The sequence below is a fragment of the Prionailurus viverrinus genome, chromosome E3 (assembly GCF_022837055.1).
Source record: "Prionailurus viverrinus isolate Anna chromosome E3, UM_Priviv_1.0, whole genome shotgun sequence".
Taxonomy (NCBI): Eukaryota; Metazoa; Chordata; class Mammalia; order Carnivora; family Felidae; genus Prionailurus; species Prionailurus viverrinus.
The window spans coordinates 23,184,093-23,301,256 of record NC_062576.1 but is presented as its reverse complement, the minus strand read 5'-3'; the positions used below and the strand labels follow the sequence as shown (position 1 = coordinate 23,301,256).

The 117,164-nt window shown below is 45.7% G+C and overlaps 5 protein-coding genes across 10 annotated transcripts; 2 read left to right on the top strand and 3 right to left on the bottom strand.

Moving 5' to 3' along the window:
• Positions 1-7,033: 7,033 nt before the first annotated feature.
• Positions 7,034-16,507, bottom strand: NDUFAB1 (NADH:ubiquinone oxidoreductase subunit AB1). 2 transcript variants are annotated; one of them, XM_047839306.1, is made up of 5 exons: positions 16,311-16,507; positions 10,263-10,379; positions 9,027-9,114; positions 7,983-8,082; positions 7,034-7,194 (listed from the first exon to the last, which is right to left on the bottom strand). In XM_047839306.1, exons 1-4 carry the CDS (start codon positions 16,476-16,478, stop codon positions 7,991-7,993), a joined length of 465 nt encoding a protein of 154 aa, XP_047695262.1. In that variant the 5' UTR covers positions 16,479-16,507; the 3' UTR covers positions 7,034-7,194; positions 7,983-7,990. The 2 variants fall into 2 exon arrangements, with proteins under 2 accessions (XP_047695262.1, XP_047695263.1); XM_047839307.1 differs by lacking the exon at positions 7,034-7,194 and adding an exon at positions 7,201-7,849.
• Positions 16,508-22,007: 5,500 nt separating this feature from the next.
• PALB2 (partner and localizer of BRCA2) lies at positions 22,008-49,790 on the bottom strand. 4 transcript variants are annotated; one of them, XM_047839189.1, is made up of 13 exons: positions 49,578-49,790; positions 47,124-47,183; positions 46,885-46,987; positions 43,418-44,878; positions 39,872-40,686; positions 39,443-39,514; positions 36,114-36,275; positions 34,446-34,531; positions 32,623-32,784; positions 31,245-31,361; positions 27,185-27,272; positions 24,475-24,623; positions 22,008-22,486 (listed from the first exon to the last, which is right to left on the bottom strand). In XM_047839189.1, exons 1-13 carry the CDS (start codon positions 49,623-49,625, stop codon positions 22,279-22,281), a joined length of 3,531 nt encoding a protein of 1,176 aa, XP_047695145.1. In that variant the 5' UTR covers positions 49,626-49,790; the 3' UTR covers positions 22,008-22,278. The 4 variants fall into 4 exon arrangements, with proteins under 4 accessions (XP_047695145.1, XP_047695147.1, XP_047695146.1 ...); XM_047839191.1 differs by having other exon boundaries at positions 39,872-40,539; XM_047839190.1 differs by lacking the exon at positions 47,124-47,183.
• A 130-nt stretch (positions 49,791-49,920) lies between these two features.
• DCTN5 (dynactin subunit 5) lies at positions 49,921-69,002 on the top strand. Its single transcript, XM_047838010.1, has 6 exons — positions 49,921-50,057; positions 50,820-50,888; positions 56,272-56,390; positions 59,456-59,567; positions 64,338-64,440; positions 67,630-69,002. Exons 1-6 carry the CDS (start codon positions 50,010-50,012, stop codon positions 67,725-67,727), a joined length of 549 nt encoding a protein of 182 aa, XP_047693966.1. The 5' UTR covers positions 49,921-50,009; the 3' UTR covers positions 67,728-69,002.
• A 7,307-nt stretch (positions 69,003-76,309) lies between these two features.
• Positions 76,310-91,627, top strand: PLK1 (polo like kinase 1). Its single transcript, XM_047838009.1, has 10 exons — positions 76,310-81,816; positions 82,482-82,650; positions 83,407-83,551; positions 84,534-84,627; positions 86,015-86,234; positions 89,026-89,181; positions 90,167-90,244; positions 90,437-90,591; positions 90,693-90,875; positions 91,121-91,627. Exons 1-10 carry the CDS (start codon positions 81,409-81,411, stop codon positions 91,325-91,327), a joined length of 1,815 nt encoding a protein of 604 aa, XP_047693965.1. The 5' UTR covers positions 76,310-81,408; the 3' UTR covers positions 91,328-91,627.
• A 10-nt stretch (positions 91,628-91,637) lies between these two features.
• ERN2 (endoplasmic reticulum to nucleus signaling 2) lies at positions 91,638-110,169 on the bottom strand. 2 transcript variants are annotated; one of them, XM_047838006.1, is made up of 24 exons: positions 109,850-110,169; positions 109,573-109,754; positions 109,272-109,443; positions 107,510-107,615; positions 107,105-107,138; positions 106,799-106,871; positions 103,263-103,335; positions 103,029-103,136; positions 102,629-102,730; positions 101,410-101,674; positions 99,538-99,616; positions 99,303-99,450; positions 99,070-99,191; positions 98,189-98,344; positions 97,761-97,923; positions 95,361-95,445; positions 95,023-95,212; positions 94,842-94,941; positions 94,459-94,661; positions 93,128-93,275; positions 92,911-93,038; positions 92,222-92,345; positions 92,066-92,133; positions 91,638-91,974 (listed from the first exon to the last, which is right to left on the bottom strand). In XM_047838006.1, the coding sequence occupies exons 3-24, from the start codon at positions 109,365-109,367 to the stop codon at positions 91,762-91,764; spliced, it is 2,784 nt and encodes a 927-aa protein (XP_047693962.1). In that variant the 5' UTR covers positions 109,368-109,443; positions 109,573-109,754; positions 109,850-110,169; the 3' UTR covers positions 91,638-91,761. The 2 variants fall into 2 exon arrangements, with proteins under 2 accessions (XP_047693962.1, XP_047693963.1); XM_047838007.1 differs by having other exon boundaries at positions 97,761-97,920.
• Between the last annotated feature and the right edge of the window lie 6,995 nt (positions 110,170-117,164).

Below are 117,164 nucleotides of genomic sequence, written 5' to 3'. Positions count from 1 at the left end.
CTCCCCAGATAGAACCTTTCCTACTGTTCACCCCATTTTATGTAACTCCTAATTCTCGAGTTTCTTGCTTCTGTTTTATTCCTCTCCCCTTTATCTAACATTAATCCCTTGCCGTTTTCCCCTTTTTTGTTTTGGAAAATTTCAAACCTACAGAAAGCTGCAATCTGCTACAGTGACCACCTCATACTTTCACCAAGGTTCACCAGTTGTTAAAATATCAACAACATGTGTTTGCTTTCTTCTCCAGACACACATGCACTTTATTTTGCTGGAACATTGGACAGACATACAGAAATAGTGACACTGAGCACTCACCTCCTAAGAATGACACTGCTGTACCTTAGCACAACACCATTGTCTCATCCAAGAAAATTCATATCAATTCAACAATATCTGTTTTACAGACTGAAATATCTTCTAGAGCTTATTTTTCCAACTCCTCATCCTTACGTTTTTGAATCTTTACCCCGGTCTTGTGTTTTTTCAGTACCCACTTAGCCTTTCTGCTGTTGTTAATCTTGGTTTGTCTCTCCCACCTTAATTTCCCCCATATATTTCTTTCATCTTAATTTTCACTGTGACCCCAGATCTCTTCCTTTCTTGTCCTGACCCTTGCACTACTTTATGTCGTGGGTTTGTCGCAGTTGGCCACAGCTGGGGTTCTGGAGGAGGTGTGCTCAGGGAACCTGCACGTCACAGAACAGAGTCCTCTCAGCCACCATTCCAGCTCCCTTCTCCATCTGAGTCTAAGTCTTAAATACTCCAGGGGTCCAGGCATCAGAACTCTTGGTTTTTGGTGACAAACCTGATTCGCATGACGTAGGCACTGATTCAGCTCCTGTAAGTGGAAAACCAAGGGTCTCACACCTATAGCCCGATAACAGGCACTCAAGTCAGGCTGTCGGGCATCTGACCCACTAACCCCCAACTCTGCCTTGCCAGATAGTGCTCTTACTGGGGGCTCGTTGCCCTTGCCCTCCACAAACACATGAACATGGTAACCTCAGCATGGTAATCTGGGCACGTACTAGTAGTTGACTTCCATTCATTGTGAGTCTGGGGCTTTCAAATACTCCAACCTGTAGAAAACAGCAGCTTTGGCAGACCATCAAGCAATGTTTTGACCTCTTGCTATATGCCAGGCCAGTGCTACTTGGAAAGGGACTTGCTCCAAACACTGCCTTCCGGTCCTGTGACTTCGGCTTCTTCGAGTCTTACCATATGCCAGGCACTGGGTCAGATTATGTATGTGCGTTGTTATATTGTCAACACTTCACCACATCCCTCGTCTCCCCCACTTAACCCAATAAACAGGTGCAGACAAGCGAAGTGGCTGAGCCAAGGGTGTGTGGAGGCTACCATCCAGAACCCAGTTTTGCCTGATGCCAAAGTCTGAGTTCTAGATACACACCTTATTGTTGAGAACCTAGACAAGTCCTTGGCTACTTTGTTTTCTTTCACAGATTTTCTTCTTTCCCTGGTTTAGCTAGATGTCTTAAGGGCACTAACTTGAGTTTGTAAATTGTATTTTTAAACTTTGAACCCTGACATTTGTTTTTTAATTGGCTACCATGTTAAAAATCAAAACAGTAAGTAATCCGGTACTTGATAAAATTTCAACTGGTAGGTAATTTCTCACTCAGTTCTCAGCTCTGATCCATCCTTCACTTTAGGCTTACACATGGAAGGATCTATCCTGGGAACTGAAAGTCAGGAGTTAAGGCTGGGGGCTTAACTCCATGGGGGACTTCACAGCTGGAGGGAACCAGCACGGTGTGGGGGTGGGGGGCAGGGGGGAAGCACTCCACAAACTCACCCTCCAGCCCCGTGACTCCAGTCCGGAGTTTTTCTTGAGCTCTTGCTGGTTATCAGTCATTTGCTTGGGCTAACCCACAAACAAATCCATCACGGTCCTCAACCTCAACCGAAATTCTATCCTCCAATCTAATCCTCCTCCATTCCCTATTTGAGGCAGCAGCTCAAGCAGCACTCAAGCCAGACACTTGAGACAGACCGTAGGCTCGCTGCCTTCTTCGTCTGACCAAGTGTGGCCATTTTTATTCCCACGGTGTCTTTCCAGTCTGTCCCTCTTTATCCCAACCCCCAAATCTGCATTTTTCTCATGGGCTCTTCCAGTAACTACCACGTCCATCCCCTCAGCGTACCCTCTGCATAGCTGCCAGCGTCTGAGGCCAAGTGTATCTGACTGAGTCTCCCCTGCAGAAGATCCTGTCAGCACCCTCTGCCAACGAGTTCCTTAACCAGGCTAAGGCCCTCCTTTGGGACACAATCCCAGCCAGAGTCAAGAGCCACAGGCGGCCCCACCCAGGAGCCCATGCTGTAGCCATGTCCCAGACTGAGCAAACTGACTTCCCACCTCCTGCCTTGGTACGCGATGCTCGCCGGCCTGCCTGCCCACCTGGCCGGCTCCTGCAGAACCTTAGAAACTCTGCTCGGGCTTCATTGCCCACCAGTGGTTTTCCCAAGTATCGGTGCCCCTGCTTCTGTTCTACTCCTCCCAGTTTCCACATACTTTTAAGTGTCACTTTTATTTTTCATTTATTACACAATACATGGTATTTATAAAGAAATACTGATCGGCAGAATTAAGCCAATGTATTCCTACTACATCATGGTGATCATTATTAACATTTTGGTAGGTGTTTTATAGAAACGGATCATGCTAAACATCGATCTTTCCACGTCATTGTGTAAAATTATTTCTATTTAACCAATCTCGTATGGTTGGACATCTATCCGTATGCTGTCAGTGTACCCTTCGTTACATGTACGCGAATTTTTTCCTTTTTTAGTTTGGCAAATTTCAAAGTGAACAGCGGGAAGAACAGTACAGTGAACACACGTGTGCACGCACACGCCTGTCAACTGGCCACCAGTTGTAAACGTGCTGTGTCATTATTCTTTTTTCTTCTCTTGTGCTGACCATCTAAAAGTTAGCTGGGACATCTTGATGCTTTACTCCCAAGTGTAAGTCTCTGTCCCCTAAGAATAAGTTCAGTCTATGTAAGGCTGTTATTAGACCCAACAAATTGAACATTGTTTTGTCACCTATACCCAGTCCAGTTGTCCACTGAACATCTTGATCTTTTTCCCCAATCCTTTCAAGCTTCACAGTCCATGAGGTTGACATATCTCTGGTCTCCTTTAATTTAGGATAGTTGCCCTTTTTCCCCAGGGCACTGATTTTTTTTAAAGTCCCGCCTTCTCGATTGATTTCCTGGTGATTAGGTTCAGGTTAATGATTCCAGCAAAACCCGAAGGTGACGTCTCTCTCGGTTCATCAGATTGGGAGCAGTGGTGCTTGTTGGGACACTGCTGATTCCGAATAGAACGTATCACACGGATTCTGACCATCTCTTCTATGAGATGGGGAGCTGAGGACAGAGATGCGTGCTCAGGCCCCACCTGGCAAAGCGTGCCCCATCCATGGCAGGGGTGTCATTGCTTCACTGGGTGAGTGAGTGCACTTGGCTGTTTGGAGGACACGGAAGAGTGAAGAGCAACGTGGCAGAACTGGAGATGGGACAGGAAGCATGTCAAGACCGGCTCTACACCACCCTCTCATCAAGGGAACTGCCCGCAGCAGATGCACAGATCCTCAAAGACATTTGTAGGAGGCCATTAAAACCAAATGCACGCAATCGCATTGATTCTGTTTTAATTCACACACTTTGGAATACTACATTTGGTCTGCCTGTAGTGGCACACGAGTCTGTCAAAGAATTTTCCAACAAGTTCTTAGAGCAGAAATATCTTTGCTGTTAACACCCAGATCCTAAAATAGCATTACCAAGGAATTATCTGTGTGTGACTCAGTGAGTTTTTTCCCTTATTCTGGCTCTTTGGAAACTTCCCAAGGACGTGAATGGGCATTGCACTGGCAGTGTGTGGTTAAGACGGTAGCAAAGCATTCGCTGCCAGCACTGACGTGCACAGACTTTGTGACCTCAGGCAGAAACAACCACTGATGGGTTTTTTGGCGGAATGTGCAGCTGCCAAGGGGTTGAAATAACCAGGAGAACAGTTTACCCCGGATGTTAAACTGTGGTTCATCCCAGTCAAAGCAGCTGCCTGCAGCCTATTTTCTTCCCTGTTGGCTCTCCAGTGCCCAGTAAGCATGCAGGCCATTCCCTGATTAAATGCTGCTGTTAAGAGAGGATGCTCTTTGTGCTCCAATCCAGCATTTTCCCAAGAACTCGTAGTATTAAAACATACGTATATGGTGCAACGTAACGATGAACACCGGCCTCCTGTTACTGGAAAAGCAGGTAGGTCTGCTGTCTGCCAAATGTATGAGAGCGGCAGCACAGAAGGCACTGGTGGCACCGGGTGCCCCCAGGAAGGAACCCAGGCCCAGAAGGGACTCAAGCCACCTCCTCTCTCGGCCATAAGATCCTCTCCCAGCTGAGGGTCACTCAGCCCCTGCGCTTCTGGGACAACCTCCTATTTGCCACAAGCCCTCGCTTCCCCTGCCTACGAACAAGACGTTTTGGTAGAAGTGGAGTAATTATTTTGGCAGGCCTCACACGGAACCTCATCAAGAGCGAGGCGGCTGCCTGCCTCAACCCCGAGGACCTCACACAGTGCCCGTAAGAATAAAGAGAAGTGCTGGTACTTTCTGATGTGTGACTTACAGACTGACTTACATGTCAATCTGACCTTCCAGTAGCAAAGAGAACTTTCTGTCCTCCCAAAGTATTAAATTCTATCCATTTGGAAAGAGATCCACAGGACAGGGAGAAAAAAATTCGTCGCACATGCTGGTGTCAGCTGATACATCTGATAATCAAACTAATGGAGCCCCCCCAAATTTTTTTCTAAGGCAAAAAATCCTTTTATCACTAACACTCATTCCTTACATTAGAAGTAATGGGAGAGACATTTATTTCAAGTACACTGCTAGAAAAGTTTTTTTTTTTTTAACGCATGAATCCCAAGGACTAGCCAAACCTTTAAAAATATTAAGCAAACATGATACTATACATGGAAAATCCGATAGACTCCACCAAAAGTCTGCTAGAACTGATACAGGAATTCAGCAAAGTTGCAGGATACAAAATCAATGTACAGAAATCAGTTGCATTCTTATACACTAACAATGAAGCAACAGAAAGACAAATAAAGAAACTGATCCCATTCACAATTGCACCAAGAAGCATGAAATACCTAGGAATAAATCTAACCAAAGATGTAAAGGATCTGTATGCTGAAAACTATAGAAAGCTTATGAAGGAAATTGAAGAAGATTTAAAGAAATGGAAAGACATTCCCTGCTCATGAATTGGAAAAATAAATATTGTCAAAATGTCAATACTACCCAAAGCTATCTACACATTCAATGCAATCCCAATCAAAATTGCACCAGCATTCTTCTCGAAACTAGAACAAGCCATCCTAAAATTCATATGGAACCACAAAAGGCCCCGAATAGCCAAAGGAATTTTGAAGAAGACCAAAGCAGGAGGCATCACAATCCCAGACTTTAGCCTCTACTACAAAGCTGTCATCATCAAGACAGCATGGTATTGGCACAAAAACAGACACATAGACCAATGGAATAGAATAGAAACCCCAGAACTAGACCCACAAACGTATGGCCAACTCATCTTTGACAAAGCAGGAAAGAACATCCAATGGAAAAAAGACAGCCTCTTTAACAAATGGTGCTGGGAGAACTGGACAGCAACATGCAGAAGGTTGAAACTAGACCACTTTCTCACACCATTCACAAAAATAAACTCAAAATGGATAAAGGACCTAAATGTGAGACAGGAAACCATCAAAACCTTAGAGGAGAAAGCAGGAAAAGACCTCTCTGACCTCAGCCGTAGCAATCTCTTACTCGACACATCCCCAAAGGCAAGGGAATTAAAAGCAAAAGTGAATTACTGGGACCTTATGAAGATAAAAAGCTTCTGCACAGCAAAGGAAACAACCAACAAAACTAAAAGGCAACCAACGGAATGGGAAAAGATATTCGCAAATGACATATCGGACAAAGGGCTAGTATCCAAAATCTATAAAGAGCTCACCAAACTCCACACCCGAAAAACAAATAACCCAGTGAAGAAATGGGCAGAAAACATGAGTAGACACTTCTCTAAAGAAGACATCCGGATGGCCAACAGGCACATGAAAAGATGTTCAGCGTCGCTCCTTATCAGGGAAATACAAATCAAAACCACACTCAGGTATCACCTCACGCCAGTCAGAGTGGCCAAAATGAACAAATCAGGAGACTATAGATGCTGGAGAGGATGTGGAGCAACGGGAACCCTCTTGCACTGTTGGTGGGAATGCAAAGTGGTGCAGCCGCTCTGGAAAGCAGTGTGGAGGTTCCTCAGAAAATTAAAAATAGACCTACCCTATGACCCAGCAATAGCACTGCTAGGAATTTATCCAAGGGATACAGGAGTACTGATGCATAGGGCCACTTGTACCCCAATGTTCATAGCAGCACTCTCAACAATAGCCAAATTATGGAAAGAGCCTAAATGTCCATCAACTGATGAATGGATAAAGAAATTGTGGTTTATATACACAATGGAGTACTACGTGGCAATGAGAAAAAATGAAATATGGCCTTTTGTAGCAACGTGGATGGAACTGGAGAGTGTGATGCTACGTGAAATAAGCCATACAGAGAAAGACAGATACCATATGGTTTCACTCTTATGTGGATCCTGAGAAACTTAACAGGAACCCATGGGGGAGGGGAAGGAAAAAAAAAAAAAAAAGAGGTTAGAGTGGGAGAGAGCCAAAGCATAAGAGACTGTTAAAAACTGAGAACAAACTGAGGGTTGATGGGGGGTGGGAGGGAGGAGAGGGTGGGTGATGGGTATTGAGGAGGGCACCTTTTGGGATGAGCACTGGGTGTTGTATGGAAACCAATTTGTCAATAAATTTCATATATTAAAAAAAATTAAAAAAAAAATAAATAAATAAAAATATTAAGCAAATTCAATATACACAAGTACTTCACAGACACTGAAAAACTGAAGACTGAGAAAAATGTTGGTTTTATAGATTTATTTTCAAAGGGCAAAACAGACAATTTAAATACAAGTCTAAACAGAATTACTCTGTCAAAGGCAGCAATAATGCCAAAACGCGTTCTCACTTCCAGACACTTGCCAGCATCTTCTGAGTCTTCTCTCAGTGAAAAAAAGGGGTCTGGCAAAAACAAAGTAAATTCAGTGTTTCTCTTTGGCGCACTGACTTTTAGGGACTTGGAGGTGCTCAATCCAGGGTAACTAAAGTTATAGATACTTGATACAATGTTTTATTTAAAAAGTCAATCACTTGATTAGAGTCTAAATAACAATAGCTAATGTCTACTGACAGGCTTCTTTACCATCAAGCATGGTTGTAAGTGATCTGCATACACTACCAACTTTCTCCACCACAAAATTCCCAGGTAGGTCCTGTCATTATCCCCATTTTACATATGAGGAAGCAGGTTTAGAGGCTAGACAGCCTGCCCAAGGTCACCAGACTTACAGACCCGGACAGAGCTGAGAATCAAGTCCAGTGTCTGACTCCAGAGTCCATCCTCTTACCCAGGAGGCCTCTCCTGCCTGATTAAGCTTCAGGCCATCTCACAACTTCTGGGACATCAGGCTGGGCTGGCTTCGGGTGGGTAACTGAGGGCAGTAGAGGGCTCCGCTTCTGGGTTACCTTGCTCAGTGTTTTGTACAAGACTGCTTTTATGAGGAGGGCTGACAATCAAGGAAGTCCTGTCCAAGAATGAATTGTTCACGGCCCGTCTCAAGGATAAAGATGATCACTAAGGCCGGCCCCCTTTGAGTGGCAGATAACCAGAAGGGACCTGCATTTCATAACCAGTGAAAATCTGTCAAGCGTTTCCAATTTTTCCATTTTTCCCAAGTCTTACTTTACTGAAGAACTACAGAGAGATTAATTCTATGGGAGAACAACATTCTGTAAGTCAAATTATTTACCTGATATTTTATTCATAAACATCCTTCTTATCTGCAATGTAATCTACAATTTCTTGTGGACACATCAACTTTTCAGCATCTGTATCAGGGATTTCAAACCCTGCAAAGAAAATGTATAATGCATGAGTGTAGAAAAAATCATTTAAAATTAAAAGCATCTAATGCTTCCTTACCACCCACAAGTACATCAAAATTCTCCAGCAACCCCGAATCCCATTTAAGTTATGGGCCAGTTATGTTCTAGACAATAGTTACATAATGTGTGTAACAGCTGGTTCTTTTTTTAAAAGATAAAATTCATATGATAGAAAATCCACCACCTAAAGTGTAAAATTCAGTGGTTTTTTTAGTATATTCGCAAGGTTGTACAACCATCACCATTATCTAATTCTAGAACATTTCCATTACCATGTTCCCATCCTACCCCTAACTGATGCAATCGCACTAGTGAGCATAATCTCTGAGGAATTGTAACTAAGTTCTGTTCTGTAGGATGGCACAGAAGCCCCTTGGCTTTCATTCAGGCAACTTACCCAAAAACTGCTGTGGAGCCTTAAAGAGGTCTCCTGTGCACAACTGTCTGAGAAAGCCATGTAACCTGGGGGTGTGCATGGGAGGCTCCGCAGGAAACCAGGCCTGTACGTGTGCGTGTTCTGGGCACACCCAGTTACTTCTCTGGGCACGGTCACTTTGGCCTAGCTACGAGAGGTGCTGAGGTGTGTTCAGCGTCTCCACAGGTGAGGTTCTGCTTGAGGTGGAGCCCCCACCTCAAGCATCTAAGTCCATCCTCCCCCAGGCCTTTCCTGGTCACTCAGCCCTTGGCACCACACCGGGCACCCTACTGGCCCTGTACCAAGTGGGTTCTAATTGAAGGCACCATCCCTAGCGTTGACTTCACCAGATGCTCACCTGATGCTAAGTAAGCAGGCGTGTATGTGGCGGGGGTGCTGTTTCTATTTCTATATTTGATTTAAATCCCAATTCTGACTCCCAGCATTTCATACACCTAATTACACTGTGCAGACCCCAGACTTAGCCTTTTACCAAATTCGTCCTCCATGGCCATGATAATCTCCACTTGGTCCAAACTGTCTAAGCCCAGGTCTTTCATAAAGTGGGAATTTACCGAGAGCTGCAAGAAAGGAATGCCAAATGCAAAATTCAGTCCGTGATGACATTTGTTTCTCAAAGTAACAGGGAGGTACAATGTCAATTAATCATTAGGTAGAAGAGGTTTCTTAAAGAGGCCATATTTTAAATAGTGATAATCAGCAGTTTATGTTTAACCTGTGACAGCATTATATCTTAACTTATTCAACCTTGTTTTGAAATGGTTAACAATATATAGAAGGCTTAGCAATGGATTTCACCTTATGTATTTCACTAAGATCTTTGATTTTTGCTCTGAAAAACTATCCTGGAGATGTAATGTACAACACGGTGATTATAATAACACTGCATTGCATATCTGGAAGTTGCTAGGAGAGCAGATCTTAAAAACTATCATTATAAGAGGGGCGCCTGAGTGGCTCAGTCAGTTAAACTACCTGACTTCAGCTCAGGTCATGATCTCACGGTTTGTGAGTTTGAGCCCTGTGTCGGGCTCTGTGCTGACAGCTCAGAGCCTGGAGTCTGCTTCAGATTCTGTGTCTCCCTCTCTCTCTGCCCCTCCCCCACTTGTGCTCTGTCTCTCTCTCTATCAAAAATAAATAAATGTATAAAAATTTTTAAAAAATGTCATTATAAGAAAAAAGTTTCTGTAACTATGTGTGGTTATAGATATTAACCAGACTTAACTGTGATCAATTCAAAATGTTATATAAATATCATGATGTTGTATACCTGAAACTAACATAATGTTATTGCCAATCAGATCTCAATAATAAAAACCCCTCTATCCTACCTATACAGTACATTCAGTTATTAAAGAGGGAATTTATGTACCACTGTGAGAAAAATACTAGCGGATAAATTAAAAAGCAACATGCAGAACAGTGTTTACAGTATTCTACCACTTGCGTTTTAAAAAGGGTAGGCGATAAGGATCACACAGTACATAAAGTATACATACATGTACAAACGTGTATACTTCCTTGTGTATGTACTGAGTATCTCTGGAAAGATACACAAGAACCTGGTTCCACTGGCTGCCTCCCAGAAAGGGAACCATGTGGCTAGGAGTCAGGGAGACTTTTTACTGAATATCCCTTTGAACCCTCTGAATTCTGTACCATTGATTAAATGCTAATTTAAAGAAAAACATTAAGCCACGTCAGTTACCTTTTCAGGGTCGATCTTGTCATAGAGTTTCAAGACATAAAGAACACGGTCCTTGATTCCCTCTAACGTCAAAGGGGGCGCATCACTATACTGGCGGCACAACTGCGTTACTGGAACCTAAAGCAAGGAAGGGCAGGAACAAATTGGTGTTGAACCGAACATGCCTCTAGGTCAATGCACTAGCCCACAGATGCCTTCCACAGGGCTTCTGGCACTTCAGAGAACCCACATCCTCTGATTCTACTCCGGCCATTAGGCCACCCGGGGTCACAACGCTGGGTTGTTTCAGAAGCCCTAGCGGTTCAGCAGCATAAAAATGGGCCTCCTTTCCCCTCAGAGCCAGGACTGCCCCGTCTGGCCCAGGCAGACTTTCTGCCACTAAAACCAGATAGGGTCTGCAGATAAATGGAAGTCTTCCCGTGGCCCCTTCTGCAGCACTCCTGCCACTCTGAGGCACTGCCACCGTTAACAGGCATGCCCGAGTCAAAGTAACCCACCTGGAAAGAGCTGTCACGGTAAATGGAGAGGCAGCTCACCCTGAGGGCCACACCGCAGGTCTAAAATGGCCCCAGCAGTGATTACACTGACCTTGGCCAGGGCAAATGAGCCAACTACCAGCCCGAAGGAGATGAGGGAGCCCGACAGTCCCTATGGTCCAATTTGTTTCCCTTCAGGGTAGGCTTGCCTTACCGCCACCAGCAAAACCATGAGGCTTTCTGGGTTTTACCGTGATGGGACTCGTATCTCAAATGTCTCTGGTACTAGCCTACTTGATATTTAGCTAGGTATTAGAGTCTTGGATGGATTCTTTCACCAAATCTGAAAAGAAGTCCAACTCACAGCTCAGCGGGCTTAACGCTGTGGAAGGGACAATGCAGAACAAGAGAAACAAAACAGCTGTCTGATACTTCTGCTCACAATGAAGTCCCTAATCTGAACTGGTGTGTTTACCTTTTAAAGTTGATTTTAAACCTGCAGTTTTGAGTTCTTAGGGCAATTTCCCATAGAAAGTGGGTTTGTGTGTTGGGGCTCAGGTCCCTGAGACTGACAGAGGTCTATGAAAATCATAATTAAAAATGCTGCTGAATGAACCAAACCTGTATATACCTCTATATAAGAAATATTTATCTTGCAAAAAAAAAAAAATCACATACTGAAATCAGGTTTATGGCTATTCTAAGGTATTTCTGAGTACTTTCAGAGTTTAAGACCACTTATTATTTTTGGCTAAATGTGTAGTGTCCTTTCCTTTCCGACTGCAGTGTGAGTTAAGGAGACTGCTGCTCTGGGACCATCTCTGGGCCTACTTAACCACAATCACTAGAAGTCTCCACAAGCCACAAGTAAAATGAAGCAGCAGAAGGGACCAAAGAGAGGAGAAAGGAGTTAATAGTGGTGATGACAGGAAAGAACTCTGAGGGGGAAGGATCTGGCAGAGGCCTTGTCTGTGCACATCAAGAAGAGGTATGAGGGGGAATTCCTGCTGAGGAGGAAGGGAAAAACGGGAGGCTGTGCTGCAGAGCCCACGAGGGAGGAAGCCGGTGAAGGCACATCTGCACACAACTACCCAAGTGGCCCACTAGGTGTCAACACCGTCCCCAGCAGCACTGGCAGGTGCACGCACTTGGATCAGGTGGGCACCACATGATAGTGATGAAAATAAAAGGGTCTCCACCTGGAGAGCACATGCCAGTCCAAAATGCGGGGCTACCGTGGGCTCGGCATAGGGCAGGCAGGTGCAGTGGGGGACGGCTCAGACTCTGGAATAAGACGCCTATGTTTGTACCCTGGCACTAGCTCTTTCTTACTAGCTGTGTGGCCCTGGGCAAGTTACTTAATCCTTCTATGTCTCAGTTTCCCTATCTGTAGAATGAGGACAAGTAGCAGTACAAAGCTCACAGCACTGCTTGAGGCATCACCGAGAGAGCGTGCAGGGCTCAGAACCGCCCGGCTCATCCACAGTGAGTGCTCTGGAGGCCTGCCTAGGAGGATCAGGGTAATGACCTGCCAATCTGAGGCTCTGGTGGTAATGTGGCCCCTAAGTACTTGATCCCACTCGTTCCCTCTCATGCCCCCCCACCTTCTGGTCTCTTTATGGACTTCTTACCCTAGGCTGGACTATGGCACTGCGCTAGGCACTTTACAACCATCATCTCCTTCATTCTGACAATAGTCCCATTTTACGACAGGAAACTGAGACAAAGAAAAGTTAGGAATCCAGCCCCAGGTCTCCCAGCTTGGCCTCTCGGGAGGGTCTTATTGCCTCCTTCCTGCTGGACTCAGCTATTTAAAAAGAGAGAGAGAGAGAGAGAGAGAGAGAGAGAGGCACACAGAATGGGAACGGACACCCCTGCAGTGTCCCCAACAATCAACAATGTTTTTGGTGTTGTTTTCCCCAAGATCTACACTAAACAATTCTATGTGACATAAGTCACCTCCTACAGCCATCAGAGAAGGCATTGTATGCAGGCAAAGAGTAACTACCCTCTAGACCAGTAGAGACAAATTACCTGGTTCATTTCCCTCAACATCCATCCATCTCTACTCGGGCGCATCTCTGACTAAGGGAAACTGAGGAACCTCAGTTTAAAGCTAAGGAGACAGCTTCAAAGGCCATCTCTATCAACTGCTCCCCCTCCCCAAACAGCTCCACCTGGGTCGCAGACATTTTGACGTCAGTTTGGAAATCCTTACGTGTCCCCAGAACACCTGCTCGCAGACCTCTATTCCTTATTTGCCCCCCTGGTGCTCTGGCCAGAGACCAACGCCCACCCTTCCCAGTGTCTCACCATCATGTTTACTGGGTCACCCAGCCTGGCTGACTGGGAGGAAAGATCTCCCTTATTCAACAAACCTTGTTTCACATTTACTCGCTGCAACCTACACAGAGCACCCAAATTCCTTAGCGCCCTTCACAACATGCCTACATCTATCTCAACTCGGGTCTCCCCTCCATTCCACTGGCACCCGAGGGTCAACCATAAGAGTGCCAGGCTCCTCCTGGTCTTTGCATGTGCTGTCACACCCTGGCCTGAATGCGTGAGAAACTGCCGCCTTTGAGACCCTGCTCACCGGAGGCACTAGGTAGGTCCCTCTTCTGTGCTGTACACGCACCCTGTTCTCACACATGGCTATGTCTCAGCAGCCCGTGAGCTGTACCTCCTGTGCCTAGCAGTGTGCTGTAGGCTAGAACTACAAAGATAAATAAAATATGACCGCTACCCTCAGAGGAGCTTTTTTTTTTTTTTTTTTAATTTTTTTTTTTTCAACGTTTATTTTATTTTTGGGACAGAGAGAGACAGAGCATGAACGGGGGAGGGGCAGAGAGAGAGGGAGACACAGAATTGGAAACAGGCTCCAGGCTCTGAGCCATCAGCCCAGAGCCTGACGTGGGGCTCGAACTCACGGACCGCGAGATCGTGACCTGGCTGAAGTCGGACGTTTAACCGACTGCGCCACCCAGGCGCCCCCCCTCAGAGGAGCTTTTATGGCGTAATGGGAAAGACCAATCCAAAGAGATTATTTCAGTTGTAATAAAAATGTAGCAAGAGCCATGACAGATGTACTTGTAGGCTGCTTCAGGAACAACGTCGTCATTCAGTCCTTGACAGGCAAGGAAGAAACAGATACCAAACCTGGAGTCAGCCCTGAAAGGACAGGGTTATTCAAGGAGGGAAGGTCAGGCCAAGAAAAAGAACTGAGGCCTGAAAGTATAGCCGGTGTGTTTGGTAAGGAGACTGAAGGGTAAAGTGGTTCACAGACAGGCTCTGAGGCTGAAGAGGCAGGGCCCAGGGCTGCAGAGACCTGAGTAAGACAAAACAGCTGGGCTTTCCCTGCACAAGCATTCTGCCTTCATCTGGGTACCGTGCCCCATAGAACACTTTAGAAGTCTTCTTTGTGCTTTGCCTTTGACACAGTTCAGATTTGGGGCCTGCCTGGGTCAAGAATAAGACATCCAAGTTCCATTTTAGGCCACCACCCTTGTTTTTCTTACCTTCGATTTTATACTGTCATATTTTTACATCCAGGAGACCTGCTTCATAGCTTCTTTTAGGGGGCAGGGATGAGTCAGAATATAAATGAATAACTAGTTCCCCTGGAGTCAGCATAGTGGATAGATTTGAGGAGAAAAAAATCTAATGGAAAAGAATGGGTGGAATAAGCAATAGTCCAGATGAAATGAGCGAGGGCTGGAGGTGGAAGTTTGGGGTAACTGGGAGACAGGCAGTAACAAACCAAGAGAGTGAAGAGACAGACCAGGAAGAGAGTGTGGTAAGAGATCTTTGGAACTTACCAACATTTAAGGATTAGAAAGTGTCCCAACAGGGTAGGAGCAGAGAGACAGGGAAAAAGGGCGAACCACAACAGTGTAGAACAATCTAGAGAACACCAGCAGGGAATGAGCTGGCAATTTTAACACGAGGCCACAGAATGTCCAATGAGTTATTAACTGGTGTCTTTCCTTTGTATCTCTCTACCTTCAACAGCTAAAAGAAGGTCTGGCCCATAGCTGTCCTGTTCCTTTGAAAGAACAAGTGTTTACTCACTCTCTCTTCAATCAGCAAAGGATGTAAGGTGGTTAAATGGGAGCACTTGGTCAAAATCACTTTGTAAATATAAATAAAATAGTTTTTCTGCTGTATACATGAACCAAGCAGAGGTAGTGGAACATCTCTGAGCACCCTTCCGTTCAAGCTGTGGTCCAAGGACCAGTGGCACCAGGATCTTCTGGGAGCCTACTGTAAATGAAGACTCTTGGGCCCTTTCCCAGACACTGTATTTTAGCCCAAGTGATCTGTAAAAATCAAGTCTGAGAATCAGTGCTCTATGAATAGGGGCAATCATTTTGCATTTTAACCTACAATGGAAATCCCTCTCAGGAAGAAAACACTCAACAACTCTACATACTGCCCTTTACCTCTTAACTTCAAGGTGACAGTTTCAACCTTTTGATTCAGGCAATGGGGCCAATGCCCTATGAATTAATCCATCACACGGTCATCTCAACCCTAGCCACAGAAAAGAATCACTAGGTGACTTTTAAAAACAGACACCCAGGCCCCAACTCTAGAAATAATGATTGACTTGGCCTGGGCATCCTTATTGTTATATTCTAATATGTTGTCAATACTGAAATATTGAAACCACTATTGAGTCCACTGGTTTGGGGGGGTTCTCAACTTGACCCTGAGAGTCTATTCTACCTTAGGGCAGTAGTTCTTGATCTTGGCCCAACCCTTTAGTCACCTGGGGAGCATAAATGAAAATCCATGCCAGGGCCTCATCTCTGATAAGTAAATCAAAATGCACAGTGGTGGGGAGGAGGGGGTAAGGGATTTTTTCCCCCTTCTTTTAAGCTGCTCAGGTGATCTGAATGTGCAGCAAGGGTTGAGGGTGGAAAATGACTGCCCTAAAGACAATGTCTGCCTCACAAAGGTTTCATCCGACAGAAAGGCTAAATACTGCTTTTTTTCCTATCTTTCTTTCAGGAAGCAAATGAACAGGCAAAAGGCATTACAGGGAGAAATCCCGAACGAGAAATGCTCTGGAGAAGGTTATAGGCCAGTGTGGCTTCCTTTTTGCACCTTGTCATTAGTTTTCCCCTAGAAAGCTATCACGGTATTTGTCATTATAACTACAACTAACGGAAACCAGTATTTTGAGAGCTTACCAAGCACCGCAACTAGGTGCTCTACCTACAACATGCTCTCAAAATCTCGTTGCAACTCCATAGAGACTAGTACCCCAACTTTATCAGCCGTTCAGACTGATATTAGGAAGGTAATGGACTTGCTCAAAGTTTCGGAAAGTGGGAGCCAGCATTTACACCCAGGGGTGTTTGGAGGGTCTGTGCTCCGGCTCTTAAGCACTAGAACACCCGAGCTCCCAGCAGGGGTCAACCAAGCACCATGAGGTAGTGGGACAGGCATTGAGCCAGATGTCCCCTGGCCACCCCCGCCGCGGCTGGCGTGCCCCGCTGTCTGACCCCTCCCCCCCACCCCGATCCCTGACCCCTGCCAAGCCCGCAGCAAAGTCACCGCGAGTCACCTGCGCGAGCACCGAGGCAGGATGCGGAACCCCAGGTCTCGTCCGGGCCCCCGCGGGGCAGAGAGTGTTGCTGAGCGGCCGGACTGCGGCCAGCGTGGGGACCCGGGGCAGCGGCGCGAAGGCCGCAGGCAGTCGGCGGACACAAGCGGAAAGGACACGAGCCGCCATGGCTACGCTGACCCAGGATGCACTGCGCCGCGCCCGCCGGCCCAGTTTCCTCTCTGCTCCGCTCAGGGGACGCACAGAGCGGCGCAGCCTGTCGCCACTGGCCGTAGCGTCCCCTGGCGGCTCCTGGTGGCACTGTGCCCTCCTGGAGTGCGGTCCAGCCCTCCAGGGCAAGAGGCGACCAGCCGCTAGCGCCAGAACTAGAACCTCGTGCTTAGTGTCTTTCCCTAAACACTAATATGTGACACAGGAAAGGAACTTAGTTTTATTTATTCTCCGAAAGTTGTGAAATACATTTGTTTAAAAGCGTTTTTTTTTTTAATGTTTATTTTATTTATTTTGAGAGAGAGAGAGCGCAAGTAGGGACGGGGCAGAGAGAGAGAGGGAAAGAGAAAACTGAGCAGGCTGGCCGCTGTCAGCCTGTCAGCGCGGAGCTGCAGGCGGGGGGGGGGGGCTCGAACCCACCAACTGTGAGATCACCACCGGAGCAGAAATCAAGAGTCCGATGCTTAACTGACTGAGCCACCCAGCGCCCCGTTTAAGGAGTTTGATGCTGCAGTTATTCCACAGGTATCAAAATTACTTAATATTAATATTAATCAAAATTATTTAATATAATCAAAATAATTATAAACAATATAAATGTGAAAAAATCAGAATCAATTTAAATACATGTTGGCTAATAAATGTGGGAACTACAAGAAAACAATATACAACTTTTAAAACTTAACAATAGTTCACAAAAATGGAGTAAGTGGGAGAAATTTAAACTGCTAACCTCATACTTTCTTAGCCAGTAAATTGAAATGACTCCAAACTCGGAAAATTGCCTGGATGAACAGTCCAATAATGCCTTCAGTCTTCTGTCTAGTTTTCTTTAAAGTTTTTATTTTTATTTATTTTGACAGAGATAGTGGGGGAGGGGCAGAGAGGGAAAGAGAGAATCTCAAACAGGCTCCTTGAATGTCAGCACAGAGCCCCAGGTAGGGCTCAAACCCACGAACCGTGAGATCATGACCTGAGCCGAAACCAAGAGTTGGACACTCAACTGACTGAGCCACCCGGGCGCCCCTCTGTTTCTTTTTACTTTTGTTACATTCAAATATACAGTAGAGCTAGGCAGTAATTCCAGTTCGGTAATGAATGAACAAACACTGAGCACGTACTTGATGTAGTAGGCATGAAGAGTATTGCTGTGAGGCCCCTGCCCTTCAGAGGTACACAGGCTAATGAGGGGGACTGTGACATTAAGCAATACATTAAATACCGTGTCTTAAATTTAGAGCGTATGTTCAGAGTGCTCAGAGGGTGGGCAGTTAGCACAACACGGGGGAGTTCCAGAAATCTCCGTGGAAGATGACAAATTAGCAGGGGAAGTAGATCAAAGCGGAGGCAAAGGCTATTCCAGGCAGAAAAGACAGTTTGGCATGAACTACAAACAGCTCGTTATGGCAAGAGTATTGATTATGTGGGGAATGGAGTCAGGAAGCTAGAAAGGTGTCCAGGGAGCTTGTGATGCATGTTGGCTAACCTGAACTTTATTGTTCAATTGAAGGGTTTGACCAGGGGAGTGATAAGGTCCCACTCTAGCAACAGAATCTGTGGATTTATGGAGGACAGGGGTGGGGGTGTGAAGGTGGCCAGAAGGGCCTGACCTGTGGCAGGGGCCATGGGCATGAAAGACCTGAACTGGAAAGAGATTTAGGAGGGAAAAGAAAGCAGCAGGGCTAAGTGAATGCATGATTAGATAGGAGAGGAAGGAATCTCAGATTTTTGGCTTAGTGGGTAATGGTGTCAGCAGTTGAAACAGAACACACAAGGGGGAAGATAGCTCATTCTAGTGCTTCTAGATCATCTGGTAACAGTCAGTTGGACATAGGACTGGGAAGCTCAGAGAAGAGACTAGGGCTGGATGCAGGTGGGGATGAAAACCTCTGGAATACATCCATTCTGAAAACGTAGGGTTTTGGGGGCACTTGGGTGGCTCAGTTGGTTAAGCATCCGACTCTTGATTTGGGTTCAAGTCATGATCTCACGGTTCGTGAGGGTGCATACTGCTCATGTGCACTCTCTCTCAAAATAAATAAAATAGGGGCACCCGGCTGGCTCAGTCGGTTAGGCGTCCGACTTTGGCTCAGGTCATGATCTCACAGTTCGACTCGTTGAGTTCGAGCCCCGCATGGGGCTTTGTGCTGACAGCTCGGAGTCTGGAGCCTGCTTCAGCTTCTTTGTCTCCCTCTCTCTCTGCCCCTCCCCCACTCACACTCTGTCTCTGTCTCCCAAAAGTAAAATAAACATTAAAACTTTTTTTAAATAAATAAAGGCTGAAAGTGTAGATTATTTTTTCAAAAAGCTTGACTAGGAAGAAAGGAGTGTAATATTAGGGGTATATAAGAGGTCAGTGGAGGAGGCCTCTGGCCTTGTTTTTAGACTAGGAGAAACTTTGGCATGTTTATGGGCTTAAGAAGAAAGGAAGTTGAAGACATAGGGCAGAAGAGAGAAGTGGCAGTCAGTACAGGTCCCTGGGAACAGGAGAGGATGAGACAATAGTGTAAATGGGCTTGAAGGAAGGAGGGACAACTGGTGGGTTGGGGGGTGATGTATGGAGGAAGCTGACAGTTGATGTTTATACATCGTTTGATGGGGGTGCTACGGGAAAGCACCAGTGCCCTCTCTGAAATCTTCCCAGCTTCTGAGGATTTGATCCCAATCTTAATATTCAACCTTTCACCCTACAAACCATGGAGACTGACATTTTCTCTCTAGGTGTTTGCTGAAGGAAAAAGTAGGTCTCTTAAAGTATATCATTTAAATAAGAGGTGATTTATTATTTTTGACCAAAAGGACGAAATGTAACACAGAAATACAGACAGGTCGTGGGAAGAGAGGGTTCCAATTGTGGGCTTAGCAGGTTATCAGGCTCTTCCTGAGTGCCCCCCCTTCTGTTAATGCTGCACGGTCACATCACAGGTCTGTCCTGGAGTGTCACCAGAAAGGAGCAATCAGTCTGGTCTGTCACTGGTGACTTAAGCAGATCTAATGGGCCCTGCTCCTCAGACTCCAATGAGATTTTCTGGTCCAGTTTTCTGCGGAAATAGAAGGCTGCCTAATAAGCAGTGCAATGATGGCGATGGAATCAGGATGCTGGAGAAGCCTGGTGACCACTGCCTGCACTGCCACGGACAGTCTGGTTGGCATCACCAGCAGCAGGATGATTCCTGAGGCTCTGTTTTCCCTCCCCAAGACTGGAAAGCCTCAGCTCAGGTATCACCTCCTAAGAAAGGCCTTCAGGGACCACCCTACCTAAAATAACAGATCTGCAGGGAGCGCCTGGGTGGCTCAGTTGGTTGAGCAACAGACTCCTGATTTCGGCTCAGGTCATGATCCCAGGGTAGTGGGTTTGAGCGCTGTGTCAGGCTCCACGCTGAGACTGGAGCCTAATTAAGTTCCTCTCTCTGTCTCTCTGTGCTCCTCCCCTGCTCGCTCTCTAAACAAACAAATATATCTGTAAAAATAAGATAACATACCTCCTATACTCCCTCGCTATCCCTCCCCCTACTTTATTGTTCTTCATTGTACTTATCTCACTGCTTCCCAGCTTTTTTTGTCTGTTGGTGGGGGAGATGTTTATTTTTATTTTCTGTCTTCCCACTAGAATGTAAACTCCACGAGAACAGACTGCCTGGCTTGCTCACTGCTGTAGCAACTAGCACATAACAACTAGCATATAACAGATACTCAATATCTTAATGAACATACAAATTTCACAACAGTGGGATGGTACTCCACAGTCTATTTTAATTTACTTATTTTCTGAAGTTTATTTATTTATTTAGTAATCTTTACACCCACCATGGGGCTGGAACTCAGGACCCAGAGGTCAAGAGTTGCATGTTCTTCCGACTGAGCCCCTATGCAGTCTATTTTAAATTAAAGGCACTACATGTTACTATATTTGGATTTAACACAAGAAAAGAAACAGAGGGGCGCCCGGGTGGCTCAGTCAGTTGAGTGTCCCACTCTTGGTTTCGGCTGAGGTCATGATCTCACGGTTCGTGGGTTTGAGCCCTACGTGGGGCTCTGTGCTGACATTCAAGGAGCCTGTTTGAGATTCTCTTTCCCTCTCTCTGCCCCTCCCCCACTATCTCTGTCAAAATAAATAAAAATAAAAACTTAAAAAAAAAACTAGACAGAAGACTGAAGGCATTATTGGACTGTTCATCCAGGCAATTTTCCGAGTTTGGAGTCATTTCAATTTACTGGCTAAGAAAGTATGAGATTAGCACATTTTGTCATCTTCCACGGAGATTTCTGGAACTCCCCCGTGTTGTGCTAACTGCCCACCCTCTGAGCACTCTGAACATACACTCTAAATTTAAGACACGGTATTTAATGTATTGCTTAGTGTCACAGTCCCCCTCATTAGCCTGTGTACCTCTGAAGGGCAGGGGCCTCACTCTTCATGCCTGCTACATCAAGGCAATACATCAAGGGGCAATACTCTTCATGCCTACTACATCATGTGCTCAGTGTTTGTTCAGTCATTACCGAACTGGAATTACTGCCTAGCTCTACTGTTTTCTTGACTCTTAAATCTTAGAGACAGTATGTTTCTCAGGATTCCTGAGTAAATTAAATCTTTGTGAAAAGCCCTTTATTATCTTTATGTGCTAGCAAATAAAAGTATCTCATTCATGCCAGAGATAGTGGGAACAGAATGAGTGTAAAAAAGTTAAATCTTTTATGCAAGTGTATCAAGGGGAAATTATGAAGTTGCCAAAAACCACTCGAGTAAACACCATAAAAAGGTATTTTTAAAAGAGAAGTAATTGGGGCACGTGGGTGGCTCAGTCGGTTAAGTGTCTGACTTTGGCTCAGATCATGATCTTGTGGTTCATGAGTTCGAGCCCCACGTTGGCCTCTCTGTACTGAGAGCTCAGAGCCTGGAGCCTGCTTTGGATTCTGTGTCTCCCTCTCTCTCTGCCCCTCTCTCTGCTCACATTCTGTCTCTCTCAAAAATAAACATTAAAAAAAAAAAAAGTAGTACAAATAGGTTATATGGATCATGAATATATACTCTCAGTAAGAATGTTGAGCAAATAAATACTTATCATATGGGACAAAATTTCCAATGATACCACCAGATTGGGACTGTAAACATCTGTCTCTCAAAGTCACACAGGCAAAGGTAAAGATGATGGGCTCAGGACATACCACTGTGTTGATTCAAAGTGACTCTGGGGGCGTCTGGGTAGCTCAGTCAGTTAAATGTCCAACTCTTGATTTAGGCTCAGGTCACGATCTCACGGTTTGTAAGTTTAAGCCCAGCATCGAATGGGACTCGATCTCACAACCGTGAGATCATGATCTGAGCCGAAATCATGAGTCGGATGCTTAAATGACTGAGCCACCCAGGCACCCCTGAAATTTACTTGTTATACAAGCATCACTGACTAAACATTCTAGTTACAAAACAACTAATTGTTCAGAAAACAATCTTAAAAAGATAGGGAAAAAGTAACAGGCCAAGCAGAAGGTATCAAAATAAATATTTATTAATACTGAAGCTTTATGTACACCTTTAAAAGCAAATGTGCAGATGTGAAGAATTACAAAAATCAATCGAAGATCCCTTCTCCCAAAGTAAGTATAAATGAACATTCAAGATCAGTAGTGCCACTTACATTCAGAATTTAAAAAATGTGCCTTAATGGAATACAAGTAGTTATTTTAAATGTCATCCAGATATCCTTTAAAAAGTACTAAGTGGTCAAAAATTCCAGAGCACTGTGTTTTCATCTAATTAGTTGCGGTAGACAAATATATTTCCATCTTTTTGTCCGGCCAACAAATGAGAATGTGTACCTGACCATTTAACAAAAGACCAATGTTGGTCAGAGACAGGTGGGAGGAGGGCAGTACAATGACCCAGAAGTAAGTCCCAGATGGCGATTGTTCCAGAAGTCAATACTGCCGCTGCAAAATGATCTTTCACATCACCTTCCAGGAACCTAATAGCAAGTAGAGAAGAAACAATTCAAATCATATATCAAAAGGATTTTTCGAGTTAAGCCAAAGTCACGCTCCCCGAAGCAACAAGAACAGAAATACCTGGAAATGTGATGCCCATCTTTGAAATCCCAGGGCAGCTGGCAGGTGTGCTGTAGTTCCGGACACAACCGTGCGTCCGGGTCCCAGCTGTGTCTGATGCGTCCCGTACCACCCGCACCCCAGCTCTCAGCAGCCTGCCTCCCACTCTTCAAGCGGGCCATGCTCCGACCACCTCAGTGTCTTGGCTCCTGCTGTTCCCTCTCTCATGTGCTCACTTAGCAGGGCTGGGATTCTGCCATCATGCAGGCACGTCACCTCCCTAGAAAGATCATCCCTCATCTCCCGTCTAGTGTAGGGCAGACGTGCACTCTGCTCCCTGTCATGTTATAGGTTTTATTTTCATCGCACTTTTCACTCATGAGATGATCCTGTTTCCATACTTGGTGGCTAGCTCTCCCACCAAGATGTACACATTGTAAAACAGGAATCTGTCTGTCTTTTAGAGACGGGGGCGCTGCAGTCAGTTGCCTGGATCTGAATTCTAACAAAGTAAGAGCTCTGTGACCCTGGGCAAATTATTTAACTTCATCAGTAAAATAGGAATATGATATGAGTACAGCAAAGTACTTAATACACGTTAAGGGCTTAATATAAATTAGTTGTTATTCCTCACTGCCACATCACCAGCATCTCGAAGAGTCAACCTTCAGTGAATGTTCTGAGTGAACCAAATGGTATTTTTTTTATCCCAGGCTCCCACCCGACTTTGTGTGACTGACTCCAGACACATCTGAAACTCCACAAAGTCTTCCTTGACAGTCTCTCCCTAACCCTCCACTGCCAGTTAAGGTGCTCCCTCCATCCTGTGTGCTCCCAAACACTACAAGCCTCATGGTATTTTGTGTGCTGAACATTAGTCTCTAGTTGCCTCCTATTTCCATGAGATTAGAAACAGTAGTGCCCTCTACGGAACTGGCACCAGATAGGTATCAAGGTTTGCTAAATAAATGAGTTTGAAGAGTGACGAAAGAAATGCTTGATTGAATAGTTCTCTTTATCCTAAATTTCTAGGCCAGCGACTACGGTTCTCTCCCCAAATCCAAAGAAACGAGTTCTATACGTAAGCACGTATTGCAGATGACAGTCCTGAGGTTTTTGGTGAGCTAAGAACGTTTGCAGAAATGCCACTTCTGGCTAAGGGCACAGGGAGAGAGACCATCTTTTAGAACACTGATGCAGCAAGCTTGGCACAAGATCCCCAAAAAACACAGAAACATACATTGCACCTACCAAGGTTCCTTATCCTTGTAAACTGTTAAAGCTAGACTTTGTGATCTTGATTTACTAAATCTGTTTTCTGTCTCTGCTGTGCATTTCAAACAATAATAAAAGTAATCTCTAGGAATGACCCTTCCGGGTGTGGCTGGAGTGGCCTAACAACACCAACACTACTTTAGAGCTCTAGAGAGCTCACAGAACACCTGGGATACCAATAACGGTATCACTGATAAATAGATCTTCTCATCAGTCAGTAGATAAATATCAATTGCTTGCACGATGGAGACTCGTCAGATTTCAAAGTAAAAGAGGACTTCCCAAAGTAATATTTAAAACTTTCTTAATTTAGGTTTTACGGAAAGGACATTTTTGTAGAGAATATTAATTACTTAATTTGCATTTGAAATGTTTTTGTTATGGGAAAAACAGGGTTTGAATACACATAAAATAACCTATCCAACCCCATAATGGTGGGGATAAGAATGTAGGGAACCTGGGATTTGACTGAGATCTACTAAACTTTACACTTCTTCCTACTTGACATTCTTACTATGGTCTGCAGTATTTCATGTTTACCATTCATCTAAGTGACACAAAAACATCTGGTTTTTTGTATTTGCACACGTGCCTTCCAAAATGTCATACTCAGTGAACAGCAGCACACACTTGCCTTCCAGCCTGCCCTTGGGGAAGACAGTAGAGCATCACACCCACACTCAGGGTTGTCTTAGGGTTAATCACAATCAGCTGAAACACGGGGCTTCCCAACGGCTCACTCTCTTTGGCACAAGGATGGCTCAGGACAACAAACAGGAGCCCCTAATTTAAAACAGAAATGAATAACCAAATAAATCAGCAAGAGTATGCTGGGAAAAAGATAGGGTTGGCAGAGACAATACCAAAGAATTACAAGAATGATCAAAAGTCTCAAGTATCCAGGATTTAATCACTAAATCACTAGCTCATTTTTCTTTTCAGGCAAACTGTTGAGATGATCACTGAGCTGGCCTTCTGGCTTCTCTAGGTCAGGGCTCAGTCAGTCTTGTAGGTGGGAACATAGCTGATTCACCAATTTCCTCCATCTTAGACACTACTAACATCTCATACCATCCATTTGGAGAAATGTCGTCACAGGGAAAGAGGGCATAGAGACATGCAAACGGAGTCCTCAAACTACAGATATTCATTGGCAAGTTGGTTTTTGAAAATTCAGAACACATTTTCCCATAAAAATAATCTTGTAAGTGGTGATTCAATTTCTAGGCCAGTCTGCATTGCCAATTTACGCTTCTAGAACAAGAGTAACAAAAAAAAAAAAAGACACCATCACCTATGGTTGTTTCCATGGGAAAATGTGTTACAGACCTCTCCCGGTTTTAAAATTATATGATCTAATAATAACATGATTGTGTGTGGAGACATATATATCACACAGACATACACACACTCACGGTTGTATATGCATATGTTATATATTGAAAGTAATTCTCTTTGGAGGTAAAATGGAGAAAATTAATTATGAACCATCTTAGGATTAGTAACATTAATTTCTACTTTATACATTTTCTAGAATGAATGAATTTTTATAATAAAATGAATTACTTTTATAATTAGAAAATCTAGTCAAGAAAAGGCTAGGGGCACCTGTGTGGCTCAGTCAGTTAAGCACCCGACTTTGGCTCAGGTTATGATCTCGTGGTTCGGTTCGTGAGTTTGAGCCCTGTGTCGGCTCTGTGCTGACAGCTCTGACTGAGCCTGGAGCCTGGAGCTTTGGATTCTGTGTCTCCCCCTCTCTCTGCCCCTCCCCTACTCACACTCTGTCTCTCTCTTAAAAAATAAACATTTAAAAATTTTTTAAATAAAAAAAGAAAGAAAAAGTTCGATGTCATATACTTAACTAGGGGTTGGCAATTACGGCCCACAGGCCACATCTGGCTCACTGCTTATCTCTGTATGACCCACAAGCTAAGAATGATTTCTGCATTTTGAAATGGTTGAAAAAAAGAAGAAAAATCTTTTATGATATATGAAAAATCATAGGAAATTCAAGTTCTGGAAGGTTTTAACATACAAAAAGTTTTACCTGGAACATGGCCACGTCCATGCGGTTTCATTTTATCTATGGCAGATTCTCTGCTACAGCAGTAGAGCAGAGCACTTACAAGAGAGACCATGTGGCCTGCCGACCTGAAGGTATTTACCATCTGGTCTTACTAACACAAAAACTTTGGCGATTCCTGCACTAAATTATTAAGTTATTTCCAGAGGTTGGCTTCATGGAGTTTTATCTACTATCTGAAACATTTCTGTGTTAAATGCTTTACTATCAAATAGGTATTAGTGTTGTAATAACAAAGATACAAAGTTATTTCAATGCCTAGTAGGTAAATGTAATAATTTCAGAGATGAATTCAACCCTCTTATTTTAAGGATGTAAAAAGGTAGCCTCAAGATAATGTGACAGATTATATAAGATCACACATCTTCTGAGTTCAATTCCACAGACCCAGCCAGGCCAGGGAAAGTTACAACCCGTGTATTCCAAGCGTGTGGTATTAATGCGCACGGGGTTGCCACTGAGGCTGCGAAAGTCAGTCTCCATACAAGTGTGAAGCCACCCGCTACCGCCTCTGTTGTGGCTCGATGGTGGGTACTTAAGGGTTACCTCTGACTCCTGGACAGCTGCCTGCAGCCTGTTCAGATGTCCAAACTAGACTGTAAGTCAAGTCTATTAACACAATGGCTGAGAAGCTGTTAACACTAAAGCCTAAGGGAAAAACACATCTAGGACCATTTAACCATCCTCTCTAAGGGTATGTGTTCACATCATAAATCATTTATGGCAATGCAGTTGAGAGCCAAGTCTGGTAACAGGCATGATATTTCTTAGTACAAACTCAGCTAGAAATAAACGTTTGCTCTTAGGACATACAGCCAGAAAATTTATCAAGCCGTCATATTATACCAATACTTATTTTCATCCATAGATTTCAAGAAAGAACTAGGGTGCCTGGGTGGCTCAGTTGGTTAAGCATCTGACTTTGCTTCAGGCCATGATCTCATGGTTTATGGGTTCCAGCCCCACATCGGGCTCTGTGCTGACAGCTCAGAGCCTGGAGCCTGCTTCAGATTCCGTGTCTCCTTCTCTCTCTGCCCCTCCTCCACTCATGCTCTGGCTCTCTCTTTCTCTCAAAAATGAATAAACGTTAACAAAAATTAAAAAAATAAAAAAAGGACAAACACTGTTATCCAATTTTGAAAAAGATACACAACAGAGAGGGTCTGTTAATTACTTCTTACTAAGTTACTGCTCTTACTCAGTGAGACCAACAGCCACACACAAAGCAGACACAAAGTGGTCCCAACAGATCACTACTTACCATTTCAGAATAGGCTTTGTGACAGACTGAAGCTTGGTAGGAATCACCAATGTGCATCTTTTTCAGGAGCTGACCAGTTTTTAAATTCCTTAGACACCAAAAATAAATAAGCTGATAACATTCTTCTAGCAAACTGGTTTTCACATAATATCCTGTTATTTATCACAGCATACTTTAGGAGGTGACCAAGGGAGAAACTAAGGGACACAGTACCTTAGTTTTGTTTAATTACATTTGTGTAGTTACATTTGTTTAGTTACAGACTGAGCTACAAATAGGGACTAGAGGTTGACATTGCCAGTAGTTAAACTTGACAGTCCCGCCTGAGATTGAATCTGCTACGTCACTAGGAATAAACCTCTCTGGACTGCATGAGGAAAGTTTATTTATCTTATTTGACTGGGTATGGAAATTAGGCACATGGTATGGCTCCAGCATTATGATTTTGTCACATTTCTTATTATGCCTAAATTTTCCTTGGAAGACAATGGTCAGGAAACCAAATTTATTTAGATAGGAGACTACACCTAAAATAGATTTAGAATTCTGTTTCTATTACCGTGTTTATACTAGAACTAGACCAAGGTAACAGAGAAAGATGGAAAGACTGAGGTGGGGTAAAAAATGGAAAAAGGAAGAGAGAAGAGGGTGAATATAAAGAAGAAACAGTCTGGGGTGCCTGGGTGGCTCAGTCGGTTGAGACTTCAGCTCAGGTCATGATCTCACAGTTCTTGAGTTTGAGCCATGCACCGGGCTCGGTGACGACAGCTCAGAGCCTGGAGGCTGCTTCGGATTGTGTGTCTCCCTCTCTCTGTGCCCCTCCCTGGCTTGTGCTCTGTCTCTCTCTCAAAAATAAACATAAAAAAATTTTAAAAAAAGAAAGAAAGAAGAAACACTTTGTTGGAACCACTTCTTAGCTTTACTGAGCATTTGTGACGTTGATAACTGCTCTATCATGGAACTCTACTGATGAAAACCCTCAGCTGACTTCCCCTTAACCAAAACATAGAGTCCATAATCTTTTTCATAGTATCTGTAATCCTCACGAATTCTGTGCTACGATCCTACATTACTGTTCCCTATCATGCATATTCCTGGCTCTGCACCTTTGTTCAATCTATCCTCCCAATGACCTCCCCAATCCTGACCAATTCCCATCTCTATTACGGACCAATGAATGCCCTTCCATTCTTTATGGCCTCGATTATGTCCTGCCTCCAGCTAGCAGCAGGAGCTCAACTTAGACTCTCTCACTTCTCCCTGCCTACACCAACCCACAGAAATCTCCTCTCCTCCACTTCCCTTCATTACTGTCCTTGTGCCTCATTTTTAATTTAATATAGACTGTAACAGGGTGTAATGTATTCATTCAACAAATATTTCTGAATCTTCTGTGGACCAGGTTCTGTGTATAAAAACAAAAGTCGGAAATCTAAATGCTCATGTACATATGCAAGGTTTTCCTTGCCAGGGACACCAATGGGTTTATCCCCTATAGAGGTTAACATATGCTCTATAGTTAGTAACTGCTCTTTCCTCAAGTCCCAAAGCACTCTGTCCAAATTTCTATCACTTTGACCTTGTCTGAATTGTACAGGAATTGTATGCTTTGAATTGTAAATTGAACTGTAAAGCAATCTTACTTACTGACTAGATTTTAGAGGCTTGAAACAAGGATTCATATCTACATCTCTCACAGAAAACAGTATATAAGTAGAGACTCAAATATCCATTAATGATTGAAAGATGGGTGCTCAGTTAATATAGCTTAACCAAAATTAAATATTTAAACCTTCAGCAAGCTTCAAAAAGGGCCACTTGAACCTTGAGTATAATATGAATCACTTTAGACATTTAATACATCAGGAGTTAAACAGGAAAGGTGACCAACAAAGTACATAGAGCCCAAAAGGTAAATGAGAACTTTTGATACACAATATGATCCATACATCTTTGAGTAAGTAGCCTACACAAGGTGTTAAGACAGGCCCTGAGAAAAACAAAAGGTATGTACCCATCTTCAAGGACTTCCATAACACAAAGTAGCATACGCTAAGTTAAAAAACAAGAGGCAATATTGGGGTGCCTAGATGGCTCAGTCGGTTAAGCGTTCAACTCTTGGTTTCAGCTCAGGTCATGGTCTCACAGTTTGTGAGTTCAAGCTCTGCAATGGGCTCTGCGCTGACAGCACGAAACCTGCTTGGGATTCTCTCTCTCTCTCTCTCTCTCTCTCTCTCTCTCTGTGACCCTCCCTCCACTTGTGTTCTTTCTCTCTCTCAAAATAAGTAAATAAATTTAAAAAAATTTAAGGGCAATATTTAAAAACTTAAAAAAAAAGGCAATATGAATTCAGAGAGGGAAATGTCAATGAAAGTTGAGGCATTACAACAGAGCTCAAAGCAACTATGGGACTGAAGATACCCCTTAAACTTAGAACTTACACTTTGAAGCTAAGTATAAAGGTCCCTCCTCAATCTCAAATTCTGTTGCAATCCATTATATATATAAAATGCTAAAAAAATTACTCGTAGGATGGGAAGAAAACAGGGAGCTGAGGAGTATGGACTAGCTGGAGAGAAATTTTTGTACCAAGGCATTGGGGAAATGGAAGCTGAAGAAAAGCAAACATTGTGGGGAGGGGAGGGCTGGGAGGAAGAATGTTAATACAGTAAGAGTATGGAAGAAGATCTGGAGGTAGGATATTGATTGATGACAAGGAGACCGATTGCTAGATTATATTAATAGTTCAAGAACCAAATAATGAAGGTCCAGACTATTGAAATACCAGCAAGAACAGAAAAGACAACTTTGGTAAGGAATATTGTCCCCAAATTAGACCTCCATGCACAAACACTGAGCTAATGCCAGAAGTGGAAACCTGCTGCTCTAGACAGTAGGGCCATCTGAAAACACAGTCTCCTGGCAGATTAGGACATGGTCATATTTCAGAGGCCCCCAGGTGGGGAGGGGACAAAGATTCTCTTAAGGACCATGCTCTCCTGGCTTATTCCTAGAGAGTTAGGGTTGGACAGGGCAGAACCAGTTAAAGGAGAGGGCTTCTGAGGGGGAAAAAAAAAAAATTAATTTATTGTCTTAATACAAACTAACCTTGAAAGTACCTTTGGCTGGGTAAGGTTCTCCCCAGGGTAAGGAAAGAGAAGTGGCTGGGGACTCCTTGACTCTGGTTTCCCTATCACAAATTTGTTAACCTGGTTCCTCTAATCAGATATATTTTATAATTTTGGATTGTAGACAGTATGAATGACACATCACATAAACTCTGGATTCTGTTAGATTCCTCTAAAGAATATTGATTCCCCCCCCCCCCCCCCCCCGCAGTAAACAGTTAACTTGGCTTACCCAAAATTCCAAATGCTGATCTTTTTGCCTTACCTGGGCTGCTTCAAGTCTGACCTGTACACATGTAGTTTAAAGGCTAGCCAGATTACCAGGTAAAGATTATAGCTCAGAATTTGAGGCTCATTCTTCAGCTCTCTCTTTATGGGGATTTCTCTTCCTCACTTGCTAGCTGCTGTGGTCACCCTGAACTCTGTCCTTTGGTTCTTTAAGTCAGGGCCAGAAGGTTTTCTCTCAGGCTTTTAGTCCCCCATGTGCAGACTAGGGCTTGCCCTCTGGCTAAAAGCTGTAGGAACAGGAACTTGCCTACTATTTCCTATTGACCACTCTCCAGTATCTTTCTTCTTTTTCTCATTCCCCAGTGCCTTCAGATAGTTGTTCTTTATACTTTGTGCAGAGTTTATAGTTATCTGAGGTAAAAAGAGTTGGTTTGATAAAAGCCATCAACCAGAAGGAGGAACAACTGTACATTTTTGACAATGGTAAAATTTCGTTTACTTTGAAATAGTCTACTCGGACTGATCTTTTTTCAGAATGTCTGAATTAATATGATGTTCTTGTTGAGAAAAGTATATGTCATCTGACAGGAAAAAACAAACAAACACAATCATACTTACAGAGTCTCTAATCTTAACAACCCCATGAAATTGGAGGTATACCCTCATATAAGAGAAGAAACTGAGGCCCTCAAGAGAAAGCTTACCAAATAACAATGTTGTTCATTACAGTAGTACCAAGCAGAGCTTCCTGCACCCCTTGCACCTCAGCAAAAGTTAGTACAGTCTCTTCAGGGGACATCAAAAATTGTTTTTCTTTGCTTCTGCATTTAAAACAGTATTAAAAATTAGCACTTTGTACCAAAGCAGTTTCTAAACAGCCCTTCTACATATTGCTGAGCTATGCATAACATGCACTAATCTGACATCAGAAAAAATTTCAACTAGAAAATGTGTATTAAAAACTTTCTACAATAAACATACACTACTTTTATATTCTCTACCTGGATATATTTGCAAGCACCTCAAATTCATCATATCCAAATTTAAACTTGCCAGGGGGGCCTGGGTGTCTAACTGACCCAGTAAAGCATCCTGTCCAACTCTTTATTTCGGCTCAGGTCATGCTCTCGGCTCAGGTCATGATCTCATGGTCATGAGATCGAACCCTGCATGGAGCTCCAAGCTGGGCATGGGGCCTGCTTAAGATTCTCTCTTTTCCTCTCCCTCTGCCCCTCCCCTGGACATATGCACTCTCTTTCTCTCTCAAAAAGACAAAACAAAACAAAAAACTTGCCACCTCTCTCTTTAAACCTTGTGTTCCTTTCTGCATTCCCATCTAAGTGAATTGTATCACTGTCTACCCAGGTGACAAATGTAGAAACCTGGATGTTATCCTTGTCTCTTCCCTCTCTATCTACTCAATCACTAAGCCCTAATGATTTTAGTCTCCTCTTTCTCAAATCTGTCTGCTTCTTCTCATGTCCACTAATACTTTGCTAATTTAAGCAAGCAATTATTTGTCTCTTGCCAAGATTACTACAGGTCATGAATAAATAAGACAAGAAGGTCCATGACCTCTGTTATTACGAAACACAGGTAAATAATCACAATAAAGCGTAACAGACACAGAGGATGTTATGAATTCCATTTGAAATATGCTGAATCTGAAATACCCAAAAGATGTCTAATAAATAAGCATACAGATCTAAAGGGTGGGTTCAGAGCTAGAAATATACGTTTATAAGTGGTCAGCACCTAAACAGTAATTTAAGGACTGGAAACCAAGTGCAGAACAAGAAAAGGGTCTAGGATCTGGAGGCACATGTGAAATCTGAGGGGCACATGGAGATTTCAAAGACTGAAGAAAGAATAAACTGTTTGCTGAGCCTCTCCACTCCACTGGCTTCCTCCCTGCTACATCCAGCTTCCTCCTCTCTAAACCACTTCGACGAAACAGCCTAGTGTTGAGGCAGACCCTGCCATACGATCCTGCAGCCCAGAAAAACAAGAGGCTAGTGATCTGACCTTCTCTGAAAGCCTGTGATAAAAGCATTCTTTAATAATGAAAATCAACCATCTTACCTTCCATCTTCTGCAAATGTCATGATTTCTACTCGTTGGTCACAAAGGGTCCCACTGCTACTGACTAGCCTCCTCTCTGTCAGGCCAAGCACAGCTTTTATATTTCCAGAACTCAGTAGCACTTGCTTTTCACATCCACCATCAGAGGAACAAAGTAATGACCTAAGCCAAGTATAAAAGAAAATTGGAGAAGAGTAAGCCTTTTTTTTTTTTTATTTTCAAATATTTACTTTTGAGGGGGTGCCTGGGTGGCTCAGTGGGTTAAGCATCTGACTTCGGCTCAGGTCATGAACTCACGGTTCATGAGTTTCAGCGCCACATCGGGCTCTGTGCTGACAGCTCAGAGCCTGGAGTCTGCTTTGGAATCTGTGATTCCCTCTCTCTCTCTGCCCCTCCCCTGCTCTCACTCTGTCTCCCTAAAAATAAATAAACACTAAAAAAATTTTTTAATTATTTTTTTTTTAGCATATGTGCTGCCAAAGTGAGCACTTTTTAATTTATTTTTGAGAAAGAGAGTGTGTGTGCACACAGAGAAGGGGCAGAGAAAGAGGGAGACCAATAATCCAAGCAGTCTCTGTCCACACTGCCAGCAAAGTGCCCAATGCAGGACTTGAACCCAAAAACTGTGAGATCATGACCCAAGCCAAAAATCAAGAGTCAGACGCTTAACCAACTGAGCTACCCAGGCACCTCTAGGAATTAGCCTTTAATATGAAAGGACTAGGGGCGCCTGTGTGGCTCAGTCAGTTAAGCATCCGACTTTGGCTCAGGTCATGGTCTTGCGGTTTGTGGGTTTGAGCCCCGCATCAGTCTCTGTGCTGACAGCTCAGAGCCTGGAGCCTGCTCCGGATTCTGTGTCTCCTCCTCTCTCTGCCCCTCCCATGTTCATGCTCTATCTCTCACTGTCTCTCAATAATAAATAAACGTTAAAAAAAAAAAAAAAAACCTTTATTTATTTATTTTAATGTTTATTTATTTATTTTTGAGAGAAAGCATGCAAGGAAGGGGCAGAGAGAGAGGGAGATGGAGAATCCCAAGTAGGCTCTGTGCTGTGACTGCAGAGCCCGGTGCAGGGCTCAAACCCACAAACTGTGAGATCATGACCTGAGCTGAGATCAAGAGTCAGATGGACGCTTAACTGAATGAACCACCCAGGTGCCCCTAAGGTTCAATTTGTTTTTTTAATTTTTTTTTTTTTCGACGTTTATTTATTTTTGGGACAGAGAGAAACAGAGCATGAACGGGGGAGGGGCAGAGAGAGAGGGAGACACAGAATCGGAAACAGGCTCCAGGCTCTGAGCCATCAGCCCAGAGCCCGACGCGGGGCTCGAACTCACGGACCGCGAGATTGTGACCTGGCTGAAGTCGGACGCTTAACCGACTGCGCCACCCAGGCGCCCCCTGTTTTTTTAATTTTTTAAATGCTTATTTATTTGTGTGTGTGTGAGAGAAAGACAGATTGCAAGTGGGGGAGGGGCAGAGAGAGACTGAGACACAGAATTGGAAGCAGGCTCCAGGCTCTGAGCTGTCAGCACAGAGACCGACACGAGGCTCGAACTCACGAACCGTGAGATCATGACCTGGGCCGAGCTCAGACGCTTAACCAACTGAGCCACCCAGGCACCCCTCCTAAGGTCCAATTTTAAACGGAAACTTGAGTCAGGGATATAATTCTATCACTAGGTTTTTTTTGAAACAAATAGCTCTTGATCTAAATTTAGATTCTTTCAAGATTCAAGCCTAGGTTATGACTTGCACTCAAAACAAGCTGACAGAGACAAAGATGAGGGAAAGAACAAAATTACTCCTTGAGAGTTACATACCTGATTTCCCTGATTTCCAAATTTCCCAAAGCCACGCACACGAGGTTACATACATCAGGCACTGGAACTATCTGTAACACTGGAACCTAGATAAAACAAAAATAGCCAAAAATTGAATTTGGTTGTTTCATTTTTTTTTTAACAATATAGTTTATTATTTAAAAAAAAAAATTAAATTTATTTACTTTTGAGAGACAGAGTGTGAGCAGGGGAGAAGTAAGAGAGAGAGGGAGACACAGAATCTGAAACAGGCTCCAGGCTCTGAGCTGTCAGCACAGATTCCAACACGGGGCTCGAACTCATGAACCACAAGATCATGATCTGAGCCAAAGTCAGACACTTAACCGACTGAGCCACCCAGGTGCCCCTGGTTGTTTAATTTTTAATTAATCTAAATTTTCCAAAATCTGTCACATTCCCTTCTATTCTCACTGTACCAGGATAGTTTCAAACACTGAACAAAAGTTTAGCAAACACCCTCTTTTTATAAGCTGCAAATCCAAATAAGTTATAGGCAAAACCGTGTATATAGCAGCACTTACTTAATGAAATCTACAGTTCTAATAATAAAGGAAAATTTAAATAAATTCTGGCAGAAGTGGACAAAGGGAACATCATGCAGTCATTTAAAATAAGTTTATTCACATAAATAAATATTTATTGACCACCACTATACAAAGCACAGTGCTAAAAGCTATGGATATACCAAAGAACAAGCATGAAATTTGCTAAGAGTAGATCATAAATGTTCTCACCAAAAACAAACAAACAAACAAACAAACAAACAAACGAAAACTATGTGAGCTGATGCATGTTAATGAACGCGATTGTTGTGGGAGTGCTTTCTATATATATCAAATCATCACAGTGTACGCCTTAAATATATTAAAATTTTGTCAACATTACTTCAGTAAAGGTGGAGAAAGAAATAAAACTCAAAATAAAGTATGAAGAATATGTAGAGGGGCGCCTGGGTGGCTCAGGTCATGATCGCACAGTTTATGAGTTCAAGCTCCGGCCTCGGACCCTGTGCTAACAGCTGAGCCTGGAGCCTGCTTCAGACTCTGTGTGTCCCTCTCTCTCTGGAGCCCCCAACTTGTACTCTGTCTCTCTCTAAAATAAATAACCATTAAAACTTTTTTAAAATTAAAATAAAAAAAAAAAAGAATTATGTAGAAACAAGGAAAAATGTTTGTATAAGTGAGAAAAGGCAACTTTAAAAATTTTAAGCACATTAGGACTGCAAGCATGTAAGATACATATGAAGGTGGACAAAGACTAGAAGAAAATATATTAAGAAAGGAATCAAGAAAAATGTTTTGGTGAGGGGTAAGGAATACAAGTATCAGCAAATTTAGAAGTCAGAAAAGACACGAAATTCTAAGCTTCTCCAACATATCTAGTATAAAAATCCATTTCCCGAAAAACAGGTGATAAAGCAAACCAGAGCACAACGTTAACTGTAGAATCCAGATGGTAGGCATATGGGTACTCACTGTACAACTTGTCTCTATGTTTGACAATCTGCATAATGAAATGTTGGAAAAAATTACTGATCCCTCTGTTCTGCCTTACATGGTTGTAGGTCCCATTCTTGGTAAGCTGCCCATCTATATTACCACGTAAATAATTGCAAAGACCTCTCCCAGCTCTAAGATTCTGACTTACCTCTGTAAAGTGCCAGGAATAAAGTTTTTCCCACTGCCAAGTATCTAGAGGTTTCCAAAGAGAAACTACGTATTCACAGGCAGTTATGATACATGGCTCTTTGAAACCGGCTATTTCCCACCACATGGCACTCACGTCCACGGAACAGGAACCAGAAGGATTCTGAAATAAATAGCAACAACACTTATGTTAAAGGGATACTTGGGGGTCTGTTTTTGTTTGTTTGTTTTTAATGTTTATTTATTTTTGAGAGACAAAGAGAGACAGAGCATAGCGGGGGAGGGGCAGAGAGAGAGGGAGACACAGAATCTGAAGCAGGCTCTAGGCTCTGAGCTGTCAGCACACAGCCTGATGCAGGGCTCGAACTCACAAGCGGTGAGATCATGACCTGAGCCAAAGTTGGATGCTCAACCGACTGAGCCTCTGAGGCACCCCACTTGGGGTCTGTTTTATGAATAGAATATGAATATAGAATATGAACATGAAAAGTGCTGGGTTCCAAGGATTAAATGAAATACTAAGTAAATGTAATTAAAGTTTTATACAGGTCAAAGCTGGCTTAGTTGGTGGAGCAAGTGACCCCTGATTTTGGGGTTGTGAGTTTGAGCCCCACATTGGGTGGAGAGATTACTTAAAAATAAAATCTTAGGGGGCACATGCATGGCTCAGTTGGTTAAGCACCCAACTTTGGCTCAGGTCATGATCTCACGGCTCATGAGTTCAAGCCCTACATCGGGCTCTGTGTTGACAATTCGGAGCCTAGAGCCTGCTTCGGATTCTGTGTCTCCTTCTTTCTCTGCCCTTCCCCTTCTTGCGTGTGCACTCTCTCTTTCTCAAAAGTAAACATTAAAAAATTTATAAAAATAAAATCTTAAAAAAAATTTTTTTTAATGTTTATTTATTTTTGAGAGAGAGAGAGAGAGAGAGAGAGAGAGAGAGAGAGAAAGAGCGCAAGCAAGGGAGGGGAGAGAGAGAGGGAGACACAGAATCCAAAGCAGGCTCCAGGCTCTGAGCTGTCAGCACAGAGCCTGACGTGGGGCTCGAAACCACGAACTGTGAGATCATGACTTGAGCCAAAGTCAGACGCTTAGCTGACTGAGTCACCCAGGAGCCCCCAAAATAAATAAAATCTTAAAAGGAAAGAAAGAAAGAAAGAAAGAAAGCAAGCAAGCAAGCAAGCAAGCTTTGTGAGTCTTATGTAACTAAAAAAATTGCCCCCACACACTTATATCATGATGGATCTAAAAATGTGTAGCTCCAGAATGGAACAGATTCAGATTTAATCACAAAACATGGCCCATAAGAACTTGCCCATTTGGAAATGAAATATCCTGATGAACCACCCACGGGTTGAAGAGGGAATAAAAATGAAACAACGTGGGGGTTAAGGGCATCAACTTCCTGCGTAGTCAAAAATCTGCATATAGCTTTTGATTTCCCCAAAACTTAACTACATTAATAGCCTACTATTGGAAGGAAGCATTACTGATAATGGAAACAATCAACACATATTCGTGTGTTATATGTATTATATACTGTATATAACAAAGTATAGAGAAAAAAAAACGCTATTAAGAAAATCATAAGATGGGGCGCCTGGGTGGCTTAGTCGGTTAGGCGTCTGACTCTTGATTTTGGTTCAGGCCATGATCTCATGAGGTTGAGCCTCACGTCAGGCTCTGTGCTGGCAATGCAGAGTCTGCTTAGGATTCTCTCTCACTTCCTCTCTCTGCCCCTCCCCCACCTGTGCTTTTCTCTTTTTCTCTCTCTCTCAAAATAAACTTAAAATAAAAAAAAAGAAAATCATAAGGAAGAGAATATACATTACAATTCTGTAAAAGAATTCTAACGTGTTTACTGAAAAAAGATCTGCATGTAAGTGGGCTTTTGCAGTTCAAACCCATGTTGTTCAAGAGTCCACTGTATTTCCACATGAGCAAGAAGAGCACTGTGTATCCAAACACACAGAGCATGGCAAAGTGGTATTTCCAAAAGAAATTTACAATCATAAAGGCATTTATCAGAAAAGAAGAAAAATAAAAATAAAGTAAGAAAACAGCTCAAAAAGGTAGTGAAACAACAATGAAATTAAGCACAATGAAAAAGAAAAGAATTATTAAGGATAAAAACAGAAACAAACGAAATAGGAAACAAAAAAACTAATTAACAATCAATACAACCAAAAGCGTTGTAGACCAACAGAATGGAAAATCTCTTAAGTTTGATGCAGGAAAAAAAGCACTTTAGAAAATGGGGAATTGGGAGAGAGGTTTAACCGAATATACACAGACAAAAAAACTACTAGAATAATAACTTTTTACCTACAAATTAGAAAATACAAATGAAATGGTTGATTCTTTAAGAAACCAAGTTATTCAAATGGACTCAAGAATAACTTTGAAATGACTATTACTATGTATCTTTTATACCAAAGGAATCTGGAGCTCAGAGGGTAAATAAATTGCCCCAGGTCACACACTAGTAGTTGGCAGAAAGAGTTTATGTGGGTTTGAATCTCTTTCTTTTACACCAGTTGTTCTCAACTGGGGGGAATTTCGCAAACTTTCCCTGGTGGGTATCTAGCCATACCTGCAGACATTTTTGGTTATAACTCGGGATGGGGGTGCTAGTGGCTCTATAGATAAGGCAGGGCTGCTGCTAAATGTCCTACGATGCACAGGACTGCCCCTGCAATAAAGAATTATCCAGCCCCAAATGTCCAGATTGCTCAGATTGAGAAACCCTGCTCTGTATCATGCTACTTCAAGCACTACATACAAAGAGTTAACTAGGACACAGGTCCAATCCACTTCTCTGGATTTACTAACATATCATTAACAGAATATTGTAACTTACATTTCTCAGAGTTACACACACACACACACACACACACACACACACACACACACACCCCACATAGCATATGAAAGATTAACCATTCATTATAATCTGGAACCACTACCTATTTTCTCATAAATCACAAGTGATCCTTCTAGAAACATTACAGCATTTGGAAAGGAGGATCATGAATGACTTTCTGTCAAGATGCCTGATTTACATTTAGACACAGAGTTGAGTTAGCTTAAGTTGTTCTTGGCAATAGCTTGACATATAAACTTCTTCTGGAGAAGACCTCAAAATATAAATACAGCTAAGTATTGTGAAAAACAAAGAGTTTACAGGTTTTTTCTGAATCTGTTTCGCCAAGTTCGTTTAACAGTGCTAAATTAAGAATGCAAAGATACAAATTCATCCTAATTTTCCTATGAATTCATTAAATTTTTTACATGTAAGACACACGACACACCAACAGGGAACGGTCTTCTGACCTTTAACTTCGAAACCAATTGTAGGTGGCCTGGGATTAAGCCATTACAAGCAGGAAGGTCTGCTACTTCAGTCTGTGAAAATAAAAGTCACACTGTTAATCTATGCTTTATAGATGACGTCTGCCCACCCTGCTCCTTCGTGTCTACTCAATATGTGTGATTTCCTCTGATAACAGCAGAAAAGCCCTATATGCAAATGCTTCCTTGATGACAAAGGGAATAGGATCCCCCATATTTAAAAACACATTTTATATTAACCTTAAATTTCCCCCAACTGAACTTAATGGTTACAGTGAAATCATAACAAAGAAGCACATTCAACCATTCCTAAACACTGAGGAGCCAATGTGTAAGAAAGTCATGCTGCCCATATTCGCTAAGATCTTTCATTCCGTCATAGAAAAATCTTACCATGGAAGTGGACCGTACCTGCTCAGTGGACTGTTTCCACGACTCCACATGCATATTTCCACACAGCTGATTTTCTTCGGAAGTGACTGACTCAGTGGGAAGAAGTTTTGCTTGGGAACCAGAATCACTGTCACAGGAAGGCTGTCCTTCCCGACCTGACACAACCGGGCTGCCATCTGATTTTGAGGGGCTGGCCCAACTGTTGCCTTGCTTCCGATCACAGTCTTTCAAGAGAGGAAGTTGGGGTACAGAGCAAGTTGATCCAACCACCTCTGTGGACACTCTTTCACAGCGTGCTTGGGAGCCGAAAGCTGGAGTAGTGCCTAGGATGGGGAAGGCGGGTGAACACACATCTGCCGTCAGTCTGTCATTATCCTCAGGGGTGACGGTATTGAAAGGAGTGAAAAGTACTATGGATGAAGAAAGGCCCTTCTTCTGAGGCTGGCTTGTTGGGTTTGGTGTTTTAGGTTGTGCTTTTCCTGGGAGAACAAGAATTTCCTCTTCCAAGTCCTCCATTTCAATATCAATTTGTGTAGGTGTCATTTCTTCCAAAACAACACAGTTTCCCTCCTTAAGGAGCTTATCCCCATACATTTTTGATACAAAAGGCTCCACTGATTTTTCTGATTCGGACTTCAGTTTCTTAAGCTTAAGAGGTCCAAAGTCTTCATCAGGTAACTGAAAATCTGTGGTTTTGAGAACAGAGGACAGTTGCTTTAAACTTAGCATCTCATTCTTAGGAAATGAAGCCCTGAATGCAGCAGAATCCAAAGCCAAATAAGCATTATTTCTGGAAGAAAGGGAGTCCTCTTTTTGACGATCATCTTTCTTCCCTAAAATAGAAAGGAACAGCGGTAACAGCAAACATCCAATACCCAACCAAAAGTGAGCTTCTGACCTCCAAGACAGTGCAAAATGCTTGTTCTCTTCCCACCCATGACTCTGAAACCTATGAGCGGTTCAAGAATCAGCCACAGGCTGGTGGTTAACTAGCAGTTCTCCTTTTGTAGCATCAAAAACAGCATGGTGCTGATGACACTAGCTGGAAGAAGACCAGGGTCTAGTCCCTGCTCTGCCACTGATCTGCCATGATCTTCGGCAAGTCAATTCACTTCATTTTCCCTTGTCTCTCATACGGGAACTGCACTAAGAATCTCTTCAGTCCTTTCTGCTCTAAAACTATGATTCCAACAGACTACCAGAACACAGTCTACAAAACGCCGGCCCTTCTCACTGAAGGAAACGTAAGTCTCCCTTTCAAGCAGAGTAATTTACTATTTAAAAAAATGTTTACCTATTTTTGAGAAAGAGACAGAGTGCCACCAGGGAGGAGCAGAGAGACAGAGAGGGAGACACAGAATCTGAAGTAGGCTCCAGGCTCTGAGTTGTCAGCACAGACCCTGATGGGGGTCTCGAACCCATGAACCACGATATCATAACCTGAAGTCAGATGCTTAACCAACTGAGCCATCCAAGCACCCCAGTAATTTACTACACTTAAAGCAGCTGGAATTCTATACCATTCAACATGTAGACCCAGTTGGCCCAACCACCTCTGCAGACACTTTTTCAGAGCATGTTTGGGAGCCAAAGGCTGGAGTAGTGCCTGGGATGGGGAAAGCTGTCTCCACCAACTTATAAATGAATAAACTGTGGCACATACTTAGGGAATATTATTCAGCCATAAAAAAGGATGAAATATAGATACATGCTGTGATGTGAATGAATCTCAAAAATCAGCTAAGTGAAAGCAGCCAGACACAAAAAGTCACATAGTGTATAATTCCTTTAATATGAAATATCCAAAACAAGTAAACTCACAGAGAGAATATAGAGTGGTGGTTGCCAGGCACTAGGGTGGAAAGGAAATAGAGAGCAACTGCTTAATGGGCATGAGGTGTCCTTCTGGAGTGATGAACATGTTTTGGAACTAGGTAGGGGGCATGGTGGCACAAGAATGTACTAAATGCCAGTGCATCGTTCACTTGATTCAAAATGGTCCATTTTATGTTAAGATCACCTCAAGAAAAAAAAATTTAATGTTTATTTTTTACTTTAGAGAGAGAAAGACAGAGAGAGAGGACAAGCAGGGGAGGGTCAGAGAGAGGAGACACAGAATCTGAAACAGGCTCCAGGCTCTGAGCTGTCAGCACAGAGCCCGATGCGGGGCTCAAACCCACAAACCATGAGACCATGACCTGAGCCAAAGTCAGATGCTTAACCAACTGAACCATCCAGGAACCCTGAGAAAAAAATGTTTAATGTAGCAGCAGGTTACTAAATTCACAGCAGAGTATTTCAAAGTATACAAAAAGATGTTTCTAGATTATTACTAGATTGCCCTACTTTCTGATTGTTTTGTATTCTTGTTGGCTTAAAGAGGACAATAAAAAAGTCATAATGATTACAGGTTTTTAACAAATTAAAAATAAATTATTTAATTAATTATAGCTCGGGGCGCCTGGGTGGCGCAGTCGGTTAAGCGTCCGACTTCAGCCAGGTCACGATCTCGCAGTCCGTGAGTTCGAGCCTCGCGTCAGGCTCTGGGCTGATGGCTCAGAGCCTGGAGCCTGTTTCCGATTCTGTGTCTCCCTCTCTCTCTGCCCCTCCCCCGTTCATGCTCTGTTTCTCTCTGTCCCAAAAATAAATAAACGTTGAAAAAAAAATTAAAAAAAAATTAATTATAGCTCATAGACCAAAACCTGTGTCCAATGATATAGAGCAGTTGGCTGCCTGTTTTTGTAAATGAAGTTTTACTGGAACACATTATATACTGTCTGTGGCTACTCTGCCACTATACTTAACTAGCTATGACCGAGCACAAAGACAAATATTATTTGGCCCTTTACGGAAAGTTTGCTGATGTCTACTATAGAACCAGAGTGAATTATCTAGTTGTTTTGCTCAGTTTATCATATGTGATTAATTTCTGAGGAAATGAATAAAAAAGTGTAAATTATGTCACTTGTTGTTCTCCAATATTTTGTATCCCACAGATCTCCCAAGACGCTATATTTGATATTTTACCCCAAAAAAGTTGGTTGGATGTATTGCATTTTATTACTCAGTCATTCCTAAGAAAGTTTGTCAAAGGACTCCTACTCGGACACACATTTCATTTCACTTCAAAAACACTTTCTCTGTAGGTTATAAAACTTCCCTCTAGGAATAAAGATTGTGTTGTACCTGAATAGATACTAATTTTAGATGAAAATCTCATACATTTTCCTTTTCCATGTCAACTTTTCAATCACATTAGTGAATTCTGGCATCACAGAGCCAGGTCTGAATCCCGGCTCTGTAATTTTAATGAATTAAAGCGACTTTCATGAATTAAAGTCATTTTAATCTCCTTGTGCCTTATGTTTCCTCGTCTGTAAACCGAGGGTAAAAACAGACTCTGCCTCATGTAGGGTTGCTGTGATGATGCAAGGAGTTAGTGTTCGCACAACATTTAGAAAATACCAGGGACACAATTAAGTGTTGGCTATCATCATCATCATCATCATCATCATCATCATCATCATCAACCGCACTTAGATTTACCTTTAATTCTCTTCTTACCATGAATAATTGCCTTTCCATTCTGCTCTTTGTTCAAGGCAACCTCTTCCTTGGATCTATTAACACCTGATGTGCCAAAAGTTGGCAAAAGGAGTTCACCATCATCTAATATAGCGGTGCAGATTGACTTTGTTTTTCTTCCGTGTCTCCTACCAGATGGCTGGATAACTGCCTTCCTGGAAAGGTTATCTTTAGGGGGCCCAGTGGGAGAGCTGACTTCAGTTAAAGAGGGACGTTTCTGAGGACTTCTTGAACTTGGTTGTCTTGTGCATGTGTCAGAGGTCCTAATTCCACTCCAGTCAGTTTCTTCACTGGGAAGGTTTAAATTTTTAGTTGCCTCCTTACTTTTATTTTTATACCCTTTCTTTTTGACACCCAAATGATTGTTAATTACAACTTCCAGGGCTACTTTTCTCTGGTAACTTGACATGCGTCGTGTTGTTCTAACATAATATTCTGCGGGAAATGGAAGGCCTTCGAGCATTGTGCAAGAATGTGTTTGATTTTCTGCAGAAGCAGGAGAGATTACTTCTGGGCTAAGACTCTTAGATTGACTTACAACCTCTTTTTCCTGAGGACTTTCATTTCTATCATAAAGAGTGTTATGGGGAGATTTTAAACACTCCTCTGTGTGATTCTGTCCTTTTAAATTTTGGTTTCCATTTGCTGATAAGTTATTGTAAGCGAATTCATTCACAGAGCACAAATTATCTGTCTCTAAGTCAGGACTTCTAGGCAGCTGGCCACTTGCACTTACAGCTTTATTTACCTCTGGGTTATCTGTAGAGACAGTCATTTTTTGGTCTTGTGCCTCTAGGTTTACAGGTGAAGCAGGGATAATGTTTTTTAAACCATGAGTAATGAGTTCACAGTCACCTTTAGGAGGCTTATGTTCAAGGTGCTGACCACCACTGTTATTTGATGGAGTAAATGAAGCAAGTGTAGACACTGTGGGGAAATGATTTCCTCTTACGAGTGCATCAACAACTCTTTGTGGTTTGGCAGTTGGTGGAGTTAATACACCCCTTACATTAGTTTCTGTCACTGGTGCTGGAGAATCCAGAATGTCACACGTAGAACTTGAAAGGTAAGTTCTTCCAGTTACAGGTGTTCTAGGATTCTCTCTATTGATTTCTTCCAGTTCCTTTAGTCTTTTTCCAGAGAGTATGAGTGAATCCGTGTCAAAGAAAGATTCTCTCGCCTGTGAAGTAAATGTTCTCTGCTGCTGCTTTCTTCTCTCTGGCAACTTACTCTGCCTTTTCTCACCACTAGGACCACTGACCTGGTAGGGAAAATGTTCTTGGATATCACTTGGTATATGTAATTGTTCCACGGGGCCATGTCCAAGGTTGAAGGACTCAGGCTCAATGTCAAGTGTGATAGGTGTCTTTTCTCCAGTTTCTTCATCCAGATGGGTGCTGATTTGTAATGTCTCACAAGGAGATACTTTAGTTTTAGATTCTGAGGAGAAAAAAATATATAATTAATATTTTTCTTATTAAAAAAATTTTTTTTGAAGTTAATTTATTTTGAGAGACAGAGAAAGCGAGCGAAGGAGGAGCAGAGAGAGAGGGAGAGAGAGAGAATCCCAAGCAGGCTCTGCACTGCCAATGCAGAGCCCGACACAGGGCTTGAGCTCATGAGCCATGAGATCATGACCTGGGCCAAACTCAGATGCTTAACCAACTGAGCCACCCAGGTGCCCCTAAGTGATTTTAATACCACCTTTCTATTTCAATGGCCTCCAATTTTATGATTATAAATTACCTATTAACATGAGTAATGACCATTGTTTTTTTAGAATACTTCCAGCTAGATTTTTTTCCTCTGTACATATAGAAGTGCTTAATCAAAAAAAAAAAAAAAATCTTTCCAATATTTACACAATAAATATAATTTTTTTTTTTTAATTTTTTTTTTCAACGTTTATTTATTTTTGGGACAGAGAGAGACAGAGCATGAACAGGGGAGGGGCAGAGAGAGAGGGAGACACAGAATCGGAAGCAGGCTCCAGGCTCTGAGCCATCAGCCCAGAGCCCGACGCGGGGCTCAAACTCACGGACTGCGAGATCGTGACCTGGCTGAAGTCGGACGCTTAACCGACTGCACCACCCAGGCGCCCCATAAATATAATTTCTAAAAGCTTAAAGGGGAAAAGATCAACTAAACAACTCAACCAAAAAAAAAAAAAAAACCAGTTCATTGATTACAGATGGGAGAAAATTTATGAAATATGCATCTGATAAGCATCTAATAGCTAGAATATATTAAGAACAGTTATAATTGAACAAAAAGACATATAACCTAATTAAAATATTGGCAAAGGACTTGAGTAGATACTTCTCTGAAGAAAATATACAAATGGCCAACAAGCCATAAGATGTTCCATATCATTAGTCACTAGGAAACACAAATCCAAACCACCATGAGATACCACTTCACACCCACCAGGATGGTTATAATTTTAAAAACAGAAAATGGGGGCGCCTGGGTGGCTCAGTCTGTTAGGTGTCCGACTTCGGCTCAGGTCATGATCTCACAGTTCGTGGGTTTGAGCCCCGCGTTGGTCTCTGTGCTGACAGCTCAGAGCCTGGAGCCTGTTTCAGATTCTGTGTCTCCCTCTTTCTCTCTCCTCCCCTGCTCATGCTCTGTCTCTCTCTTCTCAAAAATAAATAAACGTTAAAAAATTTAAAAAAAAAACAAAAACAAAAACAGATAATGACAAATGTTGGTGAGGATGTGTAGAAACAGGAATCCTTGTGCATCATGGTGGGAATGTAAAATGGTACTGATGTTGTAGAAAAGAGTTTGGCAGTTTCTCACAAAGTTAAACAGAGAATTACCATATGACCCCACAATTCCGTTCCTAAGTATGTACCCAAAAGAACTGAAAAAATACATCTATACAAACACTTGCAGATGAATGTTCATAGCAGCATAACAGCCAAAATTCATAATAAACAGAAAGTAGAAACAACCCATATATCCATCAACTGATGAATGGATACATGAATCATGGCACATCATCTATCCAATGGAATAGGACTCAGCTGCACAAAGGAGTGAAGTCCTGACGCATGCTTGGATGTGTGTATGGAGGCATGACTGCTGGAAACATCACGCTAAGTGGAAGAAGTCAATCACAAAAGGTCACATAGTGTATGCCTCCATTCATATGAAATGCCCAGAATAGGTAAATCCACAGAGAAAGTAGATTCGTGGTTGCCAGGGGTTATGGGTAGGATGGCTACAAGGCTTCTTTTGGGGATGGTGAAAACGTGCTGGAATTAGATGGTGATGAGGGTTGCATAGTCTTGTGAGTACACAAAGAACCAGTGAATTATACATACTCTTTAAAAAGAGTCTATGGCTAGTCTTTATCTTATGGCTGTGAGAAAAAGAACCACAACCAAATATACCCGGAAAATGAATAATAAAGCAAGCATAAGTAAACGGGCTAGCTTCACCTGAGTGGTTTAGCTGTGGTGAAATGTCCTGCTGGAACAAACAATCATGTTCTTCTGCTGTTTTCTTAACAGAATTCTTAACCTTCTCAGCTCTTTGGGCACGCTAGAGAAAACAAAACCAGCTTACAGAACAAATTTAAGACAAAGAAGGTTTATCTTAAAGCTTTATTATTAGGAAGAATTGTTTGTATATAGTTCATACTGTGATACCTCAATTTGAGAGAATAAGATTCACTTACCTGGAGGCGGGCCAGTGTCTTGCTGTATTCCCTTTTCAAGAATGCTAACTTTTCCTTCAACTGGAAGAAGAAAAACAGCAAACAATGCTGAGCAGGTGGAAAGAAAGAGTCAGAGAGAAGGGACACAGTGTCTATCAGACCCGAGTGTGCAGGGCTTAGTAGGTCCCTCAGCAGCAGACGGCGGAGGAGTAGCAGGCACCCACACTACTTTCCCTTCTCACAAAGCACCAAGCTTTCCAGCATCTTAGCACCTTTACATAAACTGTTCCCACCACCTGAAGCATTTCCTCCCCAACTCATTTTGCTAAGTCCTTCTGATTCCTCAAGCCTCAACTTAATTTTACTTCCCTTGGGTAGACTTCTAGGTCCTTCCCGAAATCAAGGTTAGACATGCCACCTCTCTGCTGTGCTTCCTTTATCACAGTACTTATTATATCCACTATGCTGTCTGTTTACTTCTGTTCCCCCTTCTCACTGTGAGATCCCTGGCAGCAGGAGCTGGCATCCTCAGACAATCAACAAATGCATCTCTTGTCAGGTATAAACACCGTGTGTCAGTTATTGTTTCAGGCGCTAAAGATAGAGTGGTCAAGCTTAGGCAGAGTGAGGGATGCAGATAATTAACAAAAAAACGCATACACAGATGATATCACATGGTCATCAGTACCCAGATCAACAGGGAGATGTGAGAGTGCCTGATCTACTTTATTTTTTTTTAATTTTAACGTTTTTTATTTATTTTTGAGACAGAGAGAGACAGAGCATGAACAGGGGAGGGGCAGAGAGAGACGGAGACACAGAATCCGAAGCAGGCTCCAGGCTCTGAGCTATCAGCACAGAGCCCGACGCGGGGCTCGAACCCACGAACCGTGAGATCATGACCTGAGCTGAAGTCGGACGCTTAACCGACTGAGCCACCCAGGCGCCTCTGCCTGATCTACTTTAGGTAGCGTGGCCAGAGAGGCATTTCTGAGGACTACCATTTCAGCCCAAACCTGAAGGAAGAAGAAGCTGGCTTTAAGAAGATCCAAGAAAGGGGCATGTGTGTAGTTCAGTCGGTTAAGCATGACTCTTGATCTTGGCTCAGGTCATCATCTCACAGTTCGTGAGTTCCAGCCCCGCGTCGGGCTCTGCACTGACAGTGTGGATGGAGCCTGCTTGGAGTTCTTTCTCCCTCTCTCTCTGCCCCTACCCCACTCCTGCTCGCTCTCTCTCAAAATAAATAAATTAAAAAAAAAAAAAAAAAAAGAAGATCTAAGGGAAAGCAATTCACCCAAGATCACACAGTTTATAAATGGTATCATCCAAAACCATACAGTTGAGTTCTAGAATCTGTGCTCTTTTTTTAAGTTTATTTATTTATTTTGAGAGAGACAGAGAAAGAGCAAGAATGGGGAAGGGCAGAGAGAGAGAGAGAGAGAGAGGGAGAGAAAGAGAATCCCAAGCAGGCCCCGTGCTTCATCACAGAGCTGGAGGCAGGGCTTGAATCCACAAACCATTCGATGATGACCTTGAGCGGAAACCAAGAGTCCAACACTTAACCAGTTGAGCCACCCAGGCATCCCTGTGCTGTGCTCTTAACCTCTGTGCTCTTAACCTCTGTGCTAGACTGCTTCTCACAGGGTCCTCTTTATCACCAACCTTATCATCATCTGAGAATTATTTTGTTGACTTGGAAATGACCTATCTCACTCCCCACGGGGAAGGTAAACTAAGAAGACTGATGAGTTAATATGAATGAAGAGTTTAGCACAACGCCTCAAACAGCCAGCACAAGATACATTCAAATTAACATCATCAGCACTAGCACAAGATGGCATGAATAAGGACGGTCGGTCAGAGCATCTTTGGTAGAAGCAAAATCTGGAAACAACCTCAAAGTCTCTCAGCAGAGAATTGTTTAAAGACAAGAATGCACTTCCGTTAATACATAACACTACACAGAAGCCAGATTAACATGTATCGACATGGATGAAACACGGATAAGTAAAAAGGACGTTGTAGAACCATTCAGATCAGACCATTTATGAACAAAAAGATACACATCACTTTTTGGTGGCCAGGGAATAAATCACACCCCTCCAATCCCCCCACCTCCGTCCATTACACACACGAAAAGATCCGAAGCACCGGCTGTTCAGAGATTTCCCTAAGGGAGTGGGTGAGAGAAGCCAAGGGTGAGAAAGAGTGTGGGAGTGAAGAGGATGTCAAAGGGGACTTTGGCTTTATCCAGTTTTACATTTCGTACGTATTTAGGCATTACTGCTGTAAGAAAATTTGTTCTTTAAATGCCACCACGTGAGCTCAGCATTCTTCCATCCATACGTTCACTCCCGCTGCGTCCAGAGGTCAGAGATCACTGCCTACCCGGGACAGCAGAGGAAACAAACACACGCCTAAAGCCTGCGCAAGGGGTCAGAGTTCCGACTCAGCCCTTCCCTCACACCCCGGCACCTTTTCCTTTTCCTCATAGCTGAGAGGTTTCCCGGGAGGCTCTTCCATCGGGCCGCGGCCGAACGGAAGGAACAGCCGTCTCCGGCCCCGGGCCTGCAGACACGAGGATGCCGGCTGGCCTTGGGCCCCGGAGGCACCCGGGAAGGAAACTCTGCGCCCGGGATCTTCCCCAGGGCGCTACCAGGTGGCACATGCGGGCTTGGCGCGCCGTCACCCACAGCCAATTACATCCACCGCTTAGCCTGCGCATGAGCAGCCGGAGACGGCCGAGTAAGGGAGCGGGGCCGCCTAGAGGAGAGCCGAGCTGCGGATGAGAGCGCCGGACGCCCAGGGCGGAAGTGGAGGAGCGGCCGGAAGTAGTCCGGGTCCCAGTCAGACTGACCGGCTGGCGGCTTTGACAGGAGCGGGAGCTGCGGAAAGAAGTTGGTGGCAATGGAGTTGGGCGAGCTGCTTTATAACAAGTCGGAGTACATCGAGACGGTGCGCTTGTCCAGGCATCTTTCTCCCGTTTCCAAGCCTGCGTCCCTTTGAGGCTGGTGCCCCCCTCCTCCCCCTGCCCCACCCCGGGTCGCTTTGGCGTTTAGTCCGAGATTACATAGGATCACTTCGTGACTGTCTCAGCTTTGTTACTTATTCCCTGCATGGCCAGTTTAGTTAGGCTTTTTAAATTTATTCATGATTTCATCGTAGAGATAAAATGCCTTCCAGAAAGCAGGATACGTCTCATCCACCCTAATACTAATAGCAATTCCAGGCTTCGGGCCTTTCAGAGTTTTTTGTTTTTTGTTTTGTTTGTTTTAAGCTAATGTGTCGTACTTTGCTACCATGTGCTAAAAGACTGTTAGGTTCTTTGGAGTCAATACATGATGCGTGTAAATTGCTCCAGGTAGGGTAAGTGCTGAGTCGTCACTGCTATTATTATTTCTTTACTGAATTCTTGTACCTCTGATATGGGTAAAGTCATTATCCTGGATTTAGGGCTGTAAGTATAGAACTGAGACTTGAATCAATGTCTCTAATGTTAGTAGGCTCTAGACCTACCACATCCAAATTCTGGATCCTTTCCTGGAGTCTTCAGTTTCCTGATCCATCCTTGCTTTGTTAATTTGCCGGACTCATTCCATTGAAGACTACATCACATTTCAAGTACTTTTCTCTCCAATACGAGAGCTTTCCAGATGGAAACTTGTAGCCCAGAACCCACTTAGTTTCTCACCCCTGTTTTCTGCTCTTTCCTTTCAGGCATCTGGAAACAAAGTTAGTCGCCAGTCTGTGTTGTGTGGAAGTCAGAACATCGTTCTCAATGGCAAGGTAAGAGACACAGCCAGCCCCAGGATGCATACTTATGCTTTCTGTCCACTAATTATCACATTAGCAGGACAGATAATATGTTACCACATCTCCCATTTGTTGCTATGCATTTAAAAATTCTCTTTTTGGGGGGCCCCTGGGTGGCTCAGTCAGTTAAACCTCTGACTTTGGCTCAGGTCATGATCTCGCAGTTTGTGGGTTCGAGCCCTGTGTCTGGCTCTGTGCTGACAATTGGAGCCTGGAGCTTACTTCAGCTTCTGTGTCTCCCCCTCTCTCTCTGCCCTCCCCTGGTCACGCTCTGTCTCTCTCTCAAAAATAAATAAACATTAAAAAAAAACTTACTAAAAATTTTCCTTTTTTCACTCTCCAAATTCTGTTGAATACAAAAAAAGATTCCATGAAAGAAGGCAACAGAAAACCTTTTTTCTTTATGCCAGGAATAAAATACAGTGGCACCCAGAACTGAAATTATTGCAAAGTGCTGTAGTGTGCCTTAACCACTAAATACAAATATAAATAGGCAACAAAATATTTTAGTGTAGAAACTATAAAGTAGGGGCTGCTGGATGGCTTAGTTGGTTAAGCATCCAACTTCGGTTCAGGTTATGATCTTGTAGTTCGTGAGTTGAGTTCAAGCCCTGCATTGGGCTCTACGTTGGTGCTGCAGAGCCTGCTTGGGATTCTCTCTCTCTCTCTCTCTCTCTCTCACTCTCTCCCCCTCTCTTTCTCTGCCCCTTCCCCACTCTCCCTTTCTCTCTCGAAGTAAATAAACTTAAAAAAAAAAAAGAAACTATAAAGTAGTAGTAATATAATTAACAGTTTACTAATAATAGTTCAATATTAACTGAAACTCTTAAAATTGATTTGAGACTTGAGAAAGACGCTAAACTATGAAACGAATTTGCAAAATGGAACATGAAAGGCTGAGAATCTTGTAATCTGAATAAATTGAAATAGCACAGAGAGGAGTATAAACATGGGAATAATATTACGACATTTCAGAACCAGAGAAAATACCAAGATATATTTGAGCTTGACAGACATTGAAGTCCATGGTTTTTTTCCTGCCAATTTTCTTTGAAATGTTACATCTCTAACTTCCAGAGGGAAAGTAGTCCCACTGTAATCAAGCAATCACAGATTTTTTCAGTAGACTCAATTACTGTCTCCATTAGCTCATCATACTATGAGATTTAATAGAAATATAGTTCAGTAATTAGGTATGATTAGTAATTATAGACACACTGTTTCTGCACAGAGTTAGAACACTCATGTGGAGGATTTTTAGAAATCCCTTAGCTAATTTTAGGACATTTTCTGTGATTTTGTATGGAAGGTTTGTTTTTTAAAATGTGATATGTTGGGAGGGTGGGTAATGGGTATTGAGGAGGGCACCTTTTGGGATGAGCACTGGGTGTTGTATGGAAACCAATTTGACAATAAACTTCATATATTGAAAAAAAAATAAAATGTGATATGTACAACCACTGTGCAACCATCACCACTATCTATTTCCAAAACTTTCATCACTCGTACAGAAGCTCTGTATCCATTGAGGAATAATCCCCAGTTCCCTCCTCACTCCCCATCTTTAATAACCTCAATCCACTTTGTGTCTCTGTGGATTTGCCTTTTCTAGATATGTCATATAAGTAGATTCATATAATATTTGTCCTTTTTTTGTCTAGCTTATTCACTCAGCATAATGTCTTCAAGACTCATCCATATTATAGGATGTAAATTAATACATACATATACGTATACATATATATATGTTTACATCTGTGTAAACTATATACATATGTACATATGTAGATAGTTTAGCTTTACTTGGCTTTCTGTTACTTACTTTTTTTAAACTCAGTCATTAGAATAATCACAATAGGGAACACATATCACACTCACTAAGTACCATTGTTCTCAGTTCTGTTTCTAAGATTTACTGTGGTTTGTGTATTTTCACTGCTGTGTACAATTCCATTTATCCCCTGTCCTATTAGTTATTTTGTTTCTAGTTTTTTGTTTTGTCCCTTTCAGAATTTTGAAATTTCTATTTTCCTAAGCCCTTATATCAGGTGTCATAGTTTCTGCTGGGGTTGATAGAGATCAGATGACTAAAGAAGACTGGGTGCCAACAACAGTGGCGGGGCCTGGTAAAGTGGACAATCTGGGTCCTAGTTAAGCTCAAGGTGGTTGTTGCCATGTGGGAATATAGGCCTATATTTCCAGAGCTCTGATTTTCTCAAAACAAACTGGAAATCGGGGGGGGGGGGTTAATTTTAATTTATTTTATTTTGAGAGAGAGAGTGCGAACAAGCATAGGAGAGGGGCAGAGGGGGAGAGAGAGAGAGAATCTTAAGCGAGCCCCAACATGGGGCTTGATCCCTCAATCCCATGACCCTAGGACCACAATCTGAGCTGAAGTCAAGAGTCAGATGCTTAACTGACAGAGCTACCCAGGCACCCCCATATAATGGAACATTTTAAAAATTATCTTTATTAGAGCCCAAATGTCTGTCAACTGATGAATGGATAAAGAAGATGTTTATATATACTTGGTAATGAGAAAGAATGAAATCTTGCCATTTGCAACAATGTGGATGGGACTGCAGGGTATTATGCTAAGTGAAATAAGTCAGTCAGAGAAAGACATATGTTTTCACTCCTATGTGGAATTTGAGAAACTTAACAAAAGATCATGGGGGAAGGGAAGGGGAAAAAGGTAGTTTCAAACAGAGAGGAAGGCAAACCCTAAGAGACTCTTTTTGTTTTATAATGTTTATTTGTTTTTGAGAGGGAGAGAGAGACAAGAGTGTGAGCTGGGGAAGGGCAGAGAGAGGGAGAGACAGAATCCGAAGCAGGCTCCAGGCTCTGAGCTGTCAGCACAGAGCCCGATGCGGGGCGAGCTTGCGAGATCTCACAGACCGTGAGATCATGACCTGAGCCAAAGTTGGATGCTCAACCAACTGAGCCACCCAGGCACCCCAACCATAGGAGACTCTTAAATACAGAGAACAAACTGAGGGTTGATGATGGGGAGGGGAAAATGGGTGATGGGAATTGAGGAGGACACTTGTGATGAGCACTGGGTGTTATATGTAAGCAATGAATCATGGGAATCTACTCCTGAAGCCAAGAACACACTGTATACACCGTATGTTAGCTAACTTGACAATAAATTATATTTAGAAAAAAACAATAAAAAAATAGAGGAAAAATTATCTTTATTGAGGTATAATTTACATATAATAAAGTGTGCCCATTTTAAGTGTGTAGTTTGACATGTTTTGACTGATGCATACACCTATGCAGCCACTACTACAATTAAGGTGTAAAATGTTCCATCACCCTCATTTTCCTTGGACCCCTCTGTAGTCAGTCCTCCTCCTACCCTTGGCTCCAGGTAACCACTGGTGTAAAACTAATATAGATTAGCTTTTCATTTTGTAGAGTTTCTTATAATGGCAATCATGTACTCTGTCGTCAGGCTTCTTTCATTCAGCATAATGTTGTTGAGATTTATCCATGTTGTGTTCGTTAGTGGACTTATAGCTCATTACTTTTTATAGATGAACAGTATTATTATGGAACTTGCAGACATGTGCAAAAGTGGAGAGAACATATAATGAATCTCCATATGTTCATTCACCAGCTTCTGCAGTTAGCAATATTCTGACATTCTGTTTCATCTTTACCTGTCCTGTAAACCCATACCTATTTTGACCAAGGTGAGGGGCTGGGTATTTTTAAAGCAAATTGCACACATTGTATTATTTCACTCATAAATATTTTAATATGTATTACTGAGATTTAAAAACTTTAAAAATAAGTAGAGTACCCTTATTATATTTTTTAAGAAACCAGTAATTTCCTAATATCATCTAATCCTCGGTCCATGTTCCGTCTTTCTAGTGTCTTAATATGTCTTTTAACAGTTGGTTTATTCAAATCAGGATCCAAATAAGGTCAAGTACACATTGCTTCTGGTTGATATATTTCTCAGGGCCCTTTATTTTTTATTTTTTTCTAATGTTTATTTATTTTTGAGACAGAACATGAGCGGGGGTGGGGGCAGGAGAGGGGAGGCAGAGAGAGAGGGGTACAGAGGATCCAAAGCAGGCTCCAGACTCTGCACTGAAAGCAGAGAGCCCGATGTGGGGCTTGAGCTCACGAACTGTGAGATCATGACCTGTGCCAAAGTCGGACACTCAACCGACTGAGCCAGCCAGATGCCCTCTCAGGGCCCTTTAAATCTGTAATAGTTCTTTTCCCCCAGCCTGTTTTTTCTCCCCATGCTACTTATATGTTAAGGAAACTGGCTCACTGTACCGTAGAATTTTCAAGTTTTGGATTTGGCCAGTTCTATTTGCACAAGTTGTTGAATGCAGTCTCTATGCCCCTTTTCTGCCCTTTAGTTAGTAGATCTGGAGGCTTGATCAGATTCCTCTACCTTGAATTTATTTCTCTTTTTCTCATGCACAGCTGTTGTCATAGAGGAGGCCCATTCTTTCATTTTACCTTGATCCACTGTAGTCATCTAAAGGTTGTAGTCATCTTTCCTCCAGTCTTACCTGCTCTCTCCATGTAGATTCTAGGCTGTTTTCAGAGTAGTATTTTTAAACCAAAGATTCACTGTGTTAATCCTCCACTTAAAAACCTTCATTGATTCCTTATATCCTCTAGGGATATAAGCCTAAGCTTCTGTGCTCAGCATACATAAGGCCTGGTCCCTTGCTTACTTTTTTGGCTAGAACTACAGCCATATGCACTTTTTTTTTTTTTTACCCTATTTATTCATTTATTCAAAAGACATTTCAAGAATGCCTACTTTTTACTAAGCATGGGGCATTAATCCCCCCCAAAAAACTTCTGATTACATTATCCACCCTGCAGCCCATCCAGGCAATCTTTGGGGAAGCTGGATATACCCTGCAGCGTAGCACTTCATCTGAGTCTAGAATTGGGAAGAGGAACCAGAAACTCAGTAGGTCTACCTGTGGGAGCATGAAGTTGAAGATAGTAGTATTGGGAGGTCGGACAAAGGTAGGGGCAGCCTGGACTTTCACTGAGCAGGTAGCAGGTCAGGCTTGGGGACAGGTGGAACCAAGTGAACCTGAATAGGTAAGTGAACTCGGGGGGTACCATATTCTCAGCAAACGTCTGTTTATTCAGTGAGTCCTGTTTGTGGGATATACTGGGAACCTCTTCAATTAAATCAGTGTTATGAAGGCCATTCTTTTTACCTTATAAGTTATCCCTTTTGCCAGAACACGTTACTCAGTAGATCAAAACATAACTTCAGTAGGTGTCTTGCTACCTACTCTTTTCTGTTGTGTTTTCAGCTGTACTGGTAGTTATTTTTTAAATGTGCTTTGTTTTGTAGACCATTGTGATGAACGACTGTATTATCCGAGGGGATCTGGCAAATGTGAGAGTTGGACGTCATTGCGTTGTGAAAAGCCGCAGTGTCATAAGGCCACCTTTCAAGAAATTCAGCAAAGGGTATGCAATTTAATTACCTTGTTTGGGTCTTGGGCAAGAATCTGCTACTGGTGGTGTGTTCCGTGTGTTGAGGTGTTGTGTGAGGAGCAGGGCTGTGCTATTGTTTGGGACATGAAAGAAGACTTCACTCTGATGAACACAACTCTGGTGGTGGTGGTCTTAGTTTAGTTGTTGGTTGGTTCCCAGAAACAGAATCCACTTAGCCTAGAAAAAAAAAGCAAGGGGGATTCTGGCAAAAGAGACAGGGGCATATTTAATGGAATCTCAGGGTAGGAGAAGGTGCCAGGCCTCACAAGGGACTAGAGCCTGTGCCTGGACAGCTAGACAGAATCACGATGACTGGTCTGTCGCTCTCTTACTGAGATTATACTGTTTCTTATTTGTCCTTGTCTCTGTGTTTCTGCTTCCCTCCCCTCTCTTGTACATTGGCTTTGTCTTCCCCCATTTCTCATGAAGCCAACCTTGCTGCCTCAGCCCCTAACTTACATCTATTCTCCATTTAAGCTTCAGTGGATACCGACCAAGGATTTTAGGTCTTATTTCCAGAATCTTGGGAGAGGAAATCTGATTGGCTCAGCTTGAGTTGAGTGCTCCACCCCTGTCTTAACAGTTGTGACCTGGAGGGCAGGGTCAGGTCAGGCCCACTGTGGGCCCAAGAATAAGGATTGCCCAAGAAAGGACATGGACAGGGCAGGAAAACTGTCCACTATGCCTAATGTGCTGGTTTTGGGCTTTGGTTTATTTTTTGTTTTTTGTTTTTGCCTCTCCCTCTTTTCCCTCCTGGCTTCTACCTGTGGCACCGTCTGCATGTCATTAAGTCAGCAAGCATTTACTGAGTGCTTTTTTTATGTCAGTCACTAGGATGCAAGCTGGGTATGTAAAGATGGGTGAAATTGCATTCCTGCCTCAAAGTTCTCAAAACCTAGTGGGAGAAACAATTACATAAATAGATGGCTACTATAAAATATGATAGTGTAATGTGATAGACACTGTATAATGTCACGCTCCTGTCATAGGGCTATGTACATGGTTAGGGAGGAAAAGAGAACAGAGCAACCAACTGAGACTGTAATATCTAGGAACATACAGAAATGATCCTGCATTCCTCAGAATGAGGTCAGACTCCAGACTTTCCATTACACACAGGAATTAGAGCAGGGAGTCTGTAAGTCATTCACATGAAAACATTTGCTCATTAGCTCAGAAGGCAATTGGGGGAAAACTAGAAAACCTCTTGGTAGCCTTTTGTGGTTCCATACTGTGACAGGTACTCTGTTGGAGTTGTTGACTTTCCCTTCTGATAATGGCATTACTGGGCTGGATATGGTCCCAGGAAAGCACCGAGAATAAATAATAAACATGGGGTTTATTGGTGAATTGGAAGGATATATAAATGAGAATAGTCCACATGAGAAATACATAAGTACAGAAGTGTAACTAGCAACACATGAATAGTAAGTGAGTTTGGGGGCGCCTGGATGGCTCAGTCAGTTGGGCTTCCAACTCTTGATTTCGGCTCAGGTCATGATCTCACAATTCATGAGATCAAGCCTCATGTCAGGCTCTGTGCTGAGCATGGAACCTGCTTGGGATTCTCTCTCTCCTCTCTCTGCCCCTCCCCTGCTTGTTGTGTGTTCTCTCTCTCTCTCTCAAAATAAAAAACATGAAAAAAAAGAGAGAGAGAGTGTGTGTGGATTCTCCCCACTCCCATTCCACATATCTCAATACCAGAACTAGATAATAGAAAATAGAACCAGATAAGAATATCAGGTTTGGAATTTTAATTAATTAATTAATTTTTAAGTTTATATATTTTGAGAGAGAGAGAAAACATGAGTGGGAGTGGGGCAGAGAGAGAGGGAGAGAATCCCAAGCAGGCTCTGCACTGTCAGTGCAGAGCCCGACACAGGGCTCAAACTCACAAACCCTGAGATCATGACCTGAGCTGAGATCAAGAGTTGGGCACTTAACTGACTGAGCCACCCAGGCGTCCCTGGAATTTTTAATTTAAAATTAAATGACGGTTCTGCTGTAGACTGTGATGAGATCAAGGAATTCATGGTCACACAAGGGGTGTAGATCAAAAATACGAATGGATTAAGGAAGATTTAAATAAATTATATGTCCTCAGAGGACAGATACTGTCTGCAATAAAATATTCCTGACAAAATATAACACAGGACTAGAAAGAGCCAGTGAGCATCCAACTACTTTATTTTAGTTCCAGTCCAAATATTTTATATCCCAATGTATTGAAGTTACCTGTAAATACGATCCTAGAACCACTGTCCATGACATTTGAGGAATCCTAGAGAATGGGAATGATGTCACAAGTCTGGAGAAAGCCTCCTGACTCCTACTCATCCTTCAAGTCTTGGCTTACGTATCACTTTCAGTTAAACTTTTACCAAACTACCAATTTAGGTAGTTATATACTCTCATTGTATACTCTCATATCTTGGTGCTTTTCGTCTGTAACACTAATCACAGTTGTAATTAATTACTTAGATAATCATTTATTTAATCTCTCTTCTCTTGATTGCAAGCTCCTTGTGGGCAGGGTTATGTACCTTTTGCTTGCTATTATATCTCCAGTTCCCTAGCGTAGAGTCTGGCATATAGTAGGCATTCAGGAAAATCAGTGAATATACAAATGTTTGGAATGCTGAATGCTAGAAAATACATCCTCAAAACCTGATGTCAGTTCCTTGAAGCCCTGTAGAGCAGATTACTGAAAATGTGACCTATGAGCATTTTCAAGGAGGCAGGAATGAGCAAAACATTCATTCATTTGGTGCCAGCTCTTTTAGCTTGGAAGGTCTTGCTCCTTCTGCCTTGCTGTTTCTTTGCACACTGCCTGGTCTAATATTTCTGATTTTGAGCTAGTAATCACATTCATCTTCAACATGATAGAATTCCCCTAGCCTGAGAGTTCTTTCCTTACTAGGAGCAGTCTTATTAAGACGAGACGATAAAGTTGAGAATATGGTCTGTAGTTCTATAAACCTCTACCAAGAGCACATCACCTTGACTTTTTTTTGTTTGTTCATCTTTTCCTTCTCTAGTGTTGCATTTTTTCCTTTACATATCGGGGACCATGTCTTTATTGAGGAAGATTGTGTGGTCAACGCAGCTCAGATTGGCTCTTACGTTCACGTTGGCAAGAACTGTGTGATTGTGAGTATGATGTCTTGGCTGGCTAAATGTCCTCCCTTCCCCTCAAGCTCACGTCCCTCACATCAGTGGGCCTCCACTTTTGTAACCGAGGAGGGTAGAAGTAGTTTCTGGCCTACTGGAATTATTGTTGGATTTGGAGTTTTTTAGGCATTAAAAATCATGGCTAAACTTTACCAAACCTCTTCTATATGATGTTGAACTTTCCTTTGATGATCTTATTTGACCCTCATAACCATCCAAGGGTGATAGTACTATTATTATCCCTATTTGTGAGTGAGAAGCCTGAAGACCTTAGATATTAGGGGATTTGACAGGGCTATTAAGTGGTAGAGCTGGGATTCAAACCCAGGCGGCATGAATAGCCATGCCGATTCTATGGCCTACCTGTTGCCTTACCTCCAGGAACGTACAGTCTAGTGGGTCAAAGGGGATGACATTAGGCAAAGGGCAAGTAGTTCAGGGTGATGGGTGTGCAGGGTACAAGTGGCCCTTTCTCAGTGGAACCTGTAGGACCCTGGTCCATAGGAGCCTTGGCATCCACTTGTTACATCCAGCCGTGGCTTTACAGATTTGGATTTCTTAGTATTTCATAGATGAAGAGCTTGATTTCAGTTGGGATTTAGGAGAACATCCTGGGTGAGAATATTAATGACTGGAGCTGAACTGCCTTAAGGTTTAGGGAAGGTGTTTCCTGTATTTTTTTTTTTTTTTAATTTTTTTTTTCAATGTTTATTTATTTTTGGGACAGAGAGAGACAGAGCATGAACGGGGGAGGGGCAGAGAGAGAGGGAGACACAGAATCGGAACAGGCTCCAGGCTCTGAGCCATCAGCCCAGAGCCTGATGCGGGGCTCGAACTCACGGACCGCAGATCGTGACCTGGCTGAAGTCGGACGCTTAACCGACTGCGCCACCCAGGCGCCCCTACTGTATTTTAAATTTGTACACAAATTCTAGATTCTTGGGAAAGCCAAGAACTTTTCATGTTTTTAAATGGCTGTTCCCAATAATGCAGAGGCAGCTCTCTGCTCTGGACAAGACTCAAGTATCAAAATACTTGCTGAATCTGGGGTTCGTGGGTGGCTCGGTTGGTTAAGCGTCTGACTCTTGATTCGGCTCAGGTCATGATCTCATGGTTCATGAGTTTGATTCCCACGTGAATTGAACTGAGCTGATAGCATGAGCCTACTTGGGATTCTCTCTCCTCTCTCTTTCTCTGTGTCCCTCCCCTGCTCATGATGTCTGTCTGTCTGTCTGTCTCTCTCTCTCTCTCTCAAAATAAATAAATAAACAAATTAAAAAATACATCCTGAAACCATGCAGTCACATTCCACAAGCCACAAAGATGGACCATGTAGTGGAGAGCCACATGACTGTGGAAATCTGACTTGGTTAGTCATAATTAAGGGAAGTTGTTGTTTTGCCAACCATTCTCCTCCAAAGGGGTCCCCTTGTATGTATCAGAGACAGAGAGTCTTTAGTTTGGCATGATGTTGAAGGGAGAAAATAGTGAAACTCATCCTGTCCAACAAGAGTTGGTTTTCTAAGCCATGGTTAGATTTTTCTTTTTCTTTTTTTCTTTCTTTTCTTTTTTTAAGTTTATTTATTTACTTTGGGGGGGGGAAGAGAGAGAGAGAGAGAGAGAGAGAGAGAGAGAGAGCGAGCATGAATCAGGGAGGAGCAAAGAGAAAGGGAGAATCCCAAGCAGGCTCTGTGCTGTCTCGGGGCTCGAACCCACAAACCATGAGATCATGACCTGAGCCAAAGTCGGATACTTAACTGACTGAGCCACCCAGGCACCCCACAGCTGGTTTTTTTCTGACATTTTCTGCAGCAAAGTGATGACATCCTCATAGTAGCCTAGGTGTTAGTCCTGTCCTTTATCCCCAGAGAAAAATATCTGAAATGTTGAGATCCAAATGCTCTTCCCAGTGCTTAGGGAATTCTAGTCTTCTTGTCCTGTATTTTGCTTTTTAGGCCACTTTTCGATACATCAGTTCATGAAATAGTCACTGTTGGGTATTGGCAGTATTTATTTGCTGAGCCTTTACAAATCCTCAAGTAATCTCAAGAGAAAAATTGTTTTAGAATTCTAGAATCTCGGAGCTAGCAGGAATTCTTTGAGTCCAGCTGACCCCATGACCCACAGATCCTTCCTCTAGCACCCATTTGGTGTTCTAACTCTTGTTTGGATGTGTGAAGGTATAGATGTCAATCAGAACTGCCTGAATGCCTACAGGTAGAGACTAACAAGCAATCTTAACAGGCATCGTTACTGTACTGTGAGCTTTGCATTTATTATCTCTAATCCTCAGAGCATCCCTGCAGGTTTGGTTTTATGTCCTGTTTCACAGATGAGGAAACCAAGGCTCAGAGATGCTAAATAACTTGTATAAGGAGATAAAGGTAGCTGTCATAGTGGTAACACGTAGTTCTTGACTCCTCCTTGAAAAGTTCACCACGAAAGAATAAAGAAGTAGTTTCAGCTTTTAACCTCCTCATCTGTTGCCAATCCACTCATGCCTAAGAAGTACTGGCGTTTTTACTTTTGCTGCTATTTAATTGATCAGTTTTCCCAGAATGCTCTGAAAGCTGATTAAGCATCATTTGTCTGAGTGGGCAGAATGGCTAGCTAGTGGACTCGGCAGGTGCCTACTACAGCAGGTGTGGTGGCTGGTGATACACACAGCAAAGTTTTATTCACATTGCTCTTTTTCTAGGACCCTTTGTCTGCAGATTCCCTATATGTGAGTGTAGCATGTCTGATGCAGCATATTCTGTTTCATTTCACTCAGTGCCCCATGTGCTTAGTCTGTATTATTAGGAGCTTAGGTGCCGTAGGATGTCTTTGAGTTCATTTGGAAATCACCAGGGGAGCTGGCTGGCTGCTGTATTTTTCAAATTGCCATTAGGGGTGCCTGGGTGGCTCATTTGGTTAAGCATCCAGCTTTCGATTTCAGCTCAGATCATGATCTCACGGTTCGTGAGATTGAGCCCTGCGTCAGGCTCTATGCTGACAGCACGAAGCCTGCTTGGGATTCTCTCTCCCTCCCTCTCTTTGCCCCTCCCCTGCTTGTGCATGCATGTATATACTCTCTCAAAAATAAATAAATTAAAAAAAAAAAAAGAAATTGCCAATAGGAGGCAATTATGGGAGAGAACTTTCTAAGAGTGAATGAAGAGCTACAGTTGCAACTTGTTTCTGAGCTACAGATATTGTCAGGTATTGCCTAGGCTATTGTCCACTAGCCAGAGACAGCTTAGCAGTCACTTAAAAAATTCAGACTTAGAGGTATAAGCTTTTTAAAAAACTCATGTGACAATCTACCTGGAAATTCCTGGAAATACATATGATTTGGGTACTTATTTATTTATTTTTAATGTTTTGTGTATATTTGAGAGAGAGCACACAGTGGGGAAGGGACAGAGAGAGAGGGGAATAGAAGCTCTGAAGCAGGCTCTGTGCTGGTAGCAGTAAGCCCGATGCAGGGCTTAAAAGCACAAACTCTGAGATCATAACCTGAGCTGATAGCAGATGCTCAACCAGCTGAGCCACCTAGGTGTCCAATTTGGGTGTTTAGTAATGGGGAAATTTTTTATATAGCTTTCATATCCTTTGGTAGAATCTGAGATCTGGATACATTAGCATTGTCCTGATAGTTAAGAATTCCACATTGTCAGCCAGATGTGCTTTATCAGACCAACTGACCAAAACACAAGTGAACTCATAGGGCCTGGTAATGCAAATGCAGTCAATAAAGACCAAAACTTTCATTTAGTTTGCAGGTAGTCTGAGGCACAATGCTAATCTGTATATAGAAGCCTCTCCTTTGCCTTAACCCATGAAACGGATGAATCTACCAGACCTTATTTCTTGCCCTCAAAACGCTGTGGGTTATGGCAGAATTGAAAAGTGAAGGCAGTGGATAAAGTCAAGCATAAGGCTTGGCTGAAACCTTCAAAATGAACATATTGGCTGATATGAACCAAGAGTACAAAAGTAGATCCTAATTCTGTGCACGAAATGGCTTCAGGGGTTCAACTGATGTCATGAGAATTAGTCTCCTTCTCTTTCCCGCTTTCCTCTAGGAGACTTTCAGGCAGGTTTTTCCCTTATGGAAACAACACAGCTGGTCCAGGCATCTGTCCTATTCTCTAGAAACTCCATTGGAAAGAGCTTCTTTTCCCAGTAGTCCCAGCAAAAGCCCTGATGTTCAGATTCATCAGACTGATCTGGCTCATTCCCTAAACCAGTTGCCATGGCCAGGCTTGGAGTTTGGGGTTAGGATAGGGGACTGTGATGGGCAGGGGGTGGTAACCAAGGGTCAATATAGGTTCTGTTACCAGAAGAAAGAGGAACAAATGTTGGACAAGCAAAATAATAGATGTCCACTAAATGACAAAAAAAGAAAAAGGAAAGGAAATTGTACAATTCTTGGAAGACTGAATTTCAGTCTATAATGCTTAACATAACCTGAACTGTCCCTAGCATACCCCCTCCCTGAGTTCACACACACACGCGCACACATACACACACACACACACACACACACACACACACTCACACTCGCACACACTAACACCCCTACCTCCTCCTGCTTGTCAAATGCCACCCAAAGTAGAGAACTGTGGCCAAACCTCTTGCCATTGTCCCTGTCTGTGGTATGATATCAGGAATGGAGAAAATACAAAATAGCTTTCTACACAGCAGATTGGACAACTTGTACTCTATTTCCTGATCTGTTTCTTAGTGACAAGATTTTCATTTCAGGGGCGCCGGTGTGTATTGAAAGATTGCTGCAAAATTCTTGACAACACAGTTTTACCCCCAGAAACTGTGGTGCCGCCATTCACTGTCTTCTCCGGCTGCCCAGGTAAGCTTGGGTGTTGATATTCAAAGCTCAAGTTCTTTTTCCGTCAGAAAAATAATGGGTGCAACTTCTGTCTCTGACAATATGTTGATCTAGCTCATTTAAAAGATTCTCCTGTGACAGATTCCCTTGAAATGCTATCTAAAACGTAACCAGTATCTTTTTAAATGTGTAATTGGGTTCACCAGGAAATTTCAAGCCAAGAGGAAAGTACACCCATACCATAAGCATGTTTAGGTTTATGCATCTTCATAATAGAGTGGTTTAGGGTTTGATACTGCTGTGGGGACCAGTGATAAAGCCTTACATTCACGCATGGTGGAGAGATCTTCCTGAAGGGTGAGCTCTCAATAAAAAGTTGATATAGAATAAACCTGCTACTAGACGGGAAAAAGGCACAAAGACGCAAGTCTCTCTTGGCCTGGGCTCTGGGTGGAAAAAGAAAAGTCTGTCCAGAGAATTCTAACTATGACTTCATGTTGGCTGGGGGTTTGTACTTCCCACACTGCCAAGGAATGTCCAACCTGAAAAGTTGACATAAAACAGTCTAAGACCAATGATAGCACTAGGACACCCGAGAAGAGCAAATATATCCCATCTCGACCTTGGCTGACAGAATGCCCTCAGGTAAAGCCCTCATGAGCTCAGAGTTCCAAGTGGCCAAACATGTGAGCAAACAAAAGTCCTACACTCTCATCCTAGAAAACTTGGAAAACACTGGAAAACAGAAGGAAGAAGAAAACCTCATGTCCCCTGCCCCCAGTCCAAGACAGTCTCTTTTCTGTGTTGTTTTATATGGTTGAACTCATGCAGCATGTACAGAGGCACCCCAGAGATTCACAGATGGATGATGCTATGTAGAGAGAGATTTGACAGTATATGAGATCTACCACTGAGTGGTTTAGTTGTTTTTCCAATTAAAAAACTCATTACTCAGACCATCGACTGTGAGTTTCAAAGATGTACAAAATCATCCACTCAGATTCTTTGGGGAAGAAATTGACCATTCTGCTGTTTGGTGCACTTTTGCCTTTGCAGAGTAGGAAGGAGAGCCCTGCTGAGTCATTCTCCCTTATGGGGTTCCCATTGTGGAAAAGCTTAATCATTCTTAGCAAGTACAGATCAGAACAGCCCTTACGGTTGTTTTAGGTTGATTGTCAAACAGGTATCTGCTCTGAGGTGAGAGCATATTGCCAGAGAAATACCCTTTTTTTTTTTTTTTAATGTTTATTTATTGTTCAGAGAGAGAGCAGGGGAGGGGCAGAGAGAGAGGGAGACAGAATCCAAAGCAGGTTATGCTGTCACTGCAAAGCCCGATGTGGGGCTCAAACCCACAAACCGTGATATCATGACCTGAGCAGAAGTCAGATGCTCAACTGACTGAGCCACCCAGGCGCCCCGCCAGAGAAATATCTTGATCTCTTTTAACTTTTTCAAGGTCCTTAGTACCAACTATGGTCTTTGGACACCAATGGCAGAGGCAGTGAGGCACCACTTCATATTTGAAATCCAAATAAGCACTGTGTTTTAGAGGTTCTGATGGAGGATTCAAGCTACCTGAGACCTTAGAGATCATTGCGTAGATGGGGGAAATAGAAAGGTGTGGGTGTCCACAGGGTCAGAGCTGGTTTGTGGGAAAGCCTTGACTAGCACTTGAGACCCCTTATTTAGAATCCTGTACTGTCTGCACTGTGACAAGATGCTTCCCATGTTCATTTGCAGTAGTTTCACAAACATGCTAACTATCTAGATACTGCTGTTGGAAATCTCCATCTTTAATAAAGAGGCGTAGGGCTGCAGGAAGACTGGCACATTTTTGGAGGGCTCCACTGCATGAAACTGACTAGTGGAACAAAGTGAAAGACAAACCATCTGGAAAGAATTTTGGCCAAAATTGCCTACAGGAGTCAGACAGAAGTGATTGAAGTAATAGCCTGTCGTAGCTATCTAAGAATACAAACCTAACATTGTGAGATCTTCTGATGTTTCATGAGGAGCTAAAAATCTGAATTTTTATGTGATATCCCTGGACTTTTAAATGTTGGCTGCTAACTTTTTAAAAAGATTAAATACTATGCAGACCAAACATAGGTTTGCAAATCTAACATGGCTGTTCATTTGTAAACAGTTCCTGTGAGAATTTTGTATTTTTAAGACCTTTTTTCCATTGTACCTGTTACTTTCTCTTTCTACATATGCAAGTGCATGTATTTGTTCTTGTATGTGTGATGTATAGGTATGTGTATTCATATGCATATATACGTATACTTGTGTACATAATACAGATGTATGAGACTGTTTACACCTGTGTAAACAGACTCACACTCTTTATTCTGTTTGGAAACTTGCCTTCTTAACAGTGTATCTTGGGCATCTTTTCTTGTCAGTATGTGGAGAGTCCCCTCATTCCTTTTAATGGTTACATGTTTTTCGTTGCATAAATGTACCATAGTGTAACTCATCAGTAATGGTGTAATGGATCATCAGATGTTGCCTTTGGCTTTTCAGTATTAGAAACTTTGCTGCGTTAATATTCTTGTACATGTATTGTTCAGTTGGGCAAGGTTATCTGTAGGATAAATTCTTAGAAGTTGGATTGTCAGGTCACAGGGTATGAACTTTTAAAAGTTTTGCTAGATTTTCCAAAATTGCTCTTCAAAACCGTTGTATGAACGTACGCTTCCACCCATAGTATATGGGAGTGACTTTTCCTGGAAATCCTTAAATACAATTTTTTGTCTTTCTATAGGATATTTCTGTTCTACTCCCATCCACGACTTGTATGTAGCAGGTTTGGGGACTGCATGTTTCACTCTATGAACAGCAGAGCAGCTTCTTACCTCAAAGGGTGTTCACCTTGGCTTTGCCCAGTAGGTGTCACACCAGAATCCAGGGGATGGACAAATCCATCCTGAAACAACCTCCAGTGGAGTCAGAGATGCCTTAATAACCTTTTTTACCTGGAATTTATTTATCCATTCAGGGAATTGTATTCTTTGTCTCCCCCCCCGCCCCCCCAAAATACTATCTCAGAGATGTGGTCAGTAGAACTACTCTGCTAGCGTTGAAGATGGAGGACTTGGATTTAGATGCTCATGAGTAAAGAAAAGGGGCCTTATAGGGGTTTAAACGAAATCAGAGCTGCTGTCCTCCCCCGGCTCCAGTTGGTTGATCAGGTCTTTCTTTCCCCAGGACTGTTTTCAGGGGAACTCCCAGAATGTACCCAGGAGCTGATGATTGACGTCACCAAGAGCTACTACCAGAAGTTTTTGCCCTTGACACAGGTCTAACGTCTCTGCCTTGTGTCTCGAATTTGGTTGAGCTCTAAGATGAACTTGGGGACAAAGTGAGCCAGCCAACATCTACAAAGAGCTCTAGTGTCTTTGATATCTTCCACCCTCTTTTTTTGTTTGTCTGGTTTTGTTTAATTCTTTAGAATTTCTCAATCCTTCCAGGTTCTAAGCTCTTAAGACTTTAATAACAGAACGCCTGGAGGCGTTGTGTCCAAATGCTGTACTTAAACCTTATCTATTAACAGTCACTCCATACCATTATCTGTGGAACACAGAATCATCTGTTCCCAACACTCCCATCCCTTGGTCCCGTGGATGACTGGATCCTGCTGAAATAGGCCCGCCGAGTGCAGCACTGTCCCAGCGTGGAGGTCATGGAGCTGGTGTGCTGCTGTCAGCCATTAGCTGCTCACATGGATCGCTCTCGGCTTTCCTGAGCTAACACAGTTGGCCAGTCGCCCCAGTTGCTCATGGGGGGAAAAAGTGTGACTTTTCAGAGCCCAGATTCCTGTTTGCTACTGAAACTTCAAGGGAGGGGTGGTTAGCATTTCTCTCCTTCCCAAAATGACCTTAACTGTCCTTTTAACCCAGGGTGATGAATAAAAGACTTTCTAGCATTCTGATCTAGGGCCTTTGGCTTTCACTAGAGGGGAGGCCCTCAGCACCCAGGTTTTATTTTTGCAAAGACCCAGGTTTGAGTCTCCCACGTGGACGGGCTAGTCTGGCAGTCACTCCTTGCCTCACAGTATTTAGAGGCAGCAACATATGCCTTATTTCCTTGAAGACGTAGCATTTGTGACAATTGTTCTCTAACCTAGAACCATTCACCCACTCTATATTTGCCATAAATGTCACAGTTAAGACCGAAATATTTGCACCTGGACCCGATCATGTATATATACAGGGGCCTCTTAAATCATTCTGTGGGCACAGAGTCCCAAGGAGTAAATGAATTTACCAGTGCTGTTCTTACCATCTCTTGGGTAATAACACAATCCTGCTTGGTTCTGCTCTGACCTCTTGGTCTAAAAGGATTTAGAAGGGAAGGCCTGAGAAGCTTGGCTTTGCTCAATGCTCTGATTCTGCTGTGAACAGGGTAGGATAGTTCAGCCTTGAAGATTAAGGATCTATCAGGAGCTGTCCTAACTTAATATCTGGTTGTGGGGTTAAAGTGTCTACATGTGATGATCTCTACTACGTCAATATAAAACTATTTTCTGGTTTGTCTTTTTTTTTTTTGTTTGTGCATTAAAAGATTGACTTCAAAGATTATTTGAAGGTGATCCTTCTCTATCTCCAGTGATGGCTACCTCAGTTCCTTGGGCACTTTACTGCACGCCTGGTGCCCTCCTACAGACTTGACATTCACTGGTTTGCTCACGGTTCACACCAACCCAGTAAGGTGGATGTTGTTCCCATTTTACAGATGAGAAAAAAACTCAAAGATCTTAGGTAACTGGTCCAGTTCATACAATGAAGAAGTGACTGACCCAGGAGTCACCCCCCATGCCTATCTGACAACATAGCCATGTTACTCAGCTGTGCCCTGGTAAGATGAGACTAGGCTTGCCCTTGGAGCACATCTGCTGTGCGTCCTACTTGATATCAGTAGTCTGTGATGGTTGCAGTTTTCTACTTTGTTTTGATTGATTGATGTCATTTCCTGGCATCTCCCCCAACTCACTTCTCCTTTCGTGCCACCATAAAGGCAGATCTTGGAATTGGCAGAGCTTTGTTGCTGTCTAAACTACCCTCTTGTTAGCTAGTGCAATCCTGCAGGGCATGTCTAACATATTACCACCCAGCCTGTGTTTGAATACCTCCAAAAGGAAGCGTACCACTTTATGCAACTGTCCATTTTCTTTTTCAACTTATTTCTTCCAGCTTCATTGAAATGTAATTGACATATAATTTTTTGACTGCCCATCTTGTGGGTGAACAGTGAAAATTAAGAGAAAGTGGGATCTTTTAAAAGCTTCTTCAACACAATTTTAAAAGCCTTGAGTAACTCATGTACGAGATTCCAAAAACCCAATCCAGTTAGTGGAAAAGGGACATGCAGTGAAGTAGAACTTCCCAGTCTAGAACCCCGATTGCACATTCTACTGCCCAGGGGCAACTACTCTGAACAGGTTTTGGTGTGTCCTACCAGAGACTGTCTGCATGCAGCAGCAGATACGAATGCATACCGCAGCCTGTGTATTCATACAACTGTGAGCACACAGTAGGCGTGCAGCTTTGCACCTTGCTGCTTGTACGGAATGATACACCTTCGAGGCGGTTCTACCTTTGGCACATACAGGTGATAAAAATGGCAGTCACTAATATTTACATAGTGTTCCCCCATGTACCAGGCACTCTTCTGACTTCTGCACATTTATTAACTTCTTTAGTCCTCACCACCACCAGGGGTAGGTACCATTACTCTTCCCCAAGGAACAGAGGTTAAGTAAAATGCTCAAATTTGTACATCTGATGGGATGGTGAGTCAAGGCAGTCTGCATGTAGAGCCCATACTTTTCATCACTACGCTGGAATTCCTCTCTGTTGTAAAACCTTTCATTGCCCAAAATTGTATCATCTAGCCAGCCCTCACTGTTCAGAAAGCTGAGAAAGTATTTTGCTTTTTCAGGCAGGCAAGGGAAAGGGGGTTGGGAGTGGGTATGGGATGAACCATCCAGCAGTGGCTGCCCCAGGCAGGAAGCCCATTGTCCCCCTGAGAAGACTGTCTCCTTGCAATGTGCCTTGCTGTCTTGTAGCTGCAGTGGTCGTTTAAGAGCTAAATGGGAGCAGGTTTCATGGGAACTGTGTCTTGCTTGAAGTCAGTAAATAGTGTCTTAAAATTCTGTACCATATAGTTGGCACTCTATAGAGGAATCTGCAAGCTAGATTAGATAAAAATCCAGTTAGAATGCTTTGTTGCAAGTGACAGAAATCCAGCCCGAGCCAGTTTAAGTAAGAAAGGGGTTTTATTGGCTTACACAACAGATCATGGAAAAGGTTAGCTTCGGAAGCAATGTAATGTGAACCTTGGGCAAGTTACTTAATCTCTCTGCCCTGTACCCTAAGCTGTACAATGGGGATGACAATGGCACCCCCATAGAATTGGTTCTGATTAAATGAGGTACTATATGTAAACATTAAAGATCGTTCCTAGCACTCTGCAAGTAATAACATTATCATTGCAGGGATAATTATATCCAGAGACTGAAACCCAATATGGCTCTTTGTTTTCTATTTCTTTTTCACCTGTACGTTAGTAAAGGTACAGATTGGGCTGCTGTAACAAAGAGACCACTGAACTACAGTCGCTGTCTCTCACCTAGCAGTGTGGGGATAGTCAGGTTGTTCAGCGCAGATAGGTGTGGGCTCCAGGAAACCATCAAATACCCAAGTTCCTACTATCTTGTCACGTGACCACATTTAGCTACAAGGGAGGAGGCAAATTTAGTCACTGGCTGCATAGCTAAAACTCTGAGGAAGGAGATTCTAACAGTAAAAGGGAGAGGGGGAGATTGGACACAGGGAAACAGTAAGCAAGCTCTCCCAGGTCTGTGTTGGCTTCCTTTTCTCCTACTGTAAGCGGGTTCTCTCATGCATTGGAGCCCATGGCAGCTGACTGCTCCAGATTCTACCCTCCCAGCTTACTAGCCCTGAGAGAGAGGCTTCTTCCCCCCAGTTCTAATTTGGAAAATCCTTATAGAAAGGTCCTCAGTGGTTTCTGGCGAGTCCCATACCCTCTTGGATTAATCACTGCCCTAGGGTGTGCAGCCCTATGATAAACCTGATGTAGGTCATGAGCTTTCCTCCATCCCCCCCCATGGCTGAGGAACAGCAGAGCCCATCACCAAAACAAGATGCTGGGCAGACAAATAATAGCTACTACAAATAGTAAACAAGTCTATAATTACTCGTTACTGATACTGTTGGAAAGGATGTTGGTGGTCATATGTGTCCTAGGAAAGGCCAGCTGGACTCTGTCTCCATGGTGGCTCTCACCCCAGGGACAATCTGTCACTAGATAATTACCTTTAAAACCCCAGAGAAGAAAGTCTCCTTGTCTTCTCAATACTCTCCGAAGAGCAGACAGATGGGAGAGACCTCGGCTGGGACTCTTTCCAGTTGTCTTAGGGGACAGGGGAAATTAATTGGCTCATGTAGCTGATAAGGCCAGGGCCAGGTTAGGCTTCAAGCCATATTCCAAGACTCACAACAGCATCATCAGGGATCTGTCTCTTCGGTTCTTGACTCTGCTTTCCTTTGAGCTGACTTCATTCTCAGGCTTCACGAGTGACCCTGTAGCTCCAGTTATTGGTAGAAAGAGCTCCCTTTCCCTAACAGAACCCCTGGACCTGGCTATTATTGGTCCACACCTGGGATGTATTCAGCCTCAAGTAATCACTGTGTCCAGGAAGGTAGAATGCACTGATTGCCTAGACCAGGGACACATCCTCACATGGCTCGAGAGTTGGTGTTGGGTGGCTGTGGTGGGGGGTGATGTTGCCAGAAGAGGGGATGAATGGATGCTGGGCAGGAAAAATCATCTGCTGTCCAGTTCAGGCCTCTTCCTTTTCTCTACTTGTCTTCACTGCCCTCTGTTTACCTGCCTACTCTTACTGCCTGTCCAATCTCTCATTACCCTTGGTCTTGGGGGTGGGATGCCTCTGGTTGTACCTGGGCCTGGCACAGGGAGGATGTTGCTTAGCCAAAGTGAAGTGTTGATAAAGAGCCATTTAGGGTCACCTGGGTGGCTCAGTTGGTTAAGCGTCCAACAATTGATCTCAGCTCAGGTCTTTTTTTTTTTTTTTTAATGTTTATTTTTGAGAGAGAGAGACAGAGCATGAACAGGAGAGGGGCAGAGAGAGAGGGAGACACAGAATCAGAAGCAGGCTCCAGCCTCTGAGCTGTCAGCACAGAGCCGATGTGGGACTTGAATTCATGAACTGCCAGATCATGATCTGAGCCAAAGTCGATGCTTAACCGACTGAGCCACCCAGGCACCCCTCTGTTTTCTTTTTATGTTTATTTATTTATTTTGAGGGGGAGAGAGCATGAGCAGGGGAGGGGTAGAGAAAGAAGGAGAGAGAGAATCCCAAGCAGGCTCTGTGCTGCCAGCACAGAGCCTGACCCACCATGACTTGATCCCATGAACCACGAGATCACAACCCAAGCTGAAATCTAGAGTCAGACGCTCGGAGTGCCTGGGTGGCTCAGTCAGTTAAGCGTCCGACTTCAGCTCAGGTCATGATCTCAAGGTTCGTGGATTCGAGCCCCATGCCGGGCTCTGTGCTGACAGCTCAGAGCCTGGAGCCTACTTTGGATTCTGTTTCCACATCTCTCTCTGCCCCTCGCTCATTCATACTCTGTCTCTCTCTGTCTCTCTCAAAAATAAATAAACATTAAAAAAAAAAAAAGAGATGCTCAACCAACTGAGCCACCTAGGCACCCTTCAGCTCAGGTCTTGATCTCAGGGTTGGGAGTTCAGGCTTCCATGTCCAGCATGGAGCCAACTTAAAAAAATAAGTAATAATAATAAAGAGCCAGTTAGAGTATGCTACTCTGCCTGGAACTTCTCTCTTGTGGACCCCATAGCACCTTGTTAGAGGAGCCCTTGTCAAGGTCTAGGTAGAATTCTAGTTACGTACTTGTGTTCTTGTCTGAGCCCACACTAGCTGTGAGCTCCTGAGGAGTCAGATGTGAGCCTGTGGGTATCCAGCCCATACTTAATGGGGTGAGCCCCTCCTCCCCTCAGTCCCTACCCAGCCTAGATAAGTGTTATGTTGCAAGATCCCGGGTACAGGGGGCAAGGTTGAATGACTGACTCGTGTGCCTTCTGTTGACTGATTCTGGTGCATGTGGTTGCACAGGGTTACTGTGGTTGTTTGGGATGTGCAGTGGCTTCAGAATTAGTCACTTCTGCATGGGCCATTTCACTCAGAGCCTGAGGCCACGCTTCCTTAGTCACTGACCCATGTGGGTAATGGCAGACTTGAAGTGAATCAGACAAACATTACTTCTATTTAATACATCCTTGGAAGTTTCTCAGCTATAAAGAAGGGATCTTGGTGGCTAGGTAGGTCTTTCTTGGTGTATTGATGTGGCCAGTGAGAGCCCACAAGAGTCCAGAACATGGAGCCCCAGACACATTCTGACTTGCCCTCAGCCATTCTCTAGGACAAATTGACATTAATGGACCTGGATGGTTGCCTTGGGTGATCAGAGCTAGCTGGCTGATCCCCAGGGGGTAGCTTCAATGGAGTTGCAAGGCCCCTGTAATGACATTGGCAGTGTTGAAACATTGTGTGAAGGCTTGATTATTTCAAAAAAGTTGTCAACAAAGTGTCCTGCCAGCTTGGACCAGTTTCTCCAAGTCCATGATCACTGAAACACTTCTAGAGCCCCCACTAATGTGCTTTTCTAGAATATGCACTTGCTACCTTTAGGGCTCGGAAGGTGGGGCCCTGAGCACATGCTATATCACTCATTTGCTCATTTACCAAATACCTTTTGAGCCACTGCTGAATGCCCGGCGGTGCCCTAACCCCTGGAGATACAGTAGACAATAAGATGGAGCCAGATCCTGTCGGTAGGGATGTTATAGCTTAGTAGGGGAGAGAAAGCCAAAGAAACAGAGTTCCCCAATGGAGGCCTGGGGGCCCCTTTTCAGGTCACAGTGGTGAAGAGTGGGCACTGGAGGCAGGAAGATCAAACCCCAGCCCTGCTGTGTACTAGCCTTGTGGCTTTGGGCAAGTTATCTCCCCTTGTGGAACCTCAGATTTCTCATCAATAAAATGGGGAAGATGCCTAGGAGTTGTTATGAGGATTTAAATGCACTCAGACGTGTAAAGCAGGAGCCCTGGCTCAGGGTAAGTGCTTAGTGACTGGTAGTTTGTAACAACTATTATTAGTAAGTGAAAAATCTTGAGTAAAATCCTTCATAGTGTAAGGTACAGCATTCTAACATATTTTTAAATTTAGAAAGAACATCAGCTCATTTATAATCAATCCACCACAAAGAAGAGATGGGAAACAGAAATCACCCTTCCTTGCTTTGCACTTACCAGATTCCAGGCACTTATTAGAAAACATTTAATCTTCCTGTCAAAAAAGTAGGGATTTTTAGAACTCATTATACAGAGGAGGAAACTGATCTTCAGAAGGGTTAAGTCAACTTTCCCAGTGTCACAAAGCTAATTAATGACTGAGCTAGAATCCATGTTTTATGCAGTCCCCCAGTATCCTGAGCCTCCAAGGCACTTGATGCTGAGGACCATCCTTGCTGCCCAGTCAGTTAATTCTTTGTTTTCCTGAAGTTTTTGCTGGTGAGTTGGGCACACCTACTTTTCATTAGGCACTCTGACCCAGACCCTGGAGCAAGAAGAGTTAGTGCAGGACGACCTGCTTCCCCGAGGAGAGGAGATGGCTTGTTCTGTATCTTTAAGTCTGCTGGGCATCACACATATGGTCGATGCATAAGAAAATCGTCCAAGAGAAGAGACAAGAATGGAGTCCACACCCTCTCTGGCTTTCAGACCTTGGGTCTAGACATTCGGCCATGGTCTTTCTGGGCCCTACCAACATCCCTCTTTTCAGCTGTATTCATCTCAACCTTCGGTGTCTGCTGAGTGCACCTTCTGACTTCGCATGGGAACAGCGAGAGCCTGCGAAAGCAGTAGGGCCAGAGGGGGAGAATAAGGAAATCTGAGACTCAGAAACTCTAAGGCCTCTTGGAGACTCTGAGCTCCCTGAGTGTAGGTACAGGTTCTTTTTGTTTCAATAATAATAGCAACAACTGACATGACTATGTCCCCGGTGTGTTTCAAGTGCTGTCCTCATAGACGCTCTTTACAAGAACCTTTGGAGATGGGCACATCACAGATAGAATCCTAGAAGATGGGCACTTTAAGTATCCCCATTTTATAGACATGGAAATAGAGGCACAGAGAGGTTAAGTAATTTGCCCAATGTCACACAGCTTGTAAGGAGGAGGGTTTGAACCCAGAGTTCTTCAGTTTAACCAATATATCGTATTGCTTGTTGGTAAGGAGGGAGGGAGGGAGGGAGTGAACAAGTGAGTCTGGGATTTGCGGCTGGCCAGACCGACAAGGCCCCCAGAGGCAGGATGAGGCGTACTCTGGAGTCAGCAGAGTTGGGTTGCAATTCCCTGGCTACAGGACCTCGGGCAGTAACCTCATCCGGAAGTGCCCGTGTCCTCATCTTCAAAATGGGAATAAGGTCTTTTTGAGGATGCAGTGAGATCATCTCCGTAAAGCTGTTAGCCCCATGCCTGGTATATGCAGAGTGCTCAGTGAGGGCTCACTGTTAGTATCACTGACGCTCTGTAGATGATTGTATTAATGTGGCATCACTGCAGCTGTATCAATGGAAACTCCGTGTTGACAAGAGCTAGAAGGGAATATGAAAAAGAAAACAGTTGCTAAACGTCAAAGGGAATTACTGTTTTTTCAATGCGTTGTCATTTCTTTTTTCTTTTTTTGTATGTTTATTCATTTTTGAGAGACAGAGACAGAGTATGGGGGGGGGGGTGGGAGGGGCAGAGAGACAGGGAGACACAGAATCCAAAGCAGGCTCCAGTCTCCGAGCTGTCAGCACAGAGCCCGATGCGGGGCTCGAATTCATGAGTTGTGAGATGACCTGAGCCGAAGTCGGATGCTTAACTGACTGAGCCACCCAGGTGCCCAATGCTTTGTCTTTTAAGCGTGCGACCATTTCTAAATGGAATAAATAGAATATACATGCAGTGGGTACTCAGTGGCCTTCAAATGTATTATTGGTTGATTCCATTGCTTAAAAGTCTTATCTTCTGGGGGTTGTTTCTGCCTCTGCAGAAAAGAGCACTTCAGGCCTGTAATTAACAGTTCTCTTGATGCTGAATTTACTGCTAGGGGTTTGAGTAAATTTGCAATGAGGAAAAAAGGGAAGTTTTTAAAAATGATTTTGTATTTTGTAGCTCTTGTATCTGGAAATATAAAACTGGTTTAAAATGTCACATACTTCACAGTTTCATAAATGCTAGAGGGATCATCCCAATCAAAGAAAGATGCAAAAAAAAAAAAATTAAGAAGGTGTTGGTGAGATACAGCTTCTGGCGGGTGTGTTGGAGTTTAAATTCTTTGAGTGTTGGAACCAGAACAAGTTTTCATGTAACTGTTGATTTTTGCTATGATTTGTGTCTGTTGGAACCTCTGGAAGGGGAGACAACATGAAAAGAGAAGCAATTTCTGGATGGAAACGCACATTTGGAATTTGAAAAAGCAGTTGCACTGCCAGTGAGCCCTAGGTGAAATGTCCAACGCCTAGAGGCTGATGCCAGGCCAGCATGATGTACATGGTTTTGAGTGGGTCAGACTGACAACATGAAAAGGAAGCCTTGCTTGTCACTTGGACTTGGACCATGGCTGTCTGGTACTGCAGTATGACTTTCTGCAAGAAGCCAAAGAAAAGCAGCTGGCTCTCTTGGAATCCCAGATTCACTAATTGTAAAAGTCTGCATGTGACTAAGCTGAAAACTGGCCTCTGTGAGCTGTTTCAGCCCCAGCAGGAGCTGTGCTGACCTGGAAGCAGACACAGGCTCCATGAATAGGACTCAGACCCTGGGACCGTTGAAGGTTTAGGACCCCTTCTGTAGAGCTCTCATTATGAAAACCTACATCGTGGATGCTGGCCGGACCGTCGGGCCACATACACATGCCCACAGGAGAAGGCTTATTCTCTGATGGGACCATCTACAATCAAGCTGCTGGTCTGCTCTTTGCCGCAAATGCGAAGGCTACCTGCATCCTGATTTGTGATCCCTGCCAATGTTGGGGGAGGGCACATCACAGGGACTGTGATCCCTCCACTGCTGTTGAAGATCAGACTCTGGGCCTTCTTGGCAAGGATGTCTCACTGGTGTTGACTTGTGTTCGGCTTTCTAGACTAGTTGCAGCTTAACCACAGTGGGCTGATAGCCTGATTCTATTTCCTTACTGCACCCTCCCACCCCCATACACACCTAGTAAGGTAGGTTCATTATTTGAATATAGCTGTCTCAAGAGGGATTGATCTAGGCTGTTCACTGAATAAAAGGAATGGGAGATGATGTACACCCATTTGGAAACTTTTGAAAATTCAAGCTTTCATCCTCCACTAGTCTGCCAGGGCTCCCAGAACAAAATGCCTCAGACTGGGGGGCTTAAGTTAGAGAAATATGTGCTCTCACAGTTCTAGAGGCCTACAGTCCTAGACCAAGGTATTGGTGGGTTTGACTTCTCTCAAGCCCTCTCTCTTGGCTTATAGATTCTCACCGTGTCCTGACATAGTCGCCCCTCTGTGCTGTCTGTATCCTGATCTTCTCTTCTTCTAAGGACACCAGTCAGTTTGGATGAGGGCCTACCCTAGTGATTCTATTTTAATTCAATCAGCTCTTTGAAAGTCTTGTCTCCCAATAGAGTCACAATTCAGAGGTACTGGGGGTTAAGGCTTCAACATAGGAATGGCAGAGGGGACACAATTCAACCCCTGTAACACATCCTGACCAATGCCTGAATTTGTCTTTCTGGTTAAGTTAGATAAAAATGTTTATCTGCAAAAATGTATTTGTGTCTCTTGGATACAGCCTTTGCAGATAAAAAGCCTGGAGGAGACTAAGAGGGGATTGGAAGAATGTCGTTGGGTTGCTGAACAGCGGGGCCTACAGATTTTGTAGCAATGAAAAGGCAAAGTCCTGGCCCCTGGAGAGCCTGGGGGAAATGGTGGCGGGCATCTATAATCTTGGAAGCTTTCCCCTCTTCCTCACAGAAAGCTCCAGTGCTACCTTTCCATGCTCTGGAGTGCTTTGAGTTCAGACCGCTGAGCCTGTGATCACACCAGGCAGCCCTGGCTCTGACGACAGAGGGGGCCAGGGCCCTGCACTTCCACACAGAATGCACACTCATGAGATGGGGACACTTGTATCACAGACAAGTAGAATTGTTTGGAACTGACTGCCTTCACGCAGCTCTTCCAATACCAAGGGCTGGCTGGATCTTCCAGACTGGACTGGAAGCCCTAGGGTGGGAGAACCGTGGTAAGAGGCTTACACTGGGGGCCCTGTTACCCTTCACTGCCTAACATATGTCTTGCTTGAGGTACCCTAACATTGAAAACTCATTTCCAGTGGAACCATGTGCCCTCTGGGACTGTACTAATGTCTTTGTGCCCTGTCACCACACTGCCTCAGCCCTGGAAGGCTTCAGATCAGCCTGAACTTACTGGCCACAGCTGTGTTGTACCTGAATTGGTGCCTGGGGCCAGGTAAAAATGAATCATACAGAAGTTTAGGGAGGAAGCCACTTGGCTTTCTAAGATAGACTGTTGTTATTTTTTTAATTGAGGTATAGTTGACATATAACATTATATCTAAAGTAGACTTTGATGGTTAACGGGACCCCTGGCAGGCATAACAGATCAGCACTGCAGTTTGGGCTCATCTTTTTGCATGGGGTCCTACTGATAATACATTCGCTGCAAAGAAGCATGAGCCAAGGCCAAGGGCCAAGGGGATGGACAGCGCAGAAGGGAGTTAACACAGTAAGCCTGAGACTGCTCTCCTTGTTTGCAAGGCTGACCCTTGGCTGGCATCTGGGTAATTGGATTTTGAGTGGGTTCTCACCATTACCTAAATAGTAAGAATGGCTCACTGTGCCTAAACTGTGCAGACAGTATGGTTTATGCTAAATGCCTGCTTTTCTTCCAGGAATCCAACATTTTGGTATGTGCCAGGCAGAGGGTGTCTACTTGGCCAGCCTATTGGGCCAGCAGTATAAAACCCTGGGCACTGAGCCTCTAAGGAGCTTCCCTGGCAAATAACACTTCACACTTGCTGTCATAACTCATTGCTGGAGGAATTAAGTATTCTTTGTGTCTATACTGCGAGAAGGCTCTGGGAAGCTTGTACCTGGTTTCCTCTGGGCTTTGTGCTATGCACTTTTTTCTGTTTGCTGATTTTGCTTTGTAGCCTTTTGCCGTAATAAATTATAGCCGGCTGTCAGTAAGACTATATGCTGAGTCTTGTGAGTCTCCTAACAAATCATCAAACTGGGGGGGGGGGGCACTTTGGGGACTCCCAAAACAGGAACAAGGGCGACTTCTGGGGTGTTGGTAGTGTTCTCTTTCTCAGTCTGGTGTTGTTTATGTGGGGTGGGTTCAAGTTGTGAAAATTCATTGAGCTGTACAGTTATGATATATACGCTTTCTACATATCTTAAGCTTCAATAAAGAGATTACACATCACCAGAGTAAAAGTAAAAAACCTTCCTTTTATTCAGCAAACATTTCAGTTACCCCCCTTTTTTACTGGGCATTGCTCTGGGAGTTTGGGACACGGGCTAGGAAAGATGTCATCATTGCTTCTGCATTTACTGGGAGGCAGGTAAAGATATACTTACAATAATATGGCTGATATTTGCTGGGCTCTATCAGAGACATCATAGGGCGCCAAGGGGCACAGAGAAAGCGCTTCTAACCTGGGTATTTTGCCGTTCTAGGGTTGCTACTCCAGTACTTTCGAAAGTCAGGGAAATGGGCAGAGGGAGATGGCTGAGAACAGCGGCAAACAGGGAAGGTATGTGGGTATAGAGTCAGAGCCTCTAGTTTTGTTTTGCTTTTTTTTCCTTTTTTTTTTTTTTGGAAAAGCCACAAATCTGAATTTTTATGTGAGCTCTCTTGAGTTTTAAGTGCTGTAAACGAATCCAAGTTTTCAAATGTGGGAGGCCAAACACAACACCCCTGCAGGACAATTTGGCCTTGGCCTACCGGCTTGCGAGGCATTCTGCCAACCAGCCATCCGTCCTCAGACCAAAGACCTGAGGGTCCACTCTTTCAGGCTCTGGGAAATCTAGCAATGAGCGAGCCAGACAACTTTCTTGCATTGTGGGGGTGCCTGGTACCGTGCTTCTCAAACATCAGGATGTGTGGGAATCACCTGGCATTCACACTGAAAGGCAGCTTTCTCACTCGGGAGGTCTGGGGTAAGTAAGGCCTGAAATTTTCTTTCTAACAAGCTCCCAGGTGATGGTGATGCTGGTGATCCCTGAACCATATATGCTTTGAGTAGAGTTGCTCTATATTCCGGAGGGGCTTAGGAGCAGCTGGCAAGCACCGTGTTTTTACTTGAGTTTTAGTTTATTGGGGTGTCTTGGAGCTGAGGACATCAGAGGCAAGTGCTTAAGGCTGAGCCGCCAGGTCTCTATTCTCAGAGGTTATAATCTAGAAGGCAGGTGGGGGTGGAGGAAAGTGTTAGGAAAAGCTTCCAGGAGGAGGTGCATGGGAACTGCAGGAACCTCCCTGGCCGTCGAGAAAGGGAGAAGCCCTGAACTCCCCCTCTCCTCGGGCTGGGTCTCTGTATCCCCACGCCGTGTACGGTTTCCCAGGCATCCCACGTGTCTGCGCCCAGCGAGTGCCTGTCAATCAAGTTTCTCTCCTACCCCGGGCTGGGTAGGGTTTAAAGGCAGCAGCGGTGCAGAGCGCTCCCATCGTGCCGCGCGGCGGGCGGGTTTGGATTTTAAATCCCCGCGGCCAATCAGTGGCGCGCAGGCTCTTGTAACGTTCCCGGCGCCGCGTTTGAATTCGAGGAGGAGCGAAGCGGTGCCAGGTCTCTGCCCAGACTCTGCTAGGTTTGCGGAGCAACTCCGGGAACATGAGTGCGGCGGCAACTGCAGGGAAGCTGGCGCGGGCACCAGCCGACCCAGGGAAAGCCGGGGGCCCCGGAGTTGCAGCTCCCGGGGCTCCAGCGGCCGCTCCGCCGGCGAAAGAGATCCCGGAGGTCCTAGTGGACCCGCGCAGCCGGCGGCGCTACCTGCGGGGACGCTTTCTGGGGAAGGGCGGCTTTGCTAAGTGCTTCGAGATCTCGGACGCCGACACTAAGGAGGTGTTCGCTGGCAAAATCGTGCCTAAGTCGTTGCTGCTCAAGCCTCACCAGAAGGAGAAGATGTCCATGGAGATATCCATTCACCGCAGTCTCGCCCACCAGCACATCGTAGGCTTCCACGGCTTTTTCGAGGACAACGACTTCGTGTTCGTGGTGTTGGAGCTCTGCCGCCGGAGAGTGAGTGTCGCTGCCCGGGGACCGTGGTTGGGGGCTCCGGGGGCTCGGAGCTGCTACAGAAGAGGTGCTGGAAACCTTGGGCTAGGCATTGTAAAGGACTCGAGGAGAGCGTGCTTTGCACTTGGAGCTGCAAGGGGAAGGGGTTGCGATTAAGTAGCGCTCGAGCCCTGTTGCTGCTAGGGAAGGCAGCTCCTGGACGCTAGGTGTCGAGCGGAGTGGGGGAGGCGCAGGTCGGAGGAGAATCCTGGCAATGGACGCAAGGGCTTCCGGAGTTGCTAAGGGAGGAGTCCCGGGTAAGGGGTGCTGCAGACCCGGAGCTTCCGGAGTAGGGCTGGGTCAGGGAGAGGGTGGTTGGAGCCAGACCAAGGAGCTTCCGGGAAGGGAGGCGGCTGGACAGGGCTCTGCTGCTACGAAAAGGCCTGGGGAGGGATACTGAGAACTCTGAGCTTCCAGGAGTGGGTCTGGAAGAGGTATCCCAGGTAGGGGGCTTGGGAGGGAGCTAGTGGGAGAAGGGGTGCTGTGACTGGTTGTGGCCAGGCTTAGGGGAGAGAACGGATCGTAGCTGTTCTAGAGAAGAAATAAGGGTGGGGGTGGGGCGTCCTCGGCTGCCTTTATCCAGTGCATCGTTACCGGCTCCGCATTCCTCCTCTCTTAACCCCAACCAGTCTCTCCTGGAGTTGCACAAGCGGAGGAAAGCACTGACAGAGCCCGAAGCCCGCTACTATCTTCGGCAGATCGTCCTTGGCTGCCAGTACCTGCACCGAAACCGGGTCATTCACCGGGACCTCAAGCTGGGCAACCTTTTCCTGAACGAGGATCTGGAGGTGAAAATAGGTGAGTGCTGGACCCGGAAGGGGTGCTTGACACCACCGGAAGTGGGAATGAGGAGGTGCTGAAGAGGGAAAATAGGAAGGAGGCAGGGAGGGAGGAAGAGGACGGTAGAAGTCTGGGCTGTTGATTGCTTCTAGAATCCCTCTTTAGTACCAAAATTTAAAATAAAGAGCCACAAGCCAGTATCCTGCAGACGCATTGTTTAGTGCTCCTACGCAGTAATTTTTTAAAAGAAGAATTTGAATTAGTTTCCATTTTTCAAATTGGGATGCTTGACATACAAATTTGGATTTGGACTCCTCTTAAACATATTAAACATATATTGTTGGCAGCTCCAGCAGTTCTGAGACAGCATCCCTTCCGGCTGCTCTTTGCCTGGCTGAAAAGCAGCTGTTCCCCTTAGACCCCCTGGGATTTGCCACAGTCCTCACCACTCATCATTTCCTCACAAACTTGCCAAATAGCAGTACTGACCTTTACTTGCTTGATCCTTGAAGGCATTTGACTTGTGCTGTTTCCATCAACTCCCTTCTAGAAGGGCCCTCCTTTCTAAGGAAGGGGGGGCAAGGAGGCTCCCTAGGAGGCCCCTCCCCTGGGCCAGCAGGGTGGGAGGAAGCCTGGGCAGCCCTGCTGCCTACAAGATATAGGGAAAAAGGGGAAATGACCCTGTTCTTGACATTCAAACCTGTACCAGCTTTCTGCATTGGCAGATGACAGAGGCTAGCATCTGAGCACCCCCTCTTCCTCCCTCTGTCCCAGGGGATTTTGGACTGGCAACCAAGGTCGAATATGACGGGGAACGCAAGAAGACCCTGTGTGGGACTCCTAATTACATAGCTCCTGAGGTGCTGAGCAAGAAAGGGCACAGTTTCGAGGTGGACGTGTGGTCCATTGGGTGCATCATGTAAGTTGGGAGTTGTCTCAGGACCCACATGGCCTAAGCAAGGGCCCTTTTGGATGTCTCACCTGGCTGACTTGACCTTGTGGACCTTTCTGCCTATGGAGAGGCTGTTCCAGAGAACAGATTGCCCCAAAACAAAGCCCAGTTTCCATATCTTTCCTTGTCACAGGTTATCTTGTAGGATTCCTGCAGCCTGGGCTGTGTGTCTGGGGAAGGTGGGGGAGAGGGGTGGGAGTGTCCCCCTAAATCTGTTCTAGGTCCTTGCTACTCAAAGTGTGGTCCACAGAGCAGCAGCATCACCTAGGAACTTGTTAGAAATGCAGAATCTCAGGACCCAGACTACTGATTGGATCGGAATCCGGATTTTAACAAGATCCCTGGGTGATTCCCATGCGCAGTAAAGTTTGAGAAGCACCAATCTAGAAAGCAGCCCTGGGAGGGAGGACTTAGGTCAGGAATAGAGCTGACAGAAGGAGGTGCCTGTAGTCTATCTGGATCGAGGCCTTCTGAGGTGGGTGGGCAGTGGGTAGAGGGTTGGGCCCTTCGGGTATTCTCTTTTTTATTGTCGTTGATCTGAGTACTGGAGAGCTAGAAATGAGTTGTAGCAATGGCTTTCATACTTATTTGCACTGGAGCTTTTTCAACTGAAAGCTCCAGGCCTTGAATACAGAACTATCAAAATGGCGCTGCTTCTGTAGAGGAAGGTAGCCCACGCACTTGGACCTGATTTGTACTGGCTGGCAGCTTCTGGGGCCCCAGGTTACCACAAGCTATAGTTGAAAAGTCACTATTGCTATCACCGGTCTTCTGAGGGCTCACCCCGGCCCATATCCTGGCTCCCGTGGGCTTGAGGATTGTCCTCAGGGGCCTGAAGGTCAGAATTTCCAGATGCCCGGCCTCCCTTCTGGCCCTGAGATGATTCCTCTGGCATCTAGGTTTTGGCTGCGAGCCTTGAGCCAAATCTACCCACCTTGTGCTTTTACAGGTATACCTTGCTAGTGGGCAAACCACCTTTTGAGACATCTTGCCTAAAAGAGACTTACCTCCGGATCAAGAAAAATGACTACAGTATTCCCAAGGTGACTAAAAACACTTGAAGTTTAAATTTGTTTTGTTTTCCCCCAAAAAGCTGCTTACTGAGCCTAATCATATCCCGGGGCTAGAGATAAGTCAACCCCACTGCTAGGGGAGCCACAGAGCTTTAGTGGATCTGTGTCTGAAATAACATACAGAACTTGATAGGTGTGCACAAAAGCATTTATTGTAAGGGGAGAGGATCTGTAGATCCTTAGAGTTTGGGCATATAACCCAAAATGTGTAAAGAGCAAAAAACGTGGGGGGGGAAGAGCAGGAGGCAGACGTAGAAGTGCCACTTCAGCTTTGGAAGTGGACCTTCTCGAGTTAACTGGTCTCTGCCACGTGGCAGCCAGATCACAGTGGGCAAATGGCCTGAATCTTTTGGCTTCCAGTTTCCCACTTATAAGGTGGAGTTACTACCCCTGGAGCGGCTCGCAGAGCGCCTTGTATACACTAAGTGCTCACAGAATCCTGAACCACTGTGAATCCAGAGTGGTGTGCCTTTTCACAACCACTGCTGTCAGCGCGTTGAAAGGAGTAGCCTGTTTCTGCAGAAGCCCGACTCAAGGCTGCTTTCCAGTTTGGGATCCTTGACTCGTGTGAAATCAAGAGCCCCATCTCCATAAGGGCAGAGAGGTGAAATCTGTCACAAAGGATCATTTAACTGTCCGATGGGCAGATCCTGAAGGGTTCAGACGGTTCAGAGTGGGTGAGCGAGCTGGCTTCACCACTCATTAGGTGTGTATTCTTAGGAAAGGCGCTTAACGTGTGTTCAGTTTCTTCATCTGCAAACGAGAGATGGTAATAGAGACTGCCACCCCTTGTTTTATGTGAAGGGTAAACACGCTAATGTACATGACGTGCTTGGAACACTGTCCTGGCACAGAGTAAGCGCACAACTAATGCTAGGCTGTCACTATGCATTGGACCTGTGCTGGGTTATCTCCCATTGAACCCTGCAGGGCTCAGGCTCGGTGCTATGTCGTCTCATTTTCTAGATGAAGACACACAGGCCCTAGAAAGTCAGGTCACTTGTCCTAGCTGGTATTAGGGACGGAACAGGGACTTAAACCAGGTCTTTATGACCTCACAGCCTACATTCTCAAGTACTACTCTAGTGGTGAGCAACCTAAATTATGCGAGAAAAAATTCAGGGGCAATCACATTAAAATTGAGTCTCAAAAGGAAGGAGAAGTGATCATTCTCACAACTTAGGTTGACACTTGTCAACTCAGCAAAGCCAACAGTGGGGCACCTGGTAGATATGTGGCCACCAAACATGGTATATGGGAGCCATGCATGTGGCCCAGGGGCCACGGTTCCTTTATGGCAGTGCTGCTCTTGGGTCCCCCATCACCTCCTGCTTACAGCTGTCCCTCTCTGCTCTAGCACATCAACCCTGTGGCCGCCTCCCTCATCCAGAAGATGCTTCAGACAGATCCTACTGCCCGCCCAACCATTCACGAGCTGCTCAATGACGAGTTTTTTACTTCTGGCTATATCCCCGCCCGGCTCCCCATCACCTGCCTCACCATTGCACCACGGTTTTCAATTGCTCCCAGCAGTCTGGACCCCAGCAACCGGAAGCCTCTCACAGTCCTCAATAAAGGTAAAACAAGGGTTTGCGTAGACAGCAGACCCCCAGAGAGAGCCTAGGCTTCAGATGTGTGGATTGATGGCCCACAGAACCCAGGTGTGCAGTAGGACTGACTCCAGTCCTTGAGTCCGTGGCCTCCCATCCTCTCAGGGCAAAATGCCCTGCTTCCCCTGGGCCAGCCCTAGCAAGAAAGACCTTACCATGGCTGGGCCAGACCTGTTGTGCCCAAAAAGAGGAGAGTGGACTGAATGCCATGCTCACAAAACTCTTACTTAAAAAATTCCTAACATCCCTCTTTCGTGGTTCATTGAAAAAAAATAGGAAAAATTCCAAATATAGACGGAGGGCATAATGCACTGGACCCCTACACTCCACCCCCGGCCCACATTCAACAGTTAGCAAAATTTTTTGTCACGTTTGCTTCACTGTTCCATTTTTGTTCCTTGCAGTTAATCCCAGACATCTTGCCATTTTACCCCCATAAGCTTCAGTAGGTCTCTCTTTAAAAGGACAGCCACTTTTTAGGGGTGCCGGGGTGGCTCAGTCAGTTACGTGTCCGACTTTGGCTCAGGTCATGATCTCGTGGTTTGTGAGTTTGAGCCCCGCGTGGAACTCCGTGCTGACAGCTCAGAGCCTGGAGCCTGCTTTGATTCTGTGACTCACTCTCTGTCTCTCTCAAAAAAGAAAAATGTTAAAAAAAAGTTTTTTTTAAGGGACAGCCACTTTTTATAAGACTACACAACCTTGCTTGGGTTGTCATTGTGTCTGATTCTCTTCAGAGGACAAAATGAGGAAGTACATACAGTGGGGGAAAAACTTGAAGTTTGTACTGCTATTTCTGACTCACATTTTTTTCACCACATTAGTTTGATATTATTTCAAACTTATGAAAAGGTGGACAAATGGAAGCTCCTGTATCTTACAACTCCTTTTCTCCACGAAATGACGTTTTTCTACATTTACCTCTTTCTCTTTTTAATATATATAAAGTTATATATTTGTGTGTATCCACTGTTTTCTCCCGAACCACTTGAGAGTAAGTGGTATACTTCCTGTCCTTTACCACTTAATACTTCAGTGTGTATTTCCTAAAAACAAAGATTCATTCACATAACACAGTTAGCAAGTTCAAGATATTCAACATTGATACAATCTTGTCAGCTGTGGAGTTACTACTTTTCTTTTTGTAATTTATGAGTGTCCAAATACAATATTATGACTTTGATTTTATTTTTATTTAAAAAAAATTTTTTTAATGTTATTTTTGAGAGACTGCACGAATGGGGGAGGGGCAGAGAGAGGGAGACACAGAATCCAGAACCGCATGCAAGATCATGACCTGAGCCGACTGAGCCACCTAGGCACCCGTGATTTTATTTTATTCTTGTATTTCTTTTCAACTGACCCTCTTGTTTCCTCACACTAATAAGCATAACTTTTTCAGCATCTATACACAAGTTCCTCTTATTAAATGACATTTTATTGAAGTACCATTTTCCTTAGAGTATTTCACTAAGGATGTATAATGTTTTTAAAAAGGTCATTTGAAATGCTTTTTTTCTTTGGGTGAATATAGCACCAATTTAACATAAATTCATTTGTTCCTGTCGTAATCTAATACCGTTAAGGATGTCCTTTTTTGTTTTCGCCATTTCATTTTATCGGTGATGTTAATCTTGGTCACTTGGTTAGGGTAGTGCCTGATGGACTTTTCCACTGCAGAGTTACAGTTTTTCCCTTTGTAATGAATACATGTCTCGCCGAGCTACTTTGAGATGACCCTGTTCTTCCTCAAACTCTTGCCCAGGGATGTTAGCATCCTAGGTAGAGCTCTGTGGATCTGGCTGTAGCAGTTGCTACTGAGGTGTTTTAATGCAAATTCCTCTCTTCCCCTCTCCTTCTGAATTCATGGAAATTCTTCTATAAGGAAGAGCTGTCATTTCTCTCTCATTTATTTGGTTATGTACATTAGTGCACACTCATGGATTTATTCTTTGGGCTGTAATATTGCCATTTTAAAGATTCCTTTTTTTTTTTTTGAATTTGAACACCAGGGATTTTTTTTTTAAGATCTGCTGGAAATTTTCAAACTTCCTCAAAAGTAGAATTAACTGTACTAGAATCCCCATGTATACATCATCCATTTTGAGTAGTTAGCAACATTTGCCTATACTTACTTTGATCTATTTCCAACTTCTCCTTTTTCCTAGAGTTTTTAAAGCAAATCCCAAATATCTTATTATTTTCACATTTAAGTTCTTAGTACAGCATAGTTTGTTTTTAACTGAAAACTCTGATCTTAAAAATATAAGACAAAAATCATGTTCTACAAGAACTACCATGTGTTGGTCGGGAAAGAAACACTTGAGCATAAAGACAATAAAAATCATCAGGCTTCTACCACTCAAATAGAGCCTATGAGACAAATCTCAAAGGGTATCTTTTCAGACTCTTTTGACATCTGTACAAAATTTAGGGGTGGAAAAAAAATCTCCTGTTTTCATCAAATGCCCAGCATTGGGGTAGAGGTCTGAGTGTCTGAGGCTCTGCGGCTGAGTGTCTGTGGCCGGGAAACCTTCCTTAAGGGCTTGCCTTGGCCCTGGAGGTGTGAGTACCACGTTCCTGTCACGTGAGCATGGCACCTGCTGCTCTATAATCCCACACTGACTCAGTTTACCGATAGCAATGGCAGCTAAAATGATTTTTCTCTGGGAAGAATACCAGCCGTGGTAGAGGGTCCCATGCCCCTCCCACCCTGCTGCCTTTGTGCCCAGCTAAGGAGCACGTGTCATCATCTTCCTAGGCATGGAGAACCCCACGCCCGAGCGGCCCCGGGAGAAAGAGGAACCAGTGGTCCGGGAGACCAATGAGGCAGTCGACGGCCACCTAGGTGACATGCTGCAACAGCTGCACAGTGTCAATGCCTCTAAGCCCTCAGAGCGGGGGCTGGTGAGACAAGGTAGGCACTGTGGGGGCCTGGGGGCGGGGGCGCCTGGGCATCTGGAGAGGGCAGGGAAGTCTCGGCCGCAGCAGGTCGGTGGCTTGTCCAGGCCCCGATCACCCCAATACCATTAGTCGCCCCATTTTCTGTAGAACAAAATCCAAATGGAGTAGCCTGGCATTCAAGGCCCCTCCTTTCTTTTTCTGATTCACTTGTTCTGTCTCCGTCTTCCAGAACCCCAGCATGCTGCCTTTACACATCTGCACGTGCTGTTTTCTGCCATTCTGTGGAGTCCTGCTTCACCTGCAGGAGCCTCGGGACTCTTGCTCCTACCCCTCCCTTCTTCTGTAATGTGCTTCCTCCACATCTCACATCCTCCCGATGTCTGCCCACGAGCATTTCCCCACCCCCCACTCCTAGCACTTGTCATCCCCCTCAGCTGCTGTGGGTTTCTCCATAATTCTTCATTTCTATATTTGTTTCTTGCATTTAAATAGGGGATTATTGCGTGCACAGAACATGACATTTTGAGATGCTTGGAATTGTATATTGCCTCACATTTTTTTAGTCATTCGGACCAGAAAATTCACTTAGTCTGTTGGCCACTGACTCTCACCATGATAGAAGTAACTTAGAGACCTTATCCATATTTACGCTGCTCAGCCTCTGTCCCTATAGCAAGAACACAAGCTCCATGAAGCCTGGGTTTTAGGCCCTTGCTCACTGTACCTGAGACAGTGCCTGGCACACGGTAGGCCTTTGATCAGTGGATGGATGGACTGTAAAATGAAAGGAACAGGGTGCTCTGCCCTGGGACTTGTCCGTCCTGTTGCTTGCCAGGGCTTGGTGGTGACACAGCCCTGCTTGGCTCTCCTCTGGGGTCCCAGACCTCTTGACTGAGTCCAGGCAGGGTGTCCAGCATCCCTCCCTGGTGTCGGCCACCTGAATGCACTGGAGGGGAGGAGGCTGGTCCTGACCAACAGTCTGTCTGCTTCTGTCACAGAGGAGGCTGAGGATCCCGCCTGCATCCCCATCTTCTGGGTCAGCAAATGGGTGGACTATTCAGACAAGTACGGCCTTGGTAGGTTGCTTCCAGAACGGGCGGGCGGCTCAGATCAAGCCAGGTGACCCTTCGAGCTGTTCCAGGCTCTTCCCTGTGCGGTTCCCAGGTCCTCTCAACAATCTCCTCTCCGTCCCAGGCATCCCATTTCCAGCTCCCAGTGCCCCCCCTGCTCCCTACTTCCCCGTCCTGAGGCCCCCCTCCACCTACCAGGGTACCAGCTGTGCGACAACAGTGTGGGGGTGCTCTTCAACGACTCGACACGCCTGATCCTTTACAATGACGGCGACAGCCTGCAGTACATAGAGCGTGATGGCACAGAGTCCTACCTCACTGTGAGCTCCCATCCCAACTCCCTGATGAAGAAGGTGAGTGCTGGCTGGTCCCCGCGGCCTGGGGTTGCTGGGAGGGAGGCACTTGCCAGGGGTCAGTCTCCAACCCTGGCCTCCCTCCCTCCCCTTCCAACCAGATCACCCTCCTGAAGTACTTCCGGAACTACATGAGTGAACACTTGCTGAAGGCAGGCGCCAACATCACGCCTCGGGAAGGCGATGAGCTCGCCCGGCTACCCTACCTGCGCACCTGGTTTCGCACCCGCAGCGCCATCATCCTGCACCTCAGCAACGGCTCTGTGCAGATCAACTTCTTCCAGGTGAACCGGGGTGGGGAAGAGTTGGGGCGGGATGCCTGTGCCCGGCAGCAGGCCCCCAGGGTTGGATTGGGTGGGGCGGCATGGGACCCATCCTTGGCATCAGGTGGTAGGAAGAGAGTGGGCGGGTGGGAACCCCTCATCGGCCAGAATGTCTCCCCGCCAGTCCCCCATACACTAGCAGCTGGGGCCTTCAGTCCGCCCGCCCGTAACTCCCTTCCATCTCTCTGCCCTCCTTTGCCTCCTAGGACCATACCAAACTCATCCTGTGCCCGCTGATGGCAGCCGTGACCTACATTGATGAGAAGCGGGACTTCCGCACGTACCGCCTGAGCCTGCTGGAGGAGTATGGCTGCTCCAAGGAGCTGGCCAGCCGGCTGCGCTACGCCCGCACCATGGTGGACAAGCTGCTGAGCTCCCGCTCGGCCACCAACCGTCTCAAGGCCTCCTCGTAGGCCTTCCTCCCCTCCGGACTGGTGCCCCTCCCACCCCCACCGGCACCTCGGCCCGTACTGGTTAGCTCCCACGGTGCTGTTTTCTAGAATGTGGCCCCCGGCCCTGGGGGCTGGGAAGAGCTACATTATCCTTGCTGGTGGGTGTCTCCGTGTAAGTTATTTTTGTACATGTTCCGGTGTGGGTTCTATGGCCTCTTTCCCTTCCCTCTCAACCCCGCCATGTGAATTGTACAGAATATTGCTCTTGAATCCGGGACTGTCCTTTCCTTGCCTTTATATACATTAAACACGTGAATCTTCTTTTTCTTCTTGTAGTCCCTGAGGGGTGCCTGGGCTCTGGGCACATCTTTGCTCCAGAAGCCCCAGGCTGCCAAGTCTCTGTCCGTCTCCTCTGACGCTGAGGCCAGCCTTGGCCACGGGCCCAGCTCCTTGTCTCAGCTCCCAGCGGCCCCTGGGCACGGCTCCCTGGGCCTCGAGGCCGGCGGATAGTAGGGCAGGAAGAGACTTTCAGAGGCACAGCTCCTCATGGCCGCGTACGTGTGGAGCAGCAGCCGCGGGAAGCGGGTTGTGAAGTACTGGACGAAACTGTCCGGGACGTGGCCTAGCGCCTGCCGCACCTCAGCCGGGAGCTCCCTGTAGTGGTGCTTCTGGAGGGAGTTAGAGCAGAGAGCCCCCGCCCGGCTCAGCCATGACCAGTCTGCCCCGCCCCCCAGGCCCCACTCAAACCCTAGAGCACACCTTGTTCCTCATTGCACGGAGCAGGTCTCGCACCGACGTCCCCTTGTACGTCCGGAACCTTCTCAGATCTGTGGGCGGGCAACTCCTTGGCAAAGCTGCCCCCACCAGACTCCCCTCCGCCTCCCGGACCCACCCCGGGCCGAGCCTGGCCTCTACCTATCTGCAGCGGCACGGAGATGTGCGTGTGCCAGTTGCACCGGACCACCGCGGGGCCTCCCGCCTCCAGCGCCCTCACGAGGGGCCCTTGCTCAGGCTCCTTCTCCAGCCAGTCACTGACGTCCTAGGACCCCACAGAGCTCCTGAGCCTCGTGACCAGTTTCAGAGGCCAGGAGTGCCCTACAGCTTGGGGGAGCAAATCAGCAGAAGCTTCTTGGGTTAGGGTAAGGATTGGTGGCCCTTGAGTCCAGCGTCTCTGTGCCATGTCTCCATGTTACCTTCCAGGTCTTCACCAACCTGTAAGGTAGGTACTGTTGTCCCCATTTCACAGATGAGCACATTGAGGCTCCGAGGCACAGAGTCTCTTGCTCAAGGTCCCACAAGTGGGGTGGACTATCTGGGCACCCGTATAGCATAAGTGACAACTAGGCATGGGGTGTGTGTCAAGTGGGGCGGGGAGGAGGGGTGCTGGGGACCAGCAGCGGGGCCGGGAAGTCTGGTAGTGAGCAGCTGGAGTGTCCACATGGCAGCATCTAGGAGTCTAAGGTCCGAGCTTGGTTTAGAAAAGGAGCTGGGATGCTTGGAACAGGCAGACAAGTCTCTGCCCAGCCACTCTGGCTTCCCCTTCCTTATCACTCAAGACCCGGATTTGGGACTTTCTGGGGCTGTTCCCAAGATTTCCCTCTGACCTGGAAGAACTGGAGCTGCTTGGCTCTGCTCCAAAAGAAGGGGTGGGCCAGCACCTGGTGAGCAGAGGGGCGGGCCTGCGGCAAGGGGTTCAGCATGGTCTCAACCAGGTTCCGGGCAACCACCTTGTCTGTAACGGGGACCAACGAGGGATGGCTTCAGGCCTGCCCAGCCCCGTGCCCTGCTTCCTCCCTCCTCTGCCAGGCCCAGGCCCCTCACCGTGGGTCTCTTCCTCCAGGTGAGCCAGACTGGGAGCCCCTGCAAGGATGTTTGCCTGGCGGTAAAGACTCTCTCCAAACGGGTGGCTGCCGCCAGAAAGCACATAGTAGAACACGCAGCCTGCAGAGAAGATATCCACTGCGCTTGTCTGGGGGCAGAGAGACAGACATAAGGAAGCGGTCCCTGCTTCCAGGAAGCCTCCCTGGTTCAAGTCTCCCGTGGGCTGATACAGTAGCCAGGGCTTTGGTTCAGACTAGAACTCCAGTGTGCGTCCTGAGCGCCATTTCCTTGGCCTGGGATCTCCTCCCCTCTGCGCCGTTGGAAGGGGCCCATGGTTTTCATCCAAAACCTTTGCCCTACTGAGCCACTGGTGCAGGTGTCCAAGCTGTGTTCCTCCAGGTCTAGCAGGTAACAGGAGTGAAGCTGGCCAGGCATGAGGCAATGAAGTGGCACCTGCCCTCCCAGTGGTGACAGCCGGACTTCACTCCAGCTGCCTGCCTCCAGGGGACTCTTCCCTGGTGACAGAGCTTTGATTTTCCAAGAGGATCCCGAAATCCAGATTGTAACGTGGAATTTCTCAAGTTAAAATACTGGCCGCTAATAAAATCTGTACGGGCTTATAACATCAGTCCCTTTGGCCTCCAGGTGCCCACCTCCTGCTTTCTCTGGACTCAGGTGTGGCTTTGCCTAGTGCCTGACCATTCCTGTTAACTCCCATCTGTGTGCATGGCTTCATATTTCACTTGCACACTGACAGCTCAAAACTCCGTAAGCCTGGAGTCTCAGACTCCCGCGTCTCTGGAAGTCAGACACTGCTCTGGGCTTCAACTGTATTCGCTCATCTGGTGCTCCCCAAACCCTTGACACCAGTGGCTCTCTCTGGCTACCCATTAGAACACCTGTGGCCCTACTCCAGGCTGATCGGGTCAGAATCACAGCATATGAGCTCTGGGCATCTGACTTTTCAGAGTTGCCCAGTGATTCTGCAGCACAGTGCGGACTGAAAATCCTTTTCCAGCTCAGGATTTCTCAACCCTGGTACTATTGACACCTGGGGGCGGATAATTGTCATGGGGGGCTGTCCTGTGCATTGTAGGGTGTTTAGGCCTCTAGCCCACCCAATGCCAGTAGCAAGCCCCGATTCTGTGGCCATGTATGACAACCAAGAATGTCTCCAAACAGTGCCCAATGTCCCCTGGGCAGTGAAACAGTCCTTGGTTGAGAACTGCTCCTCTAGGTCAGAAGGGATGAACTGTGCCCACTTTACAGATGAAGAAACAAGCTTGGCCATATCTGGAGAGGCACGCGGCCAGGGAGGGGGGAGGACTCACAGGGCTGTCGGTGGGCAGCAGTTGTAGGAGCTCGGGTGCCATCCAGCCTTCCGTGCCGGGAATGCCCGAGCGGAGGCTGAAGCTGCAGCGGCCAACAGGCAGCTTTTTGCAGAGGCCAAAGTCTGAGAGCACCACCCTGCCTCTGCCCTCAGGGCCGTCAGGCCCCGCGATGAGGACGTTGGCCGGCTTCAGATCCCTGTGCACTGAGAACAGAGCAGAGCTGAGCGCTGGCTGTGGGGAAGGCGGGGCCAGGGATGGGGAAGGCGGGGCCAGGGGTGGGGAAGGCGGGGCCAGGGGTGGGGAAGGCGGGGCCAGGGGTGGGGAAGGCGGGGCCTAGGGTGGGGAAGGCGGGGCCTGGGATGGAGGGCGGGGTCGGGGCATACCGATGTGTAGGGAATGCAGGTGGGCCAGGCCGGACATCAGCTGCTGCAGCGCCTCCCCGGGCTCCAGGCCCCAGCGCTCCAGCTCAGGGTTTTCCACGTACTGAGGGGGTGAGGGACAGAGAGTCACTCTGCAACCCGGGACCCTACCAGCGCCCCACCGCCCCTCCGAGCTCTGGCTCACCTCCTGCAAGGAGGCCTGGCAGAGCTCCAGGGCGATGTAGTGGAACTGGGGTTCCCGCTCGGTACAAAAGTAGCGTAGCACGTTGGGGTGCCTGTCCGACTCCTGCAGCAGCTGGACCTCCCTCCGGACCAGGCCGAAGCATTCACGGAGCAGCCGCTTGACAGCCACGGCCCGGCCCTCCAACTGGCCCCTGGGAGGTTCAGAGAGGGAAGACGAAGGAAAAAACTCCCGCCTGCACCCACCTCGGGGAGCCTTGGGAAAGCATGGCTCCCCGAGGGACAGTAGCCAAAAGTGCCGCGACAGCCACACCTTCAGCCCAGCTCCTGACTGCCACTCACCGGAAAACGAACGTCCCGCCTGCCCCGCGGCCCAGCACGTCCTTGGGGTTGAAGGAAATCTTGCCCACCACGGTGAGCTGCTCAGCTAGCGGAGAAGAGGGCGCAGTGTCAGGGAGCTCTGCTCCGCCCACAGCCTCCCCTCTCCTCAGTCCAGTCCCTCCCGCTGCCTCCACGCCCAGCCTGGGGCTGCCACTTCCTCTTTGTACATCCTTGGCAACTTAACCCCTGTGCCCTTGGTTTTCTCATGTGTAAAGTGGGACTCGTGTTGACGATCCCACACACATTACTGTGGATTAAATGAATGTGTGGGAGGAGGGTGGTGGTGAGGGCTGATAGATTACCCTCCTTATCATCCTCCCTCATTCGTTGCTGCCCAGATTTCTTTCTTTACTTCCTCTGCCAGGATTCCCACCCACCCACCCCACCCCACTCTTGCCAGTTATAATAAACCCTTTTCACTGAGGAACTGGCTTTAAACAGTTGGCAGCATAGTAAGGGTGAGTGCCGTCCCAGGAGAGACTGCCCCCAACGGGAGGGGGCAGCAGTGAGCATTCAGATGCTAAGCTGTCCCAGAGTTGTCCCTGTCCTAGGGTGGCAGGGAGCCCCTGGAATGCCTTGGTTTCCTCTTAAGGATGAGGTTGGCTCAGGCAGGCAGAGAGTTGTAGTCTTGAACAGTTACACTCTTCCCTTTGGGTAGCTCGCGAGAGACCCTTCACAGTGACCCAGGCATGGCTATGCCCTGCTCAGCCCCAAGGGACACCATTCATACAATTCAACGTATACGGTGCCCCAAGAGTTGTGCGATGCAGTGGCCCTGAGAACACTCTACTCAGGAAGTGCTGCCCGCTTCGGTCTCTGCAATTAGCTCCAGGAAAAGCAAATGAAAAGTAGCATAAGGATCAGTGAGAAGGGTACCAAGCTGTCCCTCAGGATTGCTCTGGATTATTTTGGTAAAAATTCACTCCCATCTGTTGGCAAGATGTGGGCAGGAACCTAAATTTGTAGACCCTGGACTCTCGGGAGTGATGGTCTCAGGGCCTGGAAGCACAGGTAAGAGCGGGCCCATTTCTGGCAGCTCAGAAGGCAGGGCTCTAAGGGACTGTGGTCATGAAGGCTGATGAAGGACAATGACAAAGAGGAACGCTTTGGTGAGAAGCATCCTGGGAAAAGATGGAGTCTGGCCTGTCTGGGGAAAGCTGGAGTCCGAAGACCCAAGGAGTTGAGGGATTCTGGGTGCACTGGGTGGATATTATATGGACCCTCCAGAGCCAGTGAAGTGACAAGAACAGTAACCCCTCAGGGCTCAGGCAACTTTGCAGTGAGCACCTTCTGACAGAGCAGACCCCTCAGGAAGGGGAGCAGTTCTGTCTCAGCAAAGGCAGGGTGAACACAGGAGTGGACGCAGGGAGCAGCACTGAAGCGTCAGGCCAAGCGTGGGTGGGGCTGGGGGAGCTTCAGCTAGAGTTAAGGGGGCAGCAGAGTGGCTCCAAGGCGTGAGGTAGTGGTTTGGGCAGTGACCAGGAGGTAGCAGCGAGCAGCTCATGCTAAGGACTGAAGGCCAGTCCAGCCTGGAGGCCAAGAAGCAGGAGAAATAGCCCAGACTGAACAACAAAAGCATGTGAAATCCCCCTTGGGGCATCCCACAGATGCCAGCTTGAAATTAAATGGACAAAAGAGAAGAGAAGTGTTTAAAAGTCCTAGGGGGCACCTGGGTGGCTCAGTCAGTTAAGCGTCGGACTGCAGCTCAGGTCATCATCTCATGGTTTGTGAGTTCGAGCCCCACAGCAGGCTCTCTGCTGTTGGATCCTCTGTCTCCCTCTCTCTCTACCTCTCTCCTGCATGTGCTCTCTTTCTCTCTCTCAAAAATACTAAACATTTAAAAAATATAAAAATACTGGCTCACACCTTTAAAAAGAAAACCTAAAAAAAATTAAAAAGCCCTAAAGAGAGGAAAAAGAACAAAATGATAGTAATTTACTATTACTGTTACCAAATATGACGTCAAACTAACCCAAATGTTGTTAACATCACCTAGGAGTGATTTAATCATAATAATGCTGGTAGCCTCTCACAGTGAGGTGGGTGTTATTTTTCCTATTTGACAGATGAGAAAATCAAAGCTCAGAGCAGGAAAGAAAGCAACCTAAGTTAACCGATAGTGGGGTTTGATCTATACCCAGTTTTATGTGCATCCAGAGTCCTTGAAAATAATGATAAAAAATGATGGCAGATATGTCTCCAGTGCTTAACTGCATAGAAGGCTGGATTGGAAATATTCTCTTAACTCACTTGGGCTTAACCACCATACTGTAATGGCTTCTACTAACCAACTTGAAAGCTAAATCCGTCCCCTTTTTTCTCTGTCCCTGACTCTGCCCTTTACTGTTCACTTAGGCTTACCTTCTGGGTCTTCGACTGCCTGGGCTTGCTCTGAGGGGCTTCGAAGGCCATTCTGGCTCTGTGGGGTGGCCCCTGGTGACTGGGGCTGAGCATGCTGTGTGATGTGAGGAGGGTCTGCAGGTGCCAGGAGGGCCTGCTGCTGCTTCTCCACCAGCTGCTGCTGCTGACATACAGGGCCGAAGAGGGCTCAGCCTTGGCCAGGCCCTGCCCCGTGAGGGGCCCCGCGGCGGTGCCTGAGACAGCCTGGCATGGGACCGTGAACATACAGAACACAGTAGTGGGGGCTCAAGGAGCTGCTGGGAGGAAGGCAGGGGGCAGAATGGGAGCTGGGTGAGGGAGAGAGCTGCTGAGAGGTCTTGGAGAGAAGGAGCAGAATTCCCCCTAGGAAGACCCTACGACGCACCTGAGGTCAGGGGCAACGGGCTTACCTGCCTCATTAGGAAGATAATCCACCCTCCCAGGAGGACAGCAGTGAGGCTAGCTGCCAATAGGTCTTGGGGTCCCAGCCCTGGATACAGTTCTGGGGTTTTCTCTTCAGGATGCAGCTCCGGGCTCCAAGGCTTCTCACGGCTCAGGCTCAGGAGCTGAGGACAAAAGAACACTCTTAGCACGCTCACCCAATGTGGAACCCCTACCCTTCTTCATCACTCAGGACAGGGCTGCTGGGCTTAGTTCTGGGCTTAGTTGACGGGGGCAGGGAGTAATTAGGCCACATGGTGGGAAACATGGTGCTGTCCGTGGTGCTGAAACATCATTGTGTCCCCGGAGCGTGGTCTTCAAAACCCAGCTGATTAACAGCCTGTCCTGGGACATCACTAAAAAATACAGATTAGTCTTGGAGAATCACCAAGAAATTCAGATATCCATCTACGAAGATTCTGATTCAGTGGGGCTTGAGCAGGCTCCCATGTAATTCTGATGAGCAACCAGAACTTGAGAATTACTGCTCCAGGTCATGGCTGTTCTAACCTTGAACTACTAGTGATTCTTGCCCCAACCCTCTCCCAGGAGAGCATGCTTTTACAGGTTTTCTGTTTACATTTTCTCACTTGATAAATATTTTGTAATTTTTACACTGAAGAAGAATTAAAACTGTGATCCATATTTTACAGCTTAGATATCCTTTGACCCTTCTTATACCTTTCTGGCAATAACACCATATGTGTCTGTCTTTCTTCTAGGAAATTGCATGGGATCAACTGACCCACCTTCAAATGTTATTCCTAGTAGGATGAGGAAAAGGTCCATTGGATGACCTCCCAACATGCCAAGTCTCCCCTCCCATGCCCTCTGCCCTGCTAGCGCTGACCTCCGGGAAGAGGGCTGGAGGCTGCGTGCTCTCTGAGAGTCTGTTCTCAACAGTGCCACTCCTTGGGGTGGGATGTACCCTCAGCATGGTGGTATGCAGGACTGGGGGCGGTTCGTGGTGTCCTAAGAAGCAGAGCAAAAGTCAGCTGGCTGAAGGTAACCTCAGCCTTCCAGCTCAGGAGCTGGGCTCATAGATCCTTCATCTACTCCAAACCTGAGCCAGAAGAATCTCACCAATGAGCAGCCACTGGCTGGGGAGGGCCACACTGCCTGAGGGGTATCTGACAGCTGTGCTAGGTGAGCCCTCTCGCTCGCCTGAGACTTGGAGTGTCACTTCATCTGTGGTGGGGCCATCCATGGGGGCCAGGGTCAGTCCTCGAGGCTATGGCAGAAGATAGAGAGTCATGAGCGAGGGCACTCCTTTCCTGCTGCATCCCCTCCTTCCAGCCCATCAGAGACCCCTTCTCACCACTAGCGCCATCCCTGTGTGAACCAGTGCTTTAGAAACATAGAAGCCAGTTTCATCCTTCCCCACGTACAGTGTCATCCTAATGAGGGAGAAGAAAAAAGGGAGAAGGATGAGTGATTCTGGGGAGTCATTTCAGTTACCACTATACTGGTGTCTTTGTCATGTCCCCTCCCACATAGACTCTGGGCTTAGCTATATGACTTGCTTTGGATAAGGAGACAAAAGCAAATGTGACACAAGCAGAGGCTTGAGAAGTGTTTGTGCTTTGGGGCTTGTCCTCCCATGTTGTTCTCTGGAACCCTGAGACCACCATGTGAGAAAACCCAGGATAGCCTGCTGGGGCATGAGAGACCGCGTTTGACACCCCCAGGCTAAACAGCCCACTAACTATGATATAGGTGAGAGGCACCAACCCAAACTACCCAGGCTCAGCCAAACCACCAGCTGACTGCAGATACTAAGATGGCTCAGATCAGAAAACCACTCAGCTAACCCACAGCCTCTTGAAAAATAATAAATGTTCATTGTTTTTTAAGCTGTAAGCTTTGGGAGTGCTTTGTTATGCAGCAAAAGCTAACTGATACAAGCTCTATAGTCATGGTTTCTAAATCTGTGTCTGGCCCAGACCTCTTTCAAGAGCTCAGTTCTCTAAATCTGAACTCGTCACTTCATTCCTTACCACCTCCTCCTCTTCTTCCTCTAGTGCTCCCTACCTCTGAAAACAATAGCATCCATGTGCTTCTAGAAACCTGAACATGACCCTTGAGTCCTTGCTCACAATCACCAAACTCCCTGATCACCAAATTCTTACTGTTTTTCCCTCTTCATATCTCTTGCTTTCCACTTTTTCCCATCTCTATTGTTTCCATAGCCCAGAAGGTCTTTATCTCATGCCTGAACTAACACAATATTCTATATGTGTGTCCTTCCTCACTACACAGCTCTAAGATATTCTTCACACTGCAGCCAGAGTTGTCTTTCTAAAATGAAAAGATGATCAAATTACTTCTTTGCTTAAAACCCTCCAATGACTTTTCCTTAGCCTTAGGAGAAAATGTACAAACCATTTAAATGATCCTACCAGATCCCTGCTTAACACTGCTCAGATCTATGCTCCAGGCTTATTTAATTTCTGTTCCCTGGCTGCAATGCTCTTTCTCTTATTTTCTATTCATCCTTCAGTTTTCAATGTATATGTCCTTTCCTCCAGGAAGCTTTCCATGACTGCCTCTTGTCCCTGGTCTCAATGTAGGTACCCTTCCTATACATTCCTATGGCAAATCTATACCTCTGTTATTCTCTATCATACCATATTATAATTGCCCTCTTACACACTTGTTTCCCCCACTAGACTCAGATTTCTATAGGTGGGAACACTGGAAGTATTATTATACTTCCAGAGTCTAACAAGTGATTGGTACACAGTAAGTGCTCAATTATTATTTGTGTAATGAACTGAAAGAGTAAAGAACTGAATTAATAGATAACCCCTGATTTTACCAGTCTGTCTCTTTATTTCCTAAGATGGGAACTCTAGGGTATTCGGTACTATAAGTAAGAATAATAGTCTTTAACAGTTAAGGCATTGCACCTACCAAGCAGAACAGTCTCCATCTGTATGCTGGAGTGGAGACATGGAGGTCCCCTCTAGGCTAGATTGTACCCAGAAGTCGCTGAATAGCAGGGCTATCCAGAAGGTCCTGGGGGCACTTGGGTGGGTGGGGTGGGGGGTGATACTGGGCACTGGTTATTTATCAATCAGTTTGGTAAATAACCAGTTTGAACCAGCTGGTTCAGCTGTACAAGTGTGTCATCCTCAAACATCACACCTGTCCAGAGGGCTCCTCCCCGGTCCCAGGGATGGGCACCTACAGAAGCTGGGTGTCCAAGGCGGAGAAGTAGGTAGCCGTGTCCTGGGTGCCTGAGGCAGGCAGTCGGATGTGGCCCCAGCGGAGGGCGAGGAAATGCAAGGTGTCCCGAGCCAGCGTGAGATGGGGCAGCTGACGCAGGCTGTCCTGGTACCAGGTGTAGATTCCCATCACGGGCATGCCCAAGTCCTGTGTCCACAGCACCGCCCCACTTCCTGGGTCCACGGTTAGCAGCAGGCCCATCCCACAGGATGCCAGGTGGCTCATGTCTGCCAAGAAAGACAGCTGGGGAGATATGGCCAGGGAGCTTGGATGTGAGGCATCTCAGAGCATCTTGGGGTGGGGAAGCTGCCCGAGGTAGGCCATCAGGAGGGCCACTCAGGTGTGTGGGGGCCAGATGAGATCACCTGGAGGCTTATGAGGACATGGGAAGGTCAGTCACATTTCACTGGGTTGCTTTGATCAGTCAGGGGACTAGTCAGGGTCAACTGGAGAGCTGTGTAGAATGGAAGGCTCTGTCAGGGTCGTCCAAAGGTGACTTAAGGTGTGTGAATCAGTCCAGGTCACTTGAGAGAGGTCACTTAGGATGTGGGGTAGTCAGCCATAGTCTGATTGATAACATATCACCCAGGAGAGGTCAATCAGGGTGGCCTAGAGGCATGTGGGTCACTTGGGAGCCATTTAGAGTGTGAAGGGGTTAGTTAGGGGCCCTGGGAGAGTGTCTGTTGTGATGTTCATGTGTATTTGCTTGGGTTCTCATGCAAAACGATGAAGTCAGGGTACAAGGAGTAGCTTAGGGGCACCTGTAAGGTCACTCAGGCAACTGGGTAGGACAGTCATAATATCAAGGGAGTGGTCAGAATTACCTGAGAGGGGTTAATCTTGGGGGAGATCACTTAGAGTCATCTCTCAGGGGTCATTCAACATTGGGGGTCAGTTAGGACACGTGGGGACTCCTCAGAGTGTTTGAGGGTTGCTTGGGTCACTCAGGACAAAGGGAATCACCCAGAGTTACCTGGCTCAGCTCATTGGGAATATGGAGGAACTAGGATGTTAAGGATCGCTCAGTGGGGGTCAGGCTGGGCGTTAAGGGGTTCACTTAGGGTCACCCATCAAGGGTGTGTCATTCAGAATGTGGTGGGGCTTGGTCGTGGATGCCACTCAGAGTCCCCTGAGTTGGGGACCTTGCTCCAAGGTTGGAGCCAGAGAAAGGGGACACTCACATTTCCCAGGCAAGCCATCCATGGGGGGTGCCGAGTAGCGGCGGTAGGTGGTGTTCCAGCGCAGGGCCGGGGACTTGGGGTCATGCATGGTGACCGTGTACTCTGCGAGTGCCCAGAAGCAGGGTTACCAGGGGTACCCACGTGAGAGTCCTCCCCCGCCCCCAGCCCCAGGGAGTACCATCTGGCACCCGTCCTGGAGGCCAGAGTCTGTGAGCATCACAGGATGTTTGGGTTACTGCTGTGTCCTCAGCTCCTTGTTTAGCACTCAGTGAAATGGTTGTCGACTAAAGATTGACTGACTGGCCTGGATTCAACTTGGACAGCCAACAGCCAGGCCTGGGCAGCACAAAGGAGGGGGCCGGACGCCCACAGCTTGGGGAGCAGCTGGGGCCTGACTCACGTGTTCGGCCGATGTAGAGGCGGGGGGTAGAGGGACCCTCTGTGGTCAGCGTCATCTGCGTCTCTCCCGACTCAGGGTCCACCACAAACCAGGCATCCTGCTTCCGGCCTGTGGAGGTGGAAGGCGTGCCAGCCCTCAGGATGGCCTGGGACAGGCTGTGCAGCCCAGCTGGCCCACCGTGACTAGGTCCCCGTCCCTGCCGGACCTGGACCCGCAGGCTGGAGAGATGCTTACCCGTGTAGAAGACGCCATCAGAGCTGCGACACGGGGAGGCATGAACCAGCTCGGGGATGGTAAACGGCAGCCTCTGAGAGGGAGAGTTTCCGGGAAGGAGAAAGAGCAGAAAAACACATACGACCTACTCACTAGGTACAATTATTCGAATCTTCCTTTCCCAGAGAGGGTAAGTAACTCGGCTATTGTCACACGGCTGGTAAACGGCAGAGCCAGGCCTTAGACCCAGGTGATCAGTTTTCGGAGCCAGCACACTTAACCACTTTGCTACTCAGCCTCTTGAGCTGGGGAAATCCCCCGCTCCTTCCCGAGATGCCACCTGATGGATCCGGCCTGACATCCTCCTCTAAACAGCTGCAGGGACCTCAGGGCCTCAAGGGCCAGGACGGCCTCAGAGAAGCTGAGGATCGGTTCCAGACTAAAGGACACCCAAGAGACATGATGACCAAACACAGCAGGTGATCCTGGGTCAGATTCTGGATGAGGAAAACAATAAAGGACACCAGTGGGACACTTGAAAAACTACCATGGACTGTGGATTGGATAATACTATCGCATCCACGTTAAATTTCCTGCTTTTGATCATTTATACTCATCCTTAGGAATACGTAGTCCCCCTTGAGGGGTGAAGAGGCAGGTCTGCAACTCATTCACAAACAGTTCAGAAACAGAAATTGCATAGGGGCGCCTGGCTGGCTCAGGTGGTGGAGCACGGGACTCTTGATCTTAAGATTGTAAGTTCGAGCCCCACCTTGGGTGTAGAGATTACTTTAATTTTTTTTTAATTTAAAAAAAGAAAGTGTGTATATACCTTGTCTATCTATCACCTATCCATTAAGGAAGAATGATAAAGCAAAGGTAATAAGATGTTAAAAATTGATGAATCTGTGTAAAGGGAATAAAGAATTTCTTTGTACTATTCTTGCATTTTTCTTTCTTTCTGATGTTATTTATTTTTGAGAGACAGAAGCACAAGTGGGGGAGGGGCAGAGAGAGAGAGAGGGAGACACAGAACCCAAAGGAGGCTCCAGGCTCTGAGCTATCAGCACAGAGCCCGAGACGGGGCTCAAACTCACAAACCATGAGATCACGGCCTGAGCCAAAGGTGGACACTTAACCGACTGAGCCACCCAGGTGCCCCATTTCTTTCTTTAAGTTTTTTTTTGAGAGAGAGAGAGCGAGTGCAGGGGAGGGGGAGAGAGAGAGAAAGAGAGAGAATCTCAAGCAAGCTCCACACTGTCAGCACAGAGCCCAATGAAGGGCTCAAACTCACGTGAGATCATGAGCTGAGCAGAGATCAGGAGTCAGACGCTGAAACCAACTGAGCCACCCAGGCGCCCTGCATTTTTCTCTCTTATGTTGGAAATTGTATCAAAATGAAAAAAATCCCCAAACTCCACATACAGAACTGTCGCCACTCGAAGCACACTCTAGGACTGAGGGCAAGAGAAGCCGGGCTTCCCAGGGGCGTAGTCAGCACCGACAACAAAAGGAGTCATTACAACCTGTAATTGGTAGGCACAGCTCGTGCTGTGATAAGAAAGCACAAGTGGAACTACCTAATGTGGGGGACTGAAGAAAGATCGCTAGAAAGAGTTCATTCATTCATTCAACGATTTAATGAGCACCTATTATTAGCCAGGTGCCAGGACCAGTAGTAACGGAGACTGACAAAGTTCCTTCCTGCGTAGAGTTACATCTCTGGCGTGTGGAAGGGAGAGATAATAAACAACAAAATACATAACGTAACACCGAGTAATGATAAATGCCACAAAAAAAAGAAAAAAAACAACTTACTGAACTGGGATAGAGTGGTTCGAGATGCTATTTTAAAGATTTTTTAAATGTTTATTATTTTAGAGAGAGAGCAGGGGAAGTGCAGAGAGAACCCCAAGTGGGCAACGCGCTGACAGCAGAGAGCCTGATGCGGGGCTCGAACTCATCAACTACGACATCATGACCTGAGCGGAAGTTGGTCACTCGACCACGCAGGCACCCCTTGAGATGCTATTTCAGAGCAGCGGGCCAGGGTAGTGAGAACCCAAGCCGAGCGAGGAGGTGAGCCATAAGGTCACGTGCAGGAAGAGCTCTGAGTGGAGGGATGGCCCCGGTGTAGAGGCCCTGGGCAGGGAGAGCTACCGACTGGCATACTTGAGGAACAGCAAGAAGGCCAGCGAACCTGGGAGGGCGGGGGTAGAGAAAGGAAGAGTGGCCGGAAGTGAGGGCGGCTGGCTGTAAGGTCACAGGCTGGGAAAGAGCTTGGACTTTAAATTGGAGTTGGAAGATTGGCTGGGGGATGAGGAACACTTCTCACAAATATTCTGGTTCTTCTTCTGGGATTGTCCTTCTTTCCTGCTTAAAGTACACGCGGCCATGACTTGCTTTAGCCAATGGGAACGGAGCAGAAGAGACACGTGTCGCTCCTGCATGGACACCGTAAGAGCCAACGTCCCCGCTCCTCCTGGGCTTAGGGCTGATAACGGCCCCCCACTTTTATGGGCCACGGGATACTGCACGGGGCCCCGTGGCTTCCCACACTCTGTCTGCACCTTTGTAAGTCAATCCTTTAATAGCACGTCCTCGAGCTAACCTGTTGGAATGTGCTGTTTGCTGCTGGGACCTCGCCTGACTTCCGTGCTAACATCGCTTGTCAACTCAGCTTCCTACACGTACTTGAGACCTTTCTGGCAGCCTTCCTATGGCACAAAGTTCTGACACAGCACATTCCGCCCCGTTCCTTGTGACAAATCCAGAGTTGCGTTCAGCAGCCCCCATAGGCGTCCTGATGTGGAAGGCAGCCGAAATGGCCGCAAGTTCCTCTTCTCCCCTCTGTGCACGCCCCTTTGCGACTTTTCAGCAACTCCCCCAAACAACTGGAGTCTATTTCTTCACCGCTTGACTCTGAGCTCGGCCACTGGACTTGCTTTGGCTAATGAGACATCAGAGAATGTGATACAAGCATAGTTGGGCAAGTGCTTGTGCACAGGCCTGGCCTTCTCTTTGGCTCCCTTGTTGCTAACACGTGGACAAGCCCAGGCTCACCTGACAAGGATGAGGGACACGTGGCCCAGCGGCCCCTCTCAAAAGCCAGCCAACCACCAACCGTCGGCACGACAACCATCCAGCGGACCAGGAGGCGGCCACAGAGGCTTGAGCAAGCTTAGTCAAGACCACCCGCTCAGTCCAGCCTGAAGTGCCACCCCCCGAATTGTGGGGTAAATAAGTGGCTGGCATTTTCAGCCACTGGGTTTTGGGGTAACTATTCACTTGGCAAAACTAAATGATGAGTTATTTCCCCCCTTGAAGCCCCCACAGTCCTGGAGAAGCCCCTGGGACACCCTCAGAGGCCCGACAGCCTGCTCTGTAGACGGCTCGAACCACCACACCACCCCCTTTCAGCAGGTCCCTCCGGACAGCCTTCCCATAATGCACCCAGAGCCTCTGCAGGGCACACAGATGCTGACCATTCGGCGCCCCCTGCTCTGGATAATGGAAGCCCGGGCCTTCTCCCATCCCAAGCACTGTAGGAAACACACCATCAATCCCTGCTGTTTCTGGGTCCCCAAGACGTATAGGCTGCCATCGGCTGGGTCTGAGAGAAAGGCTGTCCTGTGGGGCAGAGAGGAACAGGGGGAGGGTTAGGCTCATGCCCCCTGGTTTCCTGAAGGCCCCCTTTGCCGCCATCTTCCCCAGCTAGTAGGAGGCGCCACACAGCTCCAGATCCAAACCTCTTCCCTTCCTTCCAACATGCCCCTACCCCCGGCCCGCTGAACCCCCTCCAGACAACTGTGGCCTCCCCATCTCCCGATGCCCCCTCCTTCAAAGACCGCAGGTTCACTTACTCGGTGACATACATTGGCCCTTGGAGGATGGGATCTGTGGGCACAGGGACATGAAGTATGAGTAACCCCCTCCATACCGCCCGCTGACAAGCACAGCTCAAATTCACGGGGTGCTTACTGTGGGCCAGGCACTGAGCCACTCACTTGACATGCATGTAATTTAATCCTCCCGAGAACTCTGTGAAGTAGGGTCATTACCCTTGGCCCCATTTTACAGGTAAGGACATTGAGGCTGGGAGGGGCGAAGTGACTTTCCCAAGGCCGTGCAGCTGGGAAGTGGTGCAGCTGCCTGCAGAGATTGGCTTGTTGGAGCCTCGACCCCAGGCACTTATCTTCCATGCACGGTGACCCCCCCAGCCCCCAACTCAGGGTCCAAGGAAGGAAGAATGACTGCCCCTTGCTCACCATCCTTCAGCGTCCACTTCAAGTCCCCTGTCTGCTTGCTCAGTGCGTGGAGACTTCCATCCAGGGTGGACACCAGCAGGAGGCTCTCTGGCCTGAGGCTCTGGACCTGAAGTGGGAAACAAAGTCACCTTCTCCGAGGAGCCTGGGGGCACCCCTTGTCCTCACTGCATGCAAGGCTGGCTGTGACTCCCCTTCTCGCGGGGGGCGGGGGGCAGACAAAGAAGGAAGCAGGACTGGGGAAGCTGCTGGCTGCCCCCATTGATCTCCTTGACCCTAGAGAGGGGTTACAGTGGGAACTCGGGGGTGGGGGGTGAGGTGGCTCCCACAGTGTCTAAAATCTGTCCTCTTCCCCACCCCTCAATTCTTCCTGGTTTTCCAAAGAAGACGGAAGGCCTTTACGAAAGGACTTCACAGTCTCCCTACGAGATGGGTGCTATTCTCCCCAGCGCCGGGGAGACCGAGGCTCATGCCGGTTAGGTAATTAGCCTAAAAGCACGTGGAACGGCTGCTGGCATCTCTCTGATACCTGCAACCTTTTCCTCCTTTGCCACACTGTGGCTTTTCTTGGGGTGACCCCCCCCCAACCGGCCCAGCTGCTTCTGGTGCCAGGCTCCAGGGGTCCTGTGGACCAAGGCTCAGGGTGGCCAAGGGAGGGAGGGCCAGAGCTGCCCTTGCATCTGGCCTCCACTGGGCTAACTCACCTGCTCTAGCCCCTCCTTGAGCAAACAGGGTGAGGCTGAGCTCCTAGCAGGAACCCTAACATCCGGGTGGCCCCGCCGCACCCTTGCAAACGCCACATCCTGCTCCAGGACCCTCAGGTTTGGAGCTGAGCCAACGGTCTTGGTGGAGGGGTAGCAAACAGCCTCTTGGCCCCTCTCTTCTCCCAGCCTGCTTTGCGCTCTGAGAAGAAGCTGCAGGCTGATTGCCCACAGCTGAGTGGCTTGACCATCAATGTGTTTACAAATGTGTTTTTAATTAGCGACCAATTTTTAAAATTGGAGAGGTTTCACTTTTAAAAATCTGAATTTCTAATTTGTCTCATTTCCAGTCTTTCTAAATTTTCTGGAGAGACCTGTTGCGGCCACACCCGGCTCACATTCCTACTTGGCAACCAAGGGTGGACCCAGAGCTGGAAGCAGGACAGTAGAATGGCTCGAACAGCCACCTGCATGATCCAGTTAGTGGTCCTGGGGGCTTCAGGCCCGACGAGTGGATTCTAGCCTGGGTGCCTTTGCCCACTCCAGGCATTTCTGTAAAACCGGACTCTTACCTCCTAGCGGGCTGGACCCGATTCCCACACCTCCTACTTATTTATCCCAGAGGTTCTGAGCCCAGGGTCCAGTCGTGGTTTGGGAGAACGACTGTGAGTCGCCTGAATTTGTAAAACTGGGTATGTGGGCGCATTTCTAGACAGAGGACCCTTAAGTTGATCCCACGTCCCAGCCCGCATCCCAGGACTTTTAGGAGGCCAAGCAACGCCCCCCGCCTCCGCCCCCAGGCTATTCTCTCCACCTGCACCCCCATGCTGCAGGAGGGGCGGCTGTTCCCTCCACCAGCGCCTTTCCACGCTGGCCCATCTCTCCAATCAGGTGTTCGCGGGGGCAAAGGCAACCCCCCACAGCTAGGAGGTTTTTCCTGGCAGGGTCCAACTTGGAGCCACCTGGACCCGGAGGAGGGCAAGGCGGCCCCTGTTGCTCCGCTGTGCGCCAACCCCTCCCCCCGCCCCTGACCTGGGAGACTCTGCGGCCGCCCCACTTCTCACCTGGAGCCCCGGCGTCCGGAGTAGCGCGGCGAGCTGGAGCAGGAGCCCGAGGTGGAGCGGGGGCCAACGGCCGCATCCCTGGGCCCCACTCGCCATAGCCGGTCCCTCAGTGCCTCCAGGGGACAGCACGGCCCCGCCTGGCCCGGAGGAGACTCCGCCCAGGGCTGGGCCCCTTGGGTACACAGAGGCTGGGGCACAACCTCAACCCCGCGTCCCGCTCCTTCCCCCGCCCTTCCGATCACACTTCCCCCCCCCCCCCACCCCCCCAGTCACCCTGCTAGAGATGGCTCGGGGAGGTTACCTGCGGAGGCCATTCGTGGACTTTCCCACCGGCCAAGTGCTGTACCAAGCGCTCTACACCCTTCGTTATCAGCTCATTCAATCTTCACCGCACTCCCGATGGAAAAGCTGAGGCTCACGCTGGAATTCAGACTCAGGCGTCTCCCCTCAAAGCTCGTGCTGTTACTATGCTAGGGGCCTCCACTGAGAGGTGATGAAATATAGGTGAACTGATGGACTCATTCTTTCAGTAAATATTCACTCATTATGCAGCCTGGTAAGCAGGACAGATAAGGTACCTGTCTTTGTAGAACTTCCACGCTTCCCCGCCTTGGATATCAGACAGGATGGCCTCCGGGCACCCCTTGCTGGGGTGGTTACAGTCCTTGTTGTAGGCAGACCTCCCGACTTGGTCAGCCAGGGCCTGCAGGGGTCCAATGAGTTGTCAAGTTTGGGCTCATGCATTTCTCCTTCTTCCTTGGGTAAAAATCACTGCTGATCTGACCATCAGACAGCCTGGCTCCGCCTCTCTCTCTGCCTCTTCCTCTCTGTCATCCCTGGCCTTCTTGGTCACGGCCCCCACAGCCACTGAAGAGTTCTTAGCTAGCTGGCCCATAGCCTTCCTCTCCACCCCAAGGATGCCGCCACCATTGGTGTCTCCAGTGTCACCTACTCCCGCACATGGCCCCGACCCACGCTGCAATCAGCTCACGATTACCTAGAACTACCAACTAAATCATGCCTGGCTGGAACCCCATCCTTCTGCTGCTCCAAGGATGGGCTGCTGAGGGCTCACAGGTGCTTGCGTCTCCACAAAATTGCCCTTGGTTGACTGGAGCATCCCGTGCCCTCCTGCCCATGACTGACTGACACCGGGCGGGGACTGGCCCTTTCGCCTCAAGGTGAAGCCACCTCTGGTACAATTTGTGCTGCGGAGTTTCTCATGCTTCACTCCCTCCCCCGTCTCTCAGAGAGTTCATCCCATCACTGAGCAAGAATCCCTGCCTCAGGCTCTGTTTTTAAGAACCTCCCTGATCTAAGGCACCCTCTAATCATGTTTTCATCAACTGCAGCCTTAAAAAACCCAACTGCCTCGTGGCGAAAGGCCTCTTTTTGAAACGTGTACATCATAAAGTCTGTGGTTTGCTTGGTTACCCCTTCAGGCTCAACTGTTCCAAGGCTCCCAGTTGGCAAGTGGTCCTAACTTCATAGCACGAGCGATTGCTTGTCTAGAAACCAACCCAAGCTACTGAGGGTGTGAATGAAGCCTCCTTCATGCTTTATGTTTCATATGGCTGTACATTTCCTTGGAACGTACATTGTGTCTGTCAATTATGCTTGGATTCATAGTCATTGCTCATGCAAATCAACCCGATTTGCATAGGCAACCTACAAATGAACTCACATAAATCATTTTTTATGTGTGTGATGATATGAATAACACACATTGTAGAACCTTTATAAAATCCAGAGAAATAGAAATAAAACAAAATTCATTCATGGTTTCACCTCCTGGAAACAGAGCATCTCTGTTAACATTCTGTTGTATTTTCTCCAGTATTGTTCTTTTCCCCTACGCCTGTATGTTTTAATGGGCTACGATGTTGAAATATTAACAATGTTTTGCCGTCCAGAACTTCATTTTCCCTGACAGCCCTTCTATTCAGGCGGAGTTGCTCTGAATTTATCGCCTCAGCGAAGGGAAGAAAGAGAGAAAAGGAAGCTTCTTTTAGCTTTTGAGTGCTTGAATACCTCAGGGTGTGAACCTAGCCCTGAGAGAATAAATAATGAGGGTGGAAAAGTAGAAAAGTGCCCCCCCCCCCCCCGCCCCTAGGCTCAGAGGGGAAGCTTCTGCATCGCCCTCACCCAAGGATAGGACCCCGCGTAGCTTTGTGGGATCAAGAGCAGAGGGGGTGTCTGGCTTCAGAGGGGAGACTGGAGAAGCAATGGGCCTGGAGATGCTCTATGCTGGGTCTGGGCCGCGGGGGTTGGGAGGGGTTAGTGTGATGTGGAGGTGGGGGAATATTTTCCAGATGCCTGAGGGGGAGTGGGAGAGAGAGAAGTGAGGGAGAGAGAGAGCCTCCTCAGAACAAAAGAGGAACAACTGCAGCAGAGACTGGTAAGGACGAGAGACAGGACCCAACGGCATCTCAAGAGATGCCAGCTAGGACCAATGATGTCAAGGACTCAGTGTCCTCTTGCCTCCTGGCATTATGCAAACTCCATGGAACTTAACTCCACCCTGGATGAAAGCTGGGAAAAACCAGACGGGGCTGAATTGCTTGCACCTGGCACAAAGGGAGCTTAAAATAAAACGGTAAATGGAGTTATACGAAGTAAAGTTAACGTCTCTTCTCCATACCTCAATTTGTGCTCTTAAATGCTCTGCTCTTGGACAAATAGACATAAACCAATAGCCTTTCTCCATTCTAGCAAAAGAGTGGAGAAAACAGAAATAGTGACGGGAAAAATATTCCCAGCATGATAGCAATAAAAAGAAAATGCTTAGGAATGAATTTAACTAGAAAGGCACAGGACCTCTATGAAGAAACTGATAAAGTCTTATGAAGGATATAAAACGAAATGTGAACAAATTGAAAGCTGTGACCCTGGGTGGGAAGATTTCACGTAATTAAAACGTCAATTTTCTCCTAACCAGTTATAAGTATAATGAAATTCTATTAACTCCAGACTTTAAAAAACTTGGCTAACATAAAGATCATAGGCAAGAATAAATGCTTGAGAATAGTTGAGAAAAGTGTGAAAATGAAGAGTAATGGAAAGGGGACTTATGTTACCAGATATCAGAATATACTGTTAAACTACAATATCAATATAATTTTACCATGGGGATTGACAAGTAGATACATATATTGGTTGGATCAAATAGAGAATCCATAAATATATATCATTGTAAGTGAGAATTTAATAAATGACAAAGATGATATTTAATTCAATGGAAAATGTATTAAGTGCCTTGGTATAATTATCCATCAGGAAACAAGTAAATCTTTATCTCTCTCTCTCTCTCTTTCTCCCTCTCTCCCTCTCTCTGCCTCTTGTATATGCCTTCTTAAAACTTGAAGTATGGCCGACACACCATGTTCCATTAGTGTTAGGTTTACCACACAGTGATTCAACAGCTCCCTACATTATGCTATGCTCACCACAAATGCAGCTACCATCTGTTACCTTTCTCTCTTTTTTTAACCATAGACTTTATTTTTTACAGCAGTTTTAGATTTATAGCAAGACTGAGTGGAAAGTCCGGAGATTTCCTATATATTCCCTGCCCCCACAGATTCATAAGTTACTCCTGTTATCAATGTCCCCCCCTGTACCTTTGTTACAACTGATGAACCTACCTGGACGCATCATTGGCACCCAAGGTCTGCAGTTTACGTTAGGGTCCACTCATGAGTGGTATATCCTATGAGTTTGGACAAATGTATACATCCACCATTAGAATATAATACAAGGCATTTTCACTGTCCTCAGAATCCTCTGTGCTCTGCCTCTTCATCCCTCCCTCCTCTTTAATCCCTGGTAACCACCGATGTTTTTACTGTGTCCATGTTTTTGCCTTTTCCAGAATGTTATGTACAGTAAAACCTTGGTTTGTGAGCATAGTTTGTTCTGGAAACATGCTTGTAATCCAAAGCACTTGTAGATCAAAGTGAATTTCCCCATAAGAAATAATGGAAACTCAGATTATTTGTTCCACAACCTAAAAATATTCATATAAAAATAATTACAATGCTGTAATATAATACAAAATAATAGACAAAATACAAAATATAAAGAAAAATAAACAAATCAACCCACACATACCTTTGAACACCTTCATGGCTGGTGTGAGGGAGACAAGAGAGAGGAGGGTTACTGTGTAGGACGATTTTCATATCACTAAGAGAATCACTGCTATCTGTTGGCTCAATGGAATCTTTTTCGTTTTGTGTAGCTTTACAAAGGGACCTATATAATGACCTGGAATGAAGCAAAGCACTCCTAAGCTTACTCTTGTATGAAAAAGCAAAGGACTGTCCATAGGTGCTTTGAAGTGACCAAAAATACAGTAGTGTCGGTTGTGGGCACGTTCCAACGTTCCGAAACATCACTGATTTCTGCCTGAGACCGAGCATCCGAGCATGGGAGATGATCACCCACAATCCTGCAGTGAAAAAGAGAGAGAGAGAGAGAGAACCATTGGCTCAGTTGTGATCATGTGATGTTCAGCGTCACATACTACTTGACTGAAAGACATCACTTGTTTATCAAGTTAAAATGTATTAGAAATGTTTGCTCATCCTGTGGAACACTCAGAGAACAAGTTACCCGCAATCCAAGGCTCTGCTGTAGTTGGGATTATTATAGAGTTTGTGGCCTTTTCAGATGGGTTTCTTTCAACTACTAATTTGCCTTTAGGGTTCTGCCATGTCTTTTCATGGCTTGACAGCTTCTTTCTTTTTAGCACTGAATAGTATTCTTTCATCTGATGTAACACAGTTTATTTATCCATTTACTTACTGAAGGACATCTTGATTACTTCTGAATCTCGGCAGTTACGAATAAAGCTGATATAAACACACTTATGCAGGCTTTCGAGTGCATCTTGTCAATTTCTTATTAAAATACATCAAACTTACAGAAAAGCATACAAATCATAGACTACACAGTGAACTCATCTATTTAACCTGTACACAGATCAAGAAACAGAACATGACCAGCAATGCCACAAGGTCGCTTGTGACACATTCTAAGAGTAACCTCTATCCTGACTTACAACACCAGAAATTAGTTGTGCTGATTTTTGATATTTATACAAATGGAATCATACTGTATGTTCTCTTCTATGTCTGGCTCTTTTTTCAATTAAAAAATGCATTAGTTGCATGAATTACCACAATTACTAATGTGGTAATTACCACTATTACTAGTATATGAATAGTAACTCATATAATTATTGGTAATTGCCCTTGATGGGCATTAGGTGTTTTTCCTACCAGTTTTTGGCTATCATGGAGTGCTGTGAATATTCTCGCACTTATCTCTTGAGGACCGTATCTTTGTATTTCTGTTGGCTACTTACTTGCGAGCAGACCTGCTAGATCATAGGGCTGTATGTATGTTCGGCTTCCGTGGATTTTGCTGAGTAATTTTCCAAAGTGGTTGTACCAGCTTACATTTGGCGCTGCTGGTGGTAGAGGGTAGTTTCTTACGCAGTAAAGAAAATACGGAACTATAAAAGAGAAAAAGACACAGATGTAGTTGAAATATATAAAAAATGAAAAACTTTAGGAGGACAAAAGATTCCATAAACAAACATCAGATTAGAAAAATATTGGCAAGACAGAAGACAACAAGGATTAACATATATACTACAAACTGCTCCTATAAATTGGCAAGAGAAAGACAAACAACCAAAAATTATGCAAAGACTATATGAATAGAAACTCACAGAAGATCAACTGCAAACATGTGAAAATGTGCTCAAAATCATGAGCAGTCAGAGAAATGCAAAAATGCGATTTTTAAAAAGTAACACATATATCACTTTATGCCCATAAATTTGCAAAAATTAAAAAGAAGGCGAAGTAATGGCAAAACGTTGATAATTGCCAAAGCTGGGTTGTGAGTATTTGGGGGTTCACTATATTGTTCTATTTTTTTTCGAGATGTTTGAAAATGCCCGTAATAAAAAGACGTAAAAAGCCTAAACAAATTAAAAAAAGAAGGCTAAGCCTATTACTGCCAGGGACCTGGGAACAAGCATACTCTCACATGGGGCTGGTGGAAATGGAAATCTTTTCGGACTTTTGTGAATGCAATCTGAAAACTATTTAGAATAAAAAATGCAGGGGCGCCTGGGTGGTTCAGTCTGTTGAGCATCTGACTTCAGCTCAGGTCACAATCTCTCATGATTCGTGGGTTCAAGCCCCACATGGGGCTCTGTGCTGACAGCTCAGAGCCTGGAGCCTGCTTTGGATTGTGTCTCCCTCTCTCTCTGCCCCTCCCCAACGTGCGCGCGCGCGCTCTCTCTCTCTCTCTCTCTCTCTCTTTTAATGTTTAACAAACATTAAAAAAAATAAAAAAGTAAATAAAAGAATAAAAAATGCATGACCGCCTTGGCCTGGAAAACCCTCTCTGGGGGATCTTCCCCATGGAAATAAAATATTTTTTTTAAGTTTATTTAATCTGAGAAAGAGACAGAGAATGAACAGGGGAGGGGCAGAGAAAGAGAGGGGGACAGAGGATCCCAAGTGGGTTCAATGCTCACAGCAGAGAGCTGGATGTGGGGCTTTAACTCATGAACTGTAAGATCATGATCTGAGCCAAAGTCAGACGCTTAACTGCCTGAGCCACCCAGGCGCCCCCAAGATAAAATATTTTGTATTAAAAAACACATCGAGACATATATCTTAAAAGGCTTATAATGGTAAAGGTGTAAGGATGTTTATTGCAGCATTGTGCTCTGTGCAAGCAAGTAGAAACAAAGCACGGACCCTCCAACTGAGAAACGGCTGACCTAATTATAGAACATCCACCCATTAGGGTGATATGCAGCCACTAAAAATAATAGAGTATATTTGTTAATTTGGAAAGATTTTTATGTTATATTAAGAATAGCAAGATACAGAAAACAGCATTATAGGAACCTATTTCTGTAAAACCGTGTGTGTGTCTGTGTGTGTGTATGTAAATTATTTTATACAAGCATGGACAGAACTACAGAATGCAATATATTGGTTTGTTGACAAAGATTCTATGATAGGCTGAAGCATGTATATCTGTTTATTATACTAACCAACGGGTAAAAGTGGCAAAAAGGAAAAAATTTAAAAGCTTCTCCCCCCAAATCGTTTGTCTATTCTATTTATGAAAAAGTCAATGTACATAAGTGAGGTGTGTATGCATTCATGTGCATATAAGTCCTTGCCCAAGCAAAGTAGCTGTTTATATACTATGCAGAGCAGTGTTAATCCCCATATTCCCATATGCTGTCAGTTCAGCCTGTAATATCTCAGCAAAATAGAAGTCCTCCCCTCATTCCCTGAGTATAAAAATAATCACTGGTAACAATATACATGACTTCTTGTTTCACATATATGATCTTACTTAATCCGTTAACCAACTGGCAAGGAGAGTTTTATTGTTCCCATTCTATAGATAAGCAAAGTTTCAGAGAAGTTAAGGTATTTGCCCGAGTTTACAAAGCTAGTAAGTGAAGAGGCAGTGATTGAAACTTATGTAGCTCTGAGTCCCAGAACGTAACCTCTGTGTTGTACTTTCCTCTATGTTTCCCTTGATGTGTTTTTCAGGGGGTTCACCTTGTCTGGATAAAGGAGTCACGGGGACAGACGCGCCTGTTATGATCTGGGCAGAAGCAGGCCTCACTGCTCATCGCCCAGCTAGCTCCCAGGCAGACCACACTAGGGTTTGAGGTCAAAGCCCCCGCTGGGATTCCTCTGCCCAAATTTGGTTCCCCTATTTCCCCTGGGAAACTTGTGGCCCCAGATCTCCTCTGGGGACTCACTCATGCTCAGATAGCATGCTCGGTTATTTCTCTATCTTCTCCCACCCTGGCACGAGTAACCCACGGCTTACAGCGGAGAG

What these genes read in the sequence shown, in the direction of transcription:
- NDUFAB1 (XM_047839306.1), bottom strand. Translation starts at nt 16,478, where the DNA reads ATGGCGGCTCGTGTCCTTTCCGCTTGTGTCCGCCGACTGCCTGCGGCC. An exon ending in CTGCCTCGGTGCTCGCGCAG is followed by an intron (nt 10,380 to 16,310) that starts GTGACTCGCGGT and finishes TCCTTGCTTTAG; the next exon opens with GTTCCAGTAACGCAGTTGTG. An exon ending in ACAAGATCGACCCTGAAAAG is followed by an intron (nt 9,115 to 10,262) that starts GTAACTGACGTG and finishes CCTTTCTTGCAG; the next exon opens with CTCTCGGTAAATTCCCACTT.
- PALB2 (XM_047839189.1), bottom strand. Translation starts at nt 49,625, where the DNA reads ATGGAAGAGCCTCCCGGGAAACCTCTCAGCTATGAGGAAAAGGAAAAG. An exon ending in AATTGGTTTCGAAGTTAAAG is followed by an intron (nt 36,276 to 39,442) that starts GTCAGAAGACCG and finishes TATTTATTTCAG; the next exon opens with AATCCTTCTGGTTCCTGTTC. An exon ending in CCCCAAGGGCAGGCTGGAAG is followed by an intron (nt 22,487 to 24,474) that starts GCAAGTGTGTGC and finishes ACTTGCTATTAG; the next exon opens with GTTCCTGGAAGGTGATGTGA.
- DCTN5 (XM_047838010.1), top strand. Translation starts at nt 50,010, where the DNA reads ATGGAGTTGGGCGAGCTGCTTTATAACAAGTCGGAGTACATCGAGACG. An exon ending in AGTCGGAGTACATCGAGACG is followed by an intron (nt 50,058 to 50,819) that starts GTGCGCTTGTCC and finishes CTTTCCTTTCAG; the next exon opens with GCATCTGGAAACAAAGTTAG. An exon ending in TTGGCAAGAACTGTGTGATT is followed by an intron (nt 59,568 to 64,337) that starts GTGAGTATGATG and finishes TTTTCATTTCAG; the next exon opens with GGGCGCCGGTGTGTATTGAA.
- PLK1 (XM_047838009.1), top strand. Translation starts at nt 81,409, where the DNA reads ATGAGTGCGGCGGCAACTGCAGGGAAGCTGGCGCGGGCACCAGCCGAC. An exon ending in TGGTCCATTGGGTGCATCAT is followed by an intron (nt 83,552 to 84,533) that starts GTAAGTTGGGAG and finishes GTGCTTTTACAG; the next exon opens with GTATACCTTGCTAGTGGGCA. An exon ending in CCAACTCCCTGATGAAGAAG is followed by an intron (nt 90,592 to 90,692) that starts GTGAGTGCTGGC and finishes CCTTCCAACCAG; the next exon opens with ATCACCCTCCTGAAGTACTT.
- ERN2 (XM_047838006.1), bottom strand. Translation starts at nt 109,367, where the DNA reads ATGGCGAGTGGGGCCCAGGGATGCGGCCGTTGGCCCCCGCTCCACCTC. An exon ending in GGCGGGACGTTCGTTTTCCG is followed by an intron (nt 95,213 to 95,360) that starts GTGAGTGGCAGT and finishes TGAACCTCCCAG; the next exon opens with GGGCCAGTTGGAGGGCCGGG. An exon ending in CTCCGTGCCGCTGCAGATAG is followed by an intron (nt 92,134 to 92,221) that starts GTAGAGGCCAGG and finishes GCCCGCCCACAG; the next exon opens with ATCTGAGAAGGTTCCGGACG.